The 144,179-nt window shown below is 41.2% G+C and overlaps 2 protein-coding genes and 1 non-coding gene across 6 annotated transcripts; 1 reads left to right on the forward strand and 2 right to left on the reverse strand.

The window, feature by feature from the left end:
- Positions 1-20,524: 20,524 nt before the first annotated feature.
- Positions 20,525-20,626, reverse strand: LOC115836460. The gene has a single exon (XR_004031543.1). It is a non-coding gene; the product is annotated as a U6 spliceosomal RNA (small nuclear RNA).
- A 9,021-nt stretch (positions 20,627-29,647) lies between these two features.
- Positions 29,648-91,685, forward strand: TOPBP1 (DNA topoisomerase II binding protein 1). The gene is made up of 28 exons (XM_003265238.4): positions 29,648-29,818; positions 30,454-30,544; positions 32,738-32,872; positions 33,934-34,077; positions 35,012-35,193; positions 36,389-36,585; positions 38,584-38,763; positions 39,484-39,650; positions 42,151-42,314; positions 42,462-42,712; positions 47,251-47,609; positions 48,254-48,426; positions 51,488-51,699; positions 53,512-53,798; positions 62,850-63,023; positions 63,112-63,221; positions 67,406-67,529; positions 68,121-68,267; positions 68,385-68,487; positions 71,227-71,419; positions 73,437-73,657; positions 74,544-74,710; positions 74,945-75,056; positions 79,309-79,472; positions 80,842-80,979; positions 83,032-83,121; positions 83,294-83,455; positions 90,936-91,685. The coding sequence occupies exons 2-28, from the start codon at positions 30,461-30,463 to the stop codon at positions 91,077-91,079; spliced, it is 4,584 nt and encodes a 1,527-aa protein (XP_003265286.1). The 5' UTR covers positions 29,648-29,818; positions 30,454-30,460; the 3' UTR covers positions 91,080-91,685.
- Positions 91,686-102,645: 10,960 nt separating this feature from the next.
- On the reverse strand, positions 102,646-118,946 carry CDV3 (CDV3 homolog). 4 transcript variants are annotated; one of them, XM_030816812.1, is made up of 6 exons: positions 118,690-118,946; positions 117,859-117,935; positions 109,006-109,151; positions 106,168-106,327; positions 105,731-105,733; positions 102,646-104,996 (listed from the first exon to the last, which is right to left on the reverse strand). In XM_030816812.1, the coding sequence occupies exons 1-6, from the start codon at positions 118,927-118,929 to the stop codon at positions 104,846-104,848; spliced, it is 777 nt and encodes a 258-aa protein (XP_030672672.1). In that variant the 5' UTR covers positions 118,930-118,946; the 3' UTR covers positions 102,646-104,845. The 4 variants fall into 4 exon arrangements, with proteins under 4 accessions (XP_030672672.1, XP_030672675.1, XP_030672673.1 ...); XM_030816815.1 differs by lacking the exon at positions 105,731-105,733 and having other exon boundaries at positions 102,646-104,547; XM_030816813.1 differs by lacking the exon at positions 105,731-105,733.
- Between the last annotated feature and the right edge of the window lie 25,233 nt (positions 118,947-144,179).

Genomic DNA, 144,179 nt, shown 5'->3' on the forward strand with positions numbered 1-144,179 from the left:
GGCTGAGACGATGGGGTTTTCTAAATATACAATCATGTCATCTGCAAACAGGGAGAATTTGACTTCCTCTTTTCCTAATTGAATACCCTTTATTTCTTTCTCCTGCCTGATTTTCCTGGCCAGAACTTCCAAATTATGTTGAATAGGAGTGGTGAGAGGGCATCCCTGTCTTGCGCCAGTTTTCAAAGGGAATGCTTCCAGTTTTGCCCATTCAGTATGATATTGGCTGTGGGTTTGTCATAAATAGCTCTTATTATTTTGAGATACATCCCATTAATACCTAATTTATTGAGAGTTTTTAGCATGAAGGGCTGTTGAATTTTGTCAAAGGCCTTTTCTGCATCTATTGAGATAATCATGTGGTTTTTGTCTTTGGTTCTGTTTATATGATGGATTAGTTTATTGACCTGCGTATGTTGAACCAGGGATGAAGCCCACTTGATCATAGTGGATAAGCTTTTTGATGTGCTGCTGGATTCGGTTTGCCAGTATTTTATTGAGGATTTTTGCATTGATGTTCATCAGGGATATTGGTCTAAAATTCTCTTTTTTTGTTGTGTCTTTGCCAGGCTTTGGTATCAGGATGATGCTGGCCTTATAAAATGAGTTACGGAGGACTCCCTGTTTTTCTATTGATTGGAATAGTTTCAGAAGGAATGGTACCAGCTCCTCTTTGTACCTCTGGTAGAATTCGGCTGTGAATCCGTCTGGTGCTGGACTTTTTTTGGTTAGTAAGCTATTAATTATTGCCTCGATTTCGGAGCTTGTTATTGGTCTATTCAGGGATTCAACTTCTTCCTGGTTTAGTCTTGGGAGGGGGTATGTGTCCAGGAATTTATCCATTTCTTCTAGATTTTCTAGTTTATTTGTGTAGAGGTGTTTATAGTATTCTCTGATGGTAGTTTGTATTTCTGTGGGATTGGTGGTGATATCCCCTTTATCATTTTTTTGCGTCTATTTGATTCTTCTCTCTTTTCTTCTTTATTAGTCTTGCTAGTGGTGTATCAATTTTGTTGATTTTTTCAAAAACCAACTCCTGGATTCATTGATTTTTTGAAGGGTTTTTTTGTGTCTCTATCTCCTTCAGTTCTGCTCTGATCTTAGTTATTTCTTGCCATCTGCTAGCTTTTGAATGCGTTTGCTCTTGCTTCTCTAGTTCTTTTAATTGTGATGTTAGGGTGTCAATTTTAGATCTTTCCTGCTTTCTCTTGTGGGCATTTAGTGCTATAAATTTCCCTCTACACACTGCTTTAAATGTGTCCCAGAGATTCTGGTATATTGTGTCTTTGTTCTCATTGGTTTCAAAGAACATCTTTATTTCTGCCTTCATTTCATTATGTACCCAGTAGTCATTCAGGAGCAGGTTGTTCTGTTTCCATGTAGTTGAGCAGTTTTGAGTGAGTTTCTTAATCCTGAGTTCTAGTTTGATTACACTGTGGTCTGAGAGACAGTTTGTTATAATTTTTGTTCTTTTACATTTGCTGAGGAGTGCTTTACTTCCAACTATGTGGTCAATTTTGGAATAAGTGCGAGGTGGTGTTGAGAAGAATGTAAATTCTGTTGATTTGTGGTGGAGAGTTCTGTAGATGTCTATTAGGTCTGCTTGGTGCAGAGCTGAGTTCAATTCCTGGATATCCTTGTTAACTTTCTGTCTCGTTGATCTGTCTAATGTCGACAGTGGGGTGTTAAAGTCTCCCATTATTATTGTGTGGGAGTCTAAGTCTCTTTGTAGGTCTCTAAGGACTTGCTTTATGAATCTGGGTGCTCCTGTATTGGGTGCATATATATTTAGGATAGTTAGCTCTTCTTGTTGAATTGATCCCTTTACCATTATGTAACGGCCTTCTTTGTCTCTTTTGATCTTTGTTGGTTTAAAGTCTATTTTATCAGAGACTAGGATTGCAACCACTGCTTTGTTTTTGTTTCCCATTTGCTTGGTTGATCTTCCTCTATCCCTTTATTTTGAGCCTATGTGTGTCTCTGCATGTGAGATGGGTCTTCTGAATACAGCACACTGATGGGTCTTGACTATCCAATTTGCCAGTCTGTGTCTTTTAATTGGAACATTTAGCCCATTTACATTTAAGGTTCATATTGTTATGTGTGAATTTCATCCTGTCATTACGATGTTAGCTGCTTATTTTGCTTGTTAGTTGATGCAGTTTCTTCCTAGCTTCGATGGTCTTTACAATTTGGCATGTTTTTGCAGTGGCTGGTACCGCTTTTTCCTTTCCATGTTTAGTGCTTCCTTCAGGAGCTCTTATAAGGCAGGCCTGGTGTTGACAAAAGCTCTCAGCATTTGCTTGTCTGTAAAGGATTTTATTTCTCCTTCACTTAGGAAGCTGAGTTTGGCTGGATATGAAATTCTGGGTTGAAAATCCTTGTCTTTAAGAATGTTGAATATTGGCCCCCACTCTCTTCTGGCTTGTAGAGTTTCTGCCAAGAGATCAGCTGTTAGTCTGATGGGCTTCCCTTTCTGGGTAACCTGACCTTTCTCTCTGGCTGCCCTCAACATTTTTTTCCCTCATTTCAACTTGAATCTGACAATTATGTGTCTTGGAGATGCTTTTCTTGAGGAGTATCTTTGTGGCATTCTCTGTATTTCCTGAATTTGAATGTTGGCCTGCCTTGCTAGGTTGGGGAAGTTCTCCTGGATAATATCCTGAAGAGTGTTTTCCAACTTGGTTCCATTCTCCCCATCACTTTCAGGTACACCAATCAGATGTTTATTTGGCCTTTTCACATAGTCCCATATTTCTTGGAGGCTTTGTTCATTTCTTTTTACTCTTTTTTCTCTAAACTTCTGTTCTCACTTCATTTCATTTATTTGATCTTCAATCACTGATACCCTTTCTTCCACTTGATCAAATCGGCTACTGAAGCTGGTGCATATGTCACGTAGTTCTCGTGCCATGGTTTTCAGCTCCATCAGGTCATTTAAGGTCTTCTCTATGCTGTTTATTCTGGTTAGCCATTCATCTAACCTTTTTTCAAGGTTTTTAGCTTCTTTGCAATGGGTTTGAACATCCTTCTTTAGCTCGGAGAAGTTTATTACTACCAATCATCTGAAGCCTTCTTCTCTGAACTCATCAAAGTCATTCTCTGTCCAGCTTTATTCCATTGCTGGTGGGGAGCTGCATTCCTTTGGAGGAGAAAGGGCGCTCTGATTTTTAGAATTTTCCACTTTTCTGCTCTGGTTTCTCCCCATCTTTGTGGTTTTATCTACCTTTGTTCTTTGATGATGGTGACGTACAGATGGGGTTTTGGTGTGGATGTCCTTTCTGTTTGTTAGTTTTCCTTCTAACAGTCAGGACCCTCAGCTGCAGGTCCATTGGAGTTTGCTGGAGGTCCACTCCAGACCCTTTTTGCCTGGGTATCACCAGTGGAGGCTGCAGAACAGCAAATATTGCAGAATGGCAAATGTTGCTGCCTGATTGTTCCTCTGGAAGCTTCATCTCAGATAGGCACCCAGCCATATGAGGTGTCAGTCGGCCCCTACTGGGAGGTGCCTCCCAGTTAGGCTACTCGGGGGTCAGGGACCCACTTGAGGAGGCAGTCTGTCTGTTCTCAGATCTCAAACTCCGTGCTGGGAGAACCACTACTCTCTTCAAAGCTGTCAGACAGGGACATTTAAGTCTGCAGAAGTTTCTGTTGTCTTTTATTCAGCTGTGCCCTGCCCCCAGAGGTGGAGTCTACAGAGGCAGGCAGGCCTCTTTGAGCTGCGGTGGGCTCCACCCAGTTCGAGCTTCTGGGCCACTTTGTTTACCTACTCGAGCCTCAGCAATGAGGGGTGCCCCTCCCCCAGCCTCACTGCCGCCTTGCAGTTCAATCTCGGACTGCTGTGCTAGCAATGAGCGAGGCTCCGTTGGTGTGCGACCCTCTGAGCCAGGTGCAGGATATAATCTCCTGGTGTGCTGTTTGCTAAGACCGTTGGAAAAGCGCAGTATTAGAGTGGGAGTGACCCAATTTTCCAAGTGCCGTCTGTCACAGCTTCCCTTGGCTAGGAAAAGGAATTCCTCAACCCCTTGCACTTCCCACGTGAGGTGATGTCTCACCCTGCTTCAGCTCATGCTCCATGGGCTGCACCCACTGTCCTGCACCCACTGTCCACCAAGCCCCAGTGAGATGAACCTGGTACCTCAGTTGGAAATGCAGAAATCACCTGTCCTCTCCATAGCTCATGCTGGGAGCTGTAGACTGGAGCTATTCCTATTTTGCCATCTTGGAACCTCAGATCCTAGTCAGTGTCTTAACTTCGGTGACTCAAAGCTTACATGGTACTAATTGCGGAGGCATTAAAATCAGTGACTTTAGTTCACTGGCATTGGAAGCTGCAATAATTAGTGTAGAGAGCACTAGAAAGGCAAAATGCTATTTAAGAATCTGTAGTATTTAGGCAAAACATTATTTAAATGAACTCTAGAAGGTGAAGTTTACAATAATAACAGCTACCATTTTTGGCTGAGCCCCCATATGTCAGGCAGAGTTTCTTCCCTCTAATTTTCACAGTTATTATTGTACCCTGTTTTAGAGGTGAGATTTTTTTAAAAAAACTGTCAGGGAATTAAATAACTGGAGTTCAACTTAATATTTGAACCATCTGGGTCTGTTTGACTCCAAAACCTATACTGCCTTTTAACTGTCTATAGGTAGGAAATATTAAAAGAAATAGTACAGAAGATACCTTACACAGAATCCCATGCCAGTGATGAAAGGGACAAATAGAGCCCTTCAAATTTACTTGAAAACATCTTCAGTAGTGGCAAGACAGGGTAAGAAGTACAACCGACAGCATGGAATTATGCAGGCCATGTGCCTTTGTGTGGAATGTCAAGATAAGGCCTTTTTTAGAAGTCAGTATTTTCAGTCACCACTGTACTTATGTCAAAAAAAAAAAAAAAAAAAGAAATAAAAGGTGGAGAGTAGCTGGATGCCATACTGTGTGCCTACAATCCCAGCTGCTGGGGAGGTTGAGGCCGGAGGATTGTTTGAGCCCAAGGAGTCTGAGACCAGCCTGGGCAACATAGTGAGACTTGTCTCTACAAAAAATAAAAAATTAGCTAGGTGTGGTGGCATGTGCCTGTAGTTCCAGCTACTCAGGAGGCTTAGGTGGGAGGATCTCTTGAGCCCAGGAGGTCGAGACTGCAGTGAGCCATGACTGTGCCACTGCTCTCCAGCCTGGGCAACATAGTGAGAACCTATCTCCAAAAAACGAAAGAAAAAAAAGTGTGAGTAACAGCCAGGAAGCCTCCCATCATTTAAAAAAAATGGAGAAAAATTTCACATAGAAACGTCATAAAAGACTATATATGGATATAGGAATGGCCAATAAGAACATGAAAGATCCTCACATCATGAGTCCCCAGAGAAATATAAATTAAAACCACATAGAGATTGATTTCACTACATACCTATTAGAATGCATACCTATTAGAATGGCTAACTGTGAAAAGACTGACACCACCAAGCACCAGCAGGACATGGAGCAGCTGAAACTCTTATATGCTGCTGGTGGGAATGTAAAATGGCACAACTACTCAACGTCATACACTTGACGTTGAACATACACTTACCAGCATAACCCAGTAATTCTAGATATTTAACCAAAAGAAATGAAAATATATATCCTCCCAAAGACTTGTCCACTAATGTTCATGGCAGCTTTATTCATAATAGCCCCAAATGGGAGACAATCTAAACATCCATCAACAAGTGAATGGGTGAATAAGCTGTGATAAAGCCATTCAATAGAGTACTAGCCAATAATAAAAAGCAATGAAGCATGCTACATACAAGAACATGGATGAATCTCAAAATAATTATGTTGAGTAAAAAAAAAAAAAAAAGCCAAACAAAGCACAATATAGTGTATGATTCCCCTTAGGTGAAATCCTAGAAAGGACAAAACTTATCTATAGTGGCAGAAAGTAGGAATGACTGGGGGCATTTTGGGGGTGATGAAAATGTCATTTATCTTGGTGATAATTATGTGAATAGTTATATTTGCGAAGATTCACTGAACTATATGTATACTTTAACTGAGTGCATGGTATTATACTATAGGTAAATCATACTCAATAAAAATAACTTAAAGGCCAGGTGCAGTGGCTAACACCTGTAATCCCAACACTTTGGGAGGCTGAGGCAGAAGAATCACTTGAGCCCAGGAGTTCGAGACTAGCCTGGGCAAGATGGTGAGACTCCATCTCTACAAAAATTAAAAAAATTAAAAGTTAGCTGGGCTTGCCAGGTGTGGTGGCTCATGTCTGTAATCGCAGCACTTTGGGAGGCCGAGGAGGGTGGATTATGAGGTCAGGAGATCGAGCCCAGACTGACCAACATGGTGAAACCCCAGCTCTACTAAAAACACAAAAATTAGCCAGGTGTGGTGGCGCCCACCTGTAATCCCAGCTACTCAGGAGGCTGAAGCAGGAGAATCGCTTGAACCCGGGAGGTGGAGGTTGCAGTGAGCCAAGATCATGTCACTGTACTCCAGCCTGGGTGACAGAGTGAGACTGCATCTCAAAAAAAAAAAAAAAAAAAAAAAAAAAAAAAAAATAGCTGGGCCAAAGGAAACTATCATCAGAGTGAACAGGCAACCTACAGAATAGGAGAAAATTTTTGCAATCTATCCATCTGACAAAGGATTAATATCCAGAATCTACAAGGAACTTAAACAAATTTACAAGAAAAAGCAAACAACCCCATCGAAAAGTGGGCAAAGGATATGAACAGACACTTCTTAAAAGAAGACATTTATGCAGCCAACAAACATATGAAAAAAAGCTCAACATCACTGGTCATTAGAGAAATGCAAATCAAAACCACAATGAGATACCATCTCACGCCAGTTAGAATGGCAATCATTAAAAAGTCAGGAAACAACAGATGCTGGAGACGATGTGGAGAAATAGGAATGCTTTTACACTGTTGGTGGGAGTGTCAATTAGTTGAGCCATTGTGGAAGACAGTGTGGTGATTCCTCAAGGTTCTAGAACCAGAAATACCATTTGACCCAGCAATCCCATTACTGGGTATATACCCAAAGGAATATAAATCATTCTACTATAAAGACACATGCACACATATATTTATTGCAGCACTATTCACAAGAGCAAAGACTTGGAACCAACCCAAATGCCCATCAGTGATAGACTGGATTAAGAAAATGTGGCATATATACACCATGGAATATTATGCAGCCATAAAAAAGGATGAATTCATGTTCTTTGCAGGGACATGGATGAAGCTGGAAACCATCATTCTCAGCAAAATAACACAGGAACAGAAAGCCAAAACCACATGTTTTCACCTATAAATGGGAGTTGAACAATGAGAATGCATGGACACAGGGAGGGGAACAGCACACACTGGAGCCTGTTGGGAGGTGGGGGACTAGGGGAGGGATAGCATTAGGAGAAATAGCTAATATAGATGACCAGGTTGATGGGTGCAGCAAACCACCATGGCATGTGTATATCTATGTAACAAACCTGCACGTTCTGCACTTGTATCCCAGAATTTAAAGTATTATAATAAAAAAAAAATTTAAAAATTAGCTGGGCATGGTGATGCACACCTGTAGTCCCAGCTACTGAGGAGGGTAAGATAGGAGGATTGCTTGAGCCTAGGTGTTTGAGGTTGCAGTGAGCTATGATCACACCACTGCACTCCAGCCTGGGTGACAGAGACAGATCCTGTCTCTATAAAAAAGAAAAAAAAAAAAAAGAAATGACTTTTGTTGTTGTGTTTTGTTTGTTTATTGTTTTTTGTTTTTGAGACAGAGTCTTGCTCTGTTGCCCAGGCTGGAGTGCAGTGGCATGATCTTGGCTCACTGCAACCTCTGCCTCCCAGGTTCAAGCGATTCTCCTGCCTCAGCCTCCCGAGTAGCTGGGATTGCAGGCACCCACCACCACGCCTGACTAATTTTATATTTTTAGTAGAGACAGGGTTTTACCATCTTGGCCAGGCTGGTCTTGAACTCCTGACCTCGTGATCCACCCACCTTGGCTCCCCAAAGTGTGGGGATTACAGGCATGAGCCACCGCGCCCGGCCAATAAATGATTTTTAAAAGAAAGAGAAAGTATGTGCAAGCAAGCTAAGCCAGAGTCAAGTAACCTAGACTAGGTCACTCACTAAAAGCACTGGCCATATGACAATTTAAAGCAGAGGTAATCAGAGCTCACTGTGAATATTTCAGACTGATCCTGAAACGGGAAAGCTGCTGATGCTCACCGAATAGAGAAAGTTCTTAAGCAAGGGCAAGAAGCTGAGAAAGGAGGTGGAGGCCAAGGTGGAGGTACAAGCTGTCTGAGCCCTTGGCTCCCGGCTCTTGCAGGGCATACTAATAACTGCCCCCTTCCCTTTGGTCTTTTTTATTCAAGCTACTTTGCATTTTCTGTCATTTGCCACCAGAATAGTTCTTATTTGACTAGAACACTGAGCTTTGAAGAAAGCATATCCCAGACTCTGGCCTGGTCCAGCAGCCAAGAAGGAGGGAAGGTGAATGACGAGGCTGAAATGGGCAGCTCTTGCCTCTGGTTTGTAAACACAGGGTGAATTGGGAAAATGAACTTTTGGTCGTAGCCTGACATTCCCAGGACAAGAGACAGAGGAAGAACAAACAGCACAAGCCCTATTCAAGAAGAATTTGGGAACGATCCCAGTGGGGCTGCACTCTGGGTTTCCTTGTGACTGCAGTTGAATTACAACTGTGCTCTGCCTTCCAGCTTTCCCTAGCCCCAGCAGAGCTCCCTATGTGGCCCCACATGGCCGTGCTGAGCCAGGGAGGGGCCACCACAGCATCCCCTTCCCTTCCTGCCTTCCTCTTGCTCTGCCCTTCACCCCTCACCCCACATAAGATACCCTACCCCAGAAATTATTTACAACAGCCTCAGACATGACAGAACCAGGGCTGGACAGAACCAACAGTTGCTGAGCCAGGGAGGGCTCTTCACATGCATGAGTTCATTGACTTTGCATCACTCCCTTCCTCAAATCACCCCACTAAGAGCCCTGGAGGAGCTCACCCTCGCAAAACAGGAAGGGGACCCTTGCATTTATGTGCAGATTTTTACCAGTGTAACTCACCTGTGCCTAGAGCTCTGCATGCCAGTAGACACAGTATCTCATTTTCACAGTAATTGTGTGTTTGTTGTGAAAACGCATTATTAGTGAATGAAACCAGCTCAGAGATGTCAAGGGAGAGCTCAGAGTCACACAGCAGTGAGTGACAGGTGGATCTCATTCTACGGTGATTGTTTTTTCCCTACATCTCTCTACCTCTCTGTTGTATGATAAAAGTACTGGAAGCACTGTCCAGTTTGAGGCGAGACAAACCCTTCTGGTTAGATGTTAGGCACACCTGACATGTGTCCTGCCTGCTCCTCCCCCTCACTTAATAATAACCCTTAAGCCCCAGGGGGGAAAAATCCCTTCTCTCCTCTAACCCCATTTCTTTCACTGTAAACGAGATCAACAGCCTCTAGTCCAGGGGTCATGAACTTATTCTGTCACGGGCTAAAGAGTAAATATTTTAGTCTCTGTGGCAACTACTCAACTCTGACCTTGAAGCCTGTGAAAGTTGATCACACAGAAGTGGGTTATTCTTGTCATACCCAACTAAAATACAGTGAGAAGTCAGGGGCAAAAAAACACTCAGGGCACATAGCATTGCTCCACATGTGAAATTCTTCACAAGCCTGGCTGCTGAAACTGCCTGCTGTAACCTGAGACCAGCTGTAGTTAACAGCTGCTGAAACCTGCTGTGACTCTAAGGCTAATTTTACCTGTTATAGTCCCTCATTAGTCAGGACTTGCCAGTTCCCCAAAATTTTACTTTTGCCAATGAACTTTCTAGAAGAACATTTCTCCTTTTCTATGAAACCTCCAATCTTCTCTTTGTCCTTTGGACATATAGAAGACCACCCAGTCTGTGTGTATGCTTAGAATTTCAATTCTTGCTTCCCAAATAAAATGTTTTAAACTTAGGGATATTTGACTTGGACAAGCCTGAAAGCTGTCATATAGACAATATTTAACCAAATGATCATGATTGCATTCTAATAAAATTTTATTTATGGACACTGAAATTTGAATTTTATATAATTTTCATGTCACATAATATTGCTCTTTTGATTTCCCCTTCAATCTTTTTTTTGACAGAGTCTCACTCTGTGGCCCAGGCTGGAATGCAGTGGTGTGATCTCGGCTCACTGCAACCTCCCTCTCCTGGGTTCAAGAGATTCTCATGCCTCAGCCTCCCGAGTAGCTGGGACTACAGTCGTCCGCCACCACACCCGGCTAATTTTTGTATTTTTAGTAGAGGCGGGGTTTCATCATGTTGGCCAGGCTGGTGTGGAACTGCCATCAGGTGATACACCGCCTCGGCCTCCCCAAGTGTTGGGATTACAGACCTGAGCCACCGCGCCTGGCCTTTCCCTTTCAACCATTTAAAGATGTGAAAAGCATTCTCGGCTCATCTGGGTGTGTACAACATCAAGCCGCAGACAGGATTTAGCCAGCTAGTCATAGTCTGCAATTCTCTCCCTAGTCAATGAGGTTTCTACCAGGACCTAAGTGTCAGGCGCGCCGGCGTGGAGAAAGCACTTTTAGGGGTGCATCGCAGCCCCGCAGGCCCGCTGGCTGTCCGGTTGTTGCGCAGGGTCCCGCTGTGACCGACCCGCTGCTGGCACCCAGTGCCTCCCCGGAGCACCTTGCAGCACCGGCCCCACCTCGACTCCCAGCGCTCACTCACCCAGGGCCCCGGCGCACAGCAGGGCGCAGGGAGCGTGCCTCATTCTCCATGGCTGGCGCGCGTCACCCACCCCACTCTCGCGCCTCGTCCGGCTTTACCCCACCGGAGCAAGCAGCGCCTCCTGGGAAAGGTTCGCTCACCAGGGCAGATAGCTCTCGCCACTCCTCGCACTCCTCCCGTGGGGCAGCCAGCGAGCAGCTTGTGCCCTCCCTGGGACCGGAGGGCTGCAAGATACGAGCCTCTCTCTCGCCCGCTGCCCAGCGCCGGGGTCTGCGAGGCTGCACTTCGGGGAACGGGGCAGCACCCCAGAACCTGAGCAGCTTCGGAAGGCACTAGTCTGGCCGCTTTACAACCCAGAGCGAGATCCGCGGGGGGTCCCAGGTGAGTTGCTATACGCAGATTTCTGACCCCCGGACCTTCATCTAGCCCAACAGCTCCTAAACATCTCAAAAACCCAAAAGCTTAGGGATTCGAGGGCTGTCCATAGGGTGAAAACTGTGGGCTCTTCCCCAGGCAAGCACGCGCTCTCATATACCCAACGTTTTGAACACAATTCTCAAGGATGCTCAGATTCTTCCTCCCAAAGGGGTCTCCATCGAGAGAATGGACCACTCCTGGGTCCTCTCGGAAACTCAACCCAAATGACACTGTCCCCAGCAGCTCTCTGCTCTAGGAGGCCAAGGTCAGGGGAAGCGCTGAACCCAAAGAGGGCGGCCTCTCCTCGCCCCTGCAGCCCAATCCTGCTCAAGTCTGTGACTTCCGCCTGGGGAAAATCTTAAATACAATTTTAAGAACTTTTAATTAAAGTATAATAAATATACATAGAACGTCACATGTTCTTAATAAATGTACGGCTTAATTATCATCAAATGAACACACCCACATAAGCAGCACCCACATCAAGAAACAAAACGTTAACAAAGCTGGCACAACCCCCTCCCACAAAGGTACCCATTATCTTGACTTCTAACACACAGACTAATTCTGCTGATTTTTGAGCTTTATGCAGACGGAATCATATCATACATACAATTCTGTGTTTGGCCTCTTTCACTGGAGATGCTATGTGTGAGATTCACCTATGTTGTGTATAGTTGCCCTTTATTCATTCTCAGCGTTGCACATTCTACACTGTGTATGCACCACATTTTATCTTTCCTCCTGATCGTTGCAGTCTTCAGTTGGGCTCTTAAGGATAGTGCTGCTGTGAATATAATTTTAACTTTATTTTCTGTCTGTTGCTGGTATCTGAAAAAAACAATTGGTTTTTGTATATTGACCTTGAATCCAGTGATCTTGCTGAATTGTCTTATTAGTTGGAATTGCTTCCTTCCTATGCGCATCCTTATATCTTATATGAATAACGTCAGTTTTGTTTTTTCCTTTCAGATCCTTAGGAATCTGTTTCCTCTTGACTTACTGCACTGGCTAGAACTCACATTACATTTTACTACATGTCTTTTCATGCACTTAGGGATGCATCACTGCAGGGTTTCCCCATACATCATGAAGCAGATGTATGTTCAGCTTTAATAGTTACTGCCAAACTATTAATACAATATTGAGTAGAAGGGTGATAGGGAAAGTTTTCAATAATTCTCCATTATGCAAAATTTTTGCTGGTGTTTTGTTTTGTTTTAAATATTATTAACCATATTAAGGAACTTTCCTTCCTTCCTGGGTTGCCTAAATTTTTTTAAAAATCATGAATGGGTGTTGCATTTTGTCAAGTATTTTTTCTGTACCTAAGATACTCATATGATTCCCTTTTATGTTAATATGGTAAACTCCTCTTATTCTTTCTTTCTCTTTCTTTTTTTCTTTCTTTCTTTTTCTTTCTCTTTTTTTTTTTTTTTTTGAGACGGAGTCTCGCTCTTTCACCCAGGCTGGAGTGCAGTGGCGCGATCTCGGCTCACTGTAGGCTCCGCCCCCCGGGGTTCACGCCATTCTCCTGCCTCAGCCTCCCGCTTCTTTCTCTTTCCTTTTTCTGTCCCCTCCCTTCCCCTCCCCTCCCCTCCCCTCCCCTTCCCTTCCCTCCCCTTCCCTTCCCTTCTCTCTTGCTTGGGTCCTGCTCTATTGCCCAGGCTGGAGTGCAGCTGTGGGATCATAGTTCAGTGAAGGCTCCACCTCCTAGGCTCAAATGGTCCTCCCTCCTCAGCCTCCCAAGTAGCTGGGGCTACAGTGGTGCACCACCACGCTGGACTCCTTTAATTGATTTTTAAATGTTAAACTACTCTTACATTCCTGGAATAAACCCCACTTGGCTATTACGTATAACATTTTTTTACATATTGCTGAACTTGATTTTTTTTTTTTAGGATTTTTTGCATTTGTGTTCGTGAGAGAAATCATTCTGCAGTTTATCTTAATGTCACTAAAAGTTTGGTTTCAAGGTTTTAATGGCTCATAAAATGAATTGGAATATGCTACTTCTTTTCTTATTCTCTGAAAGATAATGTGTAAGAATAGCGTTCTTTCTTTCTTAAATGTTTGGAAGGCCTCACCAGTGAAGCCACCTGTGTTTAGAGTTTTACTTGTGGAAAAGTTTTTGATAACAGACTGAGTTTCTTAAATAGCTAGAGAAATATCCAGGTTTTATGATCCTTCAAGTTTCAATATTGGTAAGTTTATTTTTTAAGAAATTTGTCCATTTTATCTAATTTTCAAATTTATTGATATAAAATCATTCATGATCTTATCCTTTGACATTTTTAGTATATGGTATTTAGTATTTTCATTGCTGATATTAGTGATTTATGTTTACTACTTTCCTTGATTAGTTTTGCCAGGATTTCCTATTTCATTAATCTTTTCAGAGAATCAACCTTGGCTTTGCTGTTTTTCTCTGTTGTACATTCATTTATTATTTCATTGATTTCTGCTCTGTTGACTTTCTTTGAGTTTTGGCCTTTCTCTAGCTTCTTTCTTTCTTTCTTTTCTTTCTTTCTTCTTCTCCTTCTCCTCTTTCTTTTTTTTTCTTTTGACAGAGTCTCGCTCTATCGCTCAGGCTGGAGTGAAGTGGCATGATTGCGGCTCATTGTAACCTCCACCTCCTGGGTTCAAGTGATTCTCCTGCTTCAGCCTCCTGAGTAGCTGGGATTATAGGCATTAGACACACAGCACCCAGCTAATTTTTTTTTTTTTTTTTTTTTTTTTTAGTGGAGATGGAGTTTCACCGTGTTGTTCAGGCCAGTCTCGAACTCCTGGCCTCAAGTGATCTGCCTGCCTTGGCCTTCCAAAGTGCTGAGATTACAGCTGTAAGCCACCATGCCTGGCCTCTCTTGCTTTTTTTTTTTTCTTTTAAGGCAGTTAAGGTCATTGATTTTTCAGCCTCTCTTCTCCATTATATGTGATAAAGGCTATAAATTTCCCTATAAGCATTCCTTTTCTTGATATATTATAACTTCATGGTTATTCAGTTCAAAATATATTCTAATTTTATTGTGATTTCTTATTCAACTCATGGTTTATTGAGAAATGTATTGCTTGATTATCCAGGTGGGCCAATATCATCACAAGCGTTCTTTAAATGTAGAAGCAGAGCCTCCAGAAAGGAACTCAGCCCTGCTGACATCTTGATTTAAGCCCAGTGAGACCCACTTCAGACTTCTGACCTCCAAAACTGTAAGATACTAAGTTTTGTTACAGTAGTAACAGGAAACTCATATACTGGATATATTTATTGGAGCCTCTTCAAGGTGTGGCATTATCTTTGTATCTCCCATTCCATGGAATTTCAAATTATGCCAAGTATCTTAAGGAGAAAACTGGCCCTTTGTCAAGCTTAGTTCTCTGCTCCTCCCTTCTCAATGGGATCTTGCCTCCACTTCTGTTTTTCCAGCCCTGAGACTGCCATCAGCTCGGCTGGTTTCTCTGTAAGCCAGCAGTGACCCTCTGCTCAGGCAAAGCCAGATTCCCCCTGGCCATGTGCCGAGTGGTTCATCTTTAACTGTCCTGGCTCTCCCTTCACTTATTCATAAATTTGAAAGGAAATAGGGTCTATGAGGGCAGAGATCACTTTTTTCTTGTCCAATATTCTAATACAAGGTTGGAAAACAGTGTCTGCTATAATATTGGGCTCAAAAAATCAAACAGATCAATAAATGCACACAAATGTCTCAAAACTGGGTTAAGCAATCTCCTATGCAGGCCTACGGACAAAAACCAAATAAAGTCCAGAGGTGATCATTCCTTCTAAGGTTAATTATCCACCTAAAACTAACACAGCCTAAATCCAATAGCAGTCACTGTGCCCCGACCCTAGATTAGATCAAACTCTGAAAACTTCGTGTGTACTGGGACAAAGTCATATTGCAAAGATAGGACATCCAAAGTGCTAAAGTCATTTCTGCGCTTTGGTACAGGCTCTCATAAATAGTGAAGCAGGTTAGATGCTTGTATGGTGGAAAACAGTTCAAAAACTTCATGGCAAAGATGGTCTTTGGAAAACTTGGGATTTATAGGTTTGTTATTAATTGTGTACCAGGCACCATGCTAAGTGCTTCCCAAATGTTAAATGATAGTAACCCCACAGGGCTACTGCCATCCCCTTTTTGTACAGAGAGAAAGTGAAGCACAGTGAGGTTAACCAGTGACTTGCCCAAGGTCAGGTAGCTAGTAGGTGTCCAAGCTGGCAGGTGTCCAAGCTGGCATTCAAACTAGGCAGCCTGCTTCCATAGTCCATGCTGTTTCTCATGTGGCCTCTGACATTTGTCTCTGGAGCAATTTCACACTTTCCCCTTTCCAAGGCATCTTGAAGTAATAACGGCATAGGGCACCATGTTTGTTTAAACTGTTTCCAAGTTCAGAATTGGTTGGATTTAACTGTCCTGGCTCTCACTTCACTTATTCATACATTTGAAAGGAAGTAGGGTCTTATGAGGGCAGAGATCACTTTTTCTTGTCCAACATTCTAACACAAGGTTGGAAAATAGTGTCTCACAAATAGCACTGACTGCTATAATAGCAAAGCTCCAAAATATTAATGGTTTAACACAATAGGAGTTGACTTCTTAGTCATATAAAGCCCATCTGGCAGCAATCGTGGTGATTTGTTAGGGTGGGAGTGGGTAGTTCACTTTCATAGGTCCATTCAGTTATTCAGAGATCCAGGATGAGAGAGGTTCTGCCAATTTCAATACGTGGCTTCCAAGATTGCTCTGTGTGTTGATATTCAAATGACAGAATAAGGAAGAGCGTGGAAGGTAGTGCAAGAAATTTCCTTCGATCAAGCTCAGATGTGACAAACATCACTTTACCTATACTCTATTGGCCATAACTCAGTCCCATGACCCCACCAATTGTAAAGAGGATGGGAACTGTAGTTCCTGGCTAGGAAACTACTTCTCAGCAACAGCAAAACACTATGAAAGGGGAGCACATGTCTGGGGTCTTTTGTCTTAGTTTGAGCAGCCCCAGAAAACAGACTTTTAGACAAGACTTCCCAGATGTTTTATTTGACAAGTAAAGAAACACAGGCAAGAAAGTAGAGATGTGGCTGGGCACAGTGGCTCATGCCTGCAATCCCAGCACTTTGGGAGGCCTAGATAGGTGGATCGCCTGAGGTCAGGAGTTTGAGACCAGCCTGGCCAATACAGTGAAACCCCGTCTCTACTAAAAATACAAAAAATTCGCCAGGTGTGGTCGCAGGCACCTGTAATTCCAGCTACTTGGGAGGTCAAGGCAAGAGAATCGCTTGAACCTGGGAGGTGGAGGTTGCAGTGAACTGAGATCGCGCCATTGCACTCCACCCTGGACAACAGAGCAAAACTCCGTCTTGGAAAAAGAAAAAAAAAAAAAAAAGAAAATAGAGATGTGAGACAGGGAGAAAGGCATCCAAATAATGTGTTAACAAGTCAGTTGCCACTGTGGACACTGTGGCTTAATTCCCCTGAGGAAACTATGAGAGTCAGAGTGGATGTCCCATCCACGGGACATGCAAACAAGGGTTTTTGTGCACCAACTCCTGTCAGCCATCATTTGAGGGTTTTTTTTCCCTATGGGTCATAAATCCTCTAGCCCTCTGGCCTACTGTGCAGGTGGCAGAGCAGATTCCTGGTGCCAGAGAATGCCTTCATGCGATGAACACAGATGCTGGCAGCTGGAAGTTTCCTAATGTGCATGAGTGCTAAGGATGAGGGGGTATGGGTGGGACACTAAGGGTTTCTACATGGCCTCTGCCAGAATCCAGACATGTTTTTGTCCCTCCCTGCCCAAGCACACATCTGCTACACAGCGGGGAATGGGGAGGCATAAACAGAATAACAACAATAAAACTCCCTTTCAGAAAAGGGAGGAGTGGAGACCCATAGCCATCATTGGTCAGTATCAATTTTGAAGTTGGGCAGGCACTAGGAGGCTCTCAATTGGGGGTTCTGATTAGATCAGATTCTGTTCTGTGACACAAGCTCCTTTGCTCATTGCTCTCCAGGATTCCTGGTACCTCCTTCTGGGAGGATCTTCATTTTCTATTACCCTCTCTATCCATATCTGAATATTGAGGAGTTTGTGCTCCTTGGGGCTGTATGACTTTTCACCTACTTGTGCTGCGAAAATTTGAGGATTAAATCAAAGTCTGAATACTCCAGGTTTCTGGTTGGGTTCAGAAAGCAATTATGTCAAAATGTTCATAACCTTCAGATCTATTTGGTTCCAGTCAGTTTCACGTGGTAGTTGTCAATCTCACACATACAAAACAAGGTCAAGAGTAGGGCCTGATATCACCAGTGAACATACTTGAGACATTTTTAGATTTAGATGGTTTATTACTTCCATAGATAGCAACAGAGAAGAATAAGTGAAAGATGTCCTCTCCCTGGGTCTGATGATTGCAATGTGAGTTGTAGGATACTCTATTACTAAGGAGTCAAATCTAGATGGCAGCTAGTGCTTTTATATTCTGCAGGCCTATCATGAGGGGAGTGGGGCAGAAAGCCCCATATCTCATCAAAACCTGGGAGGTGATGTGAAACTATGTCATGACAGCCTCTTAGGAGAGATAGAAAGGCGAGTGAGAGATGCCTTTCTAGTAGCTCCTTAGACACCTCCTTTAAGGATGACAAGGTGTTGTGCCAGGGCTCAGATAAGTTGCAATTCAAGCCTTTGCCTCTATTGATATGTGTAAGCTTATCAATAGAGGAAGCCATGGCAGAGCTGTTCTTCTACAGAAGTAGTCCCCTCCCTAGTTCTTTCCTGATATAATTTTCAAACCTGATTGCTATCTTTGGCCCCATACCTCTCTCTCTCTCTGTTGATGGTGCCTACCTAGCTTGGGTGAGAGGACCATATTCTTTAACTAGATCTTTTCCAGATGGTTGGGTTGTAATGGACATTTGTTGCTCAAAACCTTTCTCAGGTTTATCTCTTACTTTTGGGACACAGATGAAGTCAGCTTTTCCAACCTTGCAAAATCTCACATACTTGGAATTTTTTTTTTTTTTTTTGAGTCAGAGTCTTGCTCTGTCACTCAGGCTAGAGTGCAATAGTGAGATCATGGCTCACTGTAACCTCAAACTCCTGGGCTCAAGCAATCCTCCCACCTCAGCCTCCTAGTACCTAGGACTATAGGTGTGTGTCCTCCACACTCAGTTAATTTAAAAAAAAAAAAAAACAAACAACTTTTTTTTTAGAGACAAGATCTGGCTGTGTCACCCAAGCTGGTCTTGAATTCTTGGCCTCAAGCAATTCTCCTGCCTCAGTCTTCCAAAGTGCTAGGATTACAGGTGTGAGCCACTGCATCTGGCCTGGATTTTTTTTTTCTTTTTCTGAGACTGTGTCTCGCTCTGTTGCCCAGGTTGGAGTGCAGTGGCAAGATCTCAGCTCACTGCAAGCTCCACCTCCCGGGTTCACGCCATTCTCCTGCCTCAGCCTCCTGAGTAGCTGGGACTATAGGCGCCCACCACCACGCCTGGCTAATTTTTTATATTTTTAGTAGAAACGAGGTTTCACTGTGTTAGCCAGGATGGTCTCGATCTTCTGACCTCATGATCTGCCCGCCTCAGCCTCCCAAAATGCTGAGATTACAGGCATGAGCCACCATGCCCGGCCAGGCCTGAATTTTTAAATTCTCTTTATTTTTGTTTGCAAACAGGCCAATTCTCGGAGCTTGTCTTTTGCTTATCTAATTAAATGCAGCCAGTAGCAACCAACATAGAATAGAATGTGCTAATGACATTCTATTTTACCTCCTCTTTGCTAGAGCTCAGCAGACTTAGTAGGCCTATGTTCTATCTTCCAGGTTACTGAAGACAATAGTTTAAACAAATGTTTTGCTAATAAGACTATTTCTGTAGCGATAATATCATTTACTAATTTCACTTCTAAATTGTACATTCAAGGCCAGGTGCGGTGGCTCACACCTGTAATCTCAGCACTTTGGGAGGTCGAGGCGGGTGAATCACAAGATCAGGAGTTCAAGACCAGCCTGGCCAATATGGTGAAACCCCATCTCTACTAAAAATACAAAAATTAGCCAGGCATGGTGGTGCCTGCCTGTAGTCCCAGCCACTCAGGAGGCTGAGGCAGAAGAATTGCTTGAACCCAGGAGGTGGGGGTTGCAGTGAGCCGAGATCATGCCACTGCACTCCAACCTGGGTGACAGAGCGAGACTCCATCTCAAAACAAAAACAAAAACAAATCGTATATTCATTTATTTATACGTATTTATTCACTTACAGCATTGGAAACAAACATAAAACTCTATAACTCAAAAAACCTATTTTTAGTTTGGCTTTAATTTCGAGAAATATTATCTATGTAGTAAAATACAACAAGAAATATTCATATTCCCACCATCCATATTGTAAAAATAACTATTTAGTCATATTTGTTTCCTGTGTTTTCTTTCCCATTCTTTTTTTTTTTTTTTTTGAGATGCAGTTTTGCTCTTTTTGCCCAGGCTGGAGTGCAATGGTGCGATCTCGGCTCACCGCAACCTCCGCCTCCTGGGTTCAAGCAATTCTCCTATCTCGTCCTCCCGAGCACAGGCGCCTGCCACCATGCCTGGCCAATTATTTTTGTATTTTTAGTAGAGATGGGTTTCTTCATGTTGGTCAGGCTGGTCTCAAATTCCCGATCTCAGATGATCTGCCCACCTCAGCCTCCCAAAGTGCTGGGATTACAGGCGTGAGCCACCACTCCCGGCCTCCTTTTCAATTCTATAAACAGATAAAGTTGCCTGTAATCTCACCCCAAGCAGGGTCTGGAGAGACTGGCTCTATGTGACAGAAGTGCCAGAGAAACAGGGAACTGACCCTAAATGCCAGGAAAGTGAGGGGAAAGTTAATTCCCAACCCTAACTACATTTTTTTTTCTTTTTCTTTTCTTTTTTTTTTTTTGAGACAGGGTCTCACTCTGTTACTCCAGGCTGGAATGCAGTGGCATGATCATGACTCGCCACAGCCTTGACCTCCTAGGCTCAGGTGATCCTCCTACCTCAGCCTCCTGAGTAGCTGGGACTACAGACGCCTGCCACCACGTTCAGCTCATTTTTGTATTTTTTGTAGAGATGAGGTTTCACCATGTTGCCCAGGTTGTCTCAAAGTCTGGGGCTCAAGCAATCTGCCCACCTTGGCCTTCCAAAGTACTAGGATTACAGATGCGAGCCACAGCACTCGGTCCTCAGCTTCTTTTTTAAAAAAGTTTGTAAATATTAGAGATGGGGGGTCTTGCTACGTTGCCTAGGCTGGTCTCAAACTCTCAGCCTCAAGTGATCCTCCAGCCTGGGCCTCGTAAAGTACTAGAATTACAGGCGAGAGATACCATGACCGGCAAATATGGAATGCTTCACAAATTTGCATGTCATCCTTGCACATGGGCAATGCTAATCTCTGTATCATTCCATTTTTTTTTTCAGTAAACATGCTGCTAAAGCAAGCACCGAAATCTCAGCTTCCGAGGGAATATCATAACCTTTCCCTGTTTTCACCAAAGTCTTCAGGGACCACAAACCCATATACAGTTAGTTCCTTGTATCTGTGGGTTCCACGTCTGAGGAGGTCAACCAACCGGGGATCAAAAATATTCAGAAAAAAATACAATTTTTGTGTAAAATTTGCCATAGTAGAAAAAAATACAACAATAAAAAAAATTTAAAAAAAGTATAACAACCGTTTACATAGTATTTACATAGCATCAGATATTATAAGTAACCTAGTGATTATTTAAAGTACATGGGAGTGGCCAGGCGCAGTGGCTCATGCCTGTAATCCCAGCACTTTGGGAGGCTGAGTCAGGTGGATCACGAGGTCAGGAGTTCAAGACCAGCCCGGCCAACAAGGTGAAACCTGTCTCCACTAAAAATACAAAAATTAGCCAGGTGCAATGGCAGATGCCTGTAATCCCAGCTACTTGGGAGGCTGAGGCAGGAGAATCGCTTGAACCCTGGGGGTGGAGGTTGCAGTGAGCAGAGATTGTGCCACTGCACTCCAGCCCGGACAACAGAGTGAGACTCCGTCTCGAAAAAAAAAAAAAGTACATGGGAGTATGTGCATAGGTTATATATAAGGTACTTGAGCATCTTCAGATTTTGTTATCTATAGGGGGCCTTGGAATCAATCCTCCGTGGCTACTAACCATTTCACCCTTTCCTGAAGGACTGCTGTTCAAGCAAACTTTAATATGTATCAAAACCACCTGAAGAGCACAGATTGCTAGCCCTACCCCAAGTGCTCCTGACTTAGTAAGTCTGAAGTTGAACCCAAGAATTTTCATTCCCCCAAAATTCCCAAGAGATGCCGATGCTGCTGGTCCAGAGACTACACATCAGAACCACTGCTCTATCCATTTTCCAGGAGTAGGTACTAGAGACAGACCCTCTCTGCTTATCTGGAGACACAAGATGGGAGAACTTGCCCCCTAGTGGTGAACTCTTACTCTAAAGACAGGTCACTCCTCTGGTATCAAGTTCCGGCTGGCTAAAAGCTAAAGGGTTCATTTTCTTCATCTTCATTAGCAGCATCTATGAATCTCCTTCTCTTATGAGGTCTCTGCTTGGCCCAGAAATGCCAGGAATGGGCTCCCTCCCTGGTGTGGAACTTCACACAGAGATGGGCAGACAGCACGTGCCCAGGAGCAGTGTGGTGCGTCAGGAAAGGCACGGGCAAGTGACACAGTCCCTGAACTTCACTTTCCCCATCTCCACAACATGAGACAATGATACCCATCTATTATAGGGTTGCTGAAAAGAGTAAACGGGAATAGTGTGAGCAGGAGTCCCATGTTAACTGTAAAGTGCCCTAGAAAAATTAATTATTATTACAGATTCAGGTCAGATTTGCACCTTAACAATTAACTGTGGTTTCTTTTTTTTTTTTCCCCCACCTCTAGTGATTTTTGTTTTTTTGTTTTTAAGGCTTTCTTCACCCTTCCCCCAGCAATAGGCCTTTACCTTTGAGCCCTATTCTATGATTCTGACTCATTTCTGGTAAAAAAAAAAAAATTAATGGTGGAGCAAAGATGGCCGAATAGGAACAGCTCCGGTCTACAGCTCCCAGCGTGAGCAACACAGAAGACGGGTGATTTCTGCATTTCCATCTGAGGTACCGGGTTCATCCCATTAGGGAGTGCCAGACAGTGGGCGCAGGACAGTGGGCGCAGGACAGTGGGTGAAGCACACTGTGTGCGAGCTGAAGCAGGGCGAGGCATTGCCTCACTCGGAAAGCACAAGGGGTCAGGGAGTTCCCTTTCCTAGTCAAAGAAAGGGGTGACAGACGGCACCTGGAAAATCGGGGCACTCCCACCCTAATACTATGCATTTCCGACGGGCTTAAAAAACGGCACACCAGGAGATTATATCCCGCATCTGGCTCAGAGGGTCCTACGCCCACGGAGTCTAGCTGATTGCTAGCACAGCAGTCTGAGATTAAACTGCAAGGCGGCAGCAAGGCTGGGGGAGGGGCACCCACCATTGCCCAGGCTTGATTAGGTAAACAAAGCAGCTAGGAAGCTCGAACTGGGTGAAGCCCACCACAGCTCAAGGAGGCCTGCCTGCCTCTGTAGACTCCACTTCTAGGGGCAGGGCACAGACAAACAAAAAGACAGCAGGAACCTCTGCAGACTTAAATGTCCCTGTCTGACAGCTTTGAAGAGAGTAGTGGTTCTCCCAGCACTCAGCTGGAGATCTGAGAACAGGCAGACTGTCTCCTCAAGTAGGTCCCTGACCCCCAAGCAACCTAACTGGAAGGCACCCCCCAGTAGGGGCAGACTGACACCTCACACGGCCGGGTACTCCTCTGAGACAAAACTTCCAGAGGAACGATCAGGCAGCAGCATTCGCAGTTCACGAAAATCCGCTGTTCTGCAGCCACCACTGCTGACACCCAGGCAAACAGGGTCTGGAGTGGACCTCTAGCAAACTCCAACAGACCTGCAGCTAAGGGTCCTGTCTGTCAGAAGAAAAACTAATAAACAGAAAGGACATCCACACCAAAAACCCATCTGTACATCACCATCATCAAAGACCAAAAGTAGATAAAACCACAAAGAGGAGGAAAAAACAGAGCAGAAAAACTGGAAACTCTAAAAAGCAGAGTGCCTCTCCTCCTCCAAAGGAACGCAGTTCCTCACCAGCAACAGAACAAAGCTGGACGGAGAATGACTTTGACAAGTTGAGAGAGGAAGGCTTCAGACGATCAAACTACTCCGAGCTACAGGAGGAAATTCAAGCCAAAGGCAAAGAAGTTAAAAACTTTGAAAAAGAATTAGACGAATGTATAACTAGAATAACCAATACAGAGAAGTGCTTAAAGGAGCTGATGGAGCTGAAAGCCAAGGCTCGAGAACTACGTGAAGAATGCCGAAGCCTCAGGAGCCAATGCGATCATCTGGAAGAAAGGGTATCAGCAATGGAAGATGAAATGAATGAAATGAAGCGAGAAGGGAAGTCTAGAGAAAAAACAATAAAAAGAAACGAACAAAGCCTCCAAGAAATATGGGACTATGTGTAAAAACCAAATCTACGTCTGATTGGTGTACCTGAAAGTGATGGGGAGAATGGAACCAAGTTGGAAAACACTCTGCAGGATGTTATCCAGGAGAACTCCCCCAATCTAGCAAGGCAGGCCAACATTCAGATTCAGGAAATACAGAGAATGCCACAAAGATACTCCTTGAGAAGAGCAACTCCAAGACACATAATTGTCAGATTCACCAAAGTTGAAATGAAGGAAAAAATGTTAAGAGCAGCCAGAGAGAAAGGTCGGGTTACCCACAAAGGGAAGCCCATCAGACTAACAGCAGATCTCTCGGCAGAAACTCTACAAACCGGAAGAGAATGGGGGCCAATATTCAACATTCTTAAAGAAAAGAATTTTCAACCCAGAATTTCATATCCAGCCAAACTAAGCTTCATAAGTGAAGGAGAAATAAAATACTTTACAGACAAGCAAACGCTGAGAGATTTTGTCAACACCAGGCCTGCCCTAAAAGAGCTCCTTTCAGGAAGCACTAAACATGGAAAGGAACGACCGGTACCAGCCACTGCAAAATCATGCCAAATTGTAAAGACCATCAAAGCTAGGAGGAAACTGCATCAACTAACGAGCAAAATAACCAGCTAACATCATAATGACAGGATCAAATTCACACATAACAATATTACCTTTAAATGTAAATAGACTAAATGCTCCAATTAAAAGACACAGACTACCAAATTGGATAAAGATTCAAGACCCATCAGAGTGCTGTATTCAGGAAACCCATCTTACGTGCAGAGACACACATAGGCTCAAAATAAAAGGATGGAGGAAGATCTACCAAGCAAATGGAAAACAAAAAAAGGCAGGGGTTGCAATCCTAGTCTCTGATAAAACAGACTTTAAACCAACAAAGATCAAAAGAGACAAAGAAGGCCATTACATAATGGTAACGGGATCAATTCAACAAGAAGAGCTAACTATCCTAAATATATATGCACCCAATACGGAAGCACCTAGATTCATAAAGCAAGTCCTGAGTGACCTACAAAGAGACTTAGACTCCCACACAATAATAATGGGAGACTTTAACACCTCACTGTCAACATTAGACAGATCAACGAGACAGAAAGTTAAAAAGGATACCCAGGAATTGAACTCAGCTCCGCACCAAGTGGACCTAATAGACATCTACAGAATTCTCCACCCCAAATCAACAGAATATACATTTTTTTCAGCACCACACCACACCTATTCCAAAACTGACCACATAGTTGGAAGTAAAGCTCTCCGCAGCACATGTAAAAGAACAGAAATTATAACAAACTGTCTCTCAGACCACAGTGCAATCAAACTAGAACTCAGGATTAAGAAACTCACTCAAAATTGCTCAATTACACGGAAACTGAACAACCTGCTCCTGAATGACTACTGGGTACATAATGAAATGAAGGCAGAAATAAAGATGTTCTTTGAAACCAACGAGAACAAAGACACAACATACCAGAATCTCTGGGACACATTCAAAGCAGTGTGTAGAGGGAAATTTATAGCACTAAATGCCCACAAGAGAAAGCAGGAAAGATCCAAAATTGACACCCTAACGTCACAATTAAAAGAACTAGAAAAGCAAGAGCAAACACATTCAAAAGCTAGCAGAATGCAAGAAATAACTAAAATCAGAGCAGAACTGAAGGAAATAGAGACACCAAAAACCCTTCAAAAAATTAATGAATCCAGGAGCTGCTTTTTTGAAACGATCAACAAAATTGATAGACCACTAGCAAGACAAATAAAGAAGAGAGAAGAATCAAATAGATGCAATAAAAAATGATAAAGAGGATATCACCACCAATCCCACAGAAATACAAACTACCATCAGAGAATACTATAAACACCTCTATGCAAATAAACTAGAAAATCTAGAAGAAATGGATAAATTCCTCGACACATACACCCTCCCAAGACTAAACCAGGAAGAAGTTGAATCTCTGAATAGACCAATAACAGGCTCTGAAATTGTGGCAATAATCAATAGCTTACCAATCAAAAGGAGTCCAGGACCAGATGGATTCACAGCCGAATTCTACCAGAGGTACGAGGAGGAACTGGTACCATTCCTTCTGAAACTATTCCAATCAATAGAAAAACAGGGAATCCTCCCTAACTCATTTTATGAGGCCAGCGTCATCCTGATACCAAAGCCTGGCAAAGACACAACAAAAAAAGAGAATTTTAGACCAATATCCTTGATGAACATTGATGCAAAAATCCTCAATAAAATACTGGCAAACCAAATCCAGCAGCACTTCAAAAAGCTTATCCACCATGATCAAGTGGGCTTCATCGCTGGGATGCAAGGCTGGTTCAACATACGCAAATCAATAAATGTAATCCAGCATATAAACAGAACCAAAGACAAAAACCACATGATTATCTCAATAGATGCAGAAAAGGCCTTTCACAAAATTCAACAACCCTTCATGCTAAAAACTCTCAATAAATTAGGTATTGATGGGATGTATCTCAAAATAATAAGAGCTATCTATGACAAACCCACAGCCAATATCATACTGAATGGGCAAAAACTGGAAGCATTCCCTTTGAAAACTGGCACAAGACAGGGATGCCCTCTCTCACCACTCCTATTCAACATAGTGTTGGAAGTTCTGGCCAGGGCAATTAGGCAGGAGAAGGAAATAAAGGGTATTCAATTAGGAAAAGAGGAAGTCAAATTGTCCCTGTTTGCAGATGACATGATTGTATATCTAGAAAACCCCACTGTCTCAGCCCAAAATCTCCTTAAGCTGATAAGCAACTTCAGCAAAGTCTCAGGATACAAAATCAATGTACAAAAATCACAAGCATTCTTATACACCAATAACAGACAAACAGAGAGCCAAATCATGAGTGAACTACCATTCACAATTGCTTCAAAGAGAATAAAATACCTAGGAATCCAACTTACAAGGGACGCGAAGGACCTCTTCAAGGAGAACTACAAACCACTGCTCAATGAAATAAAAGACGATAGAAACAAATGGAAGAACATTCCATGCTCATGGGTTGGAAGAATCAATATCGTGAAAATGGCCATACTGCCCAAGGTAATTTATAGATTCAATGCCATCCCCATCAAGCTACCAACGACTTTCTTCACAGAATTGGAAAAAACTACTTTGAAGTTCTTATGGAACCAAAAAAGAGCCTGCATCGCCAAGTCAATCCTAACCCAAAAGAACAGAGCTGGAGGCATCACGCTACCTGACTTCAAACTATACTACAAGGCTACAGTAACCAAAACAGCATGATACTGGTACCAAAACAGAGATATAGATCAATGGCACAGAACAGAGCCCTCAGAAATAACACCGCATATCTACAACTATCTGATCTTTGACAAACCTGACAAAAACAAGCAATGGGGAAAGGATTCCCTATTTAATAAATGGTGCTGGGAAAACTGGCTAGCCATATGTAGAAAGCTGAAACTGGATCCCTTCCTTACACCTTACACAAAAATTAATTCAAGATGGATTAAAGACTTACCTGTTAGACCTGAAACCATAAAAACCCTAGAAGAAAACCTAGGCATTACCATTCAGGACATAGGCAAGGGCAAGGACTTCATGTCTAAAACACCAAAAGCAGTGGCAACAAAAGCCAAAATTGACAAATGGGATCTGATTAAACTAAAGAGCTTCTGCACAGCAAAAGAAACTACCATCAGAGTGAACAGGCAACCTACAAAATGGGAGAAAATTTTTGCAACCTACTTATCTGACAAAGGGCTAATATCCAGAATCTACAATGAACTCAAACAAATTTACAAGAAAAAAACAAACAACCCCATCAAAAAGTGGGCAAAGGACATGAACAGACACTTCTCAAAAGAAGACATTTATGCAGCCAAAAAACACATGCAAAAATGCTCATCACTGAGCACTGGCCATCAGAGAAATGCAAATCAAAACCACAATGAGATACCATCTCACACCAGTTAGAATGGCCATCATTCAAAAGTCAGGAAACAACAGGTGCTGGAGAGGATGTGGAGAAATAGGAACACTTTTACACTGTTGGTGGGACTGTAAACTAGTTCAACCATTGTGGAAGTCAGTGTGGTCATTCCTCAGGGATCTAGAACTAGAAATACCATTTGACCCAGCCATCCCATTACTGGGTACATACCCAAAGGACTGTCAATCATGTTGCTATAAAGACACATGCACACGTATGTTTATTGCGGTACTATTCACAATAGCAAAGACTTGGAACCAACCCAAATGTCCAACAACGATAGACTGGATTAAGAAAACGTGGCACATATACACCATGGAATACTATGCAGCCATAAAAAATGATGAGTTCATGTCCTTTGTAGGGACATGGATGAAACTGGAAATCATCATTCTCAGTAAACTATCGCAAGGACAAAAGACCAAGCACCGCATGTTCTCACTCATAGGTGGGAATTGATCAGTGAGAACACAGGAACATGGGAAGGGGAACATCACACTCCAGGGACTGTTGTGGGGTGGGGGGAGGGGGGAGGGAAAAAAAATTAATGATATCTATTAAAGCACAGTAAGACAGATTTTATTCAGGACCATCAGGATAGGTATAGCAACCATGGCAATAGGATTCTGAATTAGGAGAGAGAGAGTGGGCTCAACTCTAAATACAGAATGGGCAAGTGGGAATTTATAGCCAAGGAACAAAAGCTTGGGGTCACTGGATAAAAAATTACTAAGAAGGAACTTCAGGAGTAAAGGGGTTTCTTGCTGAAAATAGGTGAAGGTGATCAGACATCACCTTGGATTTAGAGGATGAAGAACCTGATCAGATATTGAGGGTAGAGGGTTCTAACTGGATTTTCCAAGGAAATGCACAGATAAACTTACGAGAAGGTTGAGGAGTCTGACTAAAGTTCGGCCAAGCAAAGAATCTTTGTCACCTTCCATCGGTGTATTCAAACACTTAAGATTCAAGCTGCTCATTACTATCTTTAGGCTCTGAAAAGAAAAGAAAAACAAAAACAATCAAGCGACATGACATTATACTTTTACATTAGTAAATCCAAAGTCATTTTCTCAATCTCAGCAGTCAATAATAAAATGATCCTCATTAGTATAGTGGCTAGATTTTATAAAATAATAAATTTTTTTTAAAAAAAGAATAAAATGAAAAGAAGCAACAACGAATCAGTTTTCCACTGGTTATCACTGAGCTAAGGTTTTGCAGGCCCATCTTACCCCCTCTCCCTTTGCTCTCTGCCATCTGAACCTTAGGTTCAGTCCCAGAATCTCCCCAGTACTGAGGCAGATGCAGAGAAAGAGAACGGCGATGTCCACTGAAGGGGAGGAGGAGGGGAGACCACTGAAGATCTTGACAAAGATCCCTTTGCATTAGCTGTGTAATAAGTCATCCTTTCTTCCCTTGCCATCTTGTGGCTGTGTTAGGCGGTGATTCTATTCCTGCTGTGTTGGAGGGAAACCACCCAGTCCGTAGTCAGAAGACCTGGATGCAGTATTAATTCTACCACTTATTAGCCGTGTGCCCTTGAACCCATCATTTAACTTCCTCCGTTTTTACATCTGCAAAATGGAACTACCACTATTTGCCTCACGGAATTGTTTTGGATAATACCTTTTCCCGTGCATGCCTGGTATAAGGCAAGTGTAAAATAAATATCTATTGAGGAAATGCTTTCTTTCCCTGGCTTTTTTAACAGTAAAGGAGTATTCCTGGCCTGTGGTCCTACCTCTTGAACCGACGGCGCTGGGCCTACTCGCAGCGGAGACTACGCCCGCCCAGCAAAGCCCTAAACCCAAAGGAATCGGCCCAAGCTTTCCCTGAAGCCCCACCGCCCAGGGACTGCTCACCTCCACTTGTGACATTTCCGCTCTCCTGCTGCAGCTGCTGATGGCGTCACTTCCACCGGAAAAGGCAAGCGCGGCCGCGCGGTTGGCGCGAAAGTCGGTTCCTGTTCTGGGCAATTTCCGGGTTCTCCAGCGTTTGCTTTGGGGTAGGGGCGGCGCCGAGTCGGGGGAGGGGGCTGTGCGCCGGGCTGGCGCCCGACCCCAGCCACCGCCCTGCGGGCAGCGCATCCCCCGACTCGCCGCCCGGAGACCCCGAGGCTCCAACGAGGTAAGTGAGGCGCGGAGTGGGGACTCAGCTCCTCCCCAGCCCCAACTGGGGTTCGCGATGCCTTCTGTGGCCTTCGGGACCCTCTTTTCCTGTCCTGGTAACTGGCCCTGGAGCCGGCGGGTGGGCCTTTGACGCCGAGAGGACGTGGCTTCCGTGATCCCAGAGCCAGGCCTTTTCCTGGAGCTGGGAATCGGAGCATCTGGCCTTATGCAGGGGCAAGACCATGCTAACTGGCTTCCATGTTTATATTTAAAATCTGTTTACTGAGGGATGAACGAACCTCGCAGGCCGTGGGTATCCGCAGGGACAGATACACTCTGTGTATCCTTAAAACAAGTACAATTGAATGTCCATTGGCCTAAAGGGCTTAGAACCTTCATAGCAGGGCCTTCCTCAGTGTATTCAGTTCGGGTTAATTTTGCTCTCTGATTTGCAAGGATTGGTGTTGTCATCTTTTTCCTTGGCTTTGCCCACGTTCCAGGGTTTCTTACAAATGTCGTTGACGAATTCACGGGCAGAGCCAGAATGTCTGTCTTTTAGGCATTCTTGTCTGCACAGAAAAATAGGTGGGTTAAACATGCAACTTTATACCTAATGTGGTTTTGTTCTTGTTAACGATTCCTTTATTTTGACAGTTCAGAAATGTCCAGAAATGACAAAGAACCGTTTTTTGTGAAGTTTTTAAAGTCTTCAGACAATTCCAAATGTTTTTTTAAAGCTCTCGAGGTAAGAGTTGAAAACATCTTAATATCGTGAATTCATTTTGTTTTTAAGTGTTTTTGATTTGTTGGGCTTTATGTCTTAGAAATAGATACTTCACTTTCATAATAATTTTATAGTCTACATTAATACAGATATATCATTATCACATATTTTCGAATTGATCTAAGTACATCATTATGTGTTTTGGGTGGCTGGAAGTCTATTATCACATTGCTGTTTAATGTGGCTGACCTGCAGTTTTTGGAAATTAAGTTGCTTTCATTTGTCTCCTAACCAGAGTGGTCCTTTGCGTGCTGTAGAAATTTGAGTCAGTCGTATACTGGTCATACATGAATATTTTTTGGTTAATTGTTAAAAATTATGTTTTATTATGTACAGTATAATAATTAAATAATAGTTGGGGTGATGTAGAGCCTTGCTTCTCACAGATCCCAGCAGTATCAGCATGGCCTGGAAGTTTGTTCAAAATGCAGAATCTTGGCCTCCAACCCAGACTTACCACTTAGAATCTGCATTTTTAACAAGATCTTCAGTGTGCATTAAAGTTTGAGAAGCATTTGTAGCAGATTTTTTTAAACTTCATTCATTCAGCAAGTATTTATTGAAGTGTTCATGGTTTGATAGGCACTTCTCTAGTCCTTGGGATTTATCAGTGATGAGAACAGGCAAAGATTTCTGCTCTTTCAGAGCTTACATTCTAGCAGGAGGACATAGACACTAATCAGACATGATAAATTAGGAAGAGAAAAAAGCAAAACAGGTTAAGGGGTTCCAGAGGATGTTTATTGGGGGTGGGAAGAGAAGGGGGCTATAATCTTAAATAGGGTGTGATCAGGGTAGGCTTTATGGAGAAAAAGATATTGAGTAAATGTGAAGGAGGTGAGACAGCCTTGCAGATATCTGGAGAAGAATGTTGCAGGCAGAGAGAGCAACCTTATACAGCCTCTGGGAAAGTGCCTGTAGTCTCTATCCAAGTTTAGTGTATTCTGTAGTGAGTAAGGGATGGGGGAAGAGTACTAAGGAATGCATCAGAGAATAATGGTAAAGAGGTCATGTAGGGCCTTGTGGGCCATTTTTCTCTCAGTGGAGAGCTATTGGAGGGTTTTAATCAGAAGAGTAAACATGATGTGACTTATAGTTTTAAAGAGATTACTGTATTTAACATAAGGACCTCAAAATTGGTTCAGAACATTTTTGAGTGCTTACTGGATGTCAGGATATAGTAGCAAACAAGATACATAATGAAACTTCCAGGGGAGAGAGACAAAAACTATATATGTATGTATATATATATATACACACACACATATATATATACATATATATGTATATATGTATATATATACACGTGTATATATATACGTGTATATATATGTGTGTGTATGTATATATATACGTGTATATATATATACGTGTGTGTGTATATATACGTGTGTATATATATATACGTGTGTGTGTATATATATACGTGTGTGTATATATATGTACGTGTGTGTATATATATACGTGTGTGTATATATGTACGTGTGTATATATATGTATATACGTGTGTGTGTGTATATATATATATATATATATATATATAAAAATGTATTTTTAAATAGAACAGACTAAAAGGGTAGAGGAAGGGTATTTGAGAAAGCCTGATTAGGATGGGCATCTCTGGGGAGGTGACATTTAAGCAGACCTGATAGAAGTGGGGGATTAAGTCAGGTGAAAACCTGGAGAAAAAGTATTCCTTGCTGCAAGATCAAGAGCAGAGCCTCTAAATGAGGTTATGGTTGGCTTGTTCCAGGGTTGGCAAGAAAGCGGGAGTGGCTGGAATAGAGTAAGCAAGGGAGATGAGAAGTAGGAGGTAAAGGTGGAAAGATAGGCAGGAACCAGACTGTGTTGTCTTGAAGGCTATAGTAAGAAATGTGGATTTTATTCTGGGTGTGGTGTGAAGACATTAGGTTTTGAGCAGACAGTGACATGATCTGATTTGTATTTTTAAAAAGATTATTAGCTGCTGTGTAGAGAACAGATTTAGGGCAAGGAAGGGAAAAAGAGACCACTTGGGAGCCTTCTGCAGAGTTCTAAGTGAGATGTGATGGTGGCTTTCAACAGGGAAAAGGCTGGATTTGAGATGGAATTTGAATAGGACCTAAATACAGGGGAGTAATTTCAGATACATTCTCATTTTATTTTTTATTTCAGTCCATAAAAGAATTCCAATCAGAAGAATATCTTCAGATTATTACAGAAGAAGAGGCATTGAAGATAAAGGAGAATGATAGATCACTTTATATCTGTGACCCTTTTAGTGGCATTGTCTTTGATCACCTCAAAAAGGTTTGCTGACTTCTAGTGTGTTCCTTTGGTAGTCTATTTTTTGGTTTATCTTTGCTTTAGTGGACATACGTTCTTTGCTGATTATGAAGTATTATGCAACTTACGAGTACAGTAGAATTCTTTTGGTTTGGCAAGACCAGGATTGAAAGGCTAATTATGTTACAGTAGGCTTTTTTTTTTTTTTGAGACAGAGTCTTGTTCTGTTGCCCAGGCTTTAGTGCAGTAGCACAATCTCAGCCCACTGCAACTTCTGCTTCCTTGGTTCAAGTGATTCTTGTGCCTTAGCCTCCTGAGTAGCTGGGATTACAGATGTATATACACACCCGGCTAATTTTTGTATTTTTAGTAGAGAAAGTGTTTCTCGATGTTGGCCAGGCTGGGCTGGTCTTGAACTCCTGGGCTCAAGTGATCCTCCCACTTCAGCCTCCCAAAGTATTGGGCTTATAGGTGTAAGCAGTAAGGCAGTTTTGAGTGAAAGGGGCTTTCGAAGTTTATTTCTTTTCTTTTCTTTTTTTATTTTTATTTTTATTTATTTATTTTTTTGAAACAGGATCTCACTCTGCTGCCCAGGCTGGAGTGCAGTGACATGATCTCAGCTCACTGCAACCTCCGTGTCCTGGGTTCAAGCAATTCTGCCCCAGCCTCCCTAGAGACTGGGACTACAGGTGCCCGCCTCTGCACCCGGCTAATTTTTGTATTTTTAGTAGAGACGGGGTTTCACCATGTTGGGCAGGCTGGTCTCGAACCCCTGACATCAGATGATCCGCCCTCCTCGGCCTCCTCTGAAGTGCTGGGATTACAGGCATGAGCCACTGTGCCCGGCCTGAAGTTTATTTCTTTTAATAGCTTGCATTGTTTGATTTGCTTTTGTGTGTGAGTGTTTAATGTATAGTATGTCTGAGAAATTATATAGTCTTTATTTTTTTCTTATAACAATTTGCTGATTTCTCTACAGTGGTAATCAACTTTGGTAAAGAATTGGTGAATGTTACAAAATGTAATTTTGTAAGACTGGTGGTCTTTTCCTTCTTAACTCATTTAAACTTTTCTCTTTTTTGTAGCTTGGCTGCAGAATTGTTGGTCCTCAAGTAGTCATATTTTGTATGCACCACCAGCGATGTGTCCCAAGAGCCGAACATCCAGTTTATAATATGGTTATGTCTGATGTAACCATATCTTGTACAAGTCTGGAAAAAGAAAAAAGGGTAGATATTGACCTCATCATGATTGATCAATTTATGTATCTCTCTCTTATTCTTAATTTTCACTGCATAGAATATAACTTAAAAGACCTTCCACTTATTGTTCATGACTTTTAACAAAATTCAGTATACAACCACAGTGTGTATATATGTATGCATGTACATTTTTTAAGTAAATTGAATATAGTAGAATTTGTTTTGTTGAAAACTGGCTAATTGAAATTTTTTGTTTTAATTTAAAAGGACACTCATTTTTTAATGACTTACATTTTTTCCACTATAGGTGGACAGTCTTTAAAAAAAAAAAGGATTCTAAATCGTTTGAATCAGGGAGGCGGAGGTTGCAGTGAGCCAACATCACACCACTGCACTCCAGCCTGGGTGACAGAGCAAGACTTCGTCTTGGAAAAAAAAAAAAGCATTCTAAGAGAGAGCTATAGAAATATATATATATATTTGGGACAGGGTCTTACTGTCACCCACGCCTGGAGTGCAGTGGCACAATCACAACTCACTGCAACCTTGATTTCCTGGGCTGAAGTAATCTTCATGCCTCAGCCTCCCAAGTAGCTGGGATTACAGGCATGCACCACCAAGCCTGGCTAAAAATATATATTTATATATTATATAGATATAATTTATGTTGTTAAAAATACACATGTATATTAAAACATATAGAAGCAAACATTTATACATCCTTTGTATAATAGTTTAATACATTAATGGAGTGGAAAGGGATAAATATAGGAAAATAATATTTTTAAAATATTATACATATTTATCTCCCCAAAAATAATTTGGTTATTTAACTTTATAATGTTATGTAACACTTATGTATTCAAGCTATCAACAGCAAATTGTATTTATGAGATAGTGTATAAAAATGGAAGCAATATTGTTTGCTTCAGTATTAATGTGTTCTCTTTTGGGGCTGCAGGAAGAAGTTCATAAATACGTACAAATGATGGGCGGACGAGTATACAGAGACCTTAATGTATCAGTAACTCACCTTATTGCAGGAGAAGTTGGTAGCAAAAAATATTTAGTTGCTGCAAACCTGAAGAAACCTATTTTGCTTCCCTCTTGGATAAAAACACTTTGGGAGAAGTCACAAGAGAAGTAAGAAAGACATTTTTATATTTTCTAGATTTGAAAAAATGATGCATTTAATCATTTTTGGAATGTGATATACTCTTTGGATTTATTATTCAGGGAAAAAAATAGTGTCATTACTCTTTTCTCCAGCGAAAACAGAAGAGCAGAATCCACAAGCTCTTATTACCAAGATGTAAGTTGACAGGCGTAGAATGGGCTAAGGGTTTAGCATTAGCTACAGAGTAAGAAATGCTTTGGTGATAAAGTTCTCAGCTGTAAATATTTCTGAAATAATTGAGAAAACGAGTTTGGCAATTCTGTAGCTTTTATGTTGCATTATCCTTCAACACCATTCCCATATGTTAAGATAGATAATAAATTAGTCATTTTGGCAGTTGTATTCCTTCCAAAAGATGGCATATGTAAGGTTGAATATAAACATATGTAAGTCATCAGCTGAGATGTGATCATTTAATAAATGCTAATTGAGCCCATTTTACGTATCTGACCTGAGCTAGGCATTAGGTATATGTAGTAAGCAAAACAAGATAGTCACTTCCCTCATGGAGCTTAGAGCCTATTTCAAGGGGCACACTTCAGTTTCCCCTGCAACTAGATAAACAACCACAAGACCAAATACCACAGAATTGTATTGGCATATGAATTGTATTGGCATTTTTCTGGGCTTATTTTCAGCACCATCCAGCATATCCTAAATATGTCTCCATGTCAGCAACTCTCATTCCCAATGTCATTACTTCATCAGCACACCTGCCTAGTATGGCAACAGAATAATGATATTTTTGTTGGTATTTTGCCAAAAATCATTGCTTTTACTTATATAGAATAATGGAAAGATTTAAAAGTTCATTTTTCTAATAGGCAACCAAATTACCTTTGGGTTTTTAAGTAGAGATTCAGACTTATAATTTTGGAAAATATACCACTTTGACCAGCAAGGGCTAGAGTTAAGGAAATATATATTTTTCCCTTAAAATGGTTTTGAGAGACTGTATCTGAAACAGTTACTTTGTATTAGAGACATGTTATTGAACTAGGTGAGCAATTAGTGTAATTCTGTTTGGTGGTTCTCCTTTGTAAAAAAAAAAAGATTATAAATCCTAAAAAATGAGGGAAGCAATAGCGATATTTGTGTTGTTTTTTCATTATTCTTCTGGTAAATTTAATATTTTCTTTTTTAACCATTTGATTCCCACAGAAAAATAACTAGATATACTGATATAAACATGGAAGATTTCAAGTGTCCTATTTTTCTTGGTTGCATAATCTGTGTGACTGGCTTATGTGGCTTAGACAGGAAGGAAGTTCAGCAACTCACAGTTAAGCATGGAGGTCAATACATGGGACAATTGAAAATGAATGAATGTACACACCTCATTGTGCAAGAACCAAAAGGTAAAACTGTGTTTCACAAAGGGACAAATGAAACATTTTCTCTAGTATTTAATATTTTATTTTTATTCATTTATTTGAGACAGTCTTGCTCTTTTGCCCAGGCTGGAGGGCAGTGGCACAATCTCAGCTCACTGCAACCTCTGCCTCCCAGGATCAAGCGATTCTCCCAACTCAGTTCCCGAGTAGTGGGATTACAGGCACCTGCCACCATGCCTGAATAAGTTTTTATTTTTAGTAGAGATGGGCTTTCACTATATTGGCCAGACTGGTCTCTAACTGACCTCAAGTGATCTGCCCACCTCGACCTCCCAAAGTCCTGGGATTACAGGCATGAGCCACTGTGCCCAGCCACTAGTATTTAATATTTTAAAATCTTTATAGAACAGCTTTTACTTCTGACATGTCATTAATCTAGTTTGATACTGTTTAACATCTTGCAAAGGTAGTTTGGGTCACAATCTATAAACCAATTATATGACTTTTTTCATATTTATTCAGGTCATTGAATAAGTATAAAAAAACCAAAAACTTTCAGTGATGTTTTATTTAAGCTTACTTTTGTATCTTTTGATTTTTAAAAAATGTTCCTCACACAGTTACCCAATAATGAAGTTTGGGTAAATAACGAGAAAACTAATAAATATAGCTAAATGGCGTTTCTTTCTAATGACTAATTTAAAAAGGCTTAACTTAGTTTTAGTTTGAATGAACTACAAGTTTTAACTGGAAGACACACCTTGCGGCACATGAGGCAGTAAAAAATGAAAAAGACATTACCAACAAGAAAAATTCTTTAAAATTGCTATGAAGTTTGGTGTTCCATAACATTATTCTGGATAATTTTTTATCAGCACTCTTAAAATATACACAAATTGATAACAGATGAGTTTTGTTAATGTTTTTATTATTGCCCTTTATATGTGTACTGTGTTTTACTAAGCTACCTAGATTGAGAGGAAATTAAGATTAAATGGTAATTGTCCTTAAGTCAGAACTTTGGGTATGGCCGATTGTGATAGGATCACTGTGAGTAGAGTTGTTACTGCTGTTCTTTTTCTGAATCTGGAGACAGTTCATTGTTGATTCTCTCAAGAATGCCAAAAAACCTTTCATGTGACATATTGACCTCAATTCGTCTGTGATACTGCTTCAAAATACATTGTGTTAAAGATTTTTAAGGTAATAAAGGATACATATTTTTAATATAATTTATCTATTGGCTTATCTATCCTGGACTTTAAGTAGAAGCCTGTTGACAATGGAATAGTCTGTTCAAAGTTGGGATTTATTATATAGCACAAATTTACAATTTTCACATTGTACAAGCTGGTTTAAAGAAATTAAATGATGGAGCCTATATGCAAACCCAAGTCCGATATTAATTAAGTTACCCCACAGTTGCTCCTGTCTTCCTGCAGTTTGTATAAAAGATAAAACCTCTCACATGGCATATGTATTTATACAACACGTAGAAAATATAATTAGGCAATAAGCTAAAATACTATTTTGTAATAAACTATGTAGCATACTGTTTTAGAGTAAGTACTGGTAACTTTAATTTTGTTGGTAGGTTTTTGAAATAACCTGCCACAGCCGGGCGCGGTTGCTCACGCCTGTAATCCCAGCATTTTGTGAGGCCAAGGCAGGCGGATCACCTGAGGTCAGGAGTTTGAGACCAGCCTGGCCAGCATGGTGAAACCGCATGTCTACTAAAAATACAAAAAAAATTAGCCAGACGTGGTGGCATGTGTCTGTAATCCTAGCTATTCAGGAGGCTGAGGCAGGAGAATCGCTTGAACAGGAGGGAGGTGGAGGTTGCAGTGAGCCGAGATCTCACCACTGTACTCCAGCCTGGGCAACAGAGTGAGACTCCATCTCAAAAAATAAAAATAAAAATAACCTGTTATAATTTGAATATTTCTGCAAAGTTAGATTGTAATGGTTTTCATTTCTTGGTTTCTCCTGTTTTCTCTATTTCTTTCTTAATGAACGCTACAGGTCAGAAGTATGAGTGTGCCAAGAGATGGAATGTACACTGTGTGACCACACAGTGGTTTTTTGACAGTATTGAGAAAGGTTTTTGTCAGGATGAATCCATATACAAGACAGAATCTAGACCAGAAGGAAAGACTATGCCCAATTCTTCAACTCCTACCGGCCAGATCAACACAAGTGATAGTGAGTCTCATTGAGATTAAAATAATTATTCCAAAGACAGTCATATTTCTATGTAATAATCAGTATGTTAGTAGGATCACTGAGATAGAGAATTTCTTTTTCTTGTTTGCTGTGCTTCTAGGCATAATTATATAATAGTCAAATTGTATAAAAAGTTAGCACTGAACTGTTCATAATTTTTTTTTAGAATGCATGAATGCTTTTATACTCTGATGTAATGCAAAAGATGATCAAAGAAATTAAGAACAATGGTAGATGGAGGCTTAAGATAAAAGTATTAATCTTTTAAACATTATTGACATGCATATATTAATCTTTCCTTAATTTATGGTTTTGCTGCAGTTGTTATAGATTATCTGTATTTGTATAAAAATTAAAACTGTTTCTATTTTGTAGGTGTTGTGTTGGCAAAATGTGTAAAATATTTTTTCAAATGTAAGCTTCTTGGACCTTAAAGTCAGCAACTTCAGATTTTTATGGGAAACAAGACACTATTAAGAAAATGTGTTAAATCTATTTTCATTTAAATAAGATAGGAGGCTTAATTAATTTCATTTTCCCTTTTTATACTTTGCCTCTAAGATTTCAGTAAACACCCCTGAATCTTACTTTGGAAGTTGTTTATTGCCCTATATTTGTAAGAAAAGTTAATCCATAGACAATATGTAATCATGATTATTTTATCCCCCATAAATTTATACATGTTTTCAAAATATGTAGGTCGTACTCTTTCAGATGTCAGCAATATTTCCAACATAAATGCAAGTTGCGTAAGTGAATCAATATGTAATTCACTTAACAGCAAACTGGAGCCTACACTTGAAAATCTAGAAAATCTGGATGTCAGTGCATTTCAAGCACCTGAAGATTTATTAGATGGTTGTCGGGTATGTCTTTATTATATAATACATGCAGTAGATGATATACATTAGCATTTCCTAGCCTGACTTTGAAGACCTTTCAGAGTTGGGCTTGCTCCTTACTATCTATGTAAACCCTCCACTCTAGCTAAGTAGATGCACTTACTAGACCATGTCCATCCTTTGGCTGCGAGAGTCCCTCTGCCTGCAAAGTATCTTCCTCTGTTATCTTTTAAAAGTTCATTTCAGGTTTTAACTCTTCTCTGAACCCTCCTAACTACATTAATCTTTCCATCTGCTATATTTCGAGAGCACTTAGTTTCTGAACGACTTAATTGGATTTTTTAATTTTTTTGAGACAGGGTCTCACTTTGTTGCCCAGGCTGGGATGCAGTGGCACAATCATAGCTTCCTGTAACCTCGAACTCCTGGGCATCAGCCACCCCTCAGTCTCCCGAGCAGTTAGGACTACAGGCATGTGCCACTACACCTGGCTAATTTTTAAAATTTTTTGTAGAGACAAGGTCTCACTATGTTGCCCAGGTTTGGACTTTTATTTGTAACTATCATCTAAGGGTTTACAGTGTATTAGACACTGTGCTAATCATTTTATGTATGTTAATATATATATAAAATCTCATTTAATTCTCACAAATAACTCTAAAATGGATATTATCTTGAGGGTAAGACTTAGAGAATTAAAATTCTTGTTCAGAGTCACACAGAGCGACATTAAGTGGCCAGTTATCTACTCCAAAGTCTGTATTCCTCACCATTAGAGCCACTGCTTTGTTTGGTATTTATTAGGTTATTTTTTAGTATATGAATAACTGTCTTATAAGTTTGTTGATGGAAACAGCATATGCTATACTTTTTCCGCTGTCTTAGGTTGGAATACTTAAGGTATTCCTATTTGTAGAATGACTTGGCTGTGCATTAATTTTCAGAGTAGCAAAAATTTAACCCTACCTTATTGTAAAGAAGGGAAATTGGAGCTGGGCATGCCTGTAATCCCAGCACTTTTGGGAGGCCGAGGTGGGCAGATACCTGAGGTCAGGAGTTCGAGACTAGCCTGGCCAACGTGGTGAAACCCCGTCTCTACTAAAAATACAAAAAAAATTAGCTGGGCATTGTGGCAGGCGCCTGTAATCCCAGCTGCTTGGGAGGCTGAGGTAGGAGAATTGCTTGAACCCAGGAGGCGGAGGTTGCAGTGAGCCAAGATTGCGCCACTGTACTCCAGCCTGGTCAACAAGAGTGAAACTCCATCTCAAAATTAAAAAAAAAAAGGGAAATTCGGCAAATTACCTTAAACTTTTTTTTTTTTTTTTTAAACTTGCCAACTTACAAAAGGTGTGTTTTTTGTTTTTGTTTTGAGACGGAGACTTGCTCTGTCGCCCAGGCTGGAGTGCAGTGGCGTAATCTCAGCTCACTGCAACATCTTCCTCTTAGTTTCAAGTGATTCTCCTGCCTCAGCCTCCTAAGTAGTTGGGATTACAGGTGCATGCCACCACGCCTGGCTAATTTTTCTATTTTTAGTGGAGACGAGGGTTTCACCATATTGGCCAGGCTGGTCTTGAACTTCTGACCTCAAGCAGTCTGCCCACCTTGGCCTCCCAGAGTGTTGGGATTACAGGCATGAGCCACCACACCTGGCCCAGAGGTGTTTTGTATGGTGTTTTATCCTAGATTACTAATTCTAGATATAACTTTTAATTATTTCTTACATATAGAAAGTGTATGATTCCAAATATTTGTTAAAATATATTCTAGTAATGGGGTGATTTAATTTGGGGTGTAAATGCAGTTTGGAGTAGATTTGTCATACTTAAATTTTTTTAAGGGCACCTTATGTGAAATAGAGGTAAAATGATTTTATATTGATTAAATTGGTTTAAATATATATATCCTGATAGCTAAGAATAAATTACTGCATACATGTTATCCTCAAAGCATTGTGTTCAGTTCTTTGACTTATATATATCTTTTGTTCAGTCAACTCTGTGAGTAAGGTAACATCAATTTATAGGTAAGAAAATTGGTTTAAAGAGCGTAAGCAACTTGCCTATTGTCGTTAATCATAGGCAGCTGGAAAAAACAACCCCTCCCCCCAACACACACAATTTAAGCGCAGGTGTTCAGAATTCAGACAGTTAACTACAGTTTACTTTTATAATTACTTTAAAATTTGCAAGTAAGCTTCACAGTTAAAGAAGTTACCTGCATTTTAGAAATTGGTATGCACTAATATTTAGAAGATGTTGGAATCTGGCTTCTATTTTATTTATAGCCTCAAAATACTTATCAAGTATCTACTGTGAAAGATAATGCTGTATGAGATTGTGAAGAGTGATTAAAAACTCAGTTACAGAACTGTTAAAAAATCAAAAGTTTCAGAACGTATTTATTTATATATCTTAAATGTACACAAGTTGTCTTATTTATACACAGTGGATTTAGATATATATTTTTAGTTTTTTTCTATTGAGAGAAAGCATGTTATATACATTAAATATTTTCTTTCTTGCAGATATATCTTTGCGGTTTTAGTGGCAGAAAGCTAGATAAACTGAGAAGACTTATTAACAGTGGAGGTGGAGTTCGTTTTAACCAGCTTAATGAAGATGTAACTCACGTTATTGTGGGAGATTATGATGATGAATTGAAGCAATTTTGGAATAAATCGGCCCACAGGTTTTTTTCAGTTTTTAATTCAAAGCAATTTCTACTACATAATTTTTCTTAAAATTGCATATCCATGCAGTTCTGGAAACTGCATGACAAGTGGGATGATGGTCTTTATAGCTTGCACTAATACATAATTATGTGCTATTTTTGTAGGCCTCATGTAGTGGGAGCAAAGTGGTTGCTAGAGTGTTTCAGTAAAGGTTATATGCTTTCTGAAGAACCATATATCCATGCTAATTACCAGCCAGTGGAAATTCCAGTTTCAGATCAGCCTGAAAGTAAAGCAGCTCTTTTAAAAAAGAAGAACAGCAGCTTCTCTAAGAAAGACTTTGCTCCTAGTGAAAAGCATGAGCAAGCTGATGAAGATCTGCTCTCTCAATATGAAAATGATAGCTCCACAGTAGGTAAGAAATGCTTGATTAGTATTTGTAGTTAGTAAGAAATATTTTAATAGCCTAATACATATGTGATCTCTGCCAAGTTTTCTAGATTTTAAGTTAAATTAACCTTTTTCTTTCCTTAAAATTTTGCTTATAACTTTTTTTCTGAGCAGGCAAGACAATAGGGTCCTGAATCCTTTAACCCTCTCTTCTGTCTTCAGCTAACTCGCTCTATTTTGATTTGTTATATTTACAGGCATTGCTTGATTTGTGTGTGAGTTTATAATATCATGAGCCTTTTATTAAAACCTTGTAACAAATGCCTCTTACTGGATTATCGTGGTCTTTAATGAATGAAACACTGTACTGTGGACTACCACCTCAGTATGTACTCTTATCATGTAGTAAGGTAAATTGCCAGTGAAGCATTATAAACATCATTACTTCTTTTTTATTAAAAAAAAAGCCTTTATAAAATACCTAATATAGCCAAAAATATATAAATTTAAGTAAATTTAATGTGTATCATAACTTAAAATCTAAAGTTAATCAGAGTTTTAATCTACCTCGAATAAAACAAGAACCTTAGAAATTTTTTTAATTTTGAAGCAGAATTTCACTCTTGTTGCGCAGGCTAGAGTGTAGTGGCACGATCTCAGCTCACTGCAACCTCCGCCTCCCAGGTTCAAGTGATTCTTCTGCCTCAGCCTCCCAAGTAGCTGGGATTACAGGCATGCGCCACTACCCCTAGCTAATTTTGTATTTTTAGTAGAGATGGGGTTTCTCCATGTTGGCCAGGCTGGTCTTGAACTCCCAACCTCAGGTGATCCACCCGCCTCGGCCTCCCAAAGTGCTGGAATTACGGTCGTGAGCCACTAAGCCCAACCTAAAATACTTTAATGATCACAACTAGCCCTGCTCCCTCTCCCCACTCATCAACATACTCAGCTTATATGATTTTGTCTAGTATTTTCATTATCTTTTAACATCTTACGATTAGGCATTATTATCCTTTTATATGGTCAATATTTGTTTCATTTACTAACACGTTTAACTGTTTCTTTGCTCTCCCCAGTTCTTTTTACATCTGAGACCTCTCTTCTGGAATCATTTTCTTTCTTCCTAAAATAATATCCTTTAGAAACTCCTTTAGTTTCTCTAAGACTTTCCGGCTGGGTATACAGTTCTAGACAGTTTCTTTAAGTACAGAGATATTGTTTCATTGTCATCTATTTCCCTGACTGCTGGATAGGAAGTCAGATGTCAGTCTGTCATTCCTTTACAGGTAATCTGTCTTTATCCTCTGGCTGTTTTTAAGATAGTCTTCCTTTGGTTTTTGTGTCCTAGAGCTTTACCATTTATTTGTCCTGCTTAAGATTCATTGTGCTTTCTGAATCTGAGAATTAGTAGGTTTTTTGCTTTTTGTTAGGTCAAGAAATGTTTATTATCTCTTTGAGTATTGCCTCTCCCCTATTCTCTATATTCTCTTAACTCCCATTTGCTTTGCATATGGGTCACTTAACCTGTCCTTATCTTCCATCTTTTTGTCTTTCTGTGATTTATTATGTGTAATTCCTTCAGATTTTTTTCCAGATCACGAATCATCTCTTCTGCTATTGCCTAATCTGTTTTACCCATCCGTTAAATTTTCTGTTTTAATAATTAATTTTTCAATTCCTAGAAGTTTTAGCTTTTTAAATAGTCTGTCATTTATTTTTTTACTTTTAAAAATAGAGATGGGGTGCTACTATGTTACCCAGGCTGGTCTTGAACTCCTAGGCTCAAGCAGTCCTCCCACCTCAGCCTCCCAAAGTGCTGGGATTACAGGTGTGAGCCACCACACCCAGCCAAGTCTGTCATTTTGTATTTGTATTTTTTGTTCTTTATTTCTTAAAACACATTAAACCTATCAAAACATCTGTGAATTGTTCTGTTGGTTATTGTTTATGGTGCCTGGTTTTCTTGTGTTTTGTGATTTTTATTGTGAACTTGTACTTACTAGGACTCTAGGAATTCTAAGAAACTTGGGGTAGGGGTTTGTTACCCCAGAAAAGGTTCGTGTTTGGGTCTGCTGGGTGCCTAGGAGTTTACAAACTCAGTACACCTTTAAGTTGGTGTATTGGCTGGAGGTTTCTTAGACCATCCAACTATATGAATTTATACCCAAACCTACTTTGAGGACCAGCCTCTCATGAACAGATTCTTAGGAGAGGTGTTTTTTCCCCTTGACCCAAAGCCAGTGTTCTTGACCTCTTCCTTTACAGGGCAGATTTGTTGTTGGTTGGTTGGTTAGTTTTGGTCTATTTACTAAAGGTATGTCTTTTCATGGGTTCTGGGTTTGTTCTCTCAGGGTATGCTCTCCTTCACCTCTAAGTTCTATGAAACCAAAGGATTGGCTCCTATCTTTTGTGTGATGCCTTTACATTCCAAGGGTCTGGGTTACTGCACAAATATTTAATAGATTTTGACTAACCATTAGCTTTAGTAACTACTTAATGTTCTGGATTTAGTAACCACTTTAGTGGTCTGGATTTTAATATTTTATCCTGTATTTTGAAGTGTTTTTAGTGAGAGGGTTTCAAAGATCCTAGCCCACCATATTTCTAGAGAGGAAATTCCTAGCATTCCTTTTTTATTTACACTAGTTCTGTACTACAAAATTGACTTTTCTCAAACCATTTACTTATGCGTTAGTATTGTATCACATCAGGAAATCATCTTAATTTTCCAGGATGCTGTGGTATAACTGAAAGTGATTTTTTTTTTTTTTTTTTTTGGAGACAGGGTCTCACTCCATTGCTGAGGATGGAGTGTAGTGTCACAAGCTCGGATCACTGCACCTCCTCCCAGGTTCAAGCAATTCTTTTCCCTCAGCCTCCTTAGTAGTTGGGAGTACAGGTGTGCACCACCACACCCAGCTAATTTTTGTATTTTTAGTAGAGATAGGGTTTCACCATGTTGGCCAGGTTGGTCTCAAACTCCTGGCCTCATGTGATCCTCCTGTCTTAGCCTCCCAGAGTGTTGGGATTACAGGCGTGAGCCACCGCACCCAGCCCGAGGGGAGCTTTCTGAATGATAGGGTTATTACGTAGTATCTCTTAGGCTTTTGGGTGCAGTCTGTTTGAAAAGAGATCCTACTGCTAAAATAAATGGAAAGAACTACTGTAGAACATGTTAGTTTATTATGAGTCTCTTAATAACTTCAGAGTTTTACTGATGGTTTATAAGAACTTAGTATTTCTACTTTGTTTTTATAGTAGTAGTCTAAAATTCTACTGGATTTCTTCCTCCTTCACATCTTACCAACAACATATAGACATCGAACAAAGTTATTTTTTTCTCCTAGATGTGACTGCAAAATAATTGTACTTGCAAAAATTAAAAATGTTTTTACTTACAAAGCAAACTGTTTACATTTTAACAAAACTGTTTAAAAAACTTTCCGGAATGTTTTGTAGTATTGCATCACCTTTAATTCCATCTAAGTATATTCATTCTCATGAGTATATCTATAAATTTTAAGTATACTATTACCCTTTATTCCTTATATTATGAAACCAAGGGTCAAAAAGACTATAAAACTAGAACCCAGCTCTCCTGACTTACTGATCAGTAAACTCTCTAGACAAAACTACACTTCCTTAGTGTGAATAAGTACAATTTTAATACTTATGTTTAGTAGAAGTCATAAGTTCCTAATATATATTGCAATGTACTTAATTTACAAGTTCTTAATATATATTACAATTTACTTAAAAATGAAAATGCTAGTGTCTATTGGAGATGAGGATAGAAGTACGAAGATGGCACTATAACATGGTGTTATGAACTCTGGAGTCAGACAGACTTTGGTTCGTATCTCATTTCTGCCACTTAACTGTGTGACCTTAGGCAAGTTACATAACCTCTTCAAGCCTGAGACTCCTTTTGTACAAAAGGGATGTACTGATAGTATCAGCCTCACAGTTAGCATTATGTGAGCATTACATGCATGTAAAGCACTTAGTCACAGTGCTTATATAAATGAAAGAGTGATTCTCGAATAGCTTCCAGCCTTGTTGGAATCACAGAGCAGGGCAAACATTTTCTCTAAAGGAGTAGACAATAAATATTTTAGGATTCGCCAGCCACTTCCTTATAGTTATTTCCATGTTAACATGTTCCATGTTAAGGGCTTGACAGTTATACCATTTAGACTTGTTAATTTTTTTCTTAATGATAGTTTCTTAATTTTATGGTGAATCATCTAAACCAGTTTTGGAACTAAGACGGTCCTGTTGGAGCTATATAATTTTAAACTAATTCAAGTTTCCATTATACTAGGAATACCTAGAACTAACATGATTGCTCTTGTCCCTCCTAATGGATGATGGTGATACTGATAAGGACTCTTGGTAACCCCGAAGACGGGGTGAATCCATATCCCTTTATTATACACGTAAGCTTTAGTTTTCTAAGTATGGTCAAAATTATCAAATTCCATGTTACATTAATATCCTTGCTAGGAAGTAAACTGTATAAGGTAAATTGTTCGTTAGAAAACATCTACTTTTCTCTTTCAGTTGAGGCTAAGACGTCTGAAGCCGAGAAGTCTGAAGTTAGGCGCTTTAATGATTCTACTCATGCTGAGCCCTTGAATGATTCTACTCACATTTCTTTGCAAGAAGAAAACCAGTCTTCTGTCAGTCATTGTGTCCCTGATGTTTCTACAATTACTGAAGAAGGCCTATTTAGCCAAAAGAGTTTCCTCGTTTTGGGTTTTAGTAATGAAAATGAATCTAACATCGCAAACATCATAAAAGAAAATGCTGGGAAAATCACGTCCCTTCTGAGCAGAACTGTTGCTGATTATGCTGTGGTTCCTCTGCTGGGGTGTGAAGTGGAAGCCACTGTGGGAGAAGTTGTTACAAATACGTGGCTGGTAAGACAACACTAGTGGTTGAAATAAAGTATTGAAGGATATTTGAATGCCAAGAAGGTTAATGTTTATTTCTTAGTTCGGTTACAGTAAATCGATGTTTGGACTTGAACACTCTTGATTTTGCTTTTAGCAAGGGAAATTCTAAAATTAAATGTGCAAGCTTCTTGGCCTAATCCCGATACAGTAGAGATTACTGTTTCCCAGGGCCACAGCAGCAACATTCCTTCTTAGGAGGTCACTCTAGGGTCATCTCCTGCTATTTGTCTTGTTTTCTCACAACCGAAGCATCACTGGTAATTTCACTGTAGATTTTTTTTTTTTAATGTTCCAAGAATTATGAGAAAAATAGTATAAACTAATACATTAGAAGGAATGAAATTTAAAGCAACATTCAGTAACTTCAATAATAGATCTTACTGATTTTAATAGCCTAATGTAATTAGTCGATGTATGTATATGTGTGTATGTATATATATACTCTAACGTTATGATATGAAATGTATTGAGAATGAGCATACACAAGTTTGTATTAAGGTAAAATTTCTTCTTATCAAAACTAAATTATTGCTCCTGTACCTGAACCAATGTTAACCACTGCTTTGCTTATTTCAGGTTGGCTTTACTGTTTCTCTTGTTTTTAAAAGGTTACTTGCATAGACTATCAGACTTTGTTTGATCCAAAGTCGAATCCTCTCTTCACACCAGTCCCAGTAATGACAGGAATGATTCCTTTAGAGGATTGTGTTATTTCATTTAGCCAGTGTGCTGGAGCAGAAAAAGAGTCTTTAACATTCCTAGCAAACCTCCTTGGAGCAAGGTATGTAATATTTTTAATGCACCTGTTGTGTTGGTGTATCTTTTTATTTATTTTGACTTCTTGGAGAGCATTCAAGTTAGAATTTGGTTGGGTGTCTTTATTATATTTATGGATGTTGTGTGGTTCCTTCTCCACTCCCACTGCTTCACTTGACTAGCCTTAAAAAAAAAAAAGTACCTCCGTTGTCCAAAGATGAAAACTTAGGTATCATTAGAGGTAATAACTGCGGTGGGTCCAAACACATGAAATAGTGTTTAAGTTGTGACTTCATAATGACACCAAATAAAGTAAGGTAATTGGTCATCTTTGAAAGATGGTAGAGAACCAGTCCATTACTTTGAAAGCTGACAAAAGGAAAGGATCAAGTAATTACCTTGCATTTCCTGTGCAGTTTGCATCAGGGTAACATGATAGTGGATACAGCAAGGTTTCCGTTTATAAAGATGTTTCAACAAACAAACAAATAAATAAGGAATGATAAGATTGTAACCCCTAATGAATGAAAGAATCTCGGCATTGAACATCAATAGTCGATCACACAATAAAGGGACAAGATATGATGTGCCTTCTTACAAAGAATACACCACCACTTTGAAGTAGTCTTGCCGAAATAATCAAACCTCAATCTGATGATGCTTCTAGATCCAATTCCCAATTTATAGGAAATGCAAACAGCAGAATAACATGTTAAACTATACCACAGTGATATAATCAGCAAGACCCAGACTTTAGTACAACTCTGGCATAAGTGATCCAGTGTCTTCAACAAATATATTATTAAGGGCATGGAAAAGAAGGTAGGAACCTATAAGCTAAAAGACTTGAAAAAGCAAAAGCCTAAATGTAGTCTTTAAAGTTGCCATTATTTGATTATAGAAAAGTAAAGAAGTGATTACTATAAGTGTCCAAATATGCCAAGCACAGTGGCTCACACCTATAATCCCAGCACTTTGGGAGGCTAAAAGATTGCTTGAGCTCAGGAGTTCAAGACCAGCCTGTACAACATAGTGAGACCTCGTCTCTATTTAAAAAAATAATTTAAAAATGAGCCAGGCATGGTGGCATGTGCCTATGGTCCCAGCTACTCAGGAGGCTAAGGCAGGAGGATTACTTAAGCCCAGGAGACCGGGGCTGCAGTGAGCTATGATCACACAACTATACTCCAGCCAGGGCAACAAAGTGAGATCCTGTCTCCAAAAAAAAAAGCCCAAATAGTGGCTACTATTAAGAAGGGAGGGAAGGGGGGTTATATGGCATGTTGGAGAGGTTCTGGGGTGGTTAGCAAGATTCTGTCTTCTGACCCGGGTGGTGGACTTAAGGGTTTCACCTTATAATAATTCATTAAGCTGTATATTTCTTTTTTTGCTGTTTTCTGTTTGAATTATATGAAATAATAAAATTCTTTTAAAACTGAAATTGTGGAAGATAATAACATACATGACAACAGACTCCACTGGATACAGCTAAAGCTGTAGTCAGCAGGAAAGTCATGCAAATTCTGAAACAGAATAATTAGGACTAGCCCTAACAGTTATTAAAATATATTTTGTGGCCAGGTGTGGTGGTTCATGCCTGTAATCCTAGCACTTTGAGAGTCTGTGGCAGGAGGCCAAGTTCAAGACCAGCCTGGGCAATATACTGAGACCCTGTCTTTACAAAAAATTTTAAAAATGAACCAGGCAGTGTAGCATAAATCTGTAGTCTCAGTTATTTGGGAGGCTGAGGTGGGAGGATTGTTTGAGCCTGGGAGGTCAAGGCTGCAGTGAGGCACAATGGCGCCACTCTACTCTAGCCTAGAGGACAGAGCAAGACCCTGTCTCAGAAAACAAACATACAAATATGTATTTTGTGAAACTTCACTAAATAACTGTGGTTGCGTGTAGCAGAAAGTTTAATTAATGGACAGCAAATGTAGCAGGAGACCCAAATGTAAAAAGGAATTTATGATAAAAGTGACGTTTCAAATATATATAAGGAAGACATGGCTTATTCAATAAATAGGATTCATTAAAGTTGGAGCAGTATCTCATATCTAAATAAGTACTGAATGGATTGGTGGGTTACATTTAAAAAATGAAGTTATAAAAGTACTAAGATAAACACAAAACATAGAAAAAAAGTGCTAGGAAATATGAGAAATTTAAAAACCTGAAAAGTTGGGAACTAGAACGTAAAACCCAGAAGTCATAAAAGAAATCACGGAATTCTGTTCAATCTCAAGTCGTAGACTTCTTTTGCTGCCCCGTATTCTCTGTGTTTAATATCCTATGATCTTGAGGCACTTAATTTCTCTGTATTTTTTCCCATGTCTATACTTAAATATTGAGAGGATCAAATGAGATAATATGTAGAAATGCTTTGGAAAGTTGTAGTAGGTTAAAAAAATAATAATAATGTTATTTATACACTTTGCTCCTGTCATTTTTTCTATGCCTTCTTTTGGGAGGAAAGGACAAGGCGTGGGGGTGATAACTAATTAAGGAGGTAATTTTGGCTGTGTGAGGTGGTTCACGCCTGTAATCCCAACTTTAGGAGGCTGAGGCAGGAGCATCACTTGAGCTCAGGAGTTCAAGACTAGGCTAGGCAACATTGTGAAACCCCATCTCTACAAAAAATACAAAAATTAGCCAGGTGTGGTGGTGTACACCTGTAGTCCTAGGTACTGGGGAGGCTGAGGTGGGAGGATGGCTTGAGCCTAGGAGGCGGAGGTTGCAGTGAGCTGTGATTGTGCCACTGCACTCCAGTCTGGACAACATAGCAAGACCCTGTTTTGAGGGTCTTGCTATGTTGTCCAGAAAAATCCAAAAAAAGGATTTTTGCTGTCTGTTCTTTGCATGTCTAATTACGTTTTTATAAAAAGTTTGTTACAGCAATACATTTTTACCCTAGGGTAAGCATTTGTAAGGGGATTAGCTTAATTTCAGATAGAGTAAACCAACTTTTAATCAGTGTTTTTTTATACTTACATGATCTCTAACCACACTGTTGTGTTGGAAATTTTGTTAGTTTTGCGGGTTAATTGTATATGTGACCATTTCCACTTCTTTGATATAAATTTCAGTGTTCAAGAATACTTTGTTCGCAAATCCAATGCAAAGAAAGGCATGTTTGCCAGTACTCATCTTATATTGAAAGAACGTGGCGGCTCTAAATATGAAGCTGCAAAGAAGTGGAATTTACCTGCAGTTACTATAGCTTGGCTGTTGGAGACTGCTAAAACGGGAAAGAGAGCAGACGAAAGCCATTTTCTGATTGAAAATTCATCTAAAGAAGGTTAATACTTTTATTCTGTTCTTTTATATATATTTACAACTAGATGGTTTCTGGGATATAAATGTGCCAATGCTTGTGTTTAGGAAAGGTCACTGACTTTTGCTTTTCACATTGGGTGCAGTGAGGGTCTCAGTGTTTGAAGTCTAAAGATGTAAGCTTGGCTCTTATTTACTGTTGATTCCTTCTATGGCTCATAGTAACACACTATGTAGTTAACATGCTCTCTCTCCTCTTATCTTTGGGCTTCTGCATGTTTCCTGTAGACCACCTCACAGTTGCCTGCTCTTCCTGCTTATCTTTCAGTTCTCAGCTAAGATACCACTTTGCCTGGGAAGGCTTTCTTTTTTTTTTTTTTTTTTTTTTTTTTTAATTATTATTATACTTTAAGTTCTAGGGTACACGTGCACAACGTGCGGGTTTGTTACATATGTATACGTGTGCCATGTTGGTTTGCTGCACCCATTAATTCATCATTTACATTAGGTATTTCTCCTAATACTATCCCTCCCCCATCCCCCCATCCTACGACAGGCTCTGGTGTGTGATGTTCCCTGCCCTGTGTCTGTTCAATTCCCACCTATGAGTGAGAACATGTGGTGTTTGGTTTTCTGTCCTTGTGATAGTTTCCTCAGAATGATGGTTTCCAGCTTCATCCATGTCCCTACAAAGGACATGAATTCATCCTTTTCTATGGCTGCGTAGTATTCCATGGTGTATATGTGCCACATTTTCTTAATTCAGTCTATCATTGATAGACATGTGGGTTGATTCCAGGTCTTTACTATTGTGAATAGTGCTGCAGTAAACATACGTGTACATGTGTCTTTATAGTAGCATGATTTGTAATCCTTTGGGTATATACCCAGTAATGGGATCGCTGGGTCAAATGGTATTTCTAGTTCTAGATCTTTGAGGAATCGCCACACTGTCTTGGGAAGCATTCTTGACTCACCAAGTATGGCCTTTGTCTTGGTGTAATGTTTTGTTTCACCATGACACTCTGTATCATCCCTTTTATCTCTTACCTCAGTGTTATAATGGTGGTTTATTTTGTGTCTCCCTGCTGAATTTAAAGTTCCAGAAAGGCAGTGAACATGCATGTCTTGTGAATTCTGTATTTCCCATGTCTAACACTAGGCATGACATGGAGTAGCTATCTAATAAGTTTTTTTGTTAAATGTTGAAAAAAGGTGGAAGGCAGAGGTGAAAGAATGCAGTACCCTCTCTTGTAAGATAATAGCATCCCTCGGCAAACTTCAGGGACATATCAGCAGCTTGGGAATACCTCTCAGAGTCATTACTTATTTTGCCAGACAGACTGGTAATTTTATGACTGAGGCTAAGTGATGTTTAGATCATATTAAAATTTGATTAAGGACTTTCCAAAATTAGACTGTAGTTAGCTCTGAGTACCTGTAATTCAGATTTTCTTTTTACTCTGTCATTGACTAGAAAGACATTCACTGATAACAATTTTTGGCAAATAGGCTTATTGAGACATAGCAAGATGAAACAGGAAATCTATTTTTGTTTTTTCAGTTAATGTGCTTGTCTAACTCAACATATATTTAATGCATAATCTGGTTTGTTTCTTGGAAAGTAGGTATATAATTTTGTGATTTAAAGTGTACCTGAGAATTGACATGAAAACTAACAGTTAGATTAGGATGCCAAGGTAGAGGGATCACTTGAGCCCAGGAGTTATGCAAGAAAGAAGGGAAATAAAACAGATGTAAAATATTACTTCTTGTGTACCGGAAAAAAGTGGGCATTAGTGGCTCATATTTGTTTCTTTTCATTTTAAATCTCTAGAACAAAGTTTGGAAACAGAAATAACAAATGGAATCAATCTAAATTCAGATACTGCAGAGCATCCTGGCACACGCCTGCAAACTCACAGAAAAACTGTCGTTACACCTTTAGATATGAACCGCTTTCAGAGTAAAGCTTTCCGTGCTGTGGTCTCTCAACATACCAGACAGGTCGCAGCCTCCCCAGCAGTAGGACAGCCACTTCAGAAGGAGCCCTCATTACACCTGGATACACCATCAAAATTCCTGTCCAAGGACAAACTCTTCAAGCCTTCCTTTGATGTGAAGGTAAGGTTTATAGGCAGTGGTCCCAGAGTTAACAGTTTTACCGTTTATAAAGTTAAAGCACCAAATTCAGCATCACCTCTGAAGTGTAGTAATAAATTTTCCAGAGACGTTGGCAAGTAGATTTATGTTACTGAGTTTGAATGTTTTGAGTCCCAGTATACATTTAGGGTTAAGGTAACAGCTATAGATAAATATGGTGTGAAATTAGGACATCTGGGTTCAAGTACTAGATCGATCTTGAACTGTATGACTAGGCCAAACATTTAACATATCTGAGCTTCAGTTTTTTTTTCATACAAAGATAATATTCGCTCTGAAAATTCATAGATTATAAAGATCAAATGATAAAATCACTTTATAAGCTATAAAATGTAAACACACTGCTTCTTTATATATTGGTTCTCAGAGTACACCCACGATTTGCCTTCTGAAAATGTGTGTATATCACCTTACTTGAATTGTTTCCTGTAAAGACATGAGTTAAGTCTGTGTTTTAGTTTGATCTCGTGAGCATTATAGTATGGCTCCCTTTCTGAAAAATGCATTTGTAAATCAGGGGCTAATATAATATTCCAGATAATTTTCTTTGATTTTCCAAAGCTGATTTTCATCATTATTTCTTTAGTAGCTTTTGACCTCTTAAGTGGCTGTTCAAACCCACTGTCTATGATTTCTTTATCCATGAACCTTTGAAGAATTATTTTACTCATTCATGTGTTGATATTTTTGCTTGTAGGGTATTTAGAAGCAATATTTTAATAATTTTTATTGTTTTGGAGCAGACTTACTAAAAAGTTTATAGATTATTTATATTCAGAAAATAAATATTAATTGATATCCAGGACAGTTTTCCCCAAGCTAATTTATGTCTTTATTTTTGGTCAGAATTCCAGTGACGCACATGAAAAAAAAATGTGTTACTATTAAACTCAAAATTCTAAGTTTTCACATGAAATCTCTTCTGAGGTAACATTTTGTACTGTGATTAATACTCAGGTCCATATCCCTTAAGACATAGAGAAAAATCAGTCTTGGGAACTGTGAGGTGTAGGATCAAGCCTCTTCTTTGCCTCCTACTACCTTTTAAAAGCAAGTCAACCTCTTTCGGCTTCATCATTCTCATCTGTAAAATCCAGGTGATCTCTAAAGTGTCATAGCTCACAGACTCTCTGAAGAGCAAATGTAATAATATTAGTAGGCAAGAAAATAGTAGAAATATTTTCAGTCATTGAGACCATTCTTATATAGATACTTTGCAATAAAAGTTTTGCAGTGGAAAGCTGATAGTTCTGAATAGCCTCAGTACAAAAAACACATTTAAAGATTTTATTGTTTAGAGTCATAGTTTATTGAGCAATATTTTTTCTCTTTTTTCTTTCTTTTTTGATGGCACATAAATAATGCTTCATCTTATAATCAGTGGTTCTTCAAACTGATTTAATATGGTATGTTGAATTCTTTACTCAAAACATAAAAGGGCCCATGGAATAATCACAAAATTGACCATCTATTAAGCCTCACCCTTGCCCCCTCCCAAAAAAAACTCACCACTTATTTAAACTTAATTTTTAATTAATATACATCAAAGCAGTACAATAAATTTACTGCTCATGAAATATCAGGGTTAATCATTGGGAAGCCACTATACACGTTCAGATAGAGACCATGGTCAGTACTGTAAACCCTTCCTTGTGGCGCCATCACTGTTTCCTCCCTAAAGTATACTCCTGACTTCTAACACTATAGTTTTGTTATGCTCGTTTTTGACTTTTAAATATGTGGAATCATAGTATGTATTCTTTTGAGTCTTTTTTTTTTTATTGTTCTTTAACCCTTATTTAGATGTGTTTGTTTTGCTGCATGCAAATATAGTTCATTTATTTATTCCTTTGTATGGATATACAGAATTTACATTTCCAGTGTACTGTTGATGGGCATTTAGTTAGTTACTAGTTTTTTGCCCTTACAAAATCATTTTACTGTGAACATTCTTGTGCATGTTTCTTGGAGTCTATGTGTGTGTGTTACTATGTGGTATATACCTAGAAGTGAAATTATTGGGTTATATTTCAGCTTCGGTAGAGAATGACAGATTTTTTGCCAAAGTGATTATACCAGTTTATGCTTCCACCAGTAGTGTGTTGAGTGTACCCAGTGTTCCTCATCTTTGCTGATACTTGCTATTATAAGTTGTTTTATTTCACTTTTTACTTCAAAATAATTTCTAACTTACAAAAAGTTGCAAAATAAAAGTGGTATAAGGGGCTGGGTGTGGTGGCTCACACCTGTAATCCCAGCACTTGAGACCAGGAGTTCTGGACGAGTCTAGGCAATATAGAGAGACCCCTATCTCTAACAAATTTTTTTTTTAAATTAGCTGGGCTTACTGGAGTGCACCTATAGTCCTAGAACTCAGGAGGCTGAGGCGGCAAGATGGCTTGAGCCCAGGAGTTTGAGGCTGCAGTGAGCTATTATCCTACCACTGCACTCCAGCCTGAGTGACAGAGTAAGACCCTGTCTCAAAAAGAAATAAGTTTAAGGATGGCTGGACATAGTGGCTCATGCCTGTATCCCAGCACATTGAGGCTGAGGTGGATCACTTGAGGCAAGGAGTTGGACACCAGCCTGGGCAACATGGTGAGACCCCACATCTACAAAAAGTTGGAAAAATTAGCTGGGCATGATGATGAGTACCTCTTCTTACTTAAATAGTATTCTTCAGTTTTAAATTATATTTTTGACTCCCACTAATTGCCTATATAGAAGATCTTATTCTCTTTCCCCCTTTTCTCTCTTCTGTTTTTCATTGCATATTTTTTTACTTTGTCAGGAGGGAAAATATATTTTTTCAACCCACAGACCCCACCCTCGTTTTGGTCTTAACTCTACAATCGAATATATGAAATGCGTACTTTTCTTTTTGAAGCTTACCTGTCACTTTTGGTAGGATGAATTTCATTTTCCAACAGATTCCTCAGGAATCTGTGTGTACACATGTGTACAGTATTCCTTGAGTTCTGCATATTCATAACTTTTACTATGGCCTTGCTTCTTCTACAAATTGTTTGGATGTACTATTCTTAGCTTGCAGTTTTTTTTCTTGAGTTTCCTGAAAATGCTCTTCCACTACTGTCTTGCTTTGTATGTGTTGTTTTTGAAAAAAATCTGATGCCAATCTAATTAAATTACTTGTCTTTGTAAGTTATTTCATCTTTTTGCCTGGAGGTCATGTGGATTTTTCTTTTTTTTTTTTTTTTTTTTTTTTTTAAGACAGAGTCTCGCTCTGTCACCCAGGACCCAGGCTAGAGTGCAATGGCACAATCTCAGCTCACTGCAACCTCTGCCTCCTAGGTTTAAGCGATTCTCCTGCCTCAGCCTCCCGAGTAGCTGGGATTACAGGCATGCGCCACCATGCCGGGCTAATTTTTGTATTTTTAGTAGAGACGGGGTTTTGCCATGTTGGCCAGGCTGACCTTGAACTCCTGATAACAAGTGATCTGCCTGCCTTGGCCTCTGAAAGTGCTGGGATTACAGGCATGAGCCACAACACCTGGCCTTTTCTTTTATCTTTGAACTCAAATAGTTTTACGAGGATGTCTAGATGTTAAGAATTCTCAGTCATTTGAAATCAGTTTTCCACAATATATGGTAGGTTTTAAAATTTGATTCTTTTCAAATTTTTGGTCTGAGAGATGAGAAGAATGGAGTTGCCAGTCCAAACTGAGTTGAACAGAACAGGTTGGGATTGGAGCCTAAAGACCAAGAGTTCACATGTTAGACACATTAAGTTTGAGATGCCTATTAGATATCCAAGTAGTTGTTAAATAGGCAGTTGCAAATATAGCTGGAAGTTTGAGGAATGGTTTGGGCTGGAGATAAAAATTTGGGGTTCTGAGTTTGTATGTAATGTGTAAAGCCATGTGAGAATAGATGCCAAGAGAGTTGGAGAAGGCAAAGAAAGGAAAGAGGTTGTGTTTTGTTTTGTTTTGTTTTGTTTTGTTTAAGACAAGGTCTCACTGTGTCGTCCAGGCTGGAGTGTAGTGGCATGATCACAGCCCATTACAGCCTTGACCTCTGGACTCAAGCAATACCTTCCACCTCTGCCTTCAAAGCAACTAGGATTTCAGGTGCATGTCACCACACCTGGCTAATTTTTAATTTTTTTGTAGATACGGGGATCTTACCACATTGCTCAGGCTAGTCTTAAATTCCTGGACTCAAGTAATCCTCCTGCCTTGGCCTCCCAAAGTGTTGGGATTATAGGTGTGAGCCACCACGTCCAGCCAAAGAAAAGAGTTCTAAGCAACACCTTGAGGTGCTCACCTTTAGAGGAGGAACCAGCAAAGGAGACTGAGAAGGAGCTATAAGAGAGGAGGAAAGCCTAGAGATTATTTTAGAAGCCAAGTATTTCAAAGAGGGAGGAGGGGTTAACTATGTCCAGGACTGCTCAAAGATAAAGGTGAGAATAGAAAATTGGCCAGTGGATTGAGCATTATGAAGGTTAATGATGTCATCATAACAGTAAGGGTTTTGGTGGCATGATGGAGGTGGAAGCTGGTGTGGGTTCATAAAGAAATGAGAAGAATCGGAGACATTGAGTGTAAACAACGATTTTTGAAGGAGTCTTGCCATAAAGGGGAGCCAAGAAATGGAGTTGTAGTTATGGGGCAAAGTAGGGTCAAAAGAAGGTTGTTTTCTTTTTAAGGTAGAAGAAATAGCCAGGCTCATTGCTGCATGCCCATAATCCCAGTACTTTGGGAGCCCAAGACGGGAGGATCACTTGAGTCCAGGATTTCAAGACAAATCTGGGCAACATGGCAAGACCCTGTCTCTACAAAATACACAAAAATTAGCTGGGTGTGGTGGTGCACGTCTGTAGCCCCAGCTAGTTGGGAGGCAGAGGCAGGAGGATTGCTTGAGTCCAGGAGATAGAGGACGCAGTGGGCAGTGATCATGCCGCTGCACTCCAGCCTGGGTGACAAACTGAGACCTTGTCTCAAAAAAAGAAGAAGAAATAACTATATGCCAGCGTGACTGCTATTAGAGAGCCAATTGATGATGCAGATAAGAGAAGGAAGACTTGCAGGAGGCTTGAGTCTGAGAGGCACTGGGATCTACTCTTAAGTAGAGGAAAGTACTAGTGGCACGTGTGCTGAAGGCAGATAGATGTAGTATGGGAGCTTCTGATTTTTATATAAGGAATCCTATAAAATGCTTTGAAGAAATTTTAAAAAGTTTAGCATATAGAAAGACTTACCATGTTCTTGCAAAATGGATTTAAGCACTGTCAAGATCTATAAAGGTGTATTAATCTGTTCGCACATTGCTGTAAAGAACTACCCCAGACCGAGTAATTTATTCTTATTTTTATTTTTTTATTTTGAGATGGAGTCTTGCTCTGTCACCCAGGCTGAAGTGCGGTGGCATGATCTTGGCTCACTGCAACCTCCGCCTCCTGGGTTCAAGCAATTCTCCTGCCTCAGCTTCCCGAGTACCTGGGATTATAGGCACCTACCACCACACCCAGCTAATTTTTGTATTTTTAGTAGAGACGGGTTTCACCATGTTGGGCAGGCTGGTCTCAAACTCCTGACCAAGTGATCCACCCACCTCAGCCTCCCAAAGTGCTGGGATTACAGGCGCGAGCCACCACGTCCAACTTTATAAAGAAAAGAGGGTTAATTGACTCACAGTTCCACAGGCTGTACAGGAAGCACCACTGGGGAGGCCTCAGGAAAATTACAATCATGGTCGAAAGTGAAGGGGAAGTGAGCACGTCTTTCATGGCTGGAGAAGGAGGAAAAGATAGCGGGGGGAGATGCCACAAACTTTTAAACAACCAGATATCAGCTAGGCATGGTGGCTTATGCCTGTAATCCCAGCACTTTGGGAGGCCAAGGTGGGTGGATCACCTGAGGTCAGGAGTTCAAGACCAGCCTGGCCAACATGGCGAAACCCCATCTCTACTAAAAATATAAAAATGAGCCCGGTGTGATGGCACATGCCTGTAATCCCAGCTACTCGAGAGACTGAGGCAAGAGAATCACTTGAACCAGGAGGTGGAGGTTGCAGTGCACCAAGATCGTGCCACAGCCCGGGCAACAGAGTGAGACTCCATCTCAAACCAGATATCATGAGAACTCACTCATTATCACAAGAACAGCAAGGGGGAAATCCGCCCCCATAATCTAGTCACTTGCCACCAGGCTCCTCCTCCATCATTGGGGATTACAGTTCAACATGAGATTTGTGTGGGGACACAAATCCAAACCATATCAAAAGGTAGTGTAGATACTAGGAAAAAAATGCAAGCAGAAACAGTATTTAAAAAAACCTGAAAAGTATAATTGCAGGTAGGCAGTAGCCCTACCGTTTATTAAAACCTCCTATAAAGCTTCAATAATTAAAGCAGTGTGTTGTCACATGAATAATCAAGTTAGTGTATAAGATTATACTCCACAAATAGGGGAATTTATTGTGTAATAAAGGTGGCATTCAAATTGGACAACTAGCTAGCCATCTGAGAATACTTTGTAATTAAAGCTCACACTTTACATCAGAATACTTTTTAGATGATCAACTTTTGGAGTTTTTCTTGAAACAGGATCTCACTTTATCGCTTAGGCTGGAGTTCAGTGGCATCATCGTGGCTCACTGCAGCTTTGACCTCCTGGGCTCAAGCAGTCCTCCCACCTCAGCCTCCTGAGTAACTCAGACTACAGGTACATGACACTGTGCCCAGCTAATTGTATTTTTTGGAGAGGTAGAGTCTCACCATGTTGCTCAGGCTGGTCTAGAACTCCTGGGCTCAGGCAAGTTCTGCCTTGGCCTTCCAAAGTGTTGGAATTACAAGCGTGAACAACCACACCCAGCCTAGATGATCAGATTTAAACATAAGAAATGAAGCCATAAAAATTCCCAAACGTGTCATGAATTTGTTTTTAAAATAATCCTAGTGTGGGGAAGCCCTAACTATAACATGCACTCCAAAAGAAATAGAAGATTTGTATGAATTTGACAGCATTAAAAATTCTCTGTGTGATGGCACACGCCTATAGTCCCAGCTGACAAGGGAGGATTGCTTGAGCCCTGGAGGCAGAGGTTGCAGTGAGCTAAGATCGAGCCACTGCACTCCATTCTGGGCAAGAAAGCAAGACCCTGTCTCAAAAAACAAAAAAATTACCAGCGAGGCACGGTGACTCACACCTGTAATCCCAGCACTTTGGGAGGCCAAGGCGAGAGGATTGCTTGAGCCTAGGAGTTTGAGACCAGCCTGGGAAAGACGGCAAGACCCTGTCTCTGAAAAATTTTAAAATTAGCTGAGCACAGGGTTGTGCATCTGGAGTCCCAGCTACCTGGGAGGCTGAAGTGAGAGGATTCTTGAACCCAGGAGTTAGAAGTTATAGTGACCTATAATCATGCCACTGTACTCCAGCTTGGGTGACAAAGCAGGACTCCATCTCTGAAAAAAAAAGCTCCATGGCAAAAATTTGACAAATGATAAATTGAAAATAAATACGTGGGTATTATATCACAGTTGATACATGCACATATAAATTCATACAAATGAATATAAAAGTATATTCATACAAGCAAATATATTAAAAAAAAAAAAAGACTAACAACCCAGTGGAAAAATGGGCAAAGGATAGGAGCAGATAGTTATCACAAAAAAATTAGATATAAATATACATATAGCCAGGCGCAGTGGCTCAAGCCTGTAATCCCAGCACTTTGGGAGTCAAAGGCGGGTGGATGACGAGGTCAGGAGTTTGAGATCAGCCTGAGCAACATGGTGAAACCTTGTCTCTACTAAAAATACGAAAAATTAGCCAGGCATGGTGGTGCATGCCTCTAGTCCCTGCTACTTGGGAGGCTGAGGCAGGAGAATTGCTTGAACCCAGGAGGCAGAGGTTGCAGTGAGCCGAGATCGCGCCATTGTACTCCAGCCTGGGTGACAAAGCGAGACTCTGTCTCAAAAATACACACACACACACACACACACACACAAAGATATTTAACCTCATTCAGTATAAAAGAGTAGAAAATTAAAGCATACAGATAAAATTTTTTAGTCTTATCAGATTGTCAAAAAAGAAAAATCTGATTACTGCGATATCAAGCACGTTTGGAAAACACACACACTCATACTTTGCTCATGAAAATGTCAGCATTGGTAGATACATGTTGGTCTTGTTTTTTTAGTTTTTTTTTTTTTTTTTTTTTTTTAAAGAAATTGGGTCTAACCGTGTTTCCCAGACTGGTCTCAAAACTCCTGGCCTTGAGCTGTCTTCCTGCTTCAACTTTTCTGGAGATTACTGACAGGAGCCACTGCACTGGGCTGGTAGATACATTTTGCTTAAAAGGTTTCCTTTACTCTTGTATGTGCAAAATGGTTTGTGTACAAGGTTATTCATTGCATCATTATACTAGCAAAAGACTGTTAACCGAAAGCTTATCAGTTGTACACAGGTTAAATACATTCTGATACATACATGGAATACTATACACATGCAAAAAAAAATGAGCAAGCCATTTGGACAACAGTAGCTTCCTTTCAGGAGGGAACTGTTGGTGGCTTTAGAACAGGAATATATTTTGAACTTTTGAAGATTTTTTTTTTTTTAATTCTCAGCTCATTTTGACTTTCTAACCTTCCTTATAATCCATTTCTTCATTATATCCATCGTTGCTTATTTGTTTCCTTCTGGGTTTTTTTGTTTTGTTTTGTTTTCAAATTCAATTCTAAGATTCAGGTAAGAGACAAGCACTGCTGAAAATGTAAGCTTGTTAGTCTCTTTGAACAAATTTGCTGGACAGTGTGGAATTTTTGTTCACAGTATATAGATTCGGTTATATTTTATTCTTTTTATTGTTATTTGGAGGAAAACTAGAGGAAGTTAAACTGTAATCCATTAATTTTTAGGATTCTACCCCTTCTCTCTCTTTACCCCTCTCTCCTCCTCTTTCTTTTTCCTGTCCTATTAACCCATCTTGCTTCTTTCTCTCTCTCTTCTTTTCTCCGTCTCTCTCTCTCCTTCGTATGTATAGGATGCACTTGCAGCCTTGGAAACTCCAGGACGTCCCAGCCAACAGAAAAGGAAAATGAGTACACCGCTCTCAGAAGTTATTGTCAAAAACTTGCAACTTGCTTTGGCAAATAGCTCTCGAAATGCTGTCGCTCTTTCTGCCAGCCCTCAACTGAAAGAGGCCCAGTCAGAGAAGGTAGGATTAGTTCTCTTATTAAAAGGAAGTTTTAGATAACATTTCAAACGATAATGACTGATCTGTTTCTTTTATTTTCCATGGACAGGAAGAAGCCCCAAAGCCACTTCACAAAGTAGTGGTATGTGTTAGTAAAAAACTTGGTAAGAAGCAGAGTGAACTAAATGGGATTGCAGCCTCTCTAGGAGCAGATTACAGGTAGTTGGCACATCTTTCTGTTTCATGGTGATATGACTGAAATTTATAAGGAAACCTAAAGCTATTGTGAGCATCTACAAGAAAACATTTATTTTGTTTTATGCGTCTTTATCTACAAAATCTCTCCAGTTGATTTTTAATTTGCCACATCTGTTGAAAATAGCCTCTCACAGATCAATTCACTCTTATATGTATAATGTATATTTTTTAGGGTATGCACAACAAATATTGGAGAACCTATTTTGTGCCACTAACTGTTCTAGAAACTTGGGATCCATGGATGATCAGTATAGTCTAAAAGAATCCCTGTGTTCAAGGAGTTTAGAGTCTATTAATAGTAATACATCTGGATCTGAGATTAAGTTTATTTTTACTAGTGATTTTTCAGATTAGAGCCTTCTGGGAGTAGTACTAAGTACTCTGGCAGCCCTCCTTTATTAAGATAGTCTTTTTTGAGCATGTTTTCATTATCTTTTTTTTTTTTTAAACTTTGGAGACTTACATTATCAGATTTTTCTTCAGTCTACCTGACAGCCTAAGCTGAAAACAGATTTCTAGCACAAATGGCATCAGTATCCGGAATTGAGAATCTCTTACCTATTTCAGCCAGTCCTGAGTTGACTGTACTCCTCCACTAGTTGTAATGCTTACTTTGTTGATAACTTGTGTTCAGCCATTCATAGATATCATAAGAATTTGTTTAACAAATGATGAACCATTTCAGGAATATGATTAGTTTCATCTTCCCCTTTGGTAACTCTTATTTCAGTTTGTTTTCTATTTGATAAAGAAATTAGGACAGGAAAATATAGAAGTAAAATTAATCTGTAATAGATATAAGCATCTTAGTGTTTGGTACATCCATTTGAAATAGTGAAGCTCTTCTACGGTATATTTGTATTACCTGTTATAAATTGTTATGTAATCTTATCTGTTATTATCTAATTACCTATTATGTTACCTATTGCCAGTTGCTGAGCATTATCTCATTTCATTCTCATAGTAGCCCTACAAGGGGTGTGTGTATATTTTTTTTCCTCAAAATTGAATGTTTCCTTGTTTATTCTGTTTTGATGTAGACATGATATAAGACTTTCAAGGGAACATATAGGATGTATGTTTTTATACAATTTAAAATGCCAGTCCTCTCAGTATAAAAAAATAGAATTTATTACTGAAATTCCTAAACAGAATTTAACCATTGCATTGCATTAAAGTTTATATTAAATCTTTTCCTGAAATGGATTGGTAATTGATAAAGGGAAGAGCCTTATAATATGCAGAGGTTATGGTATTTATGTATTCATAGAGTAAAGCAGTTCTCAAGTGAAGTTGTTCCAAATGTTCCCTTCCATGATCTAGTACCAGACTGTCCCAAAGAGATCATCCGATACTGTCTTCTGCCTTCAGACAGTTAAATATGTAGGCCAGATCTTTGCAACAAATCAGATGCAGCATCTTCATTTTATTACAAATATTTGTGTAACATTCCCTCTATTAAAATGAAATTTATAAATATAACCTACCTACTTTTATAATTTAAAAAAGTAGCAGACAGTACAGCACTCTGTAATGCATAGGAGAAATAGAAGGTGCATAATATAGAAAAGATATATGTTCACTTATGTATAATCCTAAGGCTGACTACACTAGAAAACAATGGAGTATTAATACGTTTGTATACCTATGTAAAGGCACCACAAATCCAACAGTCCCAAGGCCGAAACCGATCTGGGGACTCAGATACCATGAGTAGCAGTGGTCTTCCATCAATTTATACAGTAGTCACGTTTTTGGAATATTAGCGTATATTAAAACTGCAAAAAAAATAACGTGTTTATATGTCAAACAGGTTCTAGACTCATCTAATTATAAACAACTTTTTTTTACATACGTGAATTTGTTGGGACATTAGAATATCATGCAAGATATGACATAATTTTATGTATGACTGTTCCCCAGAATTTCCAGCATCCTGTACCTTACCCACTGCATGCTAGTAGCACCCTTCAACATACAAACACACATTGTAACAACCAAAATCACCCTCACAAATGTCCAAAATAACCCCTGAAGTAACACTTTTGCTGAAACCACTGATCTAGACCAAGGGTGGATGGGCTGGTTCATCTGTTTTTGTAAGTAAAGTTTTATTGGAATACAGCAATGCCTTTTCACTTACAAATTGCCTATGGCTGCTTTCATATACAAGACAAAAGTTGAGCAGTTGCAAAAGAGATTGTTTGGCCTGGAAAGTCTAAAATATTTACCATCTGGCCTTTTAAGAAAAAATTTGCCAAACTCTGATGTAAACCATCTACAACCACTGACAGTCTGTTCTTGAATGGCCTCTGAAGACTAAAACTCATGGTTTCCATATTGTCATAGTGGAGTTGACTAGTAAACCAAATTGATTCAGGCAAAAATTCTCCTCTGTTTTTCTGAATTATCTTGATAATATACCACTACAGCAGAAAGGGAGACAGTTATTCTGAGAACTAACAAATTAGGCAAGGTGTATTTTTACTGTTATGTTTTAGGATACATGGTCAGTAGGAAATAGAGATTTTTATAATATAACTTAGGAAGCAATAGTACTTCTTACCTCTTATTCTTAATTCTTTTTTTTTCTTGAGAGGGAGTTTTGCTCTTGTTGCCCAGGCTGGAGTGCAGTGACACAATCTCGACTCACCACAACCTCCACCTCCTGGGTTCAAGTGATTCTCCTGCCTCAGCCTCCCGAGTAGCTGGTATTACAGGCGTGCACCACCACACCCGGCTAATTTTGTATTTTTAGAAGAGATGGGGTTTCTCCATGTTGGTCGACTGGTCTCAAACTCCCGACCTCAGGTGATCCGCCCACCTTGGCCTGCCAAAGTGCTGGGATTACAGGCATGAGCCACCACACCCAGCTTCTTAGTTCACTTGTCTATTTAAAAAGTTCAGAGATATTCCTTACTTAGAAAATGGAAAACATTAAGTGTCCCTAAGGATAAAATTCTGTTTATTTTGGTGATTGTATTTAGAAATATAATTTTTACCTACCCTTTGGTTTTTACTTGATGTTTCCTAGGTCAAGAGAATATTGAATAGGGGCCGGGCACAGTGGCTTATGCGTGTAATCCCAGCACTTTGGGAGGGCAAGGCGGGTGGATCACTTGAAGTCAGGAGTTCGAGACCAGCCTGCCCAATATGGTGAAACCCCGTCTCTACGAAAAATAAAAAAATTAGCCGGGCGTGGTGGTGTACGCCTATAATCCCAGCTGCTCAGGAGGCTGAGACAGGAGAATTGCTTGAACCCAGAAGGTGGAGATTGCAGTGAGCCAAGATCATGCCACTGCATTCCAGCCTGGGTGACGAGCGAGACTCTGTCTCAGAAAAAGAGAGAATATTGAATAGGAAGAATTGGGAGATCATAGCATAATATAACAGTTAAGAGCATGGCTTTTGAAGACAAAGTTATCTCTATCATTTACTCATTGAATATCCTTGAACAGGGTACTGAACCATGTCCCTTAGTTCTTTTATCTTTAAGATAAATGTAATAATACCAGTGTTAGGATTGTTGTGAGGAATGGATGAGATAATGATGTGTAAAATATATATACTCTGTTTTGGGGCATACAATGAATAGTGACTGCCAGCAACTGGAGGGCAAGTTGGATGCTTTGCAATTTATTAATTTGAAATACTTTTATGGTTACTGTAAAAGTGATACTCTTTATAAAAGAAAATTGAAACAATTCAGAAAAGCATAAAGAAGAAAGTAATATTTTAAAGAATATTCTTCTAAACCTCTCTCTGTATTTATATACCTACAGATATATGCATAAAATTTGTCCAAAAAGATAGAGCCTGTCATCATTTTTTTAACTGTTTTTTTCTTGAGGTGGGGTCTTGCTGTGTTGCCTGGGCTGAAGTGCAGTGTCTGTTCACAGGGGTGATCATAGCACACTACAGCCTCAAACTCCTGGCCTCAAGTGTCCTCCTGCCTCAGCCTCCTGGGTAGCTGGGACTATAGGCATGTCTCACTTGGCTTGAGCCTGTCATTTTAATGGTCTTGTTTACTGTAGTCCGAAAGTTTTGGGAAGGTCAGAATATTCTGTTCATAGTAAATAAGGATCATCTTAAACTAATGAGGATGTTTCTCTTGGTTATTTGTTTTTTTGTATTGGTTATTTCAGGTGGAGTTTTGATGAAACAGTGACTCATTTCATCTATCAAGGGCGGCCAAATGACACTAATCGGGAGTATAAATCTGTAAAAGAAAGAGGAGTACACATTGTTTCCGAGCACTGGCTTTTAGATGTAAGCAGTGCTTTTTTCCCCTCTCTGTTAATTGAAAATGTATACAAACATTATTTCAGAGCACTAACTCAAGAGTTTTCACTCTCAATGGAACTAGAAGCCAGTTTAATAGTCTTGGTTAACTGTACACATTTCAGTTCTTTAGCATCAAAAACTTAAGATCTTTAGTCCTTAAATACTTAACAAATCTTTAATGGATACTCTTTCTAATTCTCCATTTCCCTTTACTAATTAAAAATGTGGTATGAATGGAAAGTTTATAATTATTTCGGGAAAATTTAACATATCAATAGAGTTTAGATCTGTATTTCTTTTTTTTTCCTGGGTATTCTCTGGAGGGTAATTGATACCTTTGCAAAAGCACAGGAATGGTTTCAGATTTTATACTTCAGTGGATATGACATTTAAAACGTGAGGACAATTTGTCATTTGTATGATGCAAATTTTTCAGTGTAAACTACTTTTCAAACCAATTTTGTGAACTTTTTGCCATCTTACAGTATAATGTATTGCTTGTCCTGATCCTACTTAACATCATCTATTCATTAAGATTTTGTCAATCCTGTCTTAAAGCACACCATTGTATTGCAGTGTGCCCAAGAGTGTAAACATCTTCCTGAATCTCTTTATCCACATACTTATAATCCCAAAATGAGCTTGGATATCAGTGCCGTGCAAGATGGCCGACTCTGTAATAATCGACTACTCTCAGCTGTGTCTGCAACAAAGGATGACGAGGTAGGAGATACGGATGATACATTTACCCCCTCTTAAGCTAAAGGTATAATCAAGTATTGCTATGAAACCTTATACAGTGGCTTGGTTTGAGAATTTATAATTTTTCTTTTTCAATAGCCAGATCCTTTGATTTTAGAAGAAAATGATGTAGACAATATGGCCACCAATAATAAAGAGTCAGCACCATCAAATGGAAATGGAAACAATGACTCTAAAGGAGGTAAAATATTTTATTTATTTTTTAATTAAAAAAAATTTTTTTGAGACAGGGTCTCAATTTTTTGTGGAGATGGGGTCTTGTCATCTTGCCCACACTGGTCTGAAACTCCTGGACTGAAAGGATCCTCCTGCCTTGTGAGCCACTGCACCCAGCTGTAAAATATGTTTAAATTACTAAATACAAGCAAAGCATATATTAGAGGATTGATTTGCGGTCCCATGCTGATCATTAAGTGATAATTTGCAAAGTTTTGTATAGTTTAAGTGTAAAGCTTATGAAATTTATGAAACTAGGTTTTTATGGAGTTAGTATGATACAGCCCTATTCCATTAAAGGTAGGTGAAGTTGGTGATTTTTTAAAAATCTAGTCTTTGGTCCAGTTCTTTTGAGTGATTTTCAAAAAAGTTTTCTTATATGTACAATATATTTTAACATATCCACATGGTTTTAAAGATACAAAAAGACATATGAAGAGTTTCTTCCACCCTTATTCTCCAGCACCCCAGTGTTATTAGTTCCTTATGTATCCTTCTAGAGCTGTTTTATGCATATATAGCCATAAATATGTTTTTCCCCCATTAAAAAAAAAAAAAAACACATAGGCTGGGCATGGTGGCTCACGTCTGTAATCCCAGCACTTTGGGAGGCTGAGGCAGGCCGATTACCCAAGGTTGGGAGTTCGAGATCAGCCTGACCAACATAGAGAAACCCCGTCTCTACTAAAAATACAAAACATTTGCCAGGCATGGTGGTTGCATGCCTGTAATTCCAGCTACTCGGGAGGCTGAGGCAGGAGAATCGCTTGAACTCGGGAGGCGGAGGTTGCGGTGAGCCGAGATCATGCCATTGCACTCCAGCCTGGGCAACAAGAGCAAAACTCTTGTCTCAAAAAAAATAAATAAATAAAAATAAATGGTGGACTACTATACATGGTATTTCATACGCTGATCTTTTTGTTACCTTGGGGAGTGTTTTATATCAGTAGATAACTAGGAGCTTCTTTAGTCTTTTTCTTTCTTGCTTTTCTTCCTTCCTTCCCTCCCTTTCCTTCCTGTCCCTCTTCCTCTCCTTTCCCTCTTCCCTTCCTTTCCCTTTCCTTCTTTCTTCCCTTTTCTTTCTTTTTGGGCAACTGTATTGTATTCATTATGAATAGTCCCACTTTGTTTAGGCATCCATTCTTAATAGGCATTTAGGTTATTTCTACTTCTTGCTTTTATAAATAGTACTGCATTGAATAACCTTATATATAGATACCTTTTAATAGATTTAATATGTTCTATTTTCCTTACTCATTCTAACCTACCAAAGCTTTCCCTGTGACTTACCTATTTGGTTAGTCTCACTCTGTTCATTCCAAATGTATTTATTTAATACTTACTCCAGAGTTTAGGCTTTAAAGAAAACCAAAGGTAAATACAGTTGTCTTGTCCCTTGGTATCCATGTGGCATTGGTTCCGAGGACTTACCTCAGGTACCAAAATCCACAGATGCTTAAGTCCCTTATGTATAAAATGACATAGGATTTGAATTTAACCAATGCACATCCTCCTGTATACTTTAAATCATCTCTAGATTACTTATAATACCTAATAAACTGTAAATGTTTTGTAAATAGTTATTTTTTTTTTACTGGTACTTTTAATTGTGATATTTTTCATTTTTATGTCTTTAAAATATTTCTGATCCATACCCGGTTGAATCCATGCATGCAGAACTGGCGGATGTGGAGGGCTGGCTGTATATTGTGGTCTGTGTTTTCAAGAGCCTTTGGGGAGTCTGGGCACGGTGGCTCACACCTGTAATCTCAGAGCTTTGGGAGGCCAAGGCAAGAGGATTGCTGATGCTAGGGATTCCAGACCAGCCTGGGCAGCATAGTGAGACCTTGTCTCTACAAAAAATTTTAAAAATTAGCCGGGCGTGGTGGTGTACACCTGTAGTGCCAGCTACTCAGGATGCTGAGGCTGGAGGATCACTTGAGCCCAGGAGTTACAGGTTATAATGAGCTATGATCATACCACTGCAGTCCAGCCTGGGCCACAGAGCAAGACCCTGTCTCTAAAAAATTAAAAGAATCTTTGGGAAAAATCAGACACATACACAAATGACTGTAATACATCTCAGAGTGTAGTACATACCATGAGAGTCAGAAGCAGGCAGGGAGCTTTACAGAGGAATAATCACTACAGGTCTTGATGAAATGTCTTTGAAGGGGGCCGGGCACGGTGGCTCATGCCTGTAATCCCAGCACTTTGGGAGGGTGAGGTGGGCAGATCACCTGAGGTCAGGAGTTCAAGACCAGCCTAGCCAATGTGGCAAAACCCCATCTCTACTAAAAAATACAAAACTTAGCCAGGAATGGTGCTGGGCACCTGTAATCCCAGCTACTTGAGAGGCTGAGGCAGGGAGAATTGCTTGAACCTGGGAGGTGGAGGTTGCAGTGAGCCGAGGTTGCACCACTGTCCAGCCTGGGCGACAGTGCTAGACTATCACCAAAAAAAAAAAAAAAAAAAGTATTTGAAGGGCTTCCTAGTTATTTCATATACAGTGCTTGTGATAAGGGCTGCTTTTTATGTTCTGCAGTATTCATAGTCTTAGTACATTACTATAGCCTGTAGTTAGTATTCAATAAATGTCAAGTCAATAAGTTTGTGTTCAACCAGGTCTAAACAAAATAGTTAATGTAAGACATGGTAAAAAAGAGGAATTTACCTTGAATGGTGTATTTGTGTTTGTTTCAAGTTCTGACACAGACCTTAGAGATGAGAGAGAACTTTCAGAAGCAGTTACAGGAGATAATGTCTGCAACATCGATAGTGAAACCCCAAGGGCAGAGGACTTCCCTTTCAAGAAGTGCTTGTAACAGCGCGTCTTCAACCCCTGACAGCACTCGCTCTGCTCGCAGTGGACGAAGTAGAGTCCTAGAGGCACTGAGGTGTGTACCTGTCACTGATGGCAGAAACACTAGATGACTTGAGAGAAAGGATTTACGTACCTGCTGCAGCTGACTCAGTTCCATGAGCTTGGCCTAATTTAGCTTTTTTTCCCCCCAATATGCAGTAAAAGCAGAAATTTAAATATCAAGACTAGTGAAGGGGTTATACGCCTAGGCCTTATTTAGCCCAAACAATAAATATTATATTTCAGTATTGTCTATTGCTTTTGGCTCTCTGCTGACTAGATTTTTTGTTCTAGCTTGTCCTTCCATCTCTTGCTCCCAGCAGTTCTAGATTTCTTACTCGGAGGTGGAGCAGACATGGAGATTTGTCTTACAGCAGCACCTGCTTCACAGTGAGGCATGATTGATACTTTTTATTACCTCCGTTGAGAAAGAAATGATTTTAAGATTTAATTTGCCTCATATGAAATGGATTCAGTAGGCAGTTCTCTCTGCTCTTTAGTATTAGTATTCAATAGTATTTGTATTAAACAATAAGTACATATATATTTTTTTCAGTCTTTTTCTAATGCAATATATAAAATTTTAAAGTTATTTTTGTTGGGATTTTGCATGCATTTTGTATTCTCCTTGTAAAATTTATCTTCTAGAAAAGGTGATTACAGTTTCTGGTGTGATATGACTTAAGCTCAGTTGCATAACTTCATCTTTTTCGTGATAGAAGAAAAAATCTATAATTGTGTGATAAGAATTATGGGAGTTGTATTTTCAGTTGACTAGTTGAATTAAGTATAAGATAAACTAGCATTTATCTTATGCTAACTGTATTACATGAGGCAGTTCATTATCTCAGTACTGAGTAAAGTAGCTTTTTAATATGCTTCAGATCATGTTTTATCATTATAGAGAACCTAAATCCTGTACCAAATCAGAGTAAATAAATATAGTGTGAGAATAAAAGGCTATATTCTTTATTTTTGAAGCAAAGGAACTCTTTGGGGGTTCCTTTGGTAAATTGTTTTATGGGTTTTGGTGTTTGGTTTTTTGTTTGTTTGTTTGTTTGTTTTTTGCTTCTCCACAGTGTAAGTTTTATGGTAAATTATTTTTACTAAGAATGAATGAATGAGTGAATATAAAGAAAATTATAGGACTTCTGTTTACTGTCACGTGGAATCATTACGATCGCACCATAAAATGCACTTCCTGTAATTCAGCATATTGCTGTTCCACCATAGACTCTGGAAAGTGGTTACCAATAGCCAAAAGGCCCTTCTGATAAGGCAGCCTTTAGAGCAAGCCTCCCATGTAATCATAGTGCTTATAATTTCAAGTAATTAAAAAATATAACTACTGTTAAGTAAAGTAGCCATAGTGTTTGAAACATTACCCTGTTTCCCTAACCTGTATAATTAAGGAAAATCACATTTTTAAATGTACCAATTACTTTAGTATTTTTTAAAAATTTCTTGGCCGGGCGCGGTGGCTCACGCCTGTAATCCCAGCACTTTGGGAGGCCGAGACGGGCGGATCACGAGATCAGGAGGTCAAGACCATCCTGGCTAACATGGTGAAACCCCATCTCTGCTAAAAATACAAAAAATTAGCCGGGTGCGATGGCAGGCGCCTGTAGTCCCAGCTACTCGGGAGGCTGAGGCAGGAGACTGGCGTGAACCCAGGAGGCGGAGCTTGCAGTGAGCCGAGGTCGCACCACTGCACTCCAGCCTGGGCGACAGAGCGAGACCCTGTCTCAAAAAAAAAAAAAAAAAATTTCTTGACAGTGTTGAATTTCTCCTTTGAAGTTTTAGTTCTGTAGACATGTGGTCAAAATGTGTGTTCCTAGCTAAAACAGATATCTTTTCTGGAAGAAACCTTAAACCTTTTTAAAAAAAAAAAAAATGTCCCTAGGTTCATTTATTTAATATTTTTAATGCATACTGTGTGCTAGATGGTGGGCATATAAAGGCGAGCCACAACTTTTATGGTCTAACTTATGGATTTAATGAGTTTGGATTTGTTATTGCTGTTTATTTAAACTGTCACTTTTATTCCTTAGGCAGTCTCGTCAAACAGTACCTGATGTCAACACAGAGCCTTCCCAAAATGAACAGATCATTTGGGATGACCCTACAGCAAGGGAGGAGAGAGCAAGGCTTGCCAGCAATCTGCAGTGGCCTAGTTGTCCCACACAATACTCTGAGCTTCAGGTTGACATTCAAAACTTGGAGGATTCTCCTTTTCAAAAGCCTTTACGTGATTCAGAAATTGCTAAACAGGGTAACAAGAAAGAAATCTTGGCATTTGTTTGTATTAAGTACATGTTGACCTCTTAAAAATAAACAGACGAGCATGTTGTAGTTCTCTGAACTGAATGTGCAAACAAAAAAACTTAGTAGATATTTCTGGTTTGGGTTTAAACTTGAGCCAGAAAAATAATTTGTAAATTGAGGTACTTCATCAGTAAATTGAAAAACATTTTCATAAATTTGGAAATTTAGAATTGGGCATTTTTTTCTAGACATGGTGTCTGCCATTGTTCTTTTATTCTAGCTAGGCCTTTTTGTATTTGTGGAGTTAATGCTTGGTTTTTCTTCCTATCATCTTATTTTCATGTAAGTCTTTTGAATTCTGCCTAGCACATACCTACATTTGTTCTTTGGATTGTATGAGTTTCTTTCTGAATTCTCCTATTTTTTTTCTTCCTTGAGCTTTACCTTGAAAACAAAATTTTCCTATCTCTCATCTTTTTTCTTCCTTTTCTTTTTTCACATTGCATGATGACCTCCCTACATTAGATACATAGATTTATCTCTGCTTCTGCTTTTCTCCAAGTGTAGAATTGCTATCATGTTACAAATTTGGGTTACACTTAACAATGAAAACTTGGTATTTAAGGAAAATGTTGGGAGAAGCCCACAGATAACACACTTGCTCCCTTTAATGCTAATTAATTGCATTTTTTATTTATTATTATTATTGTTACATGCAGATGGGATGCATTTATTTATAAGTTCTGGAGATAGGATACTTTTTTGCCTGTACTTTTTACATTCCAGAGTCTGTGCTTGACTTCATCTTGGCTAAGACAGATGAGAATATTTCCTAGAATTTGTTTTTAGTCTTATTTGGATCCTGTCACACTGCAGCATTTTATTGTCCTCAGCTGTCTGTGATCCTGGAAACATACGTGTGACTGAAGCTCCCAAACACCTGACCTCTGAAGAACTGGAAACTCCCATAAAAGACAGCCACCTGATCCCTACGCCTCAAGCCCCCAGTATTGCCTTTCCACTCGCCAACCCCCCTGTGGCTCCACACCCTAGAGAAAAGGTTTGTTGATCCTTGATATGGTGATACAGCTTTTGCATACTGCTGTTAGGCTGTATTAGAAATTTGTTGATACCAATGTCAAGGCTTCATCAAATGTTGAAAACTGTTTTTTTCATTGTATTATTATTTGTGTATTTCATAACTTAGAAGACTGAGTAAAATACCACTGTAAAAGAACTGTGTATCTGATCATTTTTAATGTTAATTTTTTCTAAAATAAAACTTTCATTCCAGATTATAACGATAGAGGAGACTCATGAAGAATCAAAAAAACAGTACATATTTCAGTTATCATCTCTGAATCCTCAAGAACGTATTGACTATTGTCATCTGATTGAGAAACTAGGTACCAGTATTTTAAATCAAAAATGTCGCATATAATAACCATATTTGGAAGTCAAATGTAGTCAATGTTAATATCATTTGTAAACTCTAGAAGTAGAGGAAAAGAACATGGGTAACTTGTCTAAGGCTATACATTGAGTCAGCATTGGAACTTTGATTTTAAAAAGCTCTGAAGTCAGTAGGTCATGGGATTTAAAATTCAAATGGAATCTAGCAGTTGAGGTTTAAGAATCTTCTGTGCTGTTTGACCATTCACTAATGAAGCTTTAAAGACTTACTATATAAATAAAACCACATTTTAATGAACTTCAAAGGTTAATAATATCTAGAGAGGAGCTCCCTCTTTTTTTGTTTGTTTGTTTGTTTGTTTTGTTTGTTTCCAGTTAGAAACAGTGTGGAGGCCGAGCATGGTGGCTCATGCCTGTAATCTCAGCACTTTGGGAGGCTGAGGTGGGCGGATCACCTGGGGTCAGGAGTTTAAGACTAGGCTGGCCAACATGGTGAAACCCTGTCTCTACTAAAAATAAAAAAATTTTGCCAGACGTAGTGGCACATGCCTGTGATCCTAGTTACTCAGGAGGCTGAGGCAAGAGAATCGCGTGAACCTGGGAGGCGGAGGTTGCAATGAGCCAAGATAGCGCCACTGTACTCCAGGCTGGGCGACAAAGCAAGACTCGGTCTCAAAAAAACAAAAAAGAAAAGGGAAAAGAAAGAATTTCAGTGTGGAAGAGAGTTCCTTCTTATGTAACATTATTCTTATTCCACTTGTTGTCAGGCTCTCCACCTGACATCATTCTAGAAGCAGCATAGTAAAAGAGCAATCTGGTATGCTGGAGCAGCACTGTCCAATAGAAACAGAATGTGAACCATAATAGGTCATTTTAAATTTTCTAGTAGCTGCATTTTAAAAACTAAAAAGAGGCTGGATGCATTGGCTCACACCTGTAATCCCAGACTTTGGGAGGCTGAGGTAGGAGGATTGCTTGAGCCTAGGAATTCAAGACCAGCCTGGGCAACATAGTGAGACCCCATCTCAAAAATAAAAAGTAAAATGAGACAAGTGAAATGAACTTTAAACATACATTTATGATTCAATATGTGATCAGATAAAATATCAGTGAGTTTTTTTTATATAAAGTAAAAATCTAGTGTGTGTTTTACTTAGAACACATCTCAATTTGGACTAACTGTGCTTCAGGTGTTTGATAGCCACAGATGTCTAGTGGCTACTCTGTTTAACAAAGCAGCTCTATAGAGTTAGGAAAAGTATAGTAAGAGAAGTTAATCTGGCAGCTCAGCATGGAAAAATAAAACATTAAGAAATATTGGTGGGCTTTTTTTGTTTTTGTTTTGAGACAGAGTCTTACTCTGTCTCCCAGACTTGAGTGCCATGGCACAATCTCAGCTCACTGCAACCTCCGCCTCCTGGGCTCAAGCAATTCTGCCTCAGCTTCCCAAGTAACTGGGATTACAGGTGCGTGCCATCACGCGTGGCTCATTGTGTATTTTTGTATTTTTAGTAGAGACAGGGTTTCAGCATGTTGGCCAGGCTGGTCTCGAACTGCTGACCTCAGGTGATCCACCTACCTTGGCCTCCCAAAGTGGCTGGGATTACAGGCATGAGCCACCGCGCCTGGCCAAAATAATGGTTCTTAATAGTGGCCCTGAAGTATCAGGAAAAGATTAAATGTTATTTAATGCTGTCTTTTTAAGAATGTGGAGAACTGTGATATGCTTTTTTTAAAAAAAAAAAAAAAAAAAGATTTATGTCAAATACAGTTGTATACTTGGAAAAACTTTCTCTTTTTTTTTGAGGGTGAAGCTCATAGCTTTATTTATTATTATTATTATTATTATTATTATACTTTAAGTTCTAGGGTACATGTGCACAACCTGCAGGTTTGTTACATATGTATCCATGTGCCATGTTGGTGTGCTGCACCTATTAATTTGTCATTTACATTCGGTATATCTCCTAATGCTATGCCTCCCCCCTCCCCCCACCCCAGGACAGGCCCCGGTGTAGCTGTTTCTTCTTAGAAACTTTACTCATATAAAACACTTTGTTTCCCAGTTCCCTGATAACTTAGGTGAGGTTATAAGTCAGAATTGCTAAGCTTTACCCAGAACTTATGAAAATGAAAGGCTTCAAGTGTCTGTCTCCTATTGATTTTTCCATCTCTGCAAACTTTGGGGAAGAGTGATAGCAGTTAGCAGAGAATTGATCTAGAAGAGGGCAGGGAGCAGAGGCAGATGAGTACAGATTATGCTGGAATTCAGAGTCTTGTAACTCTAGAGGTTTTCCGATATTAGAATGCAAAGAGACATTATAATAGATATCATGCCCAATCCTTCATTTTATAAATGAAGCAACTGTGGCCAACTGATATATATATAAATCAGTCTATTATGTTGTCTGGGTCACAGAATAAGTTTGTTATATAGAATTGGAAATTGATGTTTATATATTAATATGGAATTTTACCTTCTTGTCTTTTTGTCACTCTGTGATCCTGGGTAAGGTACTCTGTACCAGTTTTCGTGTGCATAAATGCAGATAATAATAGTAACCTTCCTTCATATGGTTGTGAGAATTAAATGAGTTAGTAATCTGGAGCACTTTTAATAGTTCCTGGCATAAAGTAAATGCTCAGAAAGTGTTGCTGCTATTATTATTAGAGTCATCTTAAATCATGAGTTTGAATGTTCTGTTAAAATCTTAGAAAGTCCTTGATATGGCCGGGTGTGGTAGCTCACACCTGTAATCCCGGCACTTTGGGAGGCTGAGGTGGGCAGATCATGAGGTCAGGAGTTCAAGACCAGCCTGGCGAACATGGTGAAACCCCGTCTCTACTAAAAATACAAAAATTAGCCAGGTGTGGTGGCGGGTGCCTGTAATCCCAGCTACTCGGGAGGCTGAGGCAGAGAATTGCCTGAACCCCGAAGGCGGAGGTTGCAGTGAGCCGAGATCATGCCACTGCACTCCAGCCTGGGTGACAGAGTGAGACTCCATCTCAAAAAAAAAAAAGTCCTTGATATAACTAACTCTGCCCAACCAGTAGTCAAGTTAACCTCTAAGCTATAAATCAACAGCCATGCTTTACATAAGCTTATGTTTACTTATGCCTTCTTCTTTCCTCAAAGTCAGGCTTCATGCATTTATATCTGAGAAGAGGTTCAATTATTGCTTTTTCCCACCTGCTGCTTCATCTCTTATTTATCTGTGTGTGTTTTCTTCCCAAGCTTCTCTGTTGGTCTCCCGACCTTATTTCCACTCACAAAAAATTTCCTCCTGTTTTAAAGTCTGCAGATGCCCCTATTTTACTTCCATCTCCCTGGTTACCCATATTCAGTGCTTGAAAACTGCTTTGGTAATTGAGACTTAAGAGACATAACCAGCTACAGTGTGTGGCTCATGTTTATGTTCTATTTCTTTTTGTATCCTAATTATAACAATCCAAGTGAAGACAAACAGGAAAAATTGAACAAGGATTTAGTACTGAGACAGCAGAGAATCTTTGTTAATCCTATTAGATCTGATAATGGCATTATGGCTGTTTAAGAAAATTTCCATATATTGTAGAGATGCATACTGAAATATTTAGGGGTCAGTAACATGGTATCTAGAATTTGCTTTAAAATAGTTAAGCAGGGCCAGGCATGGTGGCTCACGCCTGTAATCCCAGCACTTCGGGAGGCTGAGGCAGGTGGATCATTTGAGGTCAGGAGTTCAAGACCAGCCTGGCCAACATGGTGAAACCCTGTCTTTACTAAAAATACAAAAATTAGCCAGGCCGTAGTGGTGTGTGCCTGTAATCCCAGCTACTCGCGAGGCTGAGGGAGGAGAATCGCTTGAGCTGGAGGTTGTGGTGAGCCAAGATCATGCCACTGCACTCCAGTCTGGGTGACAGAGTGAGAACCTGTCTCAAAAAAATTAAAATTAAAACAGAATAAAATTAAGTAGTTGAGCAAAAAAAGGTGGCACAATTTTGATAATTTTAGAATATAGGTAGTGTATGTGTGGGGGTTCGTTTTACTATTTTATTTACTTTTGTATTTAAAATGTTCATAATAAACATTTTAATACATACATATGTGTATAAAGTAAAATAATTCTAAGTAAGTCAAGTTTTTTTGGTTTAAATGGTTTGGGCATTTTATTTATAAATAATTTCTATGCATAGTTGAGATTACATTTTTCCTAGAAAAAAGTTGGGAATCAATAAAGTACAATCAATTTTTCTCTGCTTAAGGTGGATTGGTGATAGAAAAGCAGTGCTTTGATCCCAGCTGTACACACATTGTTGTGGGACATCCACTTCGAAACGAGAAGTATTTAGCCTCAGTGGCAGCTGGGAAGTGGGTGCTTCATCGCTCCTACCTTGAAGCATGCAGGACTGCTGGACACTTCGTGCAGGTGTGTATTCAGATTTGTGGAAGTTTATTTTTCTTTAAAAGCAAGTGTCCACCGGGTGCGGTGGCTCACGCCTGTTATCCTAGCACTTTGGGCAGAGGTGGGTGGATCACCTGAAGTTAGGAGTTCGAGACCTGCCTGGCCAACATGGTGAAACCCTCTCTACTAAAACTACAAAGATTAGCCAGGCATGGTGGTGAGCGCCTGTAATCCCAGTTACTCAGGAGGCTGAGGCAGGAGAATCACTTGAACCCAGGAGGTGGAGGTTGCAGTGAGCCGAGATCACGCCATTGCACTCCAGCCTGGGCGACAAGAGTAAGACCACATCTAAAAAAAAAAAAAAGTAAGTGTTGGCTGGCAGTGGCTGGCTCATGCCACTTTCAGCACTTTGGGAGGCCAAGGCAGGAGGATGGCTTGAACCTAGGGGTTCAAGACCAGCCTGGGCAACATAGCAAGACTCCATCTCTACAAAAAATAAAAACAATTAGCTGGGCATGATGGTTCCCATCTGTAGTCCCAGCTACCTAGGAGGCTGAAGTGGGAGGATTGCTTGAGCCCAGGAGGTCAAATCAAGATCCTGTCTCTAAAGAAAGAAACAGACAAATAAATAAATTTATTTATTTACTTAAAAGAGTAAATCTCAGATTTCATCACATTTGCTGACTGCTCATATAATTGAAATAACCAAATATGGCCAGTTAGAGTATACCAGCTTTTTCAATAACAAAGCCAAACAACAAAACTTCACAGAGCCAGATTCACCTTTAATCACTTTTTAAATGATTTAATTTGAATGTTAGTGTTGTTTTTAATTGAAATAACATTTTCTTTAGAAAGTTTCAAGATTATCTCATTGTAAGCTGTCATCTTTACTACTAGCCTATTAAACAAATTACTTGAAGTATTTTGGTTCCTAACTGGTCATCACATGTAGGTTCAAAAACCATGTAGTTTTTGAAGCTTCCTATCAGGGTCCCTTAGGGATCTCTTCTATAGACAGATAATCAAGTTATCAGTACATACCTCCTCTGAGACTGTGTCCTTTTATGAACTTAGTCTTACAGCAGGTGAGATTTGTCCATCTGACTATTACCAGTTGCCAAGATATAGGTATCATTTTGTTTCTTAAAAAATGTATGTGGTATTTTTCTGATTTCTAATTAAAAGCCAAATATATTTGACTCTTATATGAAACTAATCTACATTTCCTCCATGCTCATAAAACAATATTTACTTAGTACTGTCTGTATTTATAACAATTAAATGTATAGCTTTAACAGTTATTAGACTTTGGGCTCCTTGAGGAGCCCTGTATGTTGCACAGTGGCTCCCCAGACTGTAGCAACTCAGGTTTGTTGGACAAATTCTCTAGGAAGAAGACTATGAATGGGGAAGTAGTTCCATACTTGATGTTTTGACTGGAATCAATGTACAGCAACGAAGACTAGCACTTGCAGCAATGAGATGGAGAAAAAAAATCCAGCAAAGACAAGAATCTGGCATTGTTGAGGTATTAAAATACATAATTATATAGATAATACAAATCGCATTCAATATTGTGACACTTTCACATTTGTTTTTAAAGAGAATGTGCTTGAGGAAATAATGATTCTACTTGTGTTTTTTCCCCAGATTTTTGATGGCTCTTTCAAAAATAATTCATATATGTAAAATGTGGCCCATATTGCATTTCTTCTAAAGAATCTTTTCAGCATCTAATGTCAGGGGTTCTTGACCTGAGTCCAGAACCCTCTCAGAGGAATTTGTAGATCAAATCTGGGAAGGCTGTGTACTTTGCATGGGGAGAAAAATACATCCTTATTTTTACTAACCTCTAATTGAAAATTAGCACTTCCCGTCCTTTTTTTTTTTTTTTTTTTTTTTTTTTTAATTTTAATCAGCCTACATCATCCTTTGAGAAAACTAGCACTTCCTTTAATGAAAGGTCTAGGCAACAAATCACAACACTATCAACTGTACCTGTAATTTTGCACTAACAGAAATCACGTTTCTGTTTTGCATTGTAATTGTAAGCATCTTGAAATACTGTTTGTGTTCATCAGTACTTTAGTTATTTATATTATTTGTTAACTGTTGATTTATCAAGAGAAACTATTAGGCCACATGTTCATGTTTCATAGTTCAGGAACACAAGTCAAAGACAAACTTCTATGTATTAATGATTCAGTCCAAAGAAATTCTTTATATTCCAAAATCACTTTGCACTCTGAAACATAATAGCACTCTTCATCTCAAAATCTTTCATGGAATCATAACTTCTGTAGAAACCAGCATGTCCTTTCTGTTTTGGTTCAGCCACAGCAAACAGAGAGCTGCAACCCCAGGGATACAATGAATGCTCCCACATATGAAATCACAGACACTTGGCCAGAAGACCACATATCTGAGGTTTCGTCGAAGCACTGGAAACCATATTAGTCATTGTCTGCTACTTTAATATAAAGCACATCTATAATTACATCACAAATTTGTTTTTAATATTTTGATAACTTTCAATAAAATGGCTTCCTTTTGTAATCCTTTATATTTTAATTTTAATATTTTCTAAAAATCACCCATAAGGTTTGGGAATTATATCTCAATACAGCTATTATTTAGAGTAGTCTAATGACCAGACTGCCAAAGGGATCCATGGCTCACAAAAAGGTTAATTGTGTTAGTTCGTTCTCACGCTGCTATGAAGAAACACCCGAGACTGGGTCATTTATAAAGGAAAGAGGTTTAATTGACTCACAGTTCCACATGGCTACAGAGGCCTCAGGAAGCTTACTGTCATGTAAGAGGCAAACATGTCCTTCTTCACATGGTGGCAGGAGAGAGAAGTGCAGAGCAAAGTGGGGAAAAACCCCTTATAAAACCATCAGATCTCCTGAGAACTCACTATCAGGAGAACAGCATGAGGGAACCACCCCCACCATCTGATCACCTCCCACGAGGTCCCTCCCCCAACACTTGGAGATTATCATTCGGATTACAATTCAAGATGAGATTTTAGGTGGGGACACAGCCAAACCATTATCAGAACCCCTGAGTTAAATAGTCTTTCATGTTGTATTCTAAGTTCTCTGATATCTCCAAATCCTTATTAGCCATGATGCCCTCTCTTTTGGAGTAATTCCACTGGCTTTTGTTAGTTGTTATTCCCTGCCTAAATATTTTATGTTTCCAATTTGCAAACATTTTTAAAAGAAGTGAAACGCAGCCTTCATCTAACCTAAGGAGCTCTGTTTGAAGCTCTTCCCTTGATTAATCAAAAGAAAAAAATACTAGAAACGACTAAACATCAATCACACTGCTTTGTTTGAATGTTACCTAATCATTAATGGTTTTTCATTCCTCATGTATTTCTTGATGGCCCTACTATGTGCCAGATACCATGGATTCACGTTTCAGTGTTCTGACCAGAGATAATTATACTGTGGCAAAAGTAAAGTTTATAAGATTTATTGACAAAACTAAGTCTACAGATAAAATCATGCATTATCTGTATTATTTTGTTATTTTCCAAATGATTTCACCACTGATTATTTTTTATTTGTAGGGAGCATTTAGTGGGTGGAAGGTTATTTTACATGTGGATCAGTCTCGAGAAGCAGGCTTCAAACGCCTTCTTCAGTCAGGAGGAGCAAAGGTTTGTATCAAATTAATTTACTGACCTTTTTACATAAATAATTATCTAACCAAGATTGCTATGAGTTCTTCATTTTCTCTACTTTTTGAAATGGTAATCCTTAAGTACACATTATATGGCTGAACTACTTTGGAATACTGGTAGATTGTGATACTACTTGTTTTTTCATTAGGTGTTACCTGGTCATTCTGTACCTTTATTTAAAGAGGCCACACATCTTTTTTCTGACTTGAATAAACTGAAACCAGATGACTCAGGAGTTAATATAGCAGAAGCTGCTGCCCAGAACGTGTACTGCTTGAGAACAGAATACATTGCTGATTATCTCATGCAGGTTTGTGAGATTCTATCCTTGACCTCTTCATTACCAGAGATATGTTAATATGCATAGATAAGTAACTGCACAACAAAACCTTCAGCTCATGATTAGTAGAACATTAGTCTCCTGTTATTCTCCTCTATTCCAGCCCTTTCAGTTTTATTCTATTTGTGTTTTTTATTGTAATGAACATATTATGTAAACATTTAGCTTGGAAGTTAAATATGAGAAGAGTATAAAAATCTAGGTACCTCTAAAGGCTTTAAAAATACCCTTTAAAATATTGGAATATAAAGAAAGCAGAAATTGATTCCAGGAGTCCAAGGAGAAACATTTATCCAAGGTCCTTTAGTTTTCTTGACTGTTTGCTTTCATATACATCAAATACCTATGTTAGACACTGTGGTAAATTTAAGCATTTGCTATATGGTGGGCTTACTACTCTCATATTCAGAATTGGCCTGTGTTGTGTAATTTGAATGGGGTAAGACAAATCTTCTGACACCAGAGTGCTCAAAAGGCCATCAGGAATCAGCAGGCATGACACATAATCATAAGGATTAGATTTCATAATCATAATCTATGACGGATTTCAACTGGGATGATATAGAAATAAGGGGAGGCCAAAACTCAAAGTCAGCTTTGTGATTTTGCTGCTGTGTTTGGAGATTGCCCAGGATTTAATAGAATGCCTAAAACATAAATGTGAAGCCATTATAGAGCAGAGGGCATACTGATTAGTATCCACGATTTTATCTAAGGTTTTCACTCAACGTGATGTCTTTGACATTCATTCAAGTTGTAGTGTATACCAGTAGTTCATTCCTTTTTATTGCTGAATAGTATTTCTTTGTCTGAATATACCATAGTTTGTTCATTTTCCTATTGATGGACCCTTGGACTCCTGGAATCAGAAATGCTCCAATAAGCACTTCCGTTGAGCATCACCTCAGTGCTCAAAAGTTTAGGATTTTGTACCATTTCTAACTTTTGGATTTGAGATGCTCAATCTGTACATTATTGGTGGGAAGTGTAAAATGGTAAAAATCCCTTTGGCAAAAGGCCTGGCAGCTTCTGAAAAAACGAAATATTTACTGATTCTATTACACAGCAATTCTGTCCTTTTTACCCAGGAAAAATGAAAAAATATGTCCATAAAAAAGCCTGTATATTTTTAGTAGCTGTTTGTCATCTTGGTTATCATTAGTAAAGCTACTAAAAATATACAGGGATTTTTACCATTTTACACTTTCCACCAATAATATACAGATTGAGCATCCCAAATCCAAAAGTTAGAAATGGTACAAAATCCTAAACATTTCTGATTTCTGGGTCTCAGATGCTCAACCAGTAAATATAAATATTCCAAAATCTGAAATACTTCTGATTCTAAGCACTTCAGATAAGGGATACTCAATCTGTGTAAGCCTTCCAGTTATTCCATATTTTTGCCAACATTTAGTGTTGACAGTCATTTGATTTTTAGCCATGTGGTAGGTTTATAGTGGGAGCACATTGTAATTTGTACAAAGTGTTTGTAATTTGTATTTCCCTGATGATTAATGACATTGAGCACTTTTTCTTTCATGGTCTCTTTGTTTTGTTTGTTCGTTTGTTGGGGTGTGTGTGTGTGTGTATTCTCTAATATTTTTTCTGAAAAGTTACTGTTTTAGCTTTTATGTTTAGCTCTATGACCTATTACAAATTAATTTTTCTTAATGCTATGAGGTATGGACTAGGGTTGATTTTTTTCCATATAGATATCTAGGTGTTCTAGCACCATTTGTTGAACAGATTTTCCTTTCCCACAAAAGCTTTGGCATCTTGGTAAAAAATCAAATGATTGTATTTTTGTAAGTCTCTATTCTGTTTCATTATCTACTTGTTGATACCTTTCCTACTGTGTCTCGATTACTGTAGCTGTACAGCAACTTTTGAAGCTAGTATTAAGACTACAATTTTAGTTGTCTTTTTCAAGGTTATTTAGCTATTCCATGTCCTTTGCATTTCCATATGGACTTTAGACTCAGCTTGTTAGTTTCCACAAAAAAAAAAAAAAAAGGCCTAGAGTGGTTAAGATTAGGATTGCACTGACTCTGTAGACCAACCTGGGGACAGTTAACATCTTTACAGTATTGAGCATTCTATTCCATAAACCTAGAATGTCTCTATTTAGGTCTTCTTTAATTTCTCTCAGCAACATTTTGTGGTTTTTCAGTAAGGGAACTTCCCTATCTTTTGTTAAATTTATTCCTATTTTGTGATGCTATTGTAAATGAAAATTTTTAGATTTACATTTAGATTTTTTTCTACAATTTGCTGCCAATCCAAAAGAATATAAATTTTATATATTATTATTTATCTATTTTGAGGCAAGGTCTCACTCTGTTGCTCAGGCTGGAGTGCAGTGGCGTGATCTTGGCTCACTGCAACCTCTGCCTCCCAGGCCCAAGAGATCCACCTCAGCCTCCCAAGTAGCTAGGACTACAGGCATGTGCCACCATGCCCAGCTAATTTTTTTTGGCAGGGGGAAGGGGTAGAGATAGGGTTTCACCAGGTTGCCCAGGCTGGTCTCAAGCAATCCACCTGCCTCGGCCTCCCAAAGTACTGGGATTACAAGTGTGAGCCACTGTGCCTGGCCCGTCAGTCTTTTGTACCCTATGATCTTAATAAAATTCACTTAGTACAATTAGTACCTTAGGCTTTCCTACATGAGCAATCATTTTATGTAAAAAGAGATTTGTAGATTTTCCCTTCCTTATGCCTTTTATTTCTTGTTGTCTTATGTGGCTAGGACCTCAAGTATGCTGCTGAATAGAAGTGGTGAGATTGGGCCTCCTTGTCTTTATTCCCTAGCCTAGGTGGAAAGTGTTCAGTATTTCACCAGCTATAGGGTCTTCATAGATTTATTTTCCAGATTGAGGAAGAGCCCTTTTATTCCTAGTTTACTAAGATTTCTTTTTTATCATTAATTGGGGTTAACTTTTATTAAATGTCTTTTTCTACTTCTGTTGGAGTTGTTATAAGGTTTTTCTCTTTCCTTCTATTACTATGGAGAATTGCATACATTTTCAAATGTGAAGTTTCATGTATCAATCCCACTTGATCACACCATATTCATCTTTGTATATATTGCTAGATTTATTTGATTAAGAATTTTTAAAATTATTTTCACGGTGGGATATTGGTGTGTAATTCTCATTTTTTTGTAATGTTTTTGTCATCTTTTGGTATTAGCGTTTTGCTGGCATCATAAACAAGTTGGGAAGTGCTCCCTTGGTTTTCTCGAAGAGTTTGTGTAAGATGCCTGTTTCTTCCTTGAATGTTTGAAGGTCTGGAGTTTTCTTTTTTTTCTGAGACACGGTCTGGCTCTGTTGCCCACACTGGAGTGCAATGGCATGATCTCAGCTCACTGCAACCTCCGCTTCCTGTGCTCAAATGATCCTTCCACCTCAGCCTCCCGGGTAGCTGGGACTACAAGCACACGCCACCAGTCTTAGCTAATTTTTGTATTTTTGGTAGAGATGGGGTTTCACCATGCTGGGCTCAAGTGATCCCCCTCGGCTTCCCAAAGTCCTAGGATTATAGGCATGAGCCGCCTGGCCTGGAGTTTTCTCTTTTTTTATTTTTTAGATGGAGTCTCGCTCTGTCGCCCAGCCTGGAGTGCAGTGGCGCAATATCAGCTCACTGCAACCTCTGCCTCCTAGGTTCAAGTGATTCTCCTGCCTCAGTCTCCCAAGTAACTGGGATTACAGGCATGAGCCAACACACCTGGCTAATTTTTGTATTTTTTAGTAGAAATGAGGTTTTAACCATGTTGTCCAGGCTGGTCTCAAGCTCCTGACCTCAGGTGATCCGCCCGTCTCGGCCTCCCGAAGTGCTGGGATTACATGCGTGAGCCACTGCACCCGGCCTGGAGTTTTCTTTATACGTGGTTTTTTATAACAAGTTTTCTTTACTAGATACAGAGCTTTTCCTATTTTCTGTTTCATTTTATGTCAGTTTTTAATAACTGGTATTTTTCAAATAATATATCCATTTCATCTTATCAAATTTGTTGGCATAAAGTTCTTCATAATATTCTTCTTATCCTTTTAGTGTAATAAGTTTATTCCTGGCTGGGCATGGTAGCACATGCCTGTAATCTCAACAGTTTAGGAGGCTGAGGTGGGCAGATCACTTGAGGTCAGGAGTTCAAGACCAGCCTGGCCAACATAGTGAAACCCCATCTCTACTAAAAATACAAAAAAATTAGTGGGGCGTGGTGGCGTGTGCCTGTAGTCCCAGCCACTCGGGAGGCTGAGGCAGGAGAATCACTTGAACCCGGGAGGCAGAGGTTGCAGTGAGACAAGATCACGCCACTGCACTCCAGCCTGGGCAACAGAGCAAGACTCCATTTCAAAATAAATAAATAAATAAATAAATAAGTTTATTCCTGATATTGGCAACTTGTGTTCATTTATAACTGGCTTATTTAGGAGTCTGTTGTTTAGTTCCTAAATATAAGAGGATTTTTTTTTCTATCTTTTTAATTTGTGATTGCCCATTGAATTCCATTGTAATCACAGAACATACTCTATAATTTTAATTCTTTTAAAGTTATCGAGACTTGTTTTATCACCCAGCTTCATCTGTCTTAATGAACGTATCATGTATGTGAAAGATTTTATATTCTGCAGCTGTTGGGTGTTGTGTTCTGAAAATATCAAATAGGTTAATATGGTTGATAATGTTGATCAGATTTTCTGTGTGTGTGGTTTTTTTTGTTTAGTTATATCAATTACTGTTACTAAAATCTCCAGCTGTTTGTGGAATTGTCTGTTTTTTCTCTTTAATTTTGTCAGCTTTTACCCCATTTATTTCAAACCTTGTTGCTAGTTGTTTACCCATATATAATTTCTGTGATTTTCACATATTGATCCTTTGTTATAACATGTATCTCTGGGCTTGAATGTACATTATCTGAGGTTAATATCGCCTTTTCCTGTTTACTCTGTGTCATGATATCTCTTTGCATGGTTTTTAATTTTAAACTTGTCTGTGTCTTGTATTTAAAATGGCTTTCTTGTAGACAGGATATAGTTGGGCCTTGCTTTTTTATTCTTTGCAGTATTTAGTCCATCATGTAATTATTGATATGATTGGATTTAGGGATGGGGTTTTTTGCTGTTTGTTTTCTATTTGTTCTTTGTCCTTGTTCTTCCTTTTCTTTCTTGGCTTTTTTTGTATTAGTTTAATATTTTTAGAATTTTATTTTATCCATTGGCCTTCTAAAGCAAATATATATTTACCTTTTGGAGGGAGAAGTGTTTATATGTAGATTACAAATTACTTCCTGAGGCTGGGCACGGCGGCTCACACCTGTGATCCCAGCACTTTGGGAGGCCGAGGTGGGCGGATCACCTGAGGTCAGGAGTTCGAGACCAGCCTGGCCAATATGGTGAAACCCTGTCTCTACTAAAAATACAAAAATTAGCTGGGTGTGGTGGCACACACCTGTAATCCCAGCTGTTTGGGAGGCTGAGGCAGGAGAATCACTTGAACCTGGGAGGCAGAGGCTGCAGTGAGCCAAGATCGTGCTTCTGCACTCCAGCCTAGGTGACAAGAGCGAAACTCTGTCTCAAAAAAAAAAAAAAAAAAAAAAAAAAAAAAAAAAAAAACATCGAAAAAAGGTAGATCTATTGCATCCAAGTTGGTTTGTTTGCTTCCCCTGTCCTTTATACCAGGGGTCAGTAAACTATAGCCCCCTGGCCAAATCTGGCCCACTGCCTATTTTATAAGTAAAGATTTGTTGAAACACAGCCATACTCATTCATTTATGTATTTTCTGTGGCTGTTTTTGCACTATAATGGCAGAGTTAAGTAGTTTCAGCACAAATCATCTATCCCACAAAATCTAAAATATTTCTGTCTGAGCCTTTACAGAAAGTGTGCTGACCTCTGCTTTATGCAGTAGTTGTCATATATTTTACATCTACATCTTGTAGCCCCAAACAAGATTTTACTTTAAATAGGTTTTGCTTTTAACAATTCTGTGCATTTTGAGGAAACTAAAATAAAAAATAGTATTTTATAATTACCCTCATATATACCAGTTTTGAGTGTCATTTTTCCCTGAAGATCTGAGTTTCCATCTGATAACATTTTCCTTCAGCCTGAAGAACTAACTTTATTTTGGAGTGCAGCTTGATTGGGGATCAATTCTAGCTTTCTGTTGTATGAAATGCCTATTCTAAGGCCGGGCGCGGTGGCTCACGCCTGTAACCCCAGCACTTTGGGAGACCGAAGCGGGCGGATCACGAGGTCAAGAGATCGAGACCATCCTGGCTAACACAGTGAAACCCCGTCTCTATTAAAAAAAAAATACAAAAAATTAGCTGGGTGAGGTGGCGGGCGCCTGTAGTCCCAGCTACGCGGGAAGCTGAGGCAGGAGAATGGCGTGAACCCCGGGGGGCGGAGCCTGCAGTGAGCTGAGATCGCGCCACTGCACTCCAGCCTGGGTGAAAGAGCAAGACTCCTTCTCAAAAAAAAAAAGAGAAAAGAAAAAAGAAATGTCTATTCTACCTTCATTCTTGAAGGATATTTTTGCAGGATACGGAATTATAGATTGACAGGTTTTTTTCTTCTATTAAAGACTTCACTGTCTGCTGGCCTCCATTGTTTCTGTTGAGAAATCAGTGATGGTCATTTGAATTGTTCCCTTGTATTCAATGTGTCATTTTTGAGACCAGCCACTAGCCTGGGCAACACAGCAAGACCCCTGTCTCCCCCTAAAAAAGAAACTCTAGATTCTGTTGTTCTTTTGCTCCTCCAAAGAGTACTGTGTTGTTTAACAGGCAGTTTACTTCATACACTGTGTTCGTGTCCCCAGCCCCCCATTTACTTGGTTTGTTTATTCTCCAGGCTCTATGGTTGCTTTTAATATATTTTGGTCAGAATTTGTAGTTGTTATCCATGGAAGCATTGAATCAAAAGGCACTTACTTGGTATTTTGTGGTGATTCATTTTCAGGTTGCCCAGTCTGCCATATTGCTAGAAAATTAAGTTTTATTACGCTTATAATAAGGGGGAAAAGATCCATTTCTTCTATGTTGGGAAATGGTTGTGGGGGGAAAATGCAAGGGTTTCGGAGTCAGATCAGTTATGAAATTTGGCTTTGCTACCTGCTAGTTATGTGACATTGGTTGTTTTCATTTAACCTTTTTTATTTTATCTCTAAAATGGGGATTAAAAACACCAATATGAAATGTTTGTAAGATCTGGGTTAGTCCCACTCTACCTGAGCTATACACGTATTTCTCTGATAAAATGGTGAGACTTTGTCCCACAGGGTCCGTTTTGTTTAATTTGCTGGAACCTAGGAATGAATATGCATTTTCCTTTAAGTTTGTCAGATTCATCCCTGAGAGGTCTGAGATTTAAAGAAAAAATCTATTACCGGATCATGTAAATGTTTGAAATCATTTTAAAAAATCACTTATTTTTCCTTTTATAGGAATCACCTCCTCATGTAGAAAATTACTGTCTACCAGAAGCTATTTCATTTATTCAGAATAATAAGGAACTTGGGACTGGATTATCACAAAAGAGGAAAGCTCCTACAGAAAAAAATAAAATAAAACGACCTAGAGTACACTAATCACATCTACCCTTTAGCTACCAAACATTAAATGTTTTAAAAATTGAAAGCCTGAATGTGACTGTGATAGATTTGGGTAGTAATTTAAAGATGAGTACCTGAAGAATTCTGCTTCAGAGTATAATGATGACCCTTCTTGAGTTTTGAACACCTGAAATTGTAATCACTGAAATATTAACTGTTTCTTAATAAAAAGTTACCTGAAATAACAACAAAATACAACTCCTCAGCTAGCTTGCTGTTAAAACACATTGAAGTCTGTTAAAAGATATTTATTTTTCTTGTAAATATCTGAAGCTGTAGCTTAGTGGAAATTTTAGCAAGGTAATGGATTTTGCTTTAAAATGTCTGCCTTACAAATTCATAACAAGATTTGTCAATCAGCATTTATTCATGTTTTCCCTGATTTTTATCTTCTCACCATTTTACCTCTTTTAACAGGAGCCTGAGCACAAGGTTTAATGAGGAGGCTGGGGCTATAAATATGTGTGTATATATGTATGTGTATGTTTGTACAAATCTCCATGATGTTTGCCAAGTTTGGGTGCGCAAAACTTGGAAAATGTGATAATAAAGAATAAAAGTAGTAACTCAAATTAGTATTAAGATGTGTTTACATAGATAAATTTTTTAAAAGAGCACCCTGGCATCTGTTCTTCTGTTGAAGCAACAAAACATTTATGTAACTTAAAAAATGAATTGCAGGGGCCTGGGTGCGGTGGCTCATGCCTGTAATCCCAGCACTTTGGGAGGCTGAGGCAGGCGAATCATCTGAGGTCAGGAGTTTGAGACCAGCCTGACCAACATGGAGAAACCCCATCTGTATTAAAAATACAAAAAATTAGCCAAGTGTGTTGGCACATGCCTGTAATCCCAGCTACTCAGGAGGCTGAGGCAGGAGAATCGCTTGAACCCGGGAGGCAGAGGTTGTGGTGAGCTGAGATCGCGCCATTGCACTCCAGCCTGGGCAACAAGAGCGAAACTCCATCTCAAAAAAAAAAAAAAAAGAATTGCAGGCCAGGCACGGTGGCTCATGCTTGTAATCCCACCACTTTGGGAGGCCAAGGTGGGTGGATTGCTTGAACCCAGGAGTTCAAGACCAGCCTGGACAACATGGCGAAACTCCATCTCTACAAAAAATAGCAAAAAATTAGCTGGGCGTGGTGTCTGATGCCTGTAGTCCCAGCTACTTGGGAGGCTGAGGCACGAGAATTACTTGAACTCAGGAGGCAGAGGTTGCGGTGAGCTGAAATCATGCCACTGCAACTGCAGTCTGGGTGGCAGAATGAGACCCTGTCTCAAAAAAAAAAATGAATTGCTTGTTAACATTTCTGATGTTTGTTATTTAGAATATTGCCCTATTAGATTAAAACATACTGTTATTGGAACTCTGTATTGCATTAGCCTTTATTATGCTAAACCTAAACACCTAATACTACATGCGTTACCAGAATTCTCTATAAATACACCTAATTTCATTTTAAGGACAAACTAGAATCCGTTACGACTGTAATTTTGATGTAAACCGTTCGATTCCAAATGACTTTTTGAAAGGCAGATTCAAACAGTGAAGGAGAGAGCGCTCAACTTGGACACAAAATCCCTTAAATTTTCATCAGATTTTCTTCAAAATGGAATTGAAGGTATCCCTGCTGCTAGAGGATTGGTCCTTCAGAGTTTTCAGCTTTGAGCTAGTTCACAGCTTAGGACAATACAAATTCTACATAGAGAAATAGGTAGCATTATGATGTAAACTGTCTCCCTCCCACCAAACAAAAAACCACATGGGCCTGTCTTTATCAGAGCTATTTTATTTTAGCTGAATAATTTTGTAGATTGTAGTACGTTTCCCTGAATTTTATTACTCAGAATTCTTTGAAATAGGCCAGGCACAGTGGCTCACGCTTGTAATCCCAGCACTTTGGGAGGCCAAGGTGGGCAGATCACTTGAGGTCAGGAGTTCGAGACCAGCCTGGCCAACATGGCGAAGCTCCATCTCTACTAAAAATACAAAAATTAGCCAGGTGTGCTGGCACGTGCCTGTAATCCCAGCTACACGGGAGGCTGAGGCAGGAGAATCACTTGAACCAGGAGGTGGAGGTTGCAGTGAGCTGAGATCGCACCACTGCACTCTAGCCTGGGTGACAGAGTGAGACTCTATCTCAAAAAAAAAAAAAAATTCTTTGAAATAGTTACTTTTTATTCCTTTTATTTTTTTTTTTTGGAGACAGAGTCTCACTCTGTCACCCAGGCTGGAGTGCAGTGGCGCAATCTCGGCTCACTGCAAGCTCCGCCTCCCGGGTTCACGCCATTCTCCTGCCTCAGCCTCTCCAAGTAGCTGGGACTACAGGCGCCCGCCACCACGTCCGGCTAATTTTTTGTATTTTTAGTAGAGACGGGGTTTCATCATGGTCTCGATCTCCTGACCTCGTGATCCGCCCGCCGCGGCCTCCCAAAGTGCTGGGATTACAAGCGTGAGCCACCGCGCCTGGCTGAAATAGTTACTTTTTAAATTACCTAATATACCACTTTCTTTTCTGCCAAAATTATGAATGGTTTTCCAGTTCAAACTTAGACACACAGTTTACCATTTAAGGCTCCAGGTCTCAGTTTCTCCTAACTTTCCAGCATCTGCCCATACCCTGTATAAGCCACATGAACTCTGGCTTTGGCTGTTAATGTGTAAATGTCCTAATGCCAGCAACAATATCCTCTTATATACAAATCATTCCAAGCATAGGTAGTCTTGTTTAAAAAGGGGAGGGGGCAGAACTTGCCTTGATTAGATTAGTTTGAGTTTCTTTTCTGAATTGCTACAGTATTTTAATGTGATATTTAAATTATCACCTTTCTCCCTCCACGAATTTTCTTGTGCGTTAGTCTGAGCTCACCAACATTCGTTAATTCAACAGGTAGGAATCCTCAACCTGTGCCTAGGATTCAGCAACAAACCACCTGGAACACATGGTCTCTTAGCACTTGAAGAGGTAGGAATCCTTACTGTAAATACAGTACTCAATTATACTCAGATTTAGTATTTACACTGTTAAGGACTGAGCTTGTCCCCCTAAAATTCACAGGTTAAAGCCTAACCTGCTATGTGACTGTAGACAGAGCCTTTATAAGGGGATTAAATGAGGTCATAAGAATGAGTCCCTAACCTAACAGGACTAGTGTCCTGGTAAGAAGAGGGAGGCACACCAGGAGTTTGCCTGCATGGAGGAAAAGCCCTGTGAGGACACGGGGAGGGCAGCTATCTGTCTACACACCAGGAAGAAATGTCTCACCAGATACCAACCCCGGCTGTCTCCTTGATTTTGGATTTCCAACCTCCAGAACTGTGAGAAAATAAATTTCTGTTTAAGCCACTCAGCTTGTGATGTTATTTTGTGGCAGCCTGAGCAGACCAGTGACAATATTAACAGTAATAAGGTTCTTTCTTTGGGGCCTGAGATGCCTGGGAATGGAACAGGCTGTTTTGTATATGAGCATTTTTAGGGTAGAGTTCATAATTCTAGAGTTTGGATCTGTGACTTTCCACCCAAAAGTCACAAACCACTGCTCTAATGCAAAACTATTATTTCACAGTTACACCTCTCACCAAGTGCTTTAATACAGGCTGCTTTGTATCAGGGCTTCGTTTCCTTCTGACCCTTCAAGACATAAAAATCATTCTTAGCTTGAGGCCATACAAAAATAAGCAGTGGGCCATAGTTGACGGATCCTTATTTTCTATCCCTAAAAAGATTTTAAAATCTAGATCTGTCAACAAGCAAGGCACCCAGCTCATTTTTTTTTTTTTTTTTTTTTTTTGAGACGGAGCCTCGCTCTTGTTGCCCAGGCTGGAGTACAGTGGCATGATCTCAGCTCACTGCAACCTCTGCCTCCTGGGTTCAAGCCATTCTCCTGCCTCAGGCTCTTGAGTAGCTGGGATTACAGATGCATGCCACCAGGCCCAGCTAACTTTTCTATTTTTGTAGAGATGAGGTTTTGCCATGTTGGCCGGGCTGGTCTCAAACTTCCAACCTCAAGTGATCTGCCCGCCTCAGCCTCTCAAAGTGCTGGGATTACAGGTGTGAGCCACTGTGCCCTGCCACTCAGCTCCTTTTCTACCATCCTGAGTAGCAGTCTATGGCAGACATACTTGACAACAACTCAGGCATACCCTGGGAAGTGACCCCGTGGTCTAAGAAGAATGTATGTTTGGAGTTCCAAGTTAAGGAATCCAGGAGTGGCCAATCCAGACTCACTCCTTATCAATGACGGATGTCCATACCCCTGCCCCATTCCTTGGAATGCAGGCTGTATAGGGGATGGTGGCCCTTTGTATTGGGTTAAGTGGAAGTTGCTAGGTAGAGGTTGCTACGTGAAAATGACATGTTAAACTGCATGCTTTTAAAAAACAGTAGCAATTTTTGGCCATGTGCGGTGACTCATGCCTGTAATCCCAGCACTTTGGGAGGCCAAGGCAGGCGGATCATGAGGTCAGGAGATCGAGACCACCCTGGCTAACACGGTGAAACCCCGTCTCTACTAAAAATACACACACACAAAAATTAGCCAGGCGTGGTGGCAGGCGCCTGTAGTCCCAGCTGCTGGGGAGGCTGAGGCAGGAGAATGGCGTGAACCCGGGAGGCAGAGCTTGCATTGAGCTGAGATCGCCACTGCACTCCAGCCTGGGTGACAGAGCAAGACTCTGTCTCAAAAAAAAAAAAAAAAAAAAAAAAAAAAAGCAACTTTCCTGTCCAGCCCACTGCTCCTGGACTGTTGTGTAATGTAAGTCCACAATAAACCCTATGTCTCATTCACTGGCTCCACATCTCTTCTTCAGCCTCCCTCACATGGCACCATCCCCAGTAGAGTCAATGGCAGTCTGGCATGACAAGTAGTAGCATTAAGCAGAGCCATCCCATGCTTGTTTAACATTTGGAAATCTGCAATGGAAATTATCAAGTTTTGGCTGGGCATGGTGGCTCACACCTGTAATCCTAGCACTTTGGGAGGCCGAGGCCGAGGTCAGGAGTTCAAGACCAGCCTGGCCAACATGGTGAAATCTCATCTCTATTAAAAATACAAAAATTAGCTGGGAGTGGCGGTGGGCATCTGTAGTCCCAGCTACTCGGGAGGCTAAGACAGGAGAATCACTTGAACCCGGGAGGTGGAGGTTGCAGTGAGCCGAGATTGTGCCACTGCACTCCAGCCTGGGCGACAGGGAGACTCCGTCTCAGAAAAAAAAAAAAAAAAATTTCTGCTGCTTTGAGGGGAGACTGAAGAAGTCAGGCTCTGATGCATCCCTGCTGACCTTGGGATGGGAACAGGGCAAACAGCATTTTCAAGTCATTTCGAAGGAGCATTTGGTTCTCATGTTCCTTCTCTACCCTTACTTAAATCTAAGGTGAAGAGTGGAAGCAAAGCCTCATGGTTAAAAACATGCTGGAGCCAAAACACCTGGGTTGGAGTCCTGGCTCTTTCATTACTAGCTATGACTCCAGGCAAACTATTTAACTTTTCAGAACCTATTTTCTCCTCTTTAAGGGGCTTTCAGGATTAAACGAGTCAACAATTTGTTACCTGTTGCCTGGCTCAAGGTTAAAAACTATACAATTTTTTAAAATTCCAGTAAGTGATTTAACACTTTTGCCAGCTGGAGCTAAGGTTTTTAAAAAAGAAGAGGATGTCAGGACAGAACAAAAGAATATAATGGGAACTTGCAACCTCCTCCTCACCCCCATTACCATGATGCCACTGAGGTTGGGAGTCCCTAACTTCCTTGTTTAATTCAGGTTCTAATTAAAGACATACATTTGAACTGTAAAATCAGAGAAATCCAGGAAGGAAGCCATAGTAGTCCCAGCAAGTTATAATAAAACCAAAGACAAACCTAAGAGATTCCAGTCTGTGCCCACACCTCATTATGAAAAGATGCTTAAGTATAACCTACATGATCTTTAAAAGGCAGGAACTGGTAAGTAAGGTGAGTCACAGACCCAGAGTGTGTAGGTGGTACAAGCTACACTTGGCCTGAGGTTCTGATTCCTAAATAGATGAGCTATATGATTCTGCGGCTGCCAAAGCTTATCTCTGGTAAGGTTAATTAATTATGGTTGAATTCATAGTCACCAGGGAGAATAGCAGAATTCTAAAGAAACTCTTAAAACCCAGAGGTGCTATAACTGAGCAACATAATGAAAGGGCAAATTTAAAGTGGCCAGGGGTAGTGTAAGGCAGATTAACATTTACAGTGAGTAAACTCAGGAATGGTCAGATCTGCTGTCAAAAGACAAGTCAAACATCATGGAAGCATTGTTGGAGAAGGATAACGAGTAGCTACAGAAGTTACATTGATGATGAGGCAGTTATCTAAGAAATGACAGATGAGATATTAAAAATGGTCTTTATATACCGATAACTACTGAACTACAAAAATGTGTAGTTTTGTAAAAAATCCAAAAAATTTAGTATTTCAGTTGACAAGTCTTTCCCTCCAACTTCAGTATCCACTTTCCCTCATTTAACAGTATCCAAAAATGCATTTAGGAATATGATAATCCTTTCTGGTCTAAGAATGCAATTTAAGGGATTTCCTGCTTGAGCTACCCCTATGGTTGTCTTCCAACTGCCTACTAGAGAAATAATTTATCATTTTTTGACATAACCCATTGGTTCCCAGATTTTGCTGCACATTAGAATTGTGGGACTTGAAAAAACATTCCTCTGCTCCGGTCACACTCCATACCAATTAATTCAGAATGTCTGGATGTGGGAGTCGGGCATCACTTTTTTTTTTTTTTTTTTTTTTTTGAGACAGAGTCTTGATCTGTAGCCCAGGCTGGAGTGCAATGGTGCCATCTCGGCTCACTGCAAGCTCCGCCTCCCAGGTTCAAGTGATTCTCCTGCCTCAGCCCCCTGAGTAGCTGGGACTACAGGCGTCCACCACCGTTCCCGGCTAATTTTTGTATTTTTAGTAGAGACGGGGTTTCACCGTGTTGGCCAGGCTGGTCTTGAACTCCTGACCTCAGGTGATCTGCCCACCTCGGTCTCCTAAAGTGCAGGGGTTACAGGCGGGAGCCACCACACCCAGCGAGTTTTTTTTTTTTTTTTTTTTTTTTAATGATTCCCAGGTTATTCTAAAATGCAGCAGTTTGAGAACCATGGACATATCTTACAGAGTTGCCCCACTTCTTATGATTAAAATTGCGAAGGCTGGGTGCTACTCTCCATCATATTGGAGATGAACCATTTTACAGAGGTTTCTTGGGGCATGCTTTGACTGGATCCCTGAACAGTTAGGTTGAGGGATTAAAAAGACTTTTAAAGTGAATGACTTAAATCCTACCCATCGTCTGTATTACTATATCCAATTTTTTTTTTTTTTTTTTTTTTTTTTGAGACAGAGTCTCGCTCTGTCGCCCAGGCTGAAGGGCAGTGGCGCGATCTTGGCTCACTGCAAGCTCCGCCTCCCGGGTTCACGCCATTCTCCTGCCTCAGCCTCCGGAGTAGCTGGGACTACAGGCGCCCGCCACCGCGCCCGGCTAATTTTTTGTATTTTTAGTAGAGACGGGGTTTCACCGTGGTCTCCATCTCCTGACCTCGTGATCCACCCGTCTCGGCCTCCCAAAGTGCTGGGATTACAGGCGTGAGCCACTGCGCCCGACAATATCCAATTATTTAGAATTCCAGTTCCCACTTGGGCTGCAGATTCAAAAGAATTGAACTGCCTTAATGATTACTTTTATGTATATCCTAAATTCCTGATGTGAACGTAATTCCTATTTTAGATAATACAAATATGATTATTTAAAGCAATTATTTCTAAGGCCAGGTGTGATGGCTCATACCTGTAATCTCAGCACTTTGGGAGGCCGAGGTGGGCAGATCACTTGAGGTCAGAAGTTCAAGACCAGCCTGGACAACATGGGAAAACCGTCTCCACTAATACAAAAAAAAAAAATTAGCCGGGCGTGGTGACATGCGCCTGTAATCCCAGCTACTGGGGAGCCTGAGGCATGAGAATTGTTCAAACCTGGAAGGCAGAGGTTGTGGTGAGCTGGGATCGTGTCACTGCACTCCAGCCTGGGTGACAGAGTGAAACTGTGTCAAAAAGATAAAATAAGCAATTATTTCTTACTCAATATATCACTCATAATATTCATTATCTTTATTTCAAGCCTAGGAGAAGCAATTCATAACTTGCTTGCATTCTGCAGGCCCCATTAGTACCAGTTGTAGTAACTGGTGAATTAAAACCATTACAAACCTGCAGTTTCAGGATGCTAGTTATTAGAACACCTGTCCATATGATTTTCTAACTTCTTGGTTCTCCTTTCGATCTACCCCCATTAATTTGTTTCCACTCCCTAACTTGAGATCGTGACCTAATTTGTTCCTTTGTCAGTCTAGACACCCATATAGCATGACCTGTCCTAAATTCCTACCCCACACTCTCAACCTCCTGACATCTCCGCCTACGTGTACCTACCCCAGACCAATTTCACATTCTAACAGAGGGAGATAAACAACCAAAATGTTTAGTGTGCTAAATAAAGAGTAAGAACTACAGGCCAGGCATGGTGGTTCACACCTGTAATCCCAGCACTTTGCGAGGCTGAGGTAGGAGGATCACCTGAGCTCAGGAGTTTTGAGATTAGCTTTGGCAACATAGCAAGACCTCATCTCTACTAAAAATAAAAAAAGTTAGCTGGGTGTGGTGGCATGCATTTTAGTCCCAGCTACTTGAGAGGCTGAGGCGGGGAGGATCGTTTGAGCCCAGGCCAAGGCTGCGGTGAACTATGATCACACTAGTGCTCTCCAGCCTGGGTGATGCTGTCTCAAAAACAACCACCAAAAAATCCCCCCAAAACCGTAAGTCTTGGTGCTGAGCAACTGGATAGTCACATGCAGAAGAATGAAGCTGGAGCCCTAAGTCACAATAAAAAAAATTAAAATAGACCAAAGACCTAAATGAAAGAGCTAAAAACATAAAACTCTTAGAAGAAAATAGGTATAAAACTTTATGACTTGGGTTAGGCAATGTTTATCTTAGATATAACACCCAAAGCACAAGCAACTAAAGAATAGAAAAGGTGGACTTCATCAAAATTGAAAATTTTGTGCTCCAAAAGACACTTCTAAGAAAGGGAAAAATGGTAGGAGAAAATGTTTACAATTCATGTATCTGACAAAGAAGTAGTACCTGAAATTTAAAACACTTGCAACTCAACAATAAAATTATAAGTAAGCCAATTTAGAAATTGGCAGAGGATTTGAATACACATTTTTCCAAAGACATACAGATGGCCAATAAGCACATTTAAAGGTGCTCAACATCACTAGTCATTATAGGAATGCAAAATAAAACCATAATGAGATACTTCACACCCACTCGGAAGACTAGAACCAATCTGAAACAAGTGATCACAAGGATATTGGAGAAACTGGAATCCTCTGACACTGCTGGTGGGAACAGTAATACATAATATGGTTAGGCTACTTTAGAAGAGTTTGGCAGTTCCTCAAAGTGATACAGCCTTTCATCCCTAAGTATATACCCAAGAGAACTGGAAATGTTGATACAAAAACTTGCACATGAAAGTTTATAGCAACATCATTCATAATAATGAAACAACCCAAATGTCCAACGGATGAATGTACAATTTAAACGTGGTATACCCATACAATTACCTATATTGTTTAGCAATAAAAACGAATCACTGATGCATGCTAAGCCTCAAAACATGCTCAAAAACAAGTGTAGAAGCCAGTCGCTGAAAAACAAATTGTATAACCCTGTTTATATGAAATGACCAGAATGAGAAAATCTAGGCCGGGCACGGTGGCTCATGCAGCTGTAATCTCAGCACTTTGGGAGGCCAAAGCAGGTGGATCACCTGAGGTCTAGAGTTTGAGACCAGCCTGGCCAATATGGTGAAACCCCATCTCTACTAAAAATACAAAAATTAGCCAGTCGTGGTGGTGGGTGCCTGTAATCCCAGCTACTTGGGGAGGCTGAGGCAGGAGAATCACCTGAACCCGGGAGGCGGAGGGTGCATTGAGCTGAGAATGCGCCACTGCACTCCAGCCTGGGTGACAGAGCAAGACTGTATCAAAAAAAAAAAAAGAACAGAAAAAAGAAACTAGAGACAACAGTGGCTGCCTAGGACTGAGGAATTTGGGAGGAAAGAAGAAAATGATGACTAATAACAATAGAGTTTCTTTTTGGGGTGATGAAAATGTTCAAGAATTTTAAGAGTGATGATGGTTGCATAACTTTGAGAAATGTAAGAAAGTCTTAAATTGTACACTTCAAAAGGTGACTTTTGGCCAGGTGTAGTGGCTCCCAAAGTGGCTGTAAAACATTCCAGCACTTTGGGAGGCAGAGGATTGCTTGAGACCAGGAAGCTTGAGAACAGCCTGGGCAACACAGCAAGACCCCATCTCTTAAAAAACAAAATAGTGCTTGGTGGCACACACAGTAATCCCAGCTACTCAGCAGGCTGAAGTGGGAGGATTCCTTGATCCCAGGAGTTAAAGGCTACAGGGGGCCATGATTGTGCCACTGCACTCCAGCCCAAGACCCTGTCTCTTTTTTTTGAAAAGGGTGACTTTTATCTAAAAAGTTAACACTATAGAAAGAATTAAAGCAGGGAAGACAGAATGTGAGTTTCTGTGCGTGTTCTATCTTAAATAGGGCTGTCAAAAAAAAAAAAAAAAGATCTCAATCAAGCACAAAGAACAATCAAATAGTAAATTGTTAACATTACATATTTAAACTCCACTACCAAAATGACTGAAATATACTTTTGCTAATTTAGAAATCTAGGGACTATAATCCAAACTAAATCCTGAAATTTAAAATTACCGTTTTTGAGAATTGTAAGATTCATGGAACAAAGCCTTAAATCCTTAGTCTATATAAAGATTTAAGATTCATCTGCCATAGTTTAAGGTAACAAAATGTAATACAGCAACAAGGACAAACGTGTATTTCAAGTTTTCCAAAAATATTTGTCACGGCTTTGCAGCCACTTTCATGCCTCGTTTTGTATTTTTTAAATTTTCTATTTCTTTTTTCACTGTCTTTGGTTTGCCTAAATCCTCATCAGTCTTTTTTATGCTTGAGTACTCTGTAAACACTTCTGAAACAGAAGTACACTCCTGGCCAGGCCCGGTGACTCATGCCTGTAATCCCAGCACTTTGGGAGGCCGAGGCAGGTGGAACACAAGGTCAGGAGTTCAAGACCAGCCTGGCCAACATGGTGAAACTCCGTCTCTACTAAAAATACAAAAATTAGCTGGGTGTGGTGGTGCGTACCTGTAATCCCAGCTATTCAGGAGGCTGAGGCAGGAGAATCGCTTGAACCGGGGAGGCGGACGTTGCAGTGAGCCAAGATCACACCACTGCACTCCAGCCTGGGCGACAGAGCAAGACTGTCTCAAAAAAAAAAAAAAAAAAAGTACACCTCTGAGTTTAGAGCATCTTCACCTTCCCACAGCAAGAGAGGTGTGACCTCACCTCACCATTTTCAAAGACAGAATAAGGCTTTAAAATAACCATTACAGTCCAAAATCCATATATTTACTTTTTATTGAATTTGTTAACGTTACAGAATTCTTGCACTGCCAAACCATGCCTGAGAATTCAAACAAATGGTACAATGGACAGCCTCATCCACCCATCATACAGTATATTAAAACTTGATTCATGTACATTTTGATATTTTCACAATCTTTTAAAAAGTTATAACAAGAATTATAATTTAAATCTGCTGCAGGTCTTCAGATTTCGAGTACAATATGCCTTTACATAACACCTCCACTTATTCATCTGTTCGTTCTTCAGTAACATAACCCCCAACAAAATTTTGTTGGGAAAAAATGCAGGGAAAATGCACAGTTCAATGATAGATTATTTTTTAAGGTTTTTCGTTCCCAAGTAAGTCTTCAGTTTACCAAGAATCCCATTCTGATCTAATCATTCAACCCCCCCTTGGCTGGCTCAGCTACTCACCCAAATATATTAGAAGGCAGGCATCCTGCCTGCCACCTCAAATGTCAACATTATTGCCCAGATATGAGTGGCAGGTCCTGTCAGGAGATACTGTAACCCTCCTCGGAGTCCAATTCCTGCACGGACACTTTCGTTAAGACTAAACTCCTATCTGAAAATGCTCCCACATCAAAATAGTTTTACTCCCCCACTTGCTTCACTCTTGCCCGTAGCAAGTCTGCAACTCATGCATTTGGCAAAGGGATTCATTATAGAGAAACCCAGACTCTGCATCAAGTGGTCACATTACCACTTTCAGGTATTTCTATTGAACCAGATACAAAACTAGGAAACTGCCAGACCATCTTGTTAGGTGGACACTCTTCTGTAATTCTGGGTAGCCTCAAGTCCCTTTAAATGACCCAAAACTATTAATAGGTATTTTAAGCTGTAATTATTAAAAACAGAAGTGCTACATCACCTGTCTTTCGCCCTGACTCTCCAAATGAACATAAAGACACACCAAAAGGTTGATAACAGAGCTAGCTGGGACAATCACTGCATCTATAGAACAGCCAATACCTTGAAAAATTGGGCACAAGTACATGAGGAATTCTTATCAAATATCGTGCACAATCCATGACACTTAATGAGTTTTAGCTGAGGTTTTGCTCATGTTGCTCTGAATTTGTAAGGCCAGATCAGTGAACCTCTTAGCCTGAGCAGAAAGCATATTCTTCCCACTGCAGTTTACTACATGATTTAGACCTGATTAGATGAGGCATTATAGCAGCACCTGAAGTACAGCCTCCAGAATCCACTGCCCTTTTCATCACAGGCTATTTGGTTCCACCCTCAGGATTGGCATACTCACATTTCACAATCCTAATGCATACTTTAGGTTACTTACTTAACCAAGCAATATGCTCTGTCAAAGAACTTATTTCAAGTCAAAGCAAAAAAGGCCTTAATGCAGAACAAAAACAAAACAAAAAAGCACTATCCAAATAAAAAAATCACCAAAAAAAAAAACAAATCCAAGATTATTCTCTCCCTTACCCCTTCCCCCACTTGGTGGACCCCAGTTTGGTTGAATTTATTTTGTGGTTACCTCAGAATACAATTAAAGTTTAAATTACAAATCACAGCCCTACACAGATGATCTGAACACATCAGTTCTTTTCAGCGGTGTGTTCCAGGAAGTCTAATATAACCACAGCCTACTACAGAGAGTATTCCTTAAGGGTAGGGCACAGGACAGGTTAATTAAGGTCACTTAAATCTTCATCTTTTACAGCAGATCAGAACCCAGATGGCTGACTTTTTATGCAGGATTTCTGATAAGAATCCAGTAGAGCTGGTTGCAAGGTTCACATCGACACTTAATAGTTGTAATCTTCTTATCCAGAAGTTGTGATCCACATGAAGTCCACAATGAGTGCAGCAAATCTGAGGTAGTCAACCCTTATGAAGGCTCAGTATCTGAACATAAAAAGATTTTGAAATGACCACTGGCTGCAGGTTTTGGTTTTTTGTATTTGCAGAGTAAATATGAAAGAACACTGTTGAAACTAGTTCACACATTTATATAACAATGAAAATTCCCCTAATTCCAATATGCATAGAGCAGTCGTGACACTTTAACTTCCATAGTGCAATAGGGCCAGTCATGAAATCGAGTGGTCTGCATCAGTGTCTGTAGATCCAGCAGAGATCAGATGATGAATGGCTGTTGGTGGTGCAGTCTAGTTACCTCAGAAGGGTTAGCAAAGCCCATTCCTTAATTGTATTGTGAGTGGCTGCTTTTCTGATTTTCAAGCACAGCATATTGGTTGTCTAGCTGAAGTTTAAGGGCCTGGTTTTTTGAAACCTCATCCCTACCTCTATTTTTGTGTCTTACTACTTCAAAGCTCTTCTCCATTTCTTTATCCCTAAGGGAAAAGAAATGTAATCAGTAAATATTTCTTCTTCACTAGGGTTTTTGAAAAATATTCGTCCTTGAATTTAAAAAAAAGCCACCTCTTAGAAGAATCCTGGGAAGGGGTAGGAGTGGAGGCATATATAAAATCCTTCTTAGAAAACCATTTTAAGGCTTCAATTCGAACAGAAAACACAGAACGCTGTACTGAAGCTCTAGGGTCCTATCTTCTACTGAATAGTATTAACTGTGACCCTATTTCAAGACAAACTTGAAGAAAACTGTTAAAAGCTGTGTAATGACATTCCTCCTAAGACTTTCACTTTTAGCAAGTAATAGATAATCTCTCTCTTTATGCACAAGGGTAACAATTTTCTCATTCAAGTAAATTCTACTCATTGGTCAATGATTTCTCCTCACATCAATTTTGTGGGAGTGGATCTGATTAGATCAGGTAAAGAAACTTGAGTGTGGTGAATCACTGCCCTCCCAAAGGTCCCTTATACATTTTTTAAGACAGAGCAGAGGAGCAAGTCCACGTGGAGGTTTAAATTCAAGCCAGCTGTGCTCTCAAAGTGGTGAAAAGGCTGGGATTTATTCTAAAAGCCACCCCAAAAAACACATTTCCATCTGATGTCATTTACATTTCTTCCCATTTTATTTATTTTAAAAAATTCATGTCCCTAAGTAAGATGTAGATGTGCCATATGTAGTCATTTAATTCCAGGTAGTATTCATTTTAAGTACCTGCTGAAATAAGATTATTTTAATATTAGATTTATAAATGCCAACATCTTCTGTCTATAGTCACATTAACTGGGAATACAATTAAACAGTGCTTTTATATTTCTAGTTTCCATATTATAAGGAGCAAAAGCCACTTAATTATAAAAGAATTTTAACTACATTAAAACTTGTCATTGCTATAAAACAACATAAACCAGGGCTAAGATAAACTTTTGCAGACAGAAGACAAAGTGTCTCCAGTGCTCTTTGCCCTCCCCCTTTCCTCCCTTCTGGGCATATAAAGTCCCATCCTGATTCTCAGCTGCCTGTCAGCTGAAGCTCAGGCTTTATTAGTTAAGGAGTAGTCTCCCTTGGGTGGGTATGCACATCCCCTATATCCCACTCCCTGGCCAAGGAACAGAAGTCCCAAACAAAATGCAATTAATTATAGTACTTACTTCCGGCTTTCTACATGCTTGGCAGTTGACTGCAGGGATGGGAACTGTGTATCACTGTAGATTTCTGGTGGTCCTTGTGGTGTTTTCCTTGTTGTGGTTAACCTGGCCCCAGGAGGCCTATACACACCACTAGTCATCGCCGGTTCTGGGGTTTCTGTAACTAGTATTTTATAACAACTTTTAGATAAACTATTTAAATGCTCAGCATTTTAATAAGCTATTCTTGCATTCCCAATCATTTAACAATTATAGAAAAAACAATACCAGGGTCTCTGGGTCAGACCACAGGTTAGTCATTTCAGAAAACGTCTGAAAGTGAAAACAGGCCGGGCATGGTGGCTCATGCCTGTAATCCCAGTACTTTGGGAGGCTGAGGTGGGTCGATCACCTGGGGTCAGGAGTTCAAGACCAGCTGGGCCAACATGGTGAAACCCTCTCTACTAAAAATACAAAACTTAGCTGGGCATGATGGCAGGCACCTGTAATCCCAGCTACTCAGGGGGCTGAGGCAGGAGAAAGGCTTGAACCTAGGAGGCAGAGGTTGCAGTGAGCCAATATTGAGCCACTGCATTCCAGCCTGGGCAACAGAAGGAGACTCCGTCTCTCAAAAAAGAAAAAAGAAAAGTGAAAACATTGTATTTTTCTAGGGTAGTATTCTAACTCCTCCTCCATGTGCAACTTTAGTAATCTACGTAAATGATGAGTTCCACAAACCAAATTACTGGAAGTAGAAAAGGAAACTGCTGGGCCTGGATGACTGGTCTCATCAGGGACTGCCTCTCAGAATAGGATTTTAGTCCTCAGTTTCCCTACCAGTAAATATGAATTACTTCTTTACCTGATTGGTGGACTGATTAAGATGCCATATGTAAAGAATTTATTTAATGAAATGCCAGTGTGGTTATTTTTTTAAGATTCTAGCCAGGGCTGGGTGCGGTGGCTCAAGCCTGTAATCCTAGCACTTTGGGAGGCCGAGGCAGGCAGATCACTTGAGGCCAGGAGTTCAAAACCAGCCTGGCCAACATGGTGAAACCCTGTCTCTACTAAAAATACAAAGATGTAGCGGGGCATGGTGGTGCACGCCTGTAATCCCAGCTACTCAGGAGGCTGAGGCAGGAGAACAGCTTGAACCCGGGAGGCGGAGGTTGCAGTGACCCAAGATTGTGCCACTGCACTCCAGCCTGGGCAAGAGAGTGAGACTTTGTCTAAAAAAAAAAGAAAAAGAAAAAGAAAAAAAGGTTCTAGCCAGGCACGATGGCTCATGCCTGTAATCCCAGCACTTTGGGAGGCCGAGGCGGGCAGATCACTTGAAGTCAGGAGCCAGACTCTGTCTCAAACAAAACAAACAAAAGAAAAAGATTCTAAAGATGATTTAAAAACATAAGACCGGGTATGGTGGCTCACACCTGCAATCCCAGCACTTCGGGAAGCTAAGGTGGGAGGACTGCTTGAACCCAGGAGTTGAAGACTAGCCTGGGCAACATAGTGACATCTCATCTCTACAATAAAATAAACAGGTGGCGTGCCCCGGTAGTCTACTTGGAAGGCTGGGGTGGGAGGATCACTTGAGCCCAAGCAGCTGAGGGGCTGCAATGAGCCATGATTGCACGACTGCTCTCCAGCCTGGGCCAGAGTGAAACCCTGTCTCTAAAAAATATAAAAATAAAAATTTAACGTATAGTAGTAGTTATCTGTGATTTCTGCATAGCAAGATTTGGAGTGATATGTTGTTCTTTATAACATTCTAAATAAAATGAGTATACATTTCTTTAAAGTAGTGCTCTTAAACTTTCATTATTGCCCTAGGAGACCTTTCAGACATCTGTTTCCTAACTGCACCCCCGCTCCATGAATTAATACTGCAGATATACTATACATCTGTTTATGCAATCTAGTCTTTTCGTGGGCCACAAACGACTGTTAAGGTATAAGATTCCTAGCCGGGCACGGTGGCTCACGCTTGTAATCCCAGCACTTTGGGAGGCCGAGGCGGGCGGATCTTGAGGTCAGGAGATCGAGACCACGGTGAAACCCCGTCTCTACTAAAAATACAAAAAATTAGCCGGGCGTGGTGGCGGGCGCCTGTAGTCCCAGCTACTCGGAGAGGCTGAGGCAGGAGAATGGCATGAACCCGGGAGGCAGAGCTTGCAGCGAGCCGAGATTGCGCCACTGCACTCCAGCCTGGGTGACAGAGCGAGACTCTGTCTCAAAAAAAAAAAAAAAAAAAAGTATAAGATTCCTTCATTCTATAAGAAGCAACTTTTACCCCCTTCAGAATGATAAAATCGCCCCTGCTGAGAATTCATGCTTCAAAAAACAGGAAAGTTAAATAGGGAATAAAAAAGGGGGCCCCTTGTCTTTCTGTCCTTACTCAGCTGTCAAAAATATTTTAAATGATAAAAGCTTCAGGAATTTTCTCTCTCATGAAAACTTTTGGAGTTAAACCTAACCCTAGGGTAGTTACTACTAAAAATCCTAAATGAAGCTTACCTTGGATTCTAGTAAATTAAAGTCTTTTCCTTACCTTTTCCTCCATTAGCAAGTAGTTAATATTTAAAGAGAATATTAGAAGAAATACTCAATTCCAGTAAATGAAACTGGAATCAAATATCTATATAAATTTTACAGCAACATATAGGACAAAAGTATGTCTTTTAACTTCCAGATTCCTTTTATTTAGGATTTTAAAGTCTTTAACAAGATATATACACATCCCACTCTACCAGGAATGAAAAGGAGCCTCTCCTCCTCACCCACCAGTCATGCACTTAGTTGAAAGTGGACCGTATATAAAATCATATATACATTAGACATCTGAAACTGAAATAGTAAAATTACCAATTACTGGAGCAGGAGGTGCTTGTACTGGAGCTGTTTTATTCCAGGGACCTGCAGATTTTTCCATACCTCCACCACCACCTCCACCTTCTTCCCAGTTATCACCTGGATCTTGTCTCTTTTCATTATCTTCATCTTCCTTTTCACTGTTGGAAAAGCAAACATGTAAATTCATTAAGGAACCACCAAGAAAATTCTCAGTCCAAATCGTTAAGTTTTATCCATGATTATCTGTACAACCCTGAAGAAGTCAATCTCTTTTAAGACTGAACGTCTTACTTATTTAAAAAGTGAGGCCGGGTACAGTGGCTCACACCTGTAATCCCAGGACTTCAGGAGCCAAGACGGGTGGACCACCTGAGGTCAGGAGTTCAAGACCAGGCTGGGCAACATGGCGAAACCCATCTGTACTAAAAATACAAAAATTAGCCAGGCATGAGGGCACACACCTACAATCCCAGCTACTGGCGAAGCTGAGGCAGGAGAATCCCTTGAACCCGGAAGGCGGAGGCTGCATTGAGCTGAGATCGTGCCACTGCACTCCCTCCTGGGCGACAGAGCATGACTCTGTCTCAAAAAAATAAAAATAAAAAAAACTGATGTGCCTCTGTGACAATATGCCTGATCATTTATAGCAGCCCCACATAAGAGCAGGACCCCAGTTACCACCTCAAGCGACTAAGGGAGGGAAGAGAGGATGATACAACCTGAAATGCAGAGAAGAGGGTGAGCTGAAGGATTAAGAGCACAATTACAAAATTTTCCTTGCACCAAAGTGTACAAACAGGCATTTAAGGTAAGTATATTTTTAGTGAGCAAATGAAGAGTTTTGAAAGTTGTATAATTTTATTTGCCAATCCTTTCGCACGTAACAAAATCCTCTCAGAATTAGAATTCACATTCCAGCAGATGAAAACAAGTCTGTGTCCAGTGTTTACAGAGGATAGAATTAGCCCCTAACATCAGACATGTATTTATCACCTGTTTAAAAAAATATATAACAGCTCAGTCTTTGGCTTTCCAGATGTTATAAATGGAAAAGATACCCTCAGTGGTAACATACCATCTTAAGACTGCTTGCAGTATTTTCTCAATGCTAATTAATTTATTCTTGAATTGACTGGAGTCATAATCTATTTTTCCAAGGTATCTTTATTTCTCTTTTTGCTGGATTACTTTTTATTATTTTATGTAACTTTACATGTCCTAAATTACCGTGTATATATCTTTTGTCTCTTGACAAAAGGGATACTGACAACAGGGATATTAAAGCACAATAATGGCTAAATCGAATGTCCTTTATGCAACTCTTCACCTTGAAGATACACCTGGCAGAAACTACCAACCTTTTCATAAAATTATTTTTCATGACAATGGTGCTTTTCCTAGGTCTTCAAGCTTCTCAACTCCTTCACCATTCTACCTTTCCCCCACCTACCTGTAAAAAAAAGGCTGGTTCCCAAAACTCTGTCCCTGGCCTTCCACTTATCACCCTGACTCTCTTAACTGTATAACCTTGGGAACATCACAGCCTCTCTTGGCTGCTGCAAAAGGATATCTAAGGATGCTTTCCTTCCATTTCTATTAAAACAAGACACATGCTGACTATAAGACAAAGTTCTTGACTAGCTTGACTGTCTCCTTTAAAGATACTTAGAAAAAAATAAGTGGCAAAATGCCATTCAAAAATAATGGCACTGGCCAGGCGCGGTGGCTCACGACTGTAATCCCAGCACTTTGGGAGCCAAGGCAGACGGATCACCTGAGGTCAGGAGTTCGAGACCAGCCTGGCCAACATGGCAAAACCCCATCTCTACTAAAAACACAAAAATCAGCCAGGTGTGGTGACACACACTTGTTATCTCAGCTACTTGGGAGGCTGAGGCAGGAGAATCAGGTGAACCCAAGAGGCAGAGGTTGTAGTGGGCCAAGACTGCCACTGCACTCCAGCCTGGGTGACAGAGCGAGACTCCGTGTCAAAAATAAAAAATAAAAAATAATGGCAGCATTGTATGAATTACCTACCAACCAGAAGTGACTGCAGAATTTAGAGGCTAGAGTGACAATGAGGAAGAGAGTGGAAAGAAGAACAGATTTATCTCGTCTACATTTACAGCAAGATTTTACTTACAACTTTATCTGAGAGGAAAAAGGATAGAGAATATGGCAATTCACCCCTAAGAGGTCTGAGAAAGAAAAAAATACAATTTAAAATAAAAATATAGCCAAGCCATCCCTCAGTTTTCCTGTTCGTTAACATGTAAGAGAATTCTATGCAGCCATTTAAAATGTAAACCCTATGCTGACATGGAGGTAGTATTCATGTCATACAAACCAAAATTCACTAAAACAACATCTATATACCTAATATAAATATAAAAACATCTACAACAATTTTAAAAAGTTTTATAGAGTAGCTCTGGATGTCAGAATGTATGACTTTATCTTCTTCATGCAGCAAACAATTAGAAGCAGATTCTAAAGTCAGGCTTCCTGGTTCAAATCCAGGCTCTGCCACTTACCAGCCAGGAAACTTTGAATATGGCACTTAATTTCTTTATACCTCAATTTCTTCTTATGTAAAATGGAGCTGACAACCCCATAATAATCGGCACTATTTACTGATTATCTCTAAGTAGAAGAGACTACAGATAATTCTTACATATTTCTTTATGCTTCTACATTTTTCTCAAAAAATTTGTAAAAACAAGCATATTATTTTTATAACCTACATAAAAAAATTTTTTATTTTTAAAAATTTTTTAGAGACAGGGTCTTGCTCTGTCACCCAGGCTGGAGTACAGAGGCCCAATCTTAGCTCACCGTAATCTTCAACTCCAGGGCTCAAGAGATACTCCCACCTCAACCTCCCAAGTAAGCTAGAACTAAAGGTGCAGACCACCACAACTGGCTAATTTTACTTTTTTACATTTTTTGTAGAGACAGGGTCTTGCCCAGGCTGGTCTTGAACTCCTGGCCTCAGGTGATCCTCCTACCTCTGCCTCCCAAAGTGCTGGGATTACAGGAGTGAGCCACCACGCCCAGCCTCACAAAAAGCTTTTAAATAAAAACTCCTATTTGGTCTGATGGAATAGTGACAGTATCTCAACTGAAGTTTTTTTTTACTGTCTAGTGTCTAACATCTCCTTGCCCTTAGGAATAAAATTAAAAAAAAAAAAAAAAACCACAAATTTAAAATACACCTAGTTTACAAACTATCACCAAAAAATAAGCATAATCTGTTTAATTAGAGGGATTGTACATCAATAATAAAAGGCACAAGGAGACAATTTAGTATTCTGGATTCTTCGCCAGGCAGTGGCTCATGCCCGTAATCCCAGCACTTTGGAAGGCCAAGGTGGGAGGATCATTTGAGGCCAGGAGTTCAAAACCAGCCTGAGCAACATAGCAACACAGTGAGACCCTGTCTCTATTTTTTTTTGAGATGGAGTTTCACTCCTGTTGCCCAGACTGGAGTGCAATGGCCTGATCTTGGCTCACTGCAACCTCCGCCTCCCAGGTTCAAGCAATTCTTCTATCTCAGCCTGCCAAGTAACTGGGATTACAGGCATGCACCATCATGCCCAGCTAATTTTTTTGTATTTAGTAGAGATGGGGTTTCACCGTGTTGGCCAGGCTGGTCTCGAACTCCTGACCTCAAGTAATCCACCCGCCTCAGCCTCCCAGAGTGCTGGGATTACAGCGTGAGCCACTGTGCCCGGCCAAAAAAATTTTTTTTAATAAATATTTTGGGTTTTTCCAAATGTCCATCAATGATAGACTGGATAAAGAAAATGTTGCACATATACACCATAGAATACTATGCAGCCATAAAAATGGATGAGCTCATGTCCTTTGCAGGGACATGGATAAAGCTGGAAACCATCATTCTCAGCAAAATATCACAAGGACAGAAAACCAAACACTGCATTTTCTCATTCATAAGTGGGAGCTGAACAATGAGAACAAATGGACACAGGGAGGGGAACATCACACACCAAGGCCTGTTGGGGGGTGGGGGACTGGGGGAGGGATGGTGTTAGGAGAAATACCTAATGTAAATGATGAGTTGATGGGTGCAGCAAACCACCATGGCACATATATACCTATGTAACAAACCTGCACGTTGTGTACATGTACCCTAGAACTTAAAGTATAATAATAATAAAAATAAATAAGTATTTTGGGTTAAGATTCTGAAATACTAGCTAAACTAAACATGTGGAAATTGTCTAGTCAAGACTCTTCATCAGCCGGGCGCAGTGGCTCACGCCTGTAATCCCAGCATCTTGGGAGGCAGAGGCGGGCAGATCACTGGAGGTCAGGAGTTCGAGACCAGCCTGACCGACATGGTGAAACCCTGTCTCTACTAAAAATACAAACATTAGCTAGGCGTGGTGGCACATGCCTGTAATCCCAGCTACTTGGGAGGCTGAGGCAGGAGAATCGCTTGAACTTGGGAGGTGGAGGTTGCAGTGAGCAGAGATCGCGCCATTGCACCCCAGCCTGCGTAACAAAAGCAAAAACTCTATCAAAAAAAAAAAAAAGAACGAACAAACCAAAAGAACTCTTCATCCAACAACTGAAGGAACTGAAGCCCAGAGATGCTTAGAGGCTTGCCTAAATGCCAGTTAGCAGGGTAGAAATGATTTACATATTTTATTACTTTTTCATATTTACATATTTCAGAAAGTATCAACTCTCCAAATGTCATAGCCAAACAAGAAACATGTTCCAAACGGTTACTTCCATGGGAGACAGGCTGAAATTCAGTGTTTGACCCAAATATAATATATAGCTTCTCATCAGCTGAATTTTATAAATAAACACTACAATAATGCTGTAAATTCATCACAATTCCACATACATAGTCTTAAATATGTGTAAGTCTGTAAGGCACTACTGGTAAGGTGAGAATAATGATGCTACAAAAGGGGGATTTACTGAATATCTACTGCAGCAGGCAGCATTCCACCCCACTGTACAAAGTTAAACGTCACAGTAACACTAAGGCAGGCAAGAGACCCACTGTATCTATGTATGAGGAAACTTAAGTACCTCCCCCAGGGCTACAAAGTAGCAGAGCCAAAATAGTGTGGGATTTTAGAGGCTGTATTATTTCACATTATCTTTTAATTCATTTTATCCCCTTTATAGCTCTAAGGTATGATGCAAAAACATTCTCTAAGATTTGAGAAATGCATTTTCTTTAGTAAGGCTGATAGGATCACACATCCTGCAGCAGTATATTTATAAAGAACAGAACAGCCTTATCTTTTTACCTCAAGAGACATGAGAATTTACACATCCTAACTCCCCTTCCCCAACACTAGGGGGAAGCAGCTAAAACAAAAATCAGACTGGACTGAGCTGCTGGAATACCGGGCATCTCCACAGGTTTGTCCCTATTATACTTAGCATTGCTGCAACAGTAAAATGGGGAGATAAACATGGCCTGATCAGCTATGCCTGGCCTGGAGGTTTAAAATGTCACTGCACCTCATCCAAAGAATCTTTCCTGACCCCTTCATGGATGATGAAATGTCTCTCCTCTGCCCCAGAGCACTTTGCACATCTCTTTGAAATTATCTACTGTTGTCTATTACAGCATGACTTATTCCTACAACCAGAAAACCTCAGTGTCTAGCAGAGTAGTCACATAAGTATTTGCTAGAATAAATCCACCTTGGATAATGTAACCAGCTCTACCAGGTTTAAGTCTAGATTTCTCACCAAAGTTTCTAGAAAACCACTGGGCTCCAAGAACTCAATTATTTACTGAAACATGACAAACGCTCAACACTGTATACCTTCAAGAATTAAATCTTTCTAACATTCTCCCAAAAATCCACTTTAAAGATAGAAGTGGCTGGGCCTAGCAGCTCATGCCTGTGATTCCTTTGCTTTGAGATCACTTGTGGCCAGGAGTTTTGAAACCAGCCTAGGTAACACAGACCTCATCTACAGAAAAAAAGTAAGATTAGTCAGGGGTGGCAACTCACACCTGTAGTCCCAGCTACTCGGGAGGCTGAGGTGGGAGGATCACTTGAACCCAGGAGTTCAAGACTACAGTGAGCTATGATCATGCCACTGCATTCCAACCTGGGTGACAAAGAGAGACTGTCTCAAAAAAATGAAAAAATAGAGATGAAAGAGGCCTACAGGGCCTACAAACAACCAAGGATCTAACTCAAATGACAGGCTCCTTTATAACCACCTCAATGGCTTCCCTCTCAAGAATTTGTCTGTAACAGCATGACCTTGAATAAGATCTGCTAATTCAGACACAAAACTGGGCACATTAAGTACCCTGGTACTTAAATCTTGAGCTGGTTGGTAAATGTGAAATAGGATCTTAATATATAATACATTTGCCGCTAATGAAAAATTTCCCCTTTCAAACGTACGGGTAAAAGACTAACATGCTAACTACTATAAGGACCAGGGTCAAGAACTTTAAGATTGTATGTGACATCTGGCTGGGCTCAGAGGCTCATTCCTGTGATCCCAGCACTTTCACCTGAGGTCAGGAGTTCGAGACCAGCCTGAACAACATGGAGAAACGCCGTCTCTACTAAAAACACAAAATTAGCTGGGCGTGATGACACATGCCTGTAATCCCAGCTACACGGGAGGCTGAGGCAGGAGAATCGCTTGAACCAGGGAGGCTGAGGTTGTGGTGAGCTGAGATCGCGCCATTGCACTCCAGCCTGCGCAACAAGAGCGAAACTCTGTCTCAAAAAAAAAAAAAACTGAATGAATCGCAGCAACTCAGTAAGGAAAAAAAAAAATAGCACATAGCAAGATGGATCTGCGTAAAGCATATGGAAGATGTTCTCAGGTGCAGAGGAATACTCAAGATGCACTAGGCAATGACAGATTAAGAAAAAAAAAAAAAATAAAAGCTAGTCTAGCGGACTGTCATGCTGTAACCAGCACTTGGAGCAAGGGGGGATATGAGGTAGAGTCAGACAGCTGAAAATGAAAACTCTCTAAAAAAAAAAAATAGCCAGGGGGGGGGCGAAAGGACGGGAGGAGGAGGAAAGGAAACAGAAGGCGGAGGTGGGAGCGAGATGCGCACGCACTAGCTGGCAAAAGAGCGAAATGTCTCAAAAAAAAAAAAAAAAAAAAAAAGCTAGTCTACTTCAGGTTGAACAGAACTTAAATGCTTGTACTAGCTGATACTTAGTTATATCCCTGGCAAGGGTGAAGTATGTAAGTTATTTAAGACACTTTTCACTATCTCAAGAGTAACCAAAATAGATCAAGACCAAAATAACCCTGAAGATGAACATGTAATTTATAGTCAGTAACAGAAAAACACAGGTTCTGTTTAAATAATCTCCATAGTTTAACCAAATCAATTTCCACTCCTTAGTGAACTTGAAACCAAAATTTTATCTTCAGAAAAGTGCTACTTTTGCCAAGTTCAACATGGCCAAACACTATTCTTCCAGTCACTCACGTTTTCAAGAACCTGCAGTCACTTAGGAAAGAAAAGACTTAAGAAGAGCCAAACTTTACAATAGAACAGGAGCCACACACACAGGCAGTTCCACAATACCAAATGGTAAGAACCTCACATTCCCTCCTCCCCATTCTTTACAGGTCAAGCCCCAGGAGACAGAAAAGAGGAAGACACATGAAGGAAGCCAACAAGTGGTTGGGAATCAAACTCAAGTCTAATCACTTCTACTCAACACCACTACAAAGAAATCTCAAGAGTGGAAGAGCCATCATTCCTGAAAGTTTCCCATTATCAATCTGGGGGTTTCACTTTGGTTAAGCTCACAAAATGATGTTTTCACAGTAGGACATTAATGCCTAGCTGTGGTAGGTGTTCAACAAATGTCAATAATATTAACGCAGCTTTGTAAGTTATCGAAAGCTATAGATACTAACATCCAGAGAGGTCAAAAGACAGTTTTCAGTTAAGGAAACTATTTCCTCCACTGTGCCTCGCACTCACTGGCATTGCCTATAAAATGCAAACTTCAAACTGGAGACAGTTTATCAAGATCCTTTATTTCTTTAAATCGGGAGCAAAGGATTTTTTAATCTTAAAGCAGAACCATATCTTCACTTGTTTTTTCCTACTTTATGAACCCTCTGAAATATAGCACTTACTTAACATCAACCTTAAAGTTGACTGCCATAGACTGGACTTGACAAAATGTTAATTTCAAATCTTCTAAACTACCCAATTTTTAAAAATTACTATGTTTTCTTGAACTTTAAAAAATAACATGTTCACACATAATTCCATTCCTATGAAGTTTTAGAAAAAATTATGGTGTTAGGATAGTGGTTATGTTGAAGGTGAATGCAGTGAGTAGGTGTTAGGAGGGGAACCTTGTTCTGTATTAGTAATACTCAGTTTCTTGACCTGCGCGCTTATTGCACAGGTTGGTTGCACTGTGTGAACACATAAAACCTCTCTCTCTGTAAGTATGATATACTTCAATTACAAAAATATATTCACTTGCTTATTGGAGAGGATGTGAAAAACATCCACATTACTTTTGAAACCCAAACTAAGTACAGTCACCGATGTTAAAAGTAAACATTTTGAAGCGACAAAATCCACTTTAGCTGTCTCAAATGAGAAGGCCTAACCAGAACTGGAAATAGGCAAGCTCTCACAGGATTTTAGAGTCAGCAGCTAATTTCATGAGCACACGGAAGGGCTGCCTCCATGGAGTGAGAAAGAGTAGACAGAACCCATTTGAGTCCTAATAAGCATATCTAGAGCACAAGGCTACTATGATGCTGCTTTGGGGCTAAAGGAAAACCTAACTTGTATCCAATATCTGTCCTAAAGGTTATCTAAACACATTTGTAACCAGACTATACCTTATTTGCATTGCCTGAACCCTGAGGCCGCTGTAATCAACCTCTTTTTGCTCCAATTCTTTCCATTCATCTTCGTCCTGTAAAACAAACGCCATTTGATCAATTAAAGTTTTTTGTAGACATATAACTAATCAAATAACACACTACGAAAAGTGGATCAAGTGGCTGGAACCTAAACTAAGTATGTACTTGTCTTCTGGTCAAAACTCTTGCTTCGTTCTGGGGCAAACTAGGCTAAATGGAGGATAAACATGCTCGTAGGCTAACACTATACTTCCGCTGGGTTCCTGCATGAGAGCTGTTACTTTAAGCAACTAAGAAAAGCCGAAGGAAGAAGTCAATAGGAATTTCACAACTACATTTCTACTTCAACCTTGCCACCGAGAGTTTTCTTTTTCTTTCACGGGCTTAGAGACTAAGTCAACACAAAAGAGCTGCTACAAATGCGGCTGCTGAAAGCGAAAATTCAGCTCAAACTACTGGGCTGAGGTCAGCACACGGAATTACTCAGCCTAGACGTCACCCGATAAACGCTGCTCTGTGCTGGGCAGTGCGGCCCCGGACCTAGTGCCCCCGGAGGGTGGCGCCGCCTGGGCCTTGGCTAACGCCAAGCGACGCGGGGTGGGAAGGGCGGCTCCACCGCGGGTGTCGGAAGGGGTCCCAGCCCTGGCAACGCCGGCCCGAGGTGGAGATCCTGCGTCACGTGGCGGCCCGCGCCCGTCCGCCCGGCCTCCGCGGCCCCTCCCGGACGCTTCCCCGGCAGGCGGGGGCGGGCACATGGGGCACCGGCGCGCGGCCCGGGCCCTGAGTGCCGGCCTCCTGGCCCCTCACCTTCGTCACAGCCTTGGTGGCGGTCCCTGGGCCCGCAGCCCCCGCGCTCGCGGTCCCGCCGTCGCCCGGCCGGGTCCCAGCGCCCGCCCCACCGCCCGCCGCACCCGCGGCTCCACTGCTCCCGCCGGCGCTGCCCGCTGTGCCCGCGGCACTCGCCGCCCGGTTGCTCCGCTCCTTCTTCTTCTTCTTGTCCCTCTTAGCAAAGAAGTTGTCCAGGCTCCGCTCCTCCGTCTCGGCCATGGCCTCGGCCTCCTCGACCCGGATGGGTGGGGCCGGCGGCGGGCGCGGCCCGCGGGCCTCCGAGCTCGGGGTCGAGGCCGGCTCTGCGCTCACGCTGCCGGGCGCGGCGACGCCTCAGCCCCGCGGGGTCGCCGAGGCGTGCGCGGCGAGACGGGCGGCTCCCCCTGCGTGCTGGCAAGCGGTGGTACGGTCCGCCCGGGGGCTCGCGCGCCGCCGCTGTCGCCCGAGGCTGCCGGGGCTGCTGCTGCGGTGGCGGAGCAGGATCCCGCTCTCCCGACAACCTGAGGGGAAAAGGCACGCGAGTCAGAGGCTCTAGCGAGAGTGCTCGGCTAGCAGCGGCGCGTGCCGGAGGAAGACGCGCGCGCGCAGGCCCGGAGAGGAGGGGAAGGGGGTGGAGAGGGGAGGGAGAGGGAAGAGGGAGGGCGGGCTGCTAGAAGAGAGAGGCAGCGCCTGCGCCTGCGTACTTTGCTAGGCCTGCCGCTGTGGAATCGCCAAGGGGCGGTGGCGGGAGGAGATGGAGGCGGAGCTGGAAAGAGAGCCAATCAGGTGCCAGGACGAAGCTCTTAGGTGACAATTCCCGACCTAGACGGGGCGGAGTCCAAGCATGGGGGCGGGGAGAGGAGGGCATATGCAAAATAAGTGACGTGTCTAATGACTCCGGTTTCCCGATTGGCCGAGGGTTTAGTCTTGAGGGCGGGCATTTTGAGGGCTGGTTGATGACTTGGCTAAAGAGGTCCAGCAGGAGGGGCGGTGGGTTCCTTTTGGGCGCATGTGCAGGATGCACGTGCGTTTCCTGGCCCAGAACAAACCGTGGCCCCATAGTAGTCGTTTGAACTTTCGCGAAACGGACAGGTACTGCGTTAAGCCAACTGTGTTAAAGATTGTTCCTCTCCTCTGATCGCTTCTGTACTTCCACCCTCTCTGGTGTGGCAACCATTACTTTTCTTCTTTACAGGTTGATTGTGAAAGTGAGAGGAGCAGTGAGCCTGAAGTTTAGGTCCCATTTACTAAAAGCTCTTTCATAGGCTGGTTGGTAGGTAGAAAGGGATTTTGTCTGAACTCCACCCTCTGAATTATGTTTACCAAAGTCAAGTTGAATAAATCCTATCGTCAAGTCCCTAATCTGTAAAGTGGGTATACTATTTCTTACAAGATAGGGGGATGGAGGGAAGAGAGTCAACATTATTAGCTGCCCAGCACATTGCTTAACGCCCTAACTTGAGTCTAGATGATGATGCAGTTTATCCTTAGCTTCTATCCCTGATAAAAGGAGGGGACTGTCTTATCATAGGGGTGGAGACCAAAATGCCCAGGTGAAGGCCAGGTTTAAATGGGTTTAAAGCCCATTTAAATACCCTTGGGGCCTTGAAAATGAAATGAATTCTATATGCAAAAGGTGGTCTAAAGTAAGCTCTTAAACTTTCTACTTCCTCCTTCTAAAAGCAGAAGAGGGAGCTGTCACAACCATTGAGGAAATGACTCAGACAAATGTTGGTAGCCCTATGGGGTAGATAGAACCCAGCCAGTAAATGGAGTGACTTCTTCGTCTTTTCCTTTACAGTTACCCCATTAAAGTTTCTTTTCCTACTCCCTACTTACAATGCTATTAAGGAATTAACTTCTGGCTGGGCGCGGTGGCTCACGCCTGTAATCCCAGCACTTCGGGAGGCCAAGGCAGGCGGATCACCTAACGTCAGGAGTTTGAGACCAGCCTGACCAAAATAGTGAAATCCCGTCTCTACTAAAAACACAAAAATTAGCCGGGCATAGTGTCTAACGCCTGTAATCCCAGCTACAGGCTGAGGCTGGAGAATTGCTTGAACCCGGGGGTGCGGAGGTTGCAGTGAGCCGAGATCGCGCCATTGCACTCCAGCCTGGGCAACAGCAGCGAAACTCCGTCTCCAAAAAAAAAAAAAAAACAACCAAAAAAAAACTAACTAACTTCTGAATGTCAAATAAATGAAGGACCTAGCCTCAGCCAGCAAGTAGCTTGAGCTTATACATATACTATTCCCCAAACATAAACAGCTCCCAGAGTGACTTCTTCTATGACAACATATATCTTCCTGTGATGCAGGCCAGGTTCAGTACTGCCCATCACCATCACCCTCCCTTACTATCACTAATCAAATTTATGTTCTTTCTTTTTTTTCTTCCTTCTTTCTCCCTTCCTCTTTTCTTTCCTTTTCTTCCTCCCCCCTCTTTCTTCCTTCCTCCCTCCCTCTCTTTCATTTATTTATTTATTTACTTACTTATTTTTTGAGACAGAGTCTTGCTCTTGTCACCAGGCTGGAGTGCAACGGCACGATCTCAGCTCACTGCAATCTCTGCCCCCCAGGATCAAGCGATTCTCCTGCCGTAGCCTCCCAAGTAGCTGGGATTACAGGCGCCTGCCACCACACCCAGCTAATTTTTGTATTTTTAGTAGAGACGGGGTTTCACCATGTTGGCCAGGCTGGTCTCGAACTCCTGACCCTCGTGATCCACCCGCCTCGGCCTCCCAAAGTGCTGGGATTACAGGCGTGAGCCACCATGCCCGGCCCCCTCCCTCTCTTTCTTTCCTCATCTATGAAGCACTTATTTAGCTATATTTAGGGCAAAGTGCTTTATTCAAAAGTGAGTAATTTGTGATTCCTGCATTCAATTCCCTTATAATCTAGAAGAGAAGATCTAGATATAAATGAGTTTCAGTTATTTATATCTTTCTTAAGTCCTTATCAATTCATCATTGTCTTGAAAGAATTAATGACTTGAGAAAATACAGAGAAGGAACAGTTGTTGAGGGCTGACATTGCAGAATTTCCCACTACATTTTTCAGTGTGATTGATGGCGTGATCCCAGAACTTGATCATGTGTAAGAAATTCAGGTCAGGCCAGTAGAGAGACCAGTGTCTTTGTGGTTGTGTCATTGTTTGTAGTAATTCTCTCCTCTGTGAAGCTGGTCCCTTCCTCTTTGAATCACCTGCCCTAAAATTGACAGCATCTGTTCCCACCAGTTGCTCCTTTTAAACCTCCCTTACCACCCTCCTCCAGATTGGTTGCACAGTGCCCTGAATCGTGCTATCATTATCATCATCACCAGGCACCCCCTCATCTTTGAAGCATCCTTCTGCCCTCCCTGTCTCTCTCTCTTTTTTTCTTTTTCTTTTTAAGAGGCGGGGCTCAAGCAATCCTGCGGCTTCAGCCTCCAGAGTAGCTGGGACTACAGGCAGGTGCCATCATGTACAGCTGAATTTTTTTTTTTTTTTTACATTTTTAGAGAAAGGGATCTTGCTATGTTGCCTAGGCTGGTCTGGAACTCCTGGGCTCAATTGATCCTGCTGCCTTGGCCTCCTGAGTAGCTGGGATCACAAGTAGGAGCCGCCGTGCCCGGCTCCTCTAGCTCTCTCTTGAAGGAGGTGTCTTCCCCTCTGCCATCCAATGTGTTTGGACTGTCTGCATGCTTAAAGCAAACAGACCTTCACTTGTACTTGCCAGATGGAAAAGTTGAATAGTAATGCGGACTATTCCCAGGTATTTCTGCACATCTTCCAAGGTTCCTAATGCTGTCTGAACATGGCAGTTTCCCTCTTGGTCCTCTGAAGTGGTGCAATCCGAAGGACATCATGTATCTCCCTCAACAAGGCCTGCTGAGTTCCAATATTCCATGAGCTCAAGAGCTGGCAAAGGGCAGTTGAGCCCAGCCCCATTGTTTCTGGGTTCTTTTCTGCTGGGCTATTTGTTCCAAGTTCCATTCTGCTACCTAGGCTGGAAATTCCACTCATGCTCAGCTCAAAGGAATGCAGCTCATGCTGGCCAAAGTGCTCACCAGGAAATGGGTGACTAGAATTCTTCTTTTCATTTCTGGCTTCCTCTCTAACATCTGTAAGGCCAACTATGCCACTGCCTGAACTGTCCCCTTTTCAACTGGGGAGCAACTACTTACAGGTCATCTCTTCTGGGAGTCTCTTCTTATTCTCTACAGGCAGCTTGATTTCCTAAACTTCAGAGGCCCAGAGTCTTTTCATTTGGTATGATAGTTGATGCCTTCCTGGTATTTGCATGATTGGTTTGTTATTTAACCACTTGCATTCATTCACTCACATACATAAAACATGTATTTAATGAGCACCTACTATATACTGGGCCCTATGTTAGGAGTTAAATGAGAGATAAGCCCTGCCTTCACAGAGCTTGTTGTACACTAAGCTGGTAACTAGAAGGAGACACACAGGTACACCTACAATAGCACATTGAAAACTCTTGAAGGTAGGAATGGCATTGAGCATATAGCCTATATCACACAAGCATTTAACTGATGTTTGTAAAATGAAAAATGTCTCCATTAATCTCCAGTTTTCCACATTAACAGAGGACTGCACAAATCATGGACTCTAAAAGTGTTTCCTTGTTGGCTTATGAGCATAGGCTAACTCTGCCACACATAACAAATAATTCAACCTTCTCCCTCAACCTCAAATTCCTCCTTAGCTCATTTTTGACATTAGGGCCCTAGTTGGAGGATACATGGACAGCAAGAGGAGGCCCAGCAACTATCCAGGAGAGCTTATTTCCAGAAAGAGGAAAGGGCTGCCATACACCCCCCTCTCCTAGACACAGACACACACACACATACACCCACCACCATGGCTTGAGAAGTCAGACTCATTAACCCCACCCCCAATGGGTCTGGTTTGCTGATTGTCGAACCACATAAAATTGCTGCTATTTGACTGTTTTTGACCTGCCAAAAACAATCATTTCAAAAGGTTAAACCTAACATTAGAAAATAAACCAAAAAGTTCTGTAAATAAATGAAGAGCTTGGGAACAACCAACCTATCCATCAAGGTGACCTCCTTGAGCATATCAGTGAGGGAAGGGCTGCAATGTGATGACAATTGAATGATCAGCAACCAAATCAACTTTATTGTATGGAGAATGTGTGAACTGAAGGATGAGGGAAGAGGCTGGAGAATAGAAAGAGGAAGGAAAAAGAAATAGGATAAAGCCATGAGGCCAGAATTTGGCACTTATTACCCACCACTGTCCAGGAAAGAGCAGTGTGAAATTTGTGTTCACATAGACATGCCCTGCTGTAAGGTGGAGATGGTTCAGTAGACCGCACCCTGATTTAGCTGAAATAGCCCTCAAAAGGTCAGCTTTCCTTAACTCTTGGGATACACTCACCAACTAGCCTGTTGATGACTAACTTGACTCTCTGAGACTGCTGGTATTGGGAAAAGCGTGCCCTAGTTGGGAGAGGAACATTCCAGTTACTGAAAGACTAACACTGGTAGTGAATACATTGGTATGTATGTGGTTATATAGTTTGGCCTCTTATGAGTTGGATTGCTGGGAGTCAGGCTTTTTCAGGCAGATGAACCCTGACAGGACACTGATATGACTATGACCCAGGTTCAGCTCTGTGGCAAATTCGCCAAGGAAAAGCTACTCTGGGTGTCTGCTTTGGGAGCCAGTCGAATGACTCTGGCACAAAGCAAGACATTCTGACTCAATCGTTTTGATCACAGAGTGCAAGGGATATAATTACGTTGGCAAGGCACAATTATCCTGTTCCTGACCCCAGCTCCATTCCTGATCTTACTTCATGATCCAACAGCTACATGTGAGATTGTCTGGCATTTTCTGCTTCTGACTCAGAGCCTCCGTATTCCTGGTTACTAGGTCACTAGGTCAATGCTACTGTCATCCTCCTTAGGCTGACAAAAAGCAGAGAGAGGGTCAGAGTGCAGGGAAACCTTCCGCATGCTGGGTGGAAGGCAAATCCTATACTTTGTCTCGGGGACCTTGCTTTTTACTCCGTGGTCAAGCACATGCTTTCTAGAGTCAAATCTAGGTTCGAGTACCAGCTCTGCCTACTCCTAGCAAGTCACTTAACTTCTCTGCATCACAGGTTTTTTCACCTGTAAAGTATGGATGATAAACACAACTGCCTCCTGGAGTTGTGAGGATGAAATGTGGACATGAATTTAAGACCACTCAGCTCTAGTGCTTGGCAAATAGGAAAGCCAATTAATGTTACAATTAGTGTGAGGGATGATGATGGTGATGATCATGATGGCGTGTATCTTCATTTATAATTACACGGTGGGGGTCTGTGGTTATTTATTATTATTATTTTTTTTTACAGAGTCTTGCTCTGTCACCAGGCTGCAGTGCGGTGACGCGATCTCGGTTCACTGCAACCTCTGCCTCCTGGGTTCGAGCGATCCTCCTCCCTCAGCCTCCCAAGAAGCTGGGACTACAGGTACGTGCCACCACGCCCAGCTAATTTTTTGTATTTTTAGTAGAGACAGGGTTTCACCATGTTTGTCAGGCTGGTCTCGATCTCCTGACCTTGTGATCTGTCTGCCTCGGCCTCCCAAAGTGCTGGGATTACAGGCGTGAGCCATCTCACCTGGCCGGATTATTCTCTTATCTGTCCTCCCTAACTCTGCCACTCATTCATTACTGGGTCCTCAATGTGTTCTTTTTTTTTTTTTTTTTTTTTTTTTTGAGACAGTATCTCACTCTGTCACCCAGGCTGGAGTGCACTGGCGCAATCTTGGCTCACTACAACCTTCACCTCCCAGGTTCGAGCGATCCTCCTGCCTCAGCCTTCCGAGTAGCTGGGATTACAGGCTCACACCACCACGCCTGGCTAATTTTTGTATTTTTGGTAGAGATGGGGTTTCACCATTTTGGCCAGGTTTTGAACTCCTGGCCTTAAGTGACACACCCACCTCAGCCTCCCAATGTACTGGGATTGCAGGTGTCAGCCACCACGCTCGGCCATACATTTGCAGTTTCTAGATATGAAATAGCTTGGTATTTGGGGCTTTTCTCTCAAGTGTTCTGATTATATATAGTTTCTATTCCTCATGCTAAACCATCCATGACCTCAAAATGACTGAAATAGGCTGGGTGCAGTGGCTCATGCCTGTAATCCTAGCCCTTTGGGAGGCCGAGGCAGGAGGATCACGAGGTCAGGAGTTCGAGACCAGTCTGACCAACATGGTGAAACCCCGTCTCTACTAAAAATACAAAAAAAAAAAAATTTAGCCAGGCATGGTGGTGGGCACCTGTAATCACAGCTACTTGAGAGACTGAGGCAGAAGAATCGCTTGAACCCCAGAGGTGAAGGTTGCAGTGAGCCAAGATGATGCCATTGCACTCCAGCCTGGGTGACAGAGCAAGACTCCGTCTCAAAAAAAAAATGACTGAAGCAAAATGACCACTCCCAAGTTCCCTGTCCACTTAGTGACACTGGCTCATTCCTGAGTACATTACTGCTACCTGCTTTCTCACTCAGTCTGTTTGGGAGCTGAGGAGTCACTCTCCCTCTCAGACCAAATAGAACTGGACTGAGGGTAGGGGCAAAAGTAGCCTCAGATAATCACTGATTATTCTCCTATGGAATAATTTGATGGCTGTGACCCAACCCACTTCGTGGATTTAATCCTAGACCATCGGATTCTGGGATCTGCTCCCCCAACCCCTTCCTGGCCTCAGGCAGGCCTCTTCATGCAATGGGAAGCCCAACCTGAGGATGGCCAGAGGATAGAAATTGAAAAGTTTTGTGAAGCTCTCTGGGGCTTTTTCCGTTGTTGTTGGCAAATCTTGTCCTCATGGGCATCTGTGGGGCCAAGAGGTCCTGGAGGAACAAAGTGCATGTCATGTATTTGTAAACAATTGTGAATTTGGCCTGGCAAGGAGGCATGAACCTGTAATCCCAGCTACTTGGGAGTCTGAGGAGGGAGGATTGCTGAGGCCAAGAGTTCGAGGCTATAGTACACTATGGTCACATCTGTGAATAGTCACTGCACGCCAGCCCAAAGTGCTGGAATTACAGGCATGAGCCACCTCAACCAGCCTGGATTTGTTTTGAAAGATAATTCGATGCTGGGCATGGTGGCTCACACCTATAATCCCAGCACTTTGGGAGGTCGAAGTGGGTAGATCACCTGAGGTCAGCAGTTTAAGACCAGCCTGGCCAACAGGGTGAAAGCCCATCTCTACTAAAAATACAAAATTAGCCGGGTGTAGTGGCACATGCCTGTAATCTCAGCTACTCGGGAGGCTGAGGCAGGAGAATCGCTTGAATCTGGGAGACAGCGGTTGGCTGAGATCATGCCACTGCACTCCAGCCTGGGCAACAGAGTGAGACTGTCTCAAAAAAAGAGAAAGATAATATGATACATTTTGTGTTTTGTGGGGTTATTTTTACATACCTTACCTCCTCCTCTAAAGGCTTAAGTAGAAAGAAAGCAATAGAAACATATATTTAGGGCCAGGTGCAGTGGCTCACACCTGTAATCCCAGCACTTTGGGAGGCCAAGGGAGGTGGATCACAAGGTCAGGAGTTCAAGACCAGCCTGGCCAATATGATGAAACCCTGTCTCTACTAAAAATACAAAAAAATTAGCCAGGTGTGGTGGTGGGCACCTGGAATCCCAGCTACTTGGAAGGCTGAGGCAGAAGAATTGCTTGAACCCAGGAGGCAGAAGTTGCAGTGAGCCGAGATCACATCATTGCACTCCTAGGCAACAGAGCAAGACTCCGTCTCAAAAAAAAAAAGTAAAAAAGAAACATATTTAGGAAAGTAAAATGTATGGAGATATGAAGCTGGTACAAAACATGTATGTCTCAATGATCTGGGAAGTTGTTTTTTGGGGTTGGGGACAGGGCAAGTCAGGGACTGAGCTTCCTAGCATTTCCCTAGGTGACGTCACCAGGAAATTTCTCTCAGCCACTGATGCTAATGTTGAATTCAGGGCCAAAGCTAGGTCATTGTCCCAGATTCTCACAATCTGGGGAATCTGGGCAGTATGAACAATTGTGTATCCTTGCATCTAAAAAGTATCATGCCTCTGCAAAGCTGCCTCTGCTCCAGCACGTCCTGTATTTTTTCAACTTTGGATGTTTGCACAAGCTATTATCTTTTGCGAGAATGTCCTGCTCCCTCCTATCCGTCTGTGGAAGTCAACCTTTTTTTAGGGCCCAGAGGAAAACCTATGACCTTCTACACCTTCCCAGATGCCCACCATTTGGGTTAAACTCTGCCTCCTCCAGGTTTGCCCTGGTCTTTTCCCTCTCTTAAAGCACTGGTCCCAGCCCATGCCATTGTGTGTCACCTTGGCTCCTGTCTCCTACTGGCTGTAGATCTTTGGGAGGGGAGGAACTGGGGAATTTTCATCCTGGGGCTTTGGGATAGTGCTTACCCCTAAGTATAAAATTAGCAAGAATCCTTGAATTGAAAAGCTCCAGTGACTTGATAGCTTCCAACAGCCCCTAAAGATGGGGTAGTCCACTGCTCCCTATATAGGAAGGAAGAGGTTCACAGTCTCATGGATTTAGCAGCCTTCGTAGCCTCAGGATCTTTCCCAATGTCCGCAGTTCTGCTGGGCCAGCTGTGGTCTCTGAGAATGCTCAGTTCCCTGGGCTAGGCTGGCCTATGGGGCCCTCCCTCCTGTACCTGGGTCCATGTGACCAAGTGGCCAGCCAGGAAGAGAGCCCTGGGTGATGAGCATCTGGAAGTCAGCTTGCTTGTCTGCCCTAATCACAGCCCTGGGCTCTACCCTCAGGTACCCTACTCACATGGTCCAAGAGGGAACCACTCTCCTGTCATTCCCTCCCCTTCTGCTCTTCATCCTACCCACCCAGCTGTTCTGGGCAGGATGCTGGGGGCATGATGGAATCCTCCCTTTTCTCTACCCTCCATCCCTTTGATCACCTAATCCTACAACTGCCCTCCAACCAAGGTGTTCTTTCTATATCAAAAAATCTGATCAGGCCATCACTCCTCTGTTTAAAACCATTCAACGGCTACCCACTGCCCTCAGGATAAAGACTAAAATTCTTAACAGGATTTACAAATTCTTCACCTGGCCCTTTTGAGATAAGGGGATTTATAATCTTTTCAAAGCCAACAAGCATCCTGAGACAATCTTAATTTTTGCAGCTGTCCAAGCTATTTAAGATTGATGAGGTCTGCACTAAGTTGTTAAATGGTGATTAATTTATCTGGCCTGAATGGCTTGTGAATTCCAAGGGGATCATTTTTCTCTACCTTCCCTGCTGCACATTGGGACACAGCAAGGCCAGGACACCCTTCTTAGGTGACTGGGTAACCAGGTTCATTAAGGCAGTCAGCGCAGAGAAGAAGCAGAAAATGGGGAGGAGTTGTGTAAATGAAATTGCCGATAATACCAAAGGAACCCCAAGAGAGGCTCAGTCTCCCAACAATTGCAGCTTTGCTGCAACGTGGCAGGGAGGGAGAGGGGTAGGTTTGGATCTGGGCTACTTTGCCATGGAAGTGGGGTTACAGGGCAGGGAGTGGCTTACCATCACGGAGCATCTTTAATTGACTTTGTCATTTTACTGAGAACTTACAAATTGAGTTATTCTTCATTGAGTTTATTTGGAAGCAGGTTCAATACATAATACAGTCCTCCCTCTAGAATTTCTGCTTTATGTCCACATGATGCAGCTTGTTCATTTCTGAATTCCTTTTAATGACAAAAACATTTGGAAGGAATGTAAATACTCAAAAAGGGGATGGCATGTAAACTATAGTTGGAATAATATGTGGCCATTTAAAAGAAGTGTTGTCCAGGAGGTGGAGGTTCAGTGAGCTGAGACTGCACCACTGCACTCCAGCCTGGGCCATAGAATGAGACGCCATCTCAAAAAAAAAAAAAAAAGGTAAACATAAATAAATTAAAGGAGGATTTTGGAGGCTTTGTAGCAACATGAAAAACCACACATGATGTCATACTAAGGGGAATGTAGAACACCGTCAGTGCTGGGCGCGGTGGCTCATGCCTGTAATCCCAGCACTTTGGGAGGCCGAGGCGGGCGGATCATGAGGTTAGGAGATCGAGACCATCCTGGCTAGCACGGTGAAACCCCGTCTGTGTGAGATGGTGACAAGAACATGGATTTTCTAGCTGGATAGACCGGACTGGGGGTTCAGTTTCCATTTCCCCCACTTACAAGCTGTGTGATCATCTGCAAGCTCATTAACTTCTCTGGGCTTTAGTTTTCTTCTTTTTTATTTTTGTTTTTCCTTTTGTTTTAAGCTCCTTACTATCATCATTGAATCTTTGCTTTTAAAATGTGGCCAGGAGTGGTGGCACATTGCTGTAATCCCAATGCTCTGGGCAGCCAAGGAAGGAGGATCGCTTGAGGCCAGGAATTAGCCAGGCATGGTGGCTCATGCCTGTAGTCCCAGCTACTCTGGAGGCTGAGGCAGTGGGTTGGGGTGGGAGGGTCACATAAGCCCTGAAGTAAGAGGTTGCAGTGAGCTAAGATTGTGACACTGCACTCCAGCCTGAGTCACAGAGTGAGACCTGCCTCTGAAAAAAGAGAAAGAAAGAACAAGTAAAATATGGGTAAAAAAGCTTGACTGTTTTCAGTATTGGATAAGGTAATTCACGAGGCCGGGCACAGTAGCTTACGCCTGTAATCCCAGCACTTTGAGAGGTGGAAGCAGGCAGGTCTCTTTTATTTTCTCAGCTGTTTCAGTTATCTATTGCTATGTACCAAACCGGCCTGAAAGTGAGTGGCTTAAAACAACTACTTCATTATATTTCAATTTTAAAATCAGGAATTTAGGCAAGTCTCAGCCATAGAATTCTTCTGCTCCTTGTGGCATTCACTAAAGCCACTCAATAGTCTATCTGATGACTGAACTGATGTGGAGGGTCAAGATACCTTCCTTATTCAGAGGGCTGGTATTAGGCTCAGTTGAAACTCTTTTATTTTTTGCCCTTCAGTCCTACCTGTGGCCTCTGCGGTATGGAGGTCTCAGTGTAAATGCATTTTTACATGGTGGCTCAGGACTTCTAGAGTGAGTGTCTGAAGGACAGGAAGAGGAAGCTGCCAGACTCTTAAGACCTGGGCCTGGAGACTGGCACAGAATCACTTCTGCTGTGTTCTTTTTTTTTTTTTTTTTTTTTGACAGAGTCTCCCTCTGTCACCCAGGCTGAAGTGTGGAGTGCAGCCCTGCGATCTTGGCTCAATGCAAATTCTGCCTCGTGGATTCAAGGGATTCTCCTGCCTCAGCCTCCCGAGAAGCTGGGACTACAGGTGTGTGCCACCACACTCAAATAATTTTTGTATTTTTAGTAGAGACGGGGTTTCACTATGTTGGCTTGGCTGGTCTTGAACCCCTAACCTCAAGTAATCCACCCACCACAGCCTCCCAAAGTGCTAGGATTACAAGCATGATCCACCGTGCCTGGGCTCACTTCTACCGTGTTCTATTGTTCAAGTGGTTACAGAGCCTGCCCAGATTCAAGGAGAGTGTACAGAGACCCCACATCTCCATGGGAGGAATGTTGCAGAATTCGAGCCATTTTTAACCTACCTCAGCAACTGTCTGAAAGATATAATATTAATATTACCATTTGTTTTAAAGTGAAATATCAAAATGTTTCCCTGGGAAGATACCTGGCCATTGACTTATGGGGTGTGGCGGTTTCTTGGAGTCAGACAGAGCTGGTGTTCTTATGCCAGGCAGGTACTTAAATTTTCTGAGCTGCAATTTCCTTATCTCTAAAATGGGGATAATAATTTTGCCTGCATTTCATGATTGGTTTGATCATTTGAAAGATCATAGGCCAAGCACGGTGGCACATGCATGTAATCCCAGCACTTTGGGAGGCCAAGGTGGGTGGATCACTTGAGGTCAGGGGTTCGAGACCAGCCTGGCCAACATGGTGAAACCCCATCTCTAGTAAAAATACAAAATTATCCAGGTGTGGTGGTGTGTGCCTGTAATCCCAGTTACTTGGGAGGCTGAGGCAGGAATCCCTTGAACCTGAGAGGCAGAGGTTGCAGTGAGCCAAGATTGCGCCACTGCACTCCAGCCTAGACGACAGAGTGAGACTCCTCAAAACAATAAAATAAAACAAAATGAGAAGATAATACAGCCGGGTGGGGTGGCTCACACCTATTATACAATCCCAGCACTTTGAGAGGCTGAGGTGGGTGAATTGGTTGAGTCCAGGAGTTTGAGACCAGTCTGGCAACAACAACAACAAAACACGCCTGTAATCCCAGCACTTTGGGAGGCTGAGGTGGGTGGATCGCCTGAGGTCAGGAGTTTTAGACCATCCTGGCCAACATGGTGAAACCCCGTCTCTACTGAAAATACAAAAATTAGTTGGGCTTGGTGGTGCGCGCCTTTAGTCTCAGCTACTTGAGAGGCTGAGGTGGGGAGAATCGCTTGAACAGGGGAGGCAGAGGTTGCAGCCAGCCAAGATCGCACCACTGCACTCTAGCCTGGGTGACAGAGAGAGACTCCGTTTTGAAAAAAAAATGATAATATATGTAAAGTGTTTTTCTTTTATTTTTGAGATGGAGTCTTGCTCTGTCACCCAAGCTGGAGTGCAGTGGTGTGATCTAGGCTCACTGCAACCTTCACCTCCCAGGTTCAAGCAAATCTCCTGCTTCAGCCTCCAGAGTAGTTGGGACTACAGGCGGCCGCCACCACACCCGGCTTATTTTTGTATTTTTAGTAGAGACAGAGTTTCACCATGTTGGCCAGGCTGGTCTCAAACTCCTGAGCTCAAGTGATCTGCCCACCTCGGCCTCCCAAAGTGCTGGGATTACAGGCATGAGCCACCGCACCTGGCCTTGTAAAGTGTTTTTAAAAGCATGTCTTCCCTTTCTGAAAAATTATCATTGACTATAGGGGCAAACCATTGGTCAAGTCTTTCTCTTGCCCGGATGGGACCCCTGTGCTAGGGTCCTCTGGTGGAAGGGCACCTAGTGATTGACTGTGGCCCCAGGCAGAATCCTGCTGTCCAGGAGTCAGCCTGCTTCCTCTTCAAGCATCAAGCAGACACATTTCTTCCCCAGTGAATGATGTACAGCAGAGCATTTTTAGAATCTTAAGATTTTCCTGCTAAAAATCTTGCAGCACTGAGAAGTGAAGGGATTTACCCACAGTTGCTCATCAGTTAGAGGCAGGGCAGGACAAGAGTCCAGCCCTGTGCCTGGCTCATGCAGGGATAAGTTTTATTTTTATTTATTTATTTATTTATTGAGACAGAGTTTCACTCTTGTTGTCCAGGCTGGAGTGCAATGGCGCGATCTCGGCTCACTGCAACCTCTGCCTCCTGGGTTCAAGTGATTCTCCTGCCTTCGGCTCCCGAGTAGCTGGAATTACAGGCATGCACCACCAAGCCCAGTTAATTTTTGTATTTTCAGTAGAGTTGGGGTTTCACTATGTTGGCCAGGCTGGTCTCAAACTCCTAACCTCAGGTGATCTGCCCACCTCGACTTCCCAAAGTTCTGGGATTACAGGCATGAGCCATCACACCCAGCCAAGGATAAGTTGTATTATCTCTATCTTTTGAGATTTTAAATACATAAGTAGTTTAGAGCCTCCCACAGTTTGGGTTGAATTCATTTGAGACACCACCAGGGCCTGGAATTTTAAACTACAAATTCAACTGGATACATATAGGACTCTTCAGGTTATCTATTTCTTCTTGAGTGAGTTTTGGTAATTTGTGTCTTTCAAATAATTGATCCATTTCATTTAAGCTGCCAAATTTTTGGGTTGCAGTTGTTCATAGCATACCCTTATTTCTCATAGTTTTGTAGTGCTTAAGCCATGATTGTAACCCCATTCTCTCTGCCTCCAAGTTCTTTACTTTTAATCACTTTGTTCTATGGCAGCTGACTCCCCTTAGCTCACTGGAAAGGGAGATGATAGTTACCCTTTTCACAGATGAGAAAGCTGGGGATCAGAGAGGATATACATCTAGTTAGAGGAAGGGTCAAGATTTGAACCTAGGCCTGCTGTGACTGCAGAGTCAGTTTCTTCTTTTCATCATGTACTATTGCCCAACCCTACCACCCTTCACTCGTCTCAATATCCCTGCCTTGCCTCAGACAAGGAAGCTAAATCTCTGGGGGTTGGACCACCATGGGTGTTTTGGGAAGCTCCCCGGGTGATTCTAACACGCAGTCAAGGTTGAGGTGCACTCTTGGGCCTGCTCAGTCAGTGGGGTCTGGCACAGCAGGCATACTGCAGTCAGCTCCTGAAGGATGAGTTGAGTTTGCCCAGCCACATGCCAAGTGTTACATGGGAGGCAGAGATGGCACAGGACTCAATTGGGTGGTTCCGCTCCCTGTGGTGTTGTCTGGGGTCATTTATGTGATGACATTCAAGTGGGAGCCTGTCTAGGGTGAGAATGACCAAGATAGGTTTCCTAACTTGTCTAGTGACTTAACTGGGGTGTCTGAAACAGCTGAGGGATGGCTAGTTCCCTTCCTCTCCATGTGGTCTCTCATCATTTAGTATTCAGACCTGAGCTTTCTTACAAGACAACTGGATCCCAAGTGGGCAACAGTGAAAGCTGTGAGACCTCTTATGGCCCAGGCCTGGAACTGGCACAGTGTTACTTAGACTGCATTCCATTGGCATAACATGCCATGAGACCAGCCCCAGTTTGTCTTGCCAGACCCCTATTAACTCCAATAGAGATGGCATTGTGTCCGAGAGGCCGAAGGAAAGCAAACAAGACACAGGATGTACTGGGGGAACTTACATACAGGGATGGTCCAGTGGTGGCAGGCCGGATGGGAAAACAACTACCTTTTGTAAAAAGCATGCAGTTTATATAGCATTTGTGGCTGGGCATGGTGGCTGTAATCCCAGCACCTTTGGAGGCCAAGGCAGGTAGATAGCTTGCTCTATTTTTTTTAATTAAAAAAAATATATACACACACATAGAGCACATTTTTTTTTGAGATGGAGTCTCACTCTGTTGCCCAGGCTGGAGTGCAGTGGTGCGATCTGGGCTCACTGCAGCCTCTGCGTCCCAGGTTCAAGTGATTCTCCTGCCTCAGCCTCTAGAGTAGATGGGATTACAGGTGCGCGCCACCACGCTCAGCTATTTTTGTATTTTTAGTAGAGACGAGGTTTCACCATGTTGGCCAGGCTGGTCACAAACTCCTGACCTCAGGTGATCCACCCGCCTCGGCCTCCCAAAGTGCTGGGATTACAGGCATGAGCCACGGCTCCCAGCCTACACATAGCATTTTTATTTAGCAGCCTCCACCTAGCAACCTTCTTTTAACCCAGAACAAAGGGCCTTCATGCCCTGTACAGCCTGTGTTCCAAGGAATGGGCCAAGGATTCAAATGTCCTTCATTGATAATGAGTAAGTCTGTGGGTTGGCCACTCCTGGATTTCTTAGCTCGGAACGCCAAATGCACATTCTTCTTAGACCATAGGGTCATTCTCAGCGTATGCTTAAGTTAAGTTATTGGTGTCAGGTGTGTCTGCCATACAAAGTTCAAAAAGAAGAGAAATAAAATAAACTTCACCTCTAGTTTTTTGGTTTTTGTTTTTTAAAAATTTTTTGTAGCCATTTCCAGGAATCTTAATGACTTCAATGTCCTTAAAGCTCATAACATGGCTTTACTATCACCAGCTTAATTTTTTTTTTTTTTTTTTTTGAGATGGGGTCTCACTCTGTCAGCCAGGCTGGAGTGCAGTGGTGGGATCACAGCTCACTGCAGCCTCGAACTCCTGGGCTCAAGTGATTTTCCCGCCTCAGTCTCCTGAGTAGCTGGGATTACAGGTGCGTGCCACCATGCCCTACTAATTTTATTTTTTGTAGAGACGAAGTCTTGCTACGTTGCCCAGGTGGTCTTGGACTCTTAGGCTCAAGTGATCCTCCTGCCTCAAGCCTCCTAAAACGCTGGGATTATAGGTGTGAGCCACCACTCCTGGTTAAATTTCTTTTTTTAAAATTTAAAACATGTTATGGGAGAAGAAGAGGAATTCTCTTCGCCTCTACTTAAGCGGAGTGGCTAGTGCATGCAGGGATGTGAGAAATTAATGGCAGCCAAGTTTGGAAAGTTGGGCAGGACAAAAGCTGGTGATACCGATTTTTGATGGGAAAAACAGTTGAGGCCTAGGGGCATGGCATGCCTCTAGAGGCCTGCAGCCTTGTGCAGTTGCCCAGGACCCTGCTCTCAGAAACGGCAGGATTGCTCTTGGACACTCAATTAAATGCTCTGTTGTCAGTCATCTTTAAATTCTTGATAATTATTGAACAAGGGGGCCAGGCGCGGTGGCTTACGCTTGTAATCCCAGCACTTTGGGAGGCCGAGGCAGGCGGATCATGGGGTCGGGAGATAGAGACCATCCTGGCTAACACACGGTGAAACCCCGTCTCTACTAAAAATACAAAAAAAAAAAAAAAAAAAAAAATTAGCCGGGCGTGGTGGCGGGCGCCTGTAGTCCCAGCTACTCAGAAGGCTGAGGCGGGAGAATAGTGTGAGCCCGGGAGGCGGAGCTTGCAGTGAGCTGGTATCGCGCCACTGCACTCCAGCCTGGGCGATAGAGTGAGACGCCATCTCAAAAAAAAAAAAAAAACTTTTTTTTTTGAACAAGGGGCCCTGCATTTACATTTTGCACTGGCCCTGAGAACGTGATCATAGCTCTTATTCCAAGCCTCTTCACAAGGAAGGTTTTTCCATTCCTTTAGAAAAGTGGAGGAAGGGAAAGACAAGGAGAAAAAGAAAATATTTAAAAGTCCTTAATAGAAGAGCGGTGGGCTGGGAGTGAGGGGCAGGGCCCTATTTTTAGCAACCGTTGCTCCAGGTTAGAACAGAGACAGTTGAGAAATTTTGTTCTATTTACTGGATATGGACAAAAAACTTCTGGCTAAGAAGAGTGGTGTTACTGCAATGGGATTCTGAAGTCTTACAAGTTCACTTAGCCTTTCTAAGTCTCTGTTTCCTCCTCTAAAACAGTATATTAACCTTACAGCATGTTGGTGAGGATTAAGTGTTGGTAAAGATTAATACAGAAATCTATTTATTTTTATTTATTTTTTTGAGACAGGGTCTTGTTTTGTCACCCACGCTGGAGTGCAGTGGCACAATCACAGCTCACTGCATCCTTGACCTGTAGGGCTCAAGCAGTCCTCCTACCTTGGCCTCCCAAAGTGCTGGGATTACTGGCATGAACCACTGCTCCTGGTCTGACTTTAAAGGAAATGATATGTCCTCTTTAAAGGAAATGATATGTATACAGTTCCTGGCACATAGCAGTTACTAACACAGATTCTTGTTCATCAATGGTCTTTGAAAGCTGGACTCTGGGAAGTCCATTCAATCGTTCGCTAAGTATTTACACATTAAGGGCCTATTAAAGTCACTGTGGCAGGCCCTGGAGGATCATGGAGCTTACGTCATAAAAAGAAAGGCCCAGTTGGCAACCTCAAGGAGCTAACCCTCAAGTAGAGGTCATGAAACCAATGTACACATAATAGTGAGTTGGTTCATTGAATACATATTTATTAAGCACTAGGGAGATGAATAAGACACAGTCCCAACTCTGAAGCCCACAGGCTGATAGGGAAGACACATTCCCCCAAATAATTATACAAAGAAACTAGTGCTAATACAGGGATAAAAGCACTAGTGAAACTTTACTGAGAGGTTAGCTGTGTGGCAGCTGATGTTCACTATGACTCTTTGATGTAGGTTTTATCATTGTCACTGCCATTTTTATAGATGAAGCAGATGTGATTTAGATAATTTATTTGCTTGAAATCAAGCAGCTTGCAAATGGTAGAGCTGGGATTGAATCCAGGGCTTTCTGTCTCCAAAAGGTATATATGTTATTATGTTTTGTGTGCGTGTGTAATGCAAATAGATGGTATATATATTTACATACTAAATATGTTTCTACAAATGCATCTCACAGAAGAAAAATCAATCCATTCTGCTCAGGTAAATGGGGAAGGAAGCCCAGAGGGAGTGGCTTATGAAGGAGTATAAAAGAATTAGGACTTCAATAGGCAGAGAAAGAGGGAAGTAAATTCCAGGAAGAAAAAATAGAACGTGCAAATATGTGAAGTTATGAAAATCCAGAGTGAGTACTTCAAAGAATAACAAGTTGGGCTGGGAATGGGGTGGCTCATACTTGTAATCCCAGCACTTTCGGAGGCCAAGGTGGGAGGATCACTTGAGGCCAGGAGTTCAAGACCAGCCTGAGTAAACATTTAAAAATTTTTTTAAAAAGTTGTTTTGGAGCATCGAAGGAAAGAAAGTTTGTAAAACTTTATTTGGGAGATTCTGCAAGGCCTTCATATGGATTTTAAAGGATATGGAAGACTTCCAAGGCCAAGTTCGGAAAGAAGACATGTTAGAGGAAATAAAAATCACTAGAAAAGCCATTAATGTGGGAAAATAAGAGATCCGTTAGAGGATGAAGGAGTAGAAAAATTTTGAATGAAGTGTAGTCATGAGTGGTAAGTCTGAATAAGCCATGCTTAGAAATAATTTTGAATGCCAGGGCAAAGCCACATCCGTTTCATTTGAAAGGCAGAGGTGAGGTCACAGTTGGCCTGAAGTGAAAAACCCAAATTCTTGCAGGGACTAGGCAAGATTAGTGGTCTGGGCATAAAAATAATCAAGAGGCAGCCATGACCCAACTCCAGGTCACACCACTCAAGAATACAGTCACCTGGCCAGAACCTTTGATTTTTCAAAAGAAGCAAAACAACAAAAATCCAGAAGCTTAGGTAAAATCTCGTAATTTAAAAATTTTAGCAACTCCTTAAAAATGTGTGCAGGTTAAACAAAACTTGTCTAAGGGCCAGATGAGGCCCCTGGGTAGCTATGGAAATGTCTGTTCTCCCCAGGTTTCTCCATTAAGCTGTGGTGTGGAAGGCTGCTGGGCAGAGGTGGTAGAGGGAGGATCAGAGAAAGCTCCAGCAAAAGGCCTCTGCTGCTCTAACTTTCTTTCTATCCTGATGAAGAAACCCAAAAGCATTCCTCTCTGAGGTATTTGTATTTTTGGAATTTCTTTCTATTTTTGTCTTTTGGAATCCTCCCTAGCACTGGTTTGCTGGGGAGCTTTGAACTGGGCCTGGCAGCTTGTGTTAGGCTGTTCTTGCACTGCTATAAAGAAATACTTGAGACTGGGTGATTTATAGTAAGAAGTTTAACTGGCTCATGTTTCTGCAGGCTATACAGGAAGCATTGTGCTGGCATCAGGACTCAGCTTCTGGGGAGGCCTCAGGGAGATTTTACTCTCAGCGGAAGGCAAAGCCAGGAGCTTGCACGTCACACAGCAAATGCAGGAGCAAGAGAGAGTAGGGGAGGTGCCACGCACTTTAGACAACCTGACCCAACACCTCCCACCAGGCCCCTCCTCCAACACTGGGGATTACATTTCAACATGAGATTTGGCAGGTACACAGATCCAAACCATATCACAGCTGGTTTTCACTTCTCAGGCTTCTGAACAGAAAAGTCTTACATAACCCATCTCTTTTCAATGGTTAGTTGCTTGTCCCAAGGGTGAAGACTCTTATAAGCATTGTGTGTGTGTGTGTGCGCGCGTGTGTGGTGTAGGAGCAGGGGAGAGAGAGGGAGAAAAAGAGGGAGAGACAGCTGCCTTCTCCTGAAGGACCTTCTCAAGATTAACAGCATATTCTGTGGCCTGAGCTTTCTGAACCTGGCAGGAGCTGACTCTTATGGGAACAGAACTCTTTGCCTGTCATAGTCTCAGATTGGGCCACTGACCTAGCTCATAATCTTGACTGACTACCTTAGATATAGAGGCTATTAGCAAACCATTGTAGAGGAAAATGTTCCTTTATATTATGCCTGTGAACCTCCATGCTCTGGGATGAGAGGTAACATAGGGGAAGAAATATTAGAATTCGTGGAGCTAGAATAGAATGCTTTATTTACTGGATTACCTTGGTAAAGTCACCTCACCTCTCTGTGCCTTATTTCCTACAAGCATAAAAGCTAGCCAGAAATATTCACCTCACAGAGGTATTATGAAGATTCTATGAGATGGACACAGAAGTGCCTGACACCTGGTTATGCTGGATCAGAGAGAAAAGAATGAAGAAATTGGAGCTAAGGAGATGTGGATTTAAATCTTGACTCTATGACTTAAAACGACAACTACCATGAATTCAGTAATTTCTATGTACCAGGCTCTGTGCATTATCTTTTTTTTTTTTTTTTTTTTTTTTTTTTTTGAGACAGAGTTTCACTCTTTCACCCAGGCTGGAGTGCAATGGCATGATCTCGGCTCACTGCAACCTCCACCTTCCGGTTTCAAGCAATTCTTCCGCCTCAGCCTCCCAAGCAGTTGGGACTATAGGCACCTGCCACCACGCCCAGCTAATTTTTGTATTTTTAGTAGGGATGGGGTTTCACCATGTTGGCTAGGCTGGTCTCGAGCTCCTGACCTTGTGATCTGCCTGCCTTGGCCTCCCAAAGTGCTGAGATTACAGGCGTGAGCCACTGTGCTCGGCCCTCTGTGCATTATCTTTAAAATCCTTGCAACAACTCAGCATGAATGAAAGTATCATGATTATTATCCTCATTTTACAAATGAGGAAACTGAGGCACAGAGAGGTTAAAATAACTTGCCCAAGGCTTCACACAGGTAAGTGGTGAAGCCAGGCTATCGGATTCCAGAGCTTGTACTTTCTAGCTATGTAATTTAGTATAAGCCCCATAAGTTTTCTTATCCTCAGTTTCTACAGCTATAAAATGAGGACATCTTTGTGAGGATTAAGAATAATGTATATAGGCTGGGCGTGGAGGCTCACGCCTGTAATCCTAGCACTTTGTGAGGCTGAAGCGGGCGAATCACTTGAGGTCAGGAGTTCAAAATCAGCCTGGCCAACATGGTGAAACCCTGTCTCTACTAAAAATACAAAAATTAGCCAGGTGTAATGGTGCATGCCTGTGATCCCGGCTACTTGGGAGGCTGAGGTAGAATTGCTTGAATCTGGGACTCCGAGGTTGCACTGAGTCGAGGTCGTGCCATTGCACTCCAGCCTGGGCGACAGAGTGAGACTCCATCTCAAAAAAAAAAAAAAAAAGAAAAAAAGGAAAAGAAAATTTAAGAATAATGTATATAAAATGACTGTCACGGCAGTTTCTGATACTTCCTAGATATTAACTATTTTTACTAACTGCTCAGTGTTACAGATTGAATTGCATTCCCTTGAAAGATGTTGAAGTTCTAACCCCTAGTGCCTGTGAACGTGACCTTATTTGGAAATGGGGTCCTTGTGGATGATTAAGTGAAGATGAAGACATTAGGGTGGAAAGTTTGGACACAGAGACAGAGATGCACACGAGGAAAAGGCCATGTGAAGATGAAGAGATTGGAGTGACGCACCAACAAGTCAAGGAACAACAAAGATAGCCACCAAAACACCAGAGGCGAGGAGAGAGGCCAGGAACAGATTCTCCCTCACAGCCCTTCGAAGGATCCAAGCCCGCGACACCTTAATTGTGGGCTTCTACTCTCCAGAGCTGTGAGAGGATACATTTCTGTTATTTTAAGCCACCCAGTTTATGGACTTTGTTATGGCAGCCTTGGGAAGCAAATGCACTCAGTACATGTTAATTTGTATCTTACCTACTTTGTACTTGCAACCTGTCTCTGGGTCTCTGGTGTACACCAGGGCCTGCCCTTGAGCATACTCACGCCCTTGAGCATACTCAGCACGGGTGTAGCCCTGCAGCCTGACTCTCTGTAGACAGATCAGGATCGGTCTAACATGACATTATGAAGTGGAGCCAGGGTCAGCTTTGGGCCACACCTGCCTTCTGTGCTGGCCTTGGATTATGTTCAAATTCATCTCATGCTACCCCAGCAGAAAAGAATGTCTTCAATAAACTCACTCAAAAGGAGGTACCAGTGAAGAAATTGTCCCTCCCAAGTGAATGAATCACACCCAGATGCTGAGATCTGATTCCTTGGTGCCTGGTTGGAAAAGATTTTGAGGTCAAGGAGGGGCCCACCCAGAATCCCACACCTGCGTACCCTGTAGGCCATGCACCCCATGTACTGTTCTCTTCACAGATCTCATGCTGCCAGACATCAGGGATCTTTTCTAGCAGAGAAGGCTATGTAAGCAGCCCAGGTAAACACCTCAGGCCTTCAGGGAAATAAGGGCCACCTCAGAGAGCATTTGGAAATAGAGAGGTTAGAGGACCCAAGGGAGTCCAAGGGACTTACGGTTAAAGCTTGGAAAACAATTAGAGTTGGAATGCTCACCCAGCAGCAGCCAGGAGACCTGCCCAGCACTGCTCTCCAGAAACTCTAGGAGCAAAATTCTCTCAGGTCGATTTTCAGGAAAGGAAAAGAAATCCCCAAACAGAAAGATCATCACAGCTGTCTAAAACAGGGGAGGCTGGGCATGGTGGCTCACACCTGTAATCCCAGCACTTTGGGAGGCTGAGGCTGGAGGATTGCTTGAGTCCAGGAGTTTGAGACCAGCTTGAGGAACATAGGGAGACCCCATCTCTGAAAAAATTAAAAAATTAGCTGGGCATGGTGGTGCATGCCTGTAGTCCCAGCTACCTGGAAGGCTGAGGTGGGAGAATTGCTTGAACACGGGAGCTTGAGGCTTCAGTGAGCTATGATCACACCACTGTACTCCAGCTTGGATGACAGAGTGATACCCTGTCACGCGCACACACACACAAAAAGGTAGATCCACTACACGATGTATCCATGTGACAAAATTACACTTGTACCCCATAAAAGTTTTTTTCATTTTTTAAATTTTAATTATTGTTTACCCCATACATTTATATAAAATACAGACAACAGGGTGGAGAACATGATCCACTAATGTCCCCTGCTTCTGTTGGGGTGTAACAAACAACCTGTATAAGATATCTCTTGTTGGCCAGGCGCAGTGGTTCACGCCTGTAATCCCAGCACTCTGGGAGGCCAAGGCAGGCAGATCACCTGAGGTCAGGAGTTCGAGATCAGCCTGGCCAACATGGTGAAACCCCGTCTCTACTAAAAATACAAAAAAAAAAAAAAATTAGCCGTGGTGGCGTGCACCTGTAATCCCAGCTACTCGGGAGGCTGAGGCCAGAGAATTGCTTGAACCTGAGAGGCGGAAGTTGCAGTGAGCTGAGATTGTGCCACTGCACTCCAGCGTGGACGAGAGAACAGGACCCTGTCTTGAGAAAAAAAAAATCTATTATTGTTGTTTAACAAATTATCCCAAATTTAGCAGCTTAAAATAATACATCACAGGGACAGGATTCCATAATCGGCTTAGGCAAATGGTTCTAGCTCAGAAGCTCTCCTGAGGTTGCAGTTAAGCTTCAGCTGGGACTGTAGGCAGCTCAGGGCTTGGCTGGGGCTGGAGGGTTTGCTCCCAAGATGGTGTCCTCACATGACTGTGTGTAGGAGGCCTCAGTTTCTTGCTTGCTGTTATCCAAATGTTTCATTTCCTTACCATATGGGCATATGGTGACCAACCATCCTGGTTTGTCCAGGTTTGAGGGAGTTCTCAGGATGTGAGACTTTCAGTGCTGAACCAGGAAAGTCCTGGGAAGTCCTGGAAGGAGTCGGTCACGCTACGTGGGCCTCTCCATGGTGCTGTTTCCAGCAGGAAGAGGGATCTGAAAGAGCGACCAAGACAGAAGCCACAAGGTCTTTTATCGCCTAATCCAGGAAGTGACACACCATGCTGTATTCTATTAGTCACACAGACCAGGTCTGGTACAAAGTGCAAAGGGCTTATAAAGTGGTGTGAATACCAGGAGGTGGGGACCACTGGGGCCATCTTGGAGGCTGGCTACCACATTACCCCAAAACCTAGGCTTAAAACAACAACCATTTTAGTATCCCTTTTATCTGTGGGTTAACAGGACTCAGCTTGGCAGTTCTTCTGCTCTCTATGATATTGGTTGAAGCTGTAGTCAACTAGGGTTCAACATGGCTGGAATCCAAAGTGACTCACTCGCCAGGCTGGCAGTTGGTGCTGGCTATTGGCCTGGAGCTCAGCTGAGGCTGTCAGCAGGAGAGTCTTGGTTCTCCTCCATGTGGTCTTTCCACATGGAATAGGCTGGTAATGACAGAGAACATCACATGTACCCCTGAACTTCAAAGTTGAAGGAAGGCCGGGCGCAGTGGCTCGTGCCTGTAATCCCAGCACTTTGGGAGGCTGAGGTGGGCAGATCACTTGAGGTCAGAAGTTCGAGACCAGCCTGGCCAATATGGTGAAACTCCGTTTCTACTAAAAATACAAAAATTAGCCGGGCATGGTGGCACATGCCTGTAATCCCAGCTACTCGGGAGTCCAGGGCAGGAGAATCCCTTGAACCCAGGAGGCGGAGGTTGCAGTGAGCCAAGATCATGCCATTGCACTCCAGCCTGGGTGTCACAGCAAGACTCCATCTCAAAAAAAAAAAAAAAGCTGAAGGGAGAAAAAAAAAAAAGA

Source organism: Nomascus leucogenys, chromosome 8, assembly GCF_006542625.1.
Source record: "Nomascus leucogenys isolate Asia chromosome 8, Asia_NLE_v1, whole genome shotgun sequence".
NCBI lineage: Eukaryota > Metazoa > Chordata > Mammalia > Primates > Hylobatidae > Nomascus > Nomascus leucogenys.

Bases quoted from the DNA above. Each gene is read 5' to 3' on its own strand.
- TOPBP1 (XM_003265238.4), top strand. From the start codon at position 30,461: ATGTCCAGAAATGACAAAGAACCGTTTTTTGTGAAGTTTTTAAAGTCT. The intron at 42,713-47,250 runs GTAAGAAATGCT...TTTCTCTTTCAG, and splicing joins AAATGATAGCTCCACAGTAG to TTGAGGCTAAGACGTCTGAA. The intron at 68,268-68,384 runs GTAGGAGATACG...CTTTTTCAATAG, and splicing joins CTGCAACAAAGGATGACGAG to CCAGATCCTTTGATTTTAGA.
- CDV3 (XM_030816812.1), bottom strand. From the start codon at position 118,929: ATGGCCGAGACGGAGGAGCGGAGCCTGGACAACTTCTTTGCTAAGAGG. The intron at 109,152-117,858 runs GTATAGTCTGGT...CTTTTCCAACAG, and splicing joins GTTCAGGCAATGCAAATAAG to TGAAAAGGAAGATGAAGATA. The intron at 106,328-109,005 runs GTAATTTTACTA...ATAAAATACTAG, and splicing joins ACCTCCTGCTCCAGTAATTG to TTACAGAAACCCCAGAACCG.